Source organism: Ambystoma mexicanum, chromosome 13 (genome assembly GCF_040938575.1).
Source record: "Ambystoma mexicanum isolate Mex_15411 chromosome 13, UKY_AmexF1_1, whole genome shotgun sequence".
NCBI classification, from domain to species: domain Eukaryota; kingdom Metazoa; phylum Chordata; class Amphibia; order Caudata; family Ambystomatidae; genus Ambystoma; species Ambystoma mexicanum.
In genome coordinates this window covers 89,407,442-89,551,620 of record NC_090938.1, presented here as the reverse complement: position 1 = coordinate 89,551,620, position 144,179 = coordinate 89,407,442, and the positions used below count along the sequence as shown (strand labels likewise).

Sequence of the window (144,179 nt, the reverse complement as noted above, 5' to 3'; positions counted from 1 at the left end):
TGATGAGACCTATGTGGCTTCGCAGGTAGGTGTTTTTGGGAGGGATTCTGTTCTGTCCGACCCACCTGCACCAGGGGTACAGCCCACTATGGGGATGTCAGTGTTGGTAGGTCCGCCTTTGGTGGTTACGGATGCAGGGCCACACTCCGCAACATCTGATCCTGTTCCTGGGCCAGCAGATCAGAGGGGGAATGCAGTCCTGCAGCTTCAGGCAGTGCCGACACAGCAAGGCACAGTTCGCCTTGCCCCAGACAGGTGTGGTGCCTGCCAACGCGGTGGCCGTACGCCACCAGGCAATACCGCATGGGAGAAATCCATATACGGTATGGCAAACCAACAGGCAGCAGCATCTGAGATGATGGCTCAAGCTATGGAGAGGGTGGCCACTTCCATTGTCCCCCCAGAAAGGCAGATGGAGCATCTACAGCAGGCAACAGACTCCATTTGCAATCACTCAGGGAGGACATGTTGGCGTCCAACAGGGACAGACGGGTGGCCCTGGACACTCTGCGGGAAGCCATTTCTTTAGAGTCCCAGGGCCAGAGGGAAGCCCTGAGGGTAGAAGTCCGTCACCTCAGGCAGACTCTTGTGGAGCTTGAGGCTTCCACTGTCACGAGGACAGAACAGCTGCTGGAGCGGGTCACACGTACGATCTCAGCAGAGATGCAGGCAACTCGGGAGGAGGTCCGGGCATCATGTCAGGTGGTGCATGGGGATCTCCGCACCATACGGAACGAGACCTTCCACACCCGCATGCTTGCTGCCATGGAGGACCAGACTAGGGCTTTGCGTGGGCTGCCCTTAGCACCACCACCTCCTGTGGCGGCAGCAGCACAGGGTGATGAGAGCGACCACAGCGATTCTGAATCTCTCACGATAGCGTAGCCGTGCAGGCCATGAGCCCATGGAGGTTTTTTTCACAACATCCACACAGGTGGCTGTTGGTGTGCACCTTGTCTTCAGACCTCCTGGGTGGCCTCCTCCACCCCCCTGCCCCCCACATGGCCATTTTTGATTTTTGATTTTTGATTTTTGATTTTTGATTTTTGAGTTTTTGTTACAGTGTGTTGCCTTGTGTGGCTCCCGTGGGCATCCACTGTATTCCGGCTGGGCACATGCAGGCTTATCCTGAGTTTGGATTAGATGCTTGGGTTCGTGAGACACACACACCTCCTGCTACCCGTTACCATGGGCTTGCAAAGGGTGTGCCCAAGTGACAGTAACTTACACAGTGACGTTGGACTCCCATGACATGTGTGGGCAGTCTGTAGTCAATACTGTGTATACATTCCTAGTACATATTGTTGTAGTATTGTACACAGCATGGTGTATTGATGTGTGCTTGTGCATCCATGTCTCCCTCCTAATTTGCAGGTTCATTCCTCATGTCTTCACAAGGCCGTCTACTTTGGAGATGGAGTTCATGTTGTAAGCAGTGCACTTCCAGATTTGCGTGGCACCAACACTGTACAGTTGGAAGTGGTCGATGTGCTGGCATCACCAGGTTGTAAGTCTACGTATCCTTTAACTTAGTACTGTCATGTGAATGCTATGTTTGGGGTGGCTAGCTGCATTGTATTGTGGTAAGTCTTTGGTCATGTGTGTTGTCAGTTCTACATTAATGGGAGCATATTGTGTGTGGCCATTTTCCATTCGGGACACTGTACTTTGTGACACTTGTGTCATGTTTTGGGGATTCCTTTGTTTGCTCTCACATAGCATGACATGCCATGGTGTGTTGGGTGGCGGTGCTGGGGAGGTGTTGGGTGACATGGCACTGTTGTCATGTTGTATCTTGCAAGGGGGTAATGATTTTAGCAGCATAGAAGTGTGTCTTTTGATGACACAGCATTGGTGGTGTTTGTGTAGGTAGGGATGCACACAATGGAACACCACCAGGTGAACAATCTCAGGCTGATATGGTTGTGACAGTTGACTGTCACTTGACTCATCATCATTGATAGTCAGCTGGTATGTGCCAGGGCTGTGTGCACTCCACAGCGGTGTGATTTTAGGTGAAGTAATTAGCCACCAGCTGCGTGCGGGCTGCCTCACCCCGTGCCCTTTCCCCTCCCATGCGTAGCGGGCGTGCATGTGGTTGGGGATGTGGGGGAACCACCATGTCCACGGGCAGGCCCCGGCGTGTTGCAACGTTGTGCAAGTCACATGCTGCCACTATGATCCTGCACACTACTGGGGGAGCGTATAACAGCTGCCCGCCAGAACAGTCAAGGGAGCGAAAGCATGACTTGAGCACTCCGAATGTGCGCTCCACTATGCCCCGGGTTGCAATATGGGATGTGTTGTTTCTTACCTCGGGTGGCGTGGTGGAGTTCCGAATTGGCGTCATCATGTGGGTGCTCAGAGGGTAGGCAGTGTCCCCTGGGGAGGTGGTGATGGGTATCATTAGTGGGGTTGTGACATTTCTCAGCATCTGACATGCATGCATGTGCTGTGGCATTTATACTCACCAATCAGCCATGCATCCCCATGCCAATCAGCTTCTAGGTCCCGGTTTAGGGTTGACATTCTGTAAAAGAAACTGTCGTGGGTGGACCCTGGATAGTTGGCATATACCGAGGTGATGATTCCCTTGGCATCACATACTACCTGGACGTTGATGGAATGCCAGTGCTTGAGGTTTCTATGGATGTGCTCAGATGCCCTGGGGGGACGTAGAGCCACATGGGTACAGTCAATGGCACCTATCACTTTGGGGAAGTGTGCAACCCCGTAAAAATCCTGGACGACAGCCTGCCTTTCTGCAGGTGTTCTGGGCAGGTATATGTGCCTGCGTACTGATGGGCGTGCAGTCATGATGGCCAAGACCTGGTGTAGGCAGCGTGACTGCGTGGCCTGTGACACCCCCCCCCACTATGGCACTTGTCCGCTGAAATGATCCAGTGGCCAAGAAGTGCAGTACATTAAGGACCTTCACCAGGGGGCTGAGTGCTTGGGAGCAGAGGGTGGGTTATGTGAGGTCATCCTCCCACTCACTGACCAGGTCGAGTATTATGCGAGGTGGAAACCTGTACCTCCCATACACGTGGTCATCAGGAATCCCAAAAAGGCTGGTTCAGGGTGTAAAAATTCTGGCCCTGACTATCCTCCTCCTCCTCCCGCAGTATCCCATGGCCACTGCTGCTAGGAAAGCTATATTCATCCTGGTGTCTGAGCTTGTTTGTTGTTTGCGCGCACTTTTATGCTGCGCGGGTCGACGTACGCCTGCTTCCTACTTGCGTACGTGTTTCCGGATTAGCGCGTCTTTTTTGACGTGTGCGTGTGGGCGTTCCGCGCATTTGCCTCCTGTACTTCCACGCCCACCACACATACACGTGCCCCGCTCGCCCAGGCCCAATCGCGTGTGAAACTTCCTGCGAGCCCCGGATGTACACGTACCCCGCTCGCCCATGCCCAATCGAGTGTAAAACTTCCCGCGAACCTCTGAAGTACACGTACCCTGCTCACCCAGGCACAATCGCGTGTAAAACTTCCCGCGAGCCCCTGAATTACACGTACCCCGCTCGCCCAGACACAATCGCTTGTGAAACTTCCCGCGCACCCCCGAAATACACGCTATTTTTGAGACAGCGGGTGTCCGTGTTTGTTGCGTACCCCTTTGCACGTCATTTGTCCTAGAGGGCCACAGTATGGGACATTCATCTTAGCTGTATATACGGCTTTTTGTTAGCGCACATTATTGTAATCCGCAGGGACGCTACCGCCTGCCTTCGTGTGGCGGACATGTGTTGATGTACATAGTTGACTTTTGGTTTGTGTTGTGGGATCGCCATTTCACTGCTGGGGGGTGGGTGTGCAAGGGGACATGAGTGGAGGCCTGCTGGCAGGTGCCCTGCACTGCTGGGGGGTGGGGGTGCAAGGGGACATGAGTGGGACATGAGTGGGGGCCTGCTGGCAGGTGCCCTGCACTGCTGGGGGGTGGGGGTGCAGGGGACATGAGTGGGGGCCTGCTGGCAGGTGCCCCGCACTGCTGGGGGGTGGGTGTGCAAGGGGACATGAGTGGGGACCTGCTTGCAGGTGCCCCGCACTGAAGGGGGGTGGGGGTGCAAGGGGGCATGAGTGGGGGCCTGCTGGCAGGTGCCCCGCACTGCTGGGGGGTGGGTGTGCAAGGGTGTCACAACTCGCAGGGATCACAACAGGTTTCCGAGTCCCCCCTCTACGGTGCCTAACCCCTCCCAATCTCATGCCCAGCTCCGGGATTTACCAGCACCCTCCTTGTTTAGGTTGCCACCACATGGTCCCCAGCGTTTTGCAACCCACCCGTTACGGCGCCCGCTTCACTGGCGTCTCCCATGGAGATTGAGGGATCGACTCTGTGCAGCCGCACTTCTGCATTCCAGGAATGCTTTACGTTCCCAAGACATGGCTGTTGGTCATGTGACCCGGAAGGTACGCATGTGTGCGGCAGCAGATCACGTGACCGGAGGCTGCGGGTCACGTGTCCAGATGGGGAGCGAAGCGCCAGTATTTAAACGGCCGCGTTGGTGCAACCGGCGCTTCACAGCTGTTTAAATCCTTGGACACTGTTTGGTGCTACGTACCTGATCTCTTGAATACCCGGATACCGACCTTGGACTGCTTCACGGAATTGCTTTTGGATCTCCTTGGCTTTGTCTTTTTGGGACTACTGGTCACGAACCACGGACTGCTTTTGGACTTCGTCTTCTTTATCCCTGGAACTACGATCACTGGTCCTTGTTCTGAACTTTGACAACGGGTGGGCCCGTTCCATCTCAAGTATGTTGGACCTTCTGGCAATACTTCCCTGATAGGGAGGGTTCTGGAGAATCCCGGAAAAACCCCATAGGTATAACGGAGTACCTCACCACTCCACTGGGTAAGACTGTTCCAACTTGTTATTGTATTGACTAGTGGTGGTTGTTGGGCGCATAACTTAACCGGTGCTTTCTTTGCAGTGGTCTGGGGTTTCTGAGGGTCTGCGGTTCCGGAGGAAGAAGATCTCCCACCTGTGGCCTCAACGGTTGCGCAGGGAGTCTTTTTGCTCCTCCCTGTGCGGCACTTGTGGACAGAGGTCTCTCCTGACTACACGACAGTCAAGTCACAACAGACTGTGAAGCCAACCTGTCATGTAGTCATGCAGGGGGCCGCAGATGAATCCCTGGCTGCTATGGTACAAGCCATAACCGTGTTATGTACTGATATGGCCGCAGCCACCACTGCCATACACCAGCGCCTGGACAATATCCAAAGCACCAGATGCCTCCCGATACTGAATTTGGGGACATTCCATCAACTTCACAGCCCACGCCTCGTCCTGTCCCGCCATCCCAGGGTCCCATACCAGTGTTACTACCGTCCCCCTTCCCCTTGGTGGCTCCCGAAAGGTTTCATGCGGACCCCAGTAAGTTCAGGACCTTCTTGAACCAGTGTAAGCTACACTTCCTGTGCAGACCCCGGGCTTTACCAGACTCCACCACTAAGGCTGCCTTTACACTCTCCCACTTAGCTGGTACTGCTGCCGCTTGGGCCAATCTCCTCCTGGAGGAGAACAACCCTGCCCTTTATGACTTCGACCTATTGATTACGGAAATGTCAAGGGTGTTCGACACACGTTATAAAGTACAGTCCCGTGATTTAGAACTCCTGGACCTGGGGCAAGGGAAGGGCTCCTTGATCGAGTATATTACTAGATTCAATCAGTTGGTAGCAGAGACCTCTTGGCCCGAAAACAAGAGGTCTGTTGTGTTCTACAGGGGCTTGAGCAACGCCATGAAGGATGCTCTTGCTGTTGTTCTTTCGCTACCCACCGCATTCCAAGACATAGTGGACTTAGCCTTACAGGTATACGCCCGGCGTTCAGAACAAAGAGCCGAGGCAGGTTTTCCTCCACTGCCCCTCTCAGCTAACCCCAATACCACTCCTGAACCCATGCAGAAAGGGGGCATACGGAGCCCGATCACACCAGCAGAACGAGAGCGTAGAAGAACAGACAACGCCTGTTTTTATTGCGGGCTCACAGGGCACTATTTCAAGGAATGTCCCCGCAGACCCAAACTCAAGTTCTCGGGTTTTCGGCCCGCTCGACCCTAGACACGGGGGCTGGGTCGAGCACCTCTGGTCTTACCCCGAACGCCACACCGGCTTTTGGTCGCATCAGGCCAATCCATGTACAAGCAGTTATCCAGCCCACGCCCGGAATCTCACACCCTGTTACCATCATCATAGACTCTGGGGCCACGGGTAACTACATCGACATCACCCTTGCGCATTCCCTGAACCTACCACTCCTGGCCAAACCCTTACCCGAACCGGTACAGGCGGTTTTGAGTCTTTTTGCTCCTCCCTGTGTGGCACTTGTGGACAGAGGTCTCTCCTGACTACACGACAGTCAAGTCACAACAAAGGGGACATGAGTGGGGGCCTGCTGGCAGGTGCCCTGCACTGCCAGGGGGGTGGGGGTGCAAGGGGACATGAGTGGGACATGAGTTTGGGCCTGCTGGCAGGTGCCCTGCACTGCTGGGGGTGGGTGTGCAAGGGGACATGAGTGGGGGCCTGCTGGCAGGTGCCCTGCACTGCTGGGGGGTGGGGGTGCAAGGGTACATGAGTGGGACATGAGTGTGGGCCTGCTGGCAGGTGCCCCGCACTGCTGGGGGGTGGGTGTGCAAGGGGACATGAGTGGGGGCCTGCTGGCAGGTGCCCCGCACTGCTGGGGGGTGGGTGTGCAAGGGGACATGAGTGGGGGCCTGCTGGCAGGTGCCCCGCACTGCTGGGGGGTGGGTGTGCAAGGGGACATGAGTGGGGGCTTGCTGGCAGGTGCCCCGCACTGCTGGGGGTTGGCGGTGCAAGGGGACATGAGTGGGGGCCTACTGGCAGGTGCCCCGCACTGCTGGGGGGTGGGTGTGAAAGGGGACATGAGTGGGGGCCTGCTGGCAGGTGCCCCGCACTGCTGGGGGTTGGCGGTGCAAGGGGACATGAGTGGGGGCCTACTGGCAGGTGCCCCGCACTGCTGGGGGGTGGGGGTGCAAGGGGACATGAGTGGGACATGAGTGGGGGCCTGCTGGCAGGTGCCCTGCACTGCTGGGGGGTGCAGGGGGTCATGCGTTGGTGATCAGTAGTGCAAGCTGACATGTGGCTTGCCTGGGGGGCATGCCCATGGTGGATGGGCTGCCTGCGGAACATGAAGTCCCCTGTGGTGTGGGCTGCCTGCAGGGGCCGTGGAGGGTGTAGAGGGAACACCTGGGAGGACCCACACTGCCAATTCACGTGTAGGACTCCCCTGCACCCCAGATATACATGTACCCCACTTGCACAGGGCCTGCCGCGTGTGATTATTCCCGCGCACCCCCGAAATACACGTACCCCGCTCGACCAAGGCCAATCGCGTGTGAAACTTCCCGCGCACCCCAGATTTACACGTACCCAGCCCAATCGCATTTGAAACTTCCCACGAAACCCTGGAATACACGTATCCCGTCCCCCCGGGCACGATTGCGTGTAGAACTTCATGCGCACCCCTGAAATACACGTACCCCACTCCCCCAGGCCCGATCGCGTGTAAAACTTCATGCGCACACATGAAATACACGCACAAGCTAATTTTTCACACAGCGGGTGTCGCTGTTTGACGCGTACCCCTTTGCACGTCATTTGTCCTAGGGGGCCACAGTATGGGACATTCATCAGAGCTGCATATTCGTGCTTTTTGTTAGCGCACATTTTGGTGCACATTATTTTCCAGCGCAGGGACGCTACCGCCTAGCTTCGTGTGGCGGACGGGTTTGGGTTAGTGCGCGTCTTTGACCATGCGCTGGTTTGCCCTATTCGATTCCATGAATACATGTTGTAGGCGAGCATGTGGGCGTTCCGCGCACTTGCCTCCTGTACTTCCCCCGTGACGCCCACATTTTCACAAGTTGTTCCCCATTCCGAGTGTTACGCCCCGTGTTCCGCCTACTTTTGTTATGTGCGCCGCGCTATGTGCGCTTTCGCTGTGGCCTTAGCGCACGCCGTTAGATGCCCTGTGCACCGGCGAGCGCCCTGCACTTTTTCAGCGCACATCCCTGTTTTTACTGACGCACGGACTTCCATGAATAGATGTGCGCTGGTTTCCCTGCGATATTCGCACTTGCACTGCGATGTTCGCGCTTTCACTGCGAATCGCATGTTTTTGCACGCTTGCGCCGAAATTTTCAGCGCACATTAATTCCATGAATCGGCCTGTAAGTGTTTGGGGAATCACTTGCTCCAATCTTGGAAGGTGAGATGTAAACACGTCAACTAATTCTGGTGTTTTTACATTTTTGCTTTTAAACCTGCGGCCTCTAGTTTTTGGTATAGCAGTGCCACAGAGTTTTACCTATATTTTAATAATTTATTGCAATGTTTTGTGTGATTTGTCAAGCTGTAAAAATTATGTTTGACTTTTACGATCTATTTATTGGATCGAAATACAGTATTTTATTTGATTTGATTTCACTCGCATCCTATAAAGCATGCCTTTGTCAAACGATTCAAATGGTAACATTATCTTTTGTTATGATTAAGTCTTGAAAGAAAAGCCTACAAACCATATTTGATAATTTGTGGCATTGCATTCTGGTATTTGTAGTCTTCAAGGTGGGGTGAAAATAATGCAACATTTGTATGCTTTTTGTTTAACATATTTATATAAGGATTCCTGTATTGCTGGAGTACTTTAATTATGATGGGTGTACTTTTCAAGTCCGATTTATAAAACAGAGTATTGTTGAAAGCAAGCCAAACGTTTTGTGGTGAGGAGGTGAAAGGATCAGAGGGCACATTTGTTGTGATGATTTACCAGGTCCATGTATGTGGGAAGAGAGGTTGCTGGACCGAAGATGTTCTACCTGGCCCTATGCTGATTTTCAGGGTACAAATTGACATTACATGTGGGTGGACAGAATCCACCCACATTTTTCTCAGCAGTGACTTCATCCTCCATGGGTGTTTTTGAGGCAGGGATGCACAAAAGCTTATTTGCTCATGTTTTCGGCAACCAGGATTTAAACCCACTAACCCACAAAACCACATTAAAGTGTCTTCAAAGCACACGTCTCGTATTGGTATTTTGTTTTCATTAGAATATTTCAATATAGATGTTTGGGTCTAAAGGAGCACACCTTTTAAACTTTCCCAGCACTGTTCTGGGAAAATCTCCTCTAGCTGTTTTTTCCAGGTATTGATGATTAATTTTGTGAAAAACAATGCTCATTTCTATTCTGAATGTTCTTCCATTGGAAAAGGCCAGTTGAATTAAGTTAGCATTGTTCACTTTTGGATACGTTCAGTCCTTGTGTGTATGTTAATAATCACCCACACTTTTTTGGGGACTTGAGCCCTATTGATGACATTTGTGTGCAGTCACAGTATGTTTGGCTTACTTACTGGTGATCTTCATTGCTATTTGACCTGCTCTTCCTCATTGCAGTACTTTCTTTTGCAGTACCCATCTCTACAAATGATTCAGCTCACTTGGTCGGCTAATCCAAAATAATCCTCACTCTTGATATTGAAACAACCGTAATATAAAAAGTTAAAATTCAGATATTGAATGGCAGTTTATTTGATCCCCACGGATAATAATGACTAGCTTTGTGACTTCATTTTCTGCGATGCAAATAAAGGGACCCCAGACATCTTTTGTTGCCCAGGGCCCTCCAAATCCTAGTGCCGGCCCTGCTCATGGGGTTAAAAAACTGAGTACCACCAGTGAGCAATAAGTGTGACTCTAATTATTACAGCGCTTTGAAGCGGAAGAAATCTGTCATGAAGTGCTTCATAAATAACAACATTATAAGGTATTGTTTAAAAGAGATGTATATGAGGAAAACTTTGTATTTGCCCAATGGGCAAAACACTGACCAACCTATTGCTATTCCCCAACACACATATGCAATCTCGAATAATAGAATCCTAAATTCCCATTGTGAATTTGCAAACAATCAGATGCCTGCAGCAGGTTTCCTGTTCTTTTGCTTTATAGGGGTGGGATTAGGGATGAGAGGGAAGTGAAAGTGGGCGGAGTACAGGGAGTTACTTCCTGTATAAAAACAAAACACTGGAATGGCAATGACCACTATCCATCAGCCATGACAGCCCATGAAGAAATCCAATCCATGACTACTCACTCAACCCGAGAGGATGGAATAATGAGGCTCAAGCGTCGGCATCCAATAATCGCTGCTGATGGATAAAATCTGACAAGAAGAAGAAGAAAGCTTGGTCGACAGCTGCAATTTTAATGACAAAAACCCCAGTGCCAGCAAAGTATCATAGACATTCCTAAATCACCCCATGACAAGTTTGGTTAACGCCAACCTCATTGGAATCCTCGTCTGTTTATTCCACTGGTATTTTTGGGGTTCCGTATATTCTGTAACTGCGGCAACCAGTCCCCTGTAGGAATTCATGTGTACATGCACTGCAGTGAATCACTTTCATGTGGGGCCCTCATTGCTGTAAATCGGTACAAATATATCAACGAATAAATAAATAAACAGTAAACCTTTATTTAAAAAAGGTCAGGTTTCTTTATACATAGAAGTCACTTCATTTTCTTAACTGTCTATAACTTATCTATATGTTCTCGTCCTGGCAAAAAAACTATTTTGAGGAAAAAAGTCTGAGTGGCTTTAATTCTTTTACTGCCACTTTTCCCAAACCGGCAAAATATGATTTTTGGCAGATTTACCAATCGGCATTGCCACGCAGTACGCCTGCCAATTTTCAGAGGAACAGTGGAGGAATCACCTTCAGCTTGTTGCCGGAGATAAATTCTCCACTTTACCTCCAAAATTGGCAGATTTACTGTGTGGTAATTCCACCAGCGATAAATCGCTGAAAAGCCCCAAAAACTGGGAATTTCCACCACTTGTAATCCGATGGTAACTTCACTGGACCAAGAAGTAACAGTAATTGAGGTTGGTCGTAATTTGGCTCCATAGTGATGTACCTTTATGATGTATAAAAACTTAAAACAAATGTTTTTTTTTTTAAAGAAAAGCATCTTTAGCAAATATGAAAGTAAAATGCATTTTGGGTTGTTTTGAAATTCGCGACCATTGATTAGTGCAATGAAAAACATCTGGCACTATGCGAGTCCAGTTTCAGAATCACACCAAATGCAGGTTTTGGAACCTTTGATTGGACTAAGTGGAAATATTCAGAGGTTAAAGGGTGCATCTGCTTTCAAAGTCCTATAGATATCTGAAGATGCAGAATGAAATCACTGAAGAAGAAACACCCACTGGTAAGCCAGTTCTCAAAGCGACATTGACATTGCATTCTTGCTTTAGAGTTCATTGGAGGAAACAATAGTATTATGGAATGCAGTTCTGGAACGGCTGCCTCATCAGAAGGACAATAAACCAGCTGCAATCCAAGCATTGCATAACAGTTTCCTCTGAAGACATGCTTAGCTGAAAGCTGGATTTTACTGTATTTCAAAAAATTCTCACATGCTGTTTGTTCAGAACAATTTGTTCTGAAAGTTTCGCAATGTCTGTCATAATGTAGGCCCCAGTAATGTCCTCAAATTATGATGTTCTTGAACAAACATATTGAAGTGAAAATGCAAAAGCACACAACTGGAAAGTGGGGCATGATTTGCATTTTCCTCACATAGGGTCTAATTCTTACTATGCCGGTATCTGGCGGTAGAGCCGCCAAGATACTGGCAAATGTATCCGTTTCCTGCACCCCGTCTGGCGATACTGACGCAGGATTACAGGTGCCGGAGAGATGGTGTTAATCCCCTTTCATGGAGTACCATAGGACTCTATTAGGGGATTTTCCGTCATTACTGGCACCGGCAATGAATCAGCATCCATGAATACCGGCACTTTTTTACCAGACCGGCCTACTCAGAATGTGTAAACTTGTGTTTTGCAGTTTCTATGTTGTGTCAGTAGTGTGTATAGTGCAGCTGCTAAGGTTTCCAGACTGGTATGCAATGTGACAATGCAAAATATTTTCTCCAGGTTAAACTAGGCCAGTCTCCAGTGTTACTTCACTGTAACTCAAGCTTCATAATGGTTTCATGGTTTGCATACGTTGTGGCAAATAAAATTATGTTTCCATTTTCAAATGGTGCAACATCTGCTCTTATTTTAGCGGGCCTTATGATCCGTAATGGACACCTACCATTTTATCGTAGACATCAAAGATCTCCATTGTTGATGCTCGGGGCTCACTTCATAGAAAACGTGCAAAAATCCCTAGTGCCCAAAATTACTTTGTGCATCCCTGCGCACAAAGGTTTCTCTGCGCACTCCACCTATTCATGGAATTTGAGGATCAAAGTAGCTGATGCACAAACAAAATCGAGTTGCGGCCGGAACGCCCACAACACGGAATGCCCATAACACGACCCCCACACAAACCGAAACTAGCAACAAATAACCACCTTCATGCCCACCTTTGCCCCACCAAACAGCACCCTGGCAAAACTGCACGCAATGCCCCCATAAATCAAGGCCGCACCCCAGTGAAAGTGGTCGCGGTCACCCTTAAGTCAAGGCTGCACCCCGGCGAAACCGCGCACAATCCCCCGTAAGTCAAGGCTGCACTCCAGCGATATTGCACGTAGTGCCCCTATAAGTAAAGTCTGCACACCAGCGAAACTGCACGCGATCCCCCAGAAGTCAAAGCTTCAGCTCAGCAATACTGCGTGAGGTCCCTCATAAGTGAAGGCTGCACCTCGGGAAACTAAAATGGTGCGCAATCCCCCGTAAGACAAGGCTGCACACCGGCGATACTACGCATGGGCCCTTGTAAATCAAGGCTGCACCCTGCCGAAACTGGGAACCGTTACCCCTACCCTTAACATACCCAAACTGCTGGCCTACAACCCTAAGTCTTAGCAGCGCCCCTCAAGTCCCAACACGACCCACCAGCCCCCCTCACTTCCGACAGTACACCCAGGCAGCTCCCTCAAGTGCAGAAAGAACCCACCAGCCCACCTCACTTTCGACATTACCCCCAGGCTACCCCCTGACAGTACACCACCCTCCCCACACACCCTGACATCTGCCACTACCCCTAGACAGCCCCTCAAGTGCATAAGACACCACCCACTAGCCCCCTACCTCCGCCTCTATCCCCAGACAGCCCCCTAACATCCAGACACCACCCACCAGTCCCACTCACCTCTGACACTACCCCAAGGCAGCCCCCTGAAGTGAAGACCCCATCCACCTGCCCCCTCACCTTGGACACTATCCCCAGGCATCCCCCTGACAGTACACCCCCCCGACACCTCCCTGACCCCAGACACTTCCCAAAGTATACCCTGTGAGTACACCCCCCTCTTGCCACACCCTGATCTCTGCCATTACCCCCGGGCCGACCCCTCAAGTCCACCACTACCCCCAGGCAGCTTCCTCATGTCCAGACACCACCCATCAGTCCCCTCACCTCCGACAATAGCCCCAGGTATCCCCCTGACAGTACACCCCCTCCCCATCCCCACCCCCAGGCATCCACCCCCTGACAGTAGACTGCCCTCCCCACAGACCCTGACCTCCCAGGCAGCCCCCTCATGTGCCGACACCACCCACTAGCCCATATTACCTCAGACACTACCCCCAGGGGCCACTACCCCAGACAGCACCCTGACAACCCAGCACCCTACCAGTACAATGTGAAGCTGCAACTTACCTCAGCCTCTCTGTTCTGCCTCCACCCTGAAGTATAGCTGCAGCATATCCTCCACCAACATGATCAACAGTGATCGCTGCTGTCGAACCCAGGCCTGGAAAATCTCCTACCACCCCCAGGTAAACCAGAATCTGCAGCAACTAAACTGGACAGGACACTGGCGCACCACCTACACTGTGACCACACCATGTACATGTAACAGGAAAATGCATTGCAAAGAGGCATGTGCATAGTGATCATGTTTGCAATGGCCTCAAAGCACTGCAAGTGAATCCCTGTGGAGGACAGAAGTACACAGAATCATAGATTGGACATATACTTTTTAAAAAATGTGTAAATTGATTTAGCTGACACACATCAACCTTTCAATATTTTTATAGAAACATATTTCAATTACAGATGAATACATTATCATTTCATTTAAAAAAACATAATGACAGAACCATTTAGCAATTAGCCATCAACAATCATGAGCAGTCATGATTCTTACCAGTCATATATTCAAGGTAGAAGATTATATTAGAACTTGCATGGCTCATCATCAACATTTCATCATCAATAATGTGGTATAACAATTATGAATGAAAGATTTGTTGTTAACACAGATACAATGTTGTTCCTGTCTTTGTCCCACAAGTACACAAATAATAGTTACGATCCACACACATTCTTTCATTGAACATTTTCGTAAGTGATGAGCCTGTGACCTAGTTCGTCAAGGGCCAGTTGATACCATATACACATCGGATGACTGTGTGCATTTCAGCCTGTGCAAAATGAATCAGGGTGGTAGGGGTGGCAAAGTCCCTGTCAGGCACAACATCATCACAGTCCTGTGTATCGGTGATGGGAAGCCAGTTAGAGAGTGTGTGACTCAGGAGATAGGGAATGTGTGCTGCACACTGAAACATCAATCATGGGACTCAGCTGCATTCCAGTGGCAGAGGTGATGCATGACATGAGAACAGGTAGTGCATGACTGCAGACGTGTGTGGCTGGGTGACCATGTCATGGGAGTGACACAGCTATCTACCATAAAACGCACACGTGATGTGTCCATGCCTCTCATCCACAGTGAGGCCATTTCTCACTGCAACACCCACAATGCAAAACACGCACAACAGTGAATGAAGTGTGGACACATCTGCATATCCAAGAAAGTGCCAAAGGAACACCGAAACAAGAGTGGAGCAAGAATGAAATCAACAAACAATAAACAGCTCCAGTAGCAAGTGTGCAGAGGCAAAAGAGATGACACCAGATACAACACACAATCAAAACATGTGGGACATGTGCCAATACACACAATCAAGTGGCAATCCATCCCCAGTAAGAGACTGCAAAAGCCATCATGAGACATCCACACATCACCACAACCATATGTTACGATGTGATTTGATATGGCATTTATAGCATGCCTGTACACGGTGTTTCTACCCGTATGTACATCATCTCACACTCAACTGAAGCCTTCACTCCAACAACATCAAAACATGGATGCCAAACATGCAGTGCACCTGCACATGGAACGGAATCTGAAAATCATCCAGTGAACCCCCAAGCTGTCTGATGGCCACACTCCTACGTATCAGGGACAGGCACACCCCTCCCCCAGCAAATATCACAGCATCAACATGGCATACACGGTGAGGCCACACTACACTTGACTGGCAATTATCAGATGCTCTGTTAGAATATGAAATAAGTAAATGTGTACACAGACAAATAGGCAGCACAAAGCGTGGAATGAACTAATGCAAAACATGTAATAAAATAGATCTGAGCCATGTGCCTCTGGAATGTGGCAGGTGCCTCACAAGACCCTAAAGGTAATACCTTGAAATGAAATAGTGCCACAGGGGTGTAAAGGGCCATTTTCTCTGTGTCCTCTGGATTCACTGGTCCCTGCCAATAGTCCTTTGTCAGATCAATCGTGACCTGGTAAACAGCGGACCCCAATCGATCAATCAAGTCATCAATCCCTGGCATGGGATAATTGTCAAAGTGGGACACAGCGTTTACTTTTTGAAAATCTCCACGATTAATCAGGCTTGGCGATAAGGGCTATTGGAGAGGACAAGGGACTTTGAGAAGGTTCTATAATATCTATGGCTAACATTTTCTCCACCTCCTTTACGATTATCTCCTTTCTGGTCTCGGGAATTCTAAAGCATTTTAGGTTGACCACTTTCCCTGGGGATGGGCGAGAATAATGAAAAACCCCTTTCGCTTCGCCAGGCTCATGACTGAACAAGTTTATTTATTTATTTGGAATTTATATTCCATCACGCCACAAGCTCGTAGGCCTCAGGGCGCGCAAAAAACAATGGCAAAAGTAGACAGACAATCATAACAAAAAGTACAGAACAATGCGCTAAGAAGGCCAGGGAAGGAACTCAGTAGTCAGAGGAAACAGACCAAAGGGAAAGGAAGTACTAAACAAGTGAATGTTAAAAAGGAAGATTTTCAGCACCTTCTTAAACCTACAAGGTGTATCAATAAATCTAATACTAGGTGGAAGTGCATTCCAGGCACAGGGATCTTGGGAGTTCAAACTGCACCCACCTGCCTTCACCAGCTTAAATCTTGGTTGGATCAGTCTATGATGCTGTTGTGATCTGAGAGAGCGACTCGGGACATATATGGCTGAATGCACACTTTGAGATATTCTGGGGCAGCATTCACCACACATGTATGTGTTAGTGTTAAAATGTTGTGGGCTATGCAATGTTTCACCGGTAGCCAGTGTAAACCCCTTCTGGCGACAGTGACATGAGAGCGTCTAGCCAAGCCTGCAACAGCCCATACTGCACCATTCTGGGTGACCTGAATTGCGGCTATGGCAGAAACGGCACATCCACCGAGCAGGCTGTTGCAGTAATCTAGACGGGTGTTTATTAGTACTGAGGCTTAAGTCCCCAGATTCTCTTGTGTAAGAAAAGGTTGTATATTGTGTAGTCATTTGTTTATCAGACCACAGGAGGATCTTACAGCGGCCACATCTTGACACATGGAAAGTTCGGCATACAGGGTCATGCCAAGAGTTTTTACTTTTTTTTTCACTACAATGGGCGTGTCCATAATTAAAAACTTTGCATACTCTCCTGAGAGAGATCTCAACTTTTGGCTGGGAGCAGCAATAAGAAGCTCAGTTTTGATTGTGTTTAAGACCAGAGAATTGATGGCCATCCACACATGGATGGTCCTGTAGATGGTATTCAAAATCTCTGAGGCCGCAAGGTATAAGCCTGAGAGTTTGAAAATAACTTGGGTGTCATTGGCATAATTTGCCACTAACAGACGCAATCCAAGTAACAGGAGCAGAAAGGGGATCATGTAGATGTTAAACAGCATCGGAGCGATGCAAGACCCCTGAGGAATGCTGCAGGTAATAAAGGAAGGAGCAGAGAAGACATCACCTGCACTTACTTGTGCAATCCTTGGTCCCAGAAATGAAGAGATCCAGAGAACGGCTTTAGGCGAACAGCCCGCAACTGAACGAAGTCTCTCGCCAAGTAGATTGTGATCTACAAGATCAAATGCCGAAGATAAATCTAAAAGCATCAAAGCTGATTGTTAGGACAGTTTTTCTGAAGTGCTACCCACTTCTTCAAAACCATTCAACTGAGGCAGCACAAGACTCCACTCTTAGTATAAGACTGTACCACCTGAGTACATAGCAGCGTAGGCAGAGAAGCCAGGCTTATCTTAGGAGGGAGAGAGGGCAGTAGAAGCAGTACAAGTGAAATTGTAATACACATGATCCAAAGAAACACTGAAACACTATGTATTGTAAAAATAAAGGATTTATTGAAATACAGGTAGGCCCAGATAAATCTAGGGGTTAAGTAAGTACTAACACATTATATGAAATCACAATATAAAACACAACACCATACTTGAAAGTACACAGACCCAAGTATAAACCTTATTTGGAACACCTAACAGTAGTTCTAGGGACGTCAAAACCTTGTTATACACATTTAGTATGGGTCAAGCCTGTTCTTTGGGAGTAAAAGACCAATGGTTACTTTCAGATTACATTCAGTAATACAAGGTCAGTAGGCCTTTCCAGTTAAACAGTGACTCTTCGAACAAATCACATAAACAGTCAACTGGAGAATATACTTTTTGTGAATAGTGAAACACTTATCCTAGGTGCAGTAAAAACCTACAACTACTTTTGTCATAACACACAGTTGTACCAGGTGAGTAAAACCTAAGGATGTAATATACAATTACAGATGTTTTTGAAATCAGGGAACCCCAGATTGAGGTAAGCAATAACTCTGGTAACTTGTTTTGGATGGCACACCGCTAACACAAGGTAAGAAAAACCCACTTACTTTAACTTCACAATGAAGGGGAAAGTAAAACCCAATGTCACACTGTACTGAATAGTTATTCTAGGTAGGCAGCAACCTAATGTAGACTTATTAAGGACAGGCTAGCAGCAAGTAAGGGGAAGCAAGACCCAGTTGGGGGACACTCATACAGTTATCCTAACAGGACTAACCAGGTGATACCAACAGTTGGAGGACACTCATACAATTACCCTTCAGGAATAATCTGGTGAAACCAACACATTACTTTTGTAAAGAGGCACAACCTAATCACAGGAGAGTAAAATACCTTCACATCTACTTTCTTTTAGACTGGTAAAACAGTGGCTAAGGAAGAAAAGATGTTAACCATACTTTTAAGAATAGTGCTTCATACATTCAAGATCAGTAAGAACTTTTGTAACTGTTCACTCTTAGAATTGCAGTTACCCACCAACTCTTTACAAGTAAGTAAAACACATGATTTCTTTTCTAGGCAGAAGTCTGAATCCCTTCCAAGTCTTTCCCTTATTCTTAGAGCATGAGTGCTCTTAGTGGCAGAAGATGGGTCACTTTATTTTATTTATTTTTTATTTATTTATTTTATTTTGTTTATTTATAAAGCGCATCCAGGCCCAGGAGCATACGGGCGCGTAAGTTTAGATCTGGTTACAGTTACAATTGAATGCAGTAGGCAATGGTTACAATGGTTACGGTTACAGATAAATACAGACATTGGTGTTATAGGTACATGCATACATGTTGCAACGTTCAAGTGGTAGGCAATGGAGGATGCAGATAATATAGTATATATTATGTTATTTACAATACGTACAGTGGGCAGGTAGTAGGACTAGGATTTAGGAAGCTAGGTTGTCATTGTGTCTAGGTCGTGAAGCCAGCGCTTCGTGTTACGTTTGAATACGTTGAAGGAAGGTTCTGACCTGAGAGGAGCGGGGAGTGTGTTCCATAATTTAGAGGCTTGTACTGGGAAGCTGGCCCCTCCGGAGTTATGTAGTTTGAATCTCGGTATGGACATGGTGTTTGCTTGAGCTGCTCTAAGTGGTCTAGATGAAGTGTGTGGGGTAAGTTGGTTGGTGAGGTAAGAAGGTGCCAGGTTAGCCCTGGCTTTGTGTGTAAGGGCAAGAGTTTTGAGGGATATTCTGTGCTCAATTGGGAGCCAATGCAGATTACGTCTAGTCTCTAAAATATGCGACTTCTTAAGGATATTGAGGGCTGCCCTGATGGCATTATTTTGAATGACTTGTAGTTTGTTAATAATTTTGTGGCTAGTGCCTATGTAGAGGGCATTACAGTAGTCTACTTTGGACAAAACTAACGTTCTAGCAAGTGTGATGCAGTTAGGTGTGGAGATGAACGGCCTACATGCGGTGATGAGTTTACAAGTGTAAGCGGCTGATGATGCTACTGCATTGGTTTGTCTAGAAAAGGATAAGGTGGCATCGAGGTAGATACCAAGGGTTTTAGTATTGTTTGAGATGGGGATATGATTACCATCTATAGTGAAGGATTTGAAGGCCGTATTTTGTTTTTTTAGTTTAACGTGGGTGCCAAGGATGAGCAACTCAGTTTTTTCGTCGTTGAGACAAAGTCCATGATGTGCCATCCACGCTTGTATTACTGTGTATATTTCATTAAGGGTTTTGCTGTCTGTTGCATAGTCACCAGAGATAGGAATGAGTATCTGGGTGTCGTCCGCATAATTAGTATACGTGACACCCAGATAGTCAAGGATATCAAAGAGGGGCTTTGTAAATATATTATAGAGCGTTGGAGACACACAAGAGCCTTGCGGGACCCCACAAGGTACCGGTGAAGATTCAGCCGAATCAGTGGGAGAGAAGACCCTTGTGGTTCTGTTTGCCAAGAAGGAGCTGATCCAGGCAATGGCTGCGTCGGAGATGTTTGCTGCAGATTTCAAGTGGTGGCAGAGCCTTTGGTGGTTGACCAAATCAAAAGCTGCTGACAGATCAAGCAGTAGGAGGAGTGCAAGTTTACCGTTATCTTTTAAGATTTGGATCTGTGTAGTGAGATCTATTAGGGCAGTTTCCGTGCCATGTCTGGGTCGGAAGCCAGATTGCCTTAGTCCCAAAAGATTTTTTCGATTCTAGATAGGCCTGTATTTGCAGGTAGGCTGCTCTATCTAGTATTTTTAGTAAGAAAGGTACAGTTGTTATCGGCCTGTAGTTAGATGGGTTGGCTGGGTCAAGGGTTGGTTTTTTGAGTAGTGGTATGACCCAAGCGTCTTTTAAGTTATCAGGCACAACTCCGGTTTTGAAGGAGGCATTGACAAGGTTAGTAATAAATAGGACTAGTGACCAACAGGCAGAGTTAGAATAAGTCCTTTAGTAGCAAAAGTCAGAGTTGAGTTCCTTAGGAAAACTGGGCAAACAGGTGAGTACTTTACTTCTAGGGTTAGAAGAGGGTCCAGGGGCTTCACAGAAGACACCCCAGCAGGATTCTAGCAGTGGGACTGGGTGCACTGGATGAGGGACCTCCCAATCACAGAAAACTCCCCAGGACTACACAGAAATCCCAACAGGCTGAAGGTAAGTATATACCCAAGCCAACACAGTACCTCAGCAATGAGGTTGCTGAGCAATGATTGCAGCAGGAGAACTTCAGGGACTGCAGCCAAATACCCGGTCAGTGGATTCCTTGTCCTGGAGATTGAACACAAGACCTCAGAAGGGACTTTGCAGCAGGGATCGATGAAGAAGGTTCTAGGCAAGATTTCCCTCACAGCTGAATGCGGTTCTGTGGATTTGGCGCCTTTTCAAGGAGCACAGAAGAAGACTGAAAATCGCGGTTGAATTCTCGTCGTTTAAAAGGTCCAGCACTCTTCTGAGGGGACTTTTTGGACTTTATTTGTGTCTCTGGAAAACCATAAGAATGTCCACAAAGTTTCAGTGAGATTCGGAATTCGGAAGACCATGCACCGCACAGTGGCTTGAGGTCCCAGGGTATCAGGGTATTGCAAGAACGCAAGGTCGCAGCAACCCGAGGGATGACTCAAAATGCAGGTCTTCTTGAGTCTAGTGGTTCCCACTAGGCTCTGGGTTTGGGTTGTCGTTTTCGGAGACCCCAATTTGATTGTAATGAAAGGCTGCAGCCGGCTCCGGTTACACAACAGGCTCTCCGGTCACTGGAAATCATTCCTGCTGCTTTTCCTTCGTCATCCTCTTTGGGTTTCTGTACCAGTGGTCGACATGACTTCAGCTTCCAGGTTTCCAGTATTTATCAGGAAGTACAGCACAACCTCTGCATTCTCTCACTGCATTTTACAAGAAAGGGGCGTCTGGTTGTCCAATCAGGACAGCCATCCCCCCACTGGGATTTGTCCCAGTTGAAGGAAGGCGTAAAACAAAGGATGAGGGAGTTTTGGACTCCTCCCCCACTTCCTGTGCTTACAGACTGACTGAAGCCTGGGTGGGGTGTCCAGGGGACTCCCGCCAAAGACAAAACTCAAACAAAGGAATTTCCCACCCTGGATGTCAGGGGAACGAAAAAGAAACAACAAGAAACACTAAAATGGCAGAAAAAGAAGACAGGGGCAATTTTGGTAAAATGAGCACCAATAGATGCCTTTACTGCAGCTGTGATTACAGCCCGCGGTAAAGGTGCACCAAATTAGTAAAAGGTATCACTGCCACCAGCCATTAAAGGTAAGCTTGTCACTGTAACAGAATTGTTACAGTTTTAATGTGAAAGGGGATACATTGTATCTCTCCAGCACTCCGCATAAGGTGGGGTGTGCTGGTTTCACGAAATAAAATGTAAAAGGGATCCAAAAATCCTTTCTACCCTTGGGAACTGTAGTTCACTCAAGGTTAGCACAAGAAAGTTAAATGAGGAGCCCCTAGGGCAACCCAGCAACAACAGGCACTTATTGCCAATAAGTTGTTAGACATGATAACTTTAAAAAGACACTATGGGGAGTCTGAAAAATGACACCTATAAAAAGAGTTAAAGATTAGGTGAGTGTGGGAAAAGGTTCCCACTCACTGAGGTATTAATGAAAAATATCCCACTAGAAAAGCAAAAGGTTCTGTAGTTGAACCAGGAAAGGAAGATTTACCAGCTCTGTGGAAATCGTACCTAACCCTGATGCAAGCCCTTGGTCTATAATCTGGAAATTGTTCCTGTTGGTCTTGAAGATCTTGTTTCTGGTTCTGGGGAAGATGTGGGGGTGTTAAGTTGTTCTCTTCTGGTCCTTCTGCTAGAAAACTAGCCATTACCACCATTGTGAATATTATTCGATCCTCCCTCCATTCTTTTAATAAGTTAATGCTGTATTTTAGGTTGTTAACCCATATATCTGGCTGAGAGCCCTGCTAGTTTGAAGGACCTGTTTGTTTAAGTACCTCATAGGGTCGATGCCATCAGGACAGCATCTTATTTTCAGAAGTTGGTGACAAGACAAGAACCTTCTGTCCCACAGAGAAAGTTCTTCTATGGGTGGCATTTTATTTGTGAAGGGATTTTTGTTGCTATTGGGCTTAGGTCAAATGGGAGTAGACTACAAATCTTACAGTGGCCATGTGCTCTTTCAGACTTTGGGGGGTCTGAGACAGGGGTAATAAGGTTTCTTCTCTTTCCTTCCACGTCTCCCTCAACATGTCCAGTATATCCCATGGTTCCCTTCTGTATAAAAGTTCAAAAGCCAAGAAGTCTAGGGAGTATGGGGGGGGGGGGTCTTCAGGATGGCAAAAAGAGCACAGGGTATCATACAATTTCAATTTCACCTGTCCGTTTCCACCAACTTTCTTAGAATACTCTTCACAGTTTTGTTAAAATGCTCAACTAATCCATCAGTCTGTGGATGATATACTGAGGTTTGAAGCGTTTTAATTTGCAGGACTTGTTTCACCTCTGCCATTAACTAAAGGTGGTCACTTCATCCACAAGGATCTCTTTAGGGAAGCCAACTCTAGAGAGTTCTGAAATATTTAAGTATTTGCTTGGAGGTGTTGTTACTTTAAGGGAAGGCCTCGGGTTTTGGGTGGCATAATCTAAAATTACCAAGATGTACCGATTCCCTAGTTTAGATGACTCAAGCGTTTTCCCACTATAACCATCCTGATATGGGAGAAGGGTGTGTCAATAATGCGTAAAGGTTGGAGTGGGGCCTGGGAGGGAATATGTATAATAGTCTTCTGGCACAAGACACAGGTAAGAACAACATTTTTGACATAGGCGTAAACAATGGGCCAATAAAATTGGTTTATTACCTGGCCACAAGTTTTGGCCATTCCCAAATGGCCACCTGAGACTGGGTGGTCTCTAAAAGGATTCTTCTGTGACTTTGGGACCACAATCTGAAACCTAGGCATGTCCTCTGAATGTTGTCTCTTTTATTGAGCAAACCTTGCCCAATAAAGATGAAAGGACCCTCCTTCTTTCTCTTCTCTTCTAAATTGCTATGCAGGATGGTTTCGGCTAACATAGGATTGTAGCATTGGGCAAACGCTAAATCTGGGAGGATTTCTGTTTCCTCTTCCCTAGGTTTTAACTGTAAGACCTTTAGTGGAACTGGCAGGTCTGTATCTGTTTCCCCAAGCCTTTCTCTCCCCTTTTGGTCTTGGTAACTTCTACCAGTTTGTGTAACATAGCCTTCTCTAAAAATTCCCTGTGCCACTTTCTCTCCAATCTTAATGTGGTAGGGATTATTACCATTGTTCTTTATCAGGATTTTTATGTCGCCCCTGAAGTCACCATCTATTACCCCAGCCATAACATCCAGGCTGAACCAAAAGGCCAGTCCAGATTTAGAAACCAACCATAGATATGTTCCTGGTGGGGGGCCCTAGGACTAGATCAGTAGAAATGAATGACCGGTCTTCAGGTTGCAAGACCTCCTCAGGGCTACTGGACAAATCAAAGCCAATGGATTCTTTAGTAGCTACATATGGGCAGTTTGCTCACAAGTTTCTCAAATATTAGGTTCCCTCCCCGGTTCCCACTCTTAACACCATGTGTAATGAATCAGGACTAATAGCAAGTCACAGGGGGATTATGATGATTGCTATAGACTTTTATTAATAAAAATAAAAAAGGAAGGGTTGGACTGAGACCTATATCTCCTCATTGCTACGAGGGGTTTCCTTGCCTCAAAGAAACTAAAGGATGTCAGTGTCAGAATGTCCAAAAATAAAGTGTTCTACGACCCGTGTCCGAAATCCTAACCTGACCCTTACATGCTAAAAGGAAAATAAGGTACAAAGGGATATAGGGCCTCATTACACGGTAGGCGGTAACCATGGCGCTATTAGCGCCATGGTTGTCGCCGGTATTTTACTGTGTTCGCCTTGGTGGATGGCGGAATTACCGCCCTACTCCAAGGTGAGCGGGGGCGGTAATTCCCCATTTACCAAGGCCCTTCCCCATTCCCATTTTTGCCCCCATAGGGCATAATGGGAATGGGGAAGGCGCTAATTACGGTACCGCACCAAGGTCCCTTTGCGGGTTCGTACCAACCCGCAAAGGGACCTCGTAATAAGGCGGTAAGGGTTAACGGTCACCGGTACCCTTACCGGTGACCGTTAACCCTTACCGCCTACCGTGTAATGAGACCCATAGACTTTCAATTGGCTATCCGTGGCTTTTTCGAATGTTAAAATGCAAAGTTCTGAAAGATGTGAAAATAAACAAATAATCATAGTTCAAAAAGGTTCCACAATTCTCAGGAGAGGGTGTCCCCTTCCCCTGAGTTCCTCAGCTTCTTTACAGTTCACAAGCACAATTCTCTTTCTCACAACATAACATTTTCCAGTGCAGAGGGCACTGTTCACAGTTCCCTTTCTCAGAATATGCAATTTTCTGAGGCATGGGATATGGTTCCTTTCCCTGTGTTTCACACTCTCAATGGGTTCTCTATCTCGCCTTGATTCTTGAAAACACATCAACTTTACAGTTCAGGGTGTATGGCTCCCTTTCCCTGGACTTTATCCATTCAAGAGGTTATCTTTCTTACTTCTCATACTTTATTCGAAATTGGTTGAGGGTCGCAGACAAGGAATCACATTGCCTGGTATACTCTCCTGACAGGACGTTCCCAATTTTCACTTTGTTATTTAGGGTGCAGGTTCCAGGCTTGCAAAAAGGTTGCCTAGTATACTCTCCTGCCAGGGCTTTCACAATGTTCACTTTATAATTGGGTGCAGGTCCCATTCTCACAGCAGGTTGCCTGGTATAATTTTCTTCCAGGGCTTCTTCCACATGTAATAGTTTGACTCATTCAGCCAATGGGTCTTTGGCCCCCTTTCATCCGTTTCACTACGTAAAGCTCCATTGCTTGTGTTCATCCTTTGACTGTCTCTGTCTTTCCTCAGTATGCGGTATACGCTGCAAAGTGCCCGGGTGCCCCACTTCTCCTCTCTGTGCTCACTGATGTCTTGTGGCTGCTTTGACATTCTCTGCAGTCTTCAGTTTCACAATCGGGGCACCTCCTCCTTCTGCTGGCGTAGCATCTTATCCTTGGTACTCCCTCTGCCTGTGCATCCTCACATTGTCACCTGCTGCAGGGCTGTGTGTGGCCTACCTTTGACCTCGGAGCCGCTTGTAAAAGCGCCGGTAGGTGTTCTGCTCTCCTCTTCTGCAGCTGACTTCTTCCTCACTTCCTGACCTGTGGCGGGTGAAGTAGATCTCCCTCTTCCTGGTGGTGCCAGGATTTTAAATGTCTCAGCACCTATCCGATCCATCCATCCACTAGAGCATGTCTCTAGCTCTGCAGTTTTAGTGCTCTGCACTACTCCTGTGCTCTTCCTCGTCTGAGTTGTTTTGCAAAACATATGTTAAATGTTAACTGTTAAAGGTATTTGTAGCGCGCACTGTGACCAACGGAGTTGGTCCCCAGGCGCTCTGGCGGATCTGCAAATGAGAAGGTGGGATGGGTTAGTAGCTGAAGCGGGAGTAGGATAGTGAGAGGAATGGTGTTCTGTTGGCAGCTTCAACTCAGTATACACCAGGTGATGAGCTTCGGTGCGAGTATCGGATCGATGTCAGTCCTCGTGTGCTGTTGGTGTTTCTTATGTGTTGTTGCGGTGTTGTGAAGTGCATGCAGGTTATTGTGCGAGAGATGGTTGTGTGCGATTTTTGAGTGATATAAGTCTGCAGAAATGCTGAGTTTTTTGTTAGTCGGTTGTATGAAGTTTAACAGAAGTTCAGAAATCTGTCTGAGTGTAGTGCTCGCCAATCCTCCCAATCTCATCAGGGTGGGCAAAGGGGCTACGCCTGGCAGGGTTTGGTTTGTGTGAGACGCTCCCTGTGCTGTTCTAACGCGCTCTTTAAGTGTTCTGATTGCTCCTCGCCGTTCTATTCTAGCGAGCTCTGTAGGTGTTCTAATGCTGATGTATTGATTAATGTGGGTTGGGTGTCTATTCTCCTACTTTGTTGCTGGGGCTGGTGTAGTGGACTCCTCTCAAAAACTTTCTATCTAAATGTGTGTGCCTGTTTGGATATGGTACGTCTGGGGGGGGGGGAGTGGATGCATCATTTAAGGGCTTTCGTCGGGGTCTGAGTATGTGATCAGTCTCTGGAGACCTCCTTTTGTGGCTATTTCCCATGATATCTTATGGTCTGTCGTGTGGTCAGTTCTTTGGGTTCAGTATTTGTCGATTATGAGAGTGGCCGAGGTTGGTGTTATTTTCGTTGTTGTTTTAATGGGGTGGGCATTCTAGTGTGTCGCTGTTGTGGTTACGCTGTGAAGAGCCATGGTTTGAGGCATTTCCTGAATGCTAGGTGGTTTCTTGTGTTCCATATATTCTTAGGTAGGTCATTCCATGTTTTCGGTGCCTAGTCAGAGAAAGAGGATCCTCCGAGTTTTCTTCTGTTATAGGGTTTTGGTTCCAGGCGGATGTCGGTGCTTGATCTCAGTGTTCTTGTCGGCATAGTTTATTGCTTAGGAATTCTGCGCCTTGTTTGTGTATTGCTCTGTGTGTGATGCACATGTACTTGAACTTCATTCGCTATTTTAATGGTAGCCAGTGCAGTATTTTTAGCGCGGTTGTGATGTGTTCTCTTCTGGATAGCTTAAGGAGGAGTCTGGCTGCTGCATTTTGTATGCATTGTAGTCTTTGTAGAAGTCGTTCGGGCATGCCCAGGTATAGGCTATTGGCGTAGTCTACTCTGGACATGATCAGAGCGATGATGGTAAGTGTTTTGTTGGCGAACGACAGGAACCTCTTGCTGCTCGCAGGAGGAAGAAAAATTTCTTGAGTAGAGAGTTTACTTGTGGCTCTAGAGTGAGGTTGTTATCCATCAGGACACCTAGGTTTTTTTACAGTTGATGATGGTTCTGGTGTGGTGCCAAGCTCTCTTGGCCAGGGGATGTAGCTGATGTCTCCTCCCTTTTCTGAAACAATCATTATCTCTGTTTTGCCTGGGTTGATTTTGAGGTGGTTGAGGTTCATCCAGTTGAATATCTCATGAAGGCAATTCTCTAGTGTAGTGTTTTCTTCTCGGGTGTCTTGTATGTTGAAGATTATTTGAGTATCATAGGGGTAGTTGTAGCATGTGAGGCCGTGTTTTTTGAAGAGTTTGATTAATAGGTATATGTAGATGTTGAATAGAAGCGGGAGAAGGATGATCCTGTGGTACTCCGCACGTGGAGTCTCGAGGTTCGGATTTAAAAGGTTTCGTACATACGGTTTCGGTTCTGTTTGTTAGGAAGGATTGGATACATAGTAGGGCGGTGTCTGTTAAACCTAGTCCTTCTAATCTCTTTATGAGGATGTTGTGGTTGACAGTGTTGAAAGCTGCGGACAGATCAAGGAGAATCAGGGCGGTACTGTTGTCCGAGTCTGCGTTATTTTCTAGGTCGTCACATATTGAGAGGAGAGCTGATTCTGTTCCTCTCTTTGGTCTGAAATCAACTTTGCCTGGTCTAGTAGGCAGTGCTCTTCTATGAATTATTGGGTTATTTTGTAGATGTACATTTCTAGCTGTTTGGCTATGTAGGGTATGTTGGAGAAGGGTCTGTAGTTGGATAAGTCCTCTACTTTTCCTGTTGTGTCTTTGAGTAGCGGCTTGATGTAAGCTGATTTGAAGGCCTGTGGTACTTTACCTGTTGAGATTGAGAGGTTGAGGAGATTCCTGTGGTATTTCATGGGGGTTCCTTGTTTGAGAATTGTTTTGTATATGTCCGGGGTGCAAGGGTCTTCAGGAGAGCCTGATTTGTTGTATGGTTTACCAGTTTGATGAACGCCTCAACTGATATTTCTGGGAAGCTTCGTAGCTTGTTTGGGTGTTCCTCATCGGTGTCGGTGGGGTTTGAGCTGTGATCGCTTGGTCTGTTTTGTATGGTGTGTTGGATAGAGGTTATTTTGTTATTGAAGTGGTCTCCTAGGTCATCACAAAGTTTGGAATTGAAATTGGTGTGTTGCTGCAGCCTGGTGGGTTTTTTATTTCGTTTATGATTTTGAAGCGTTCTTTTTAGGCGTTTGGTGCTCTGAAGATTCTGTTGTCGTAATGTTTCCTCTTCGCTTTTTGTATTTCCTTTTTATATGAGCCGATCTGTACCAGGAATTTCAATTTGTTTACAGTGGTGTTTTTGGTCCTCCATTCAGATTCTAGTTTTCGTTTTTTTCTTTTCATGGCGTTGAGTAGTGGGGTGAACCATTTTGCTGATTTCTTACATGATGGGGTGAAGGGCTTTTCTTTGGCGATGTCTAGAGTTGTTGCGATCCAGATGTGGAGTAGGGCAGCTTTTTTGTCTAGGTCTGCTTCTTCCATGGTTGATGCTTGTGGTTTGCTGAGTTCTAGGAGATTGGTTAGGTTGGAGTTTTTTTATGGTTCTCCAATTTCTTTTCATCATGATCAGTGGTTTTTCTTGTTGCTTTTTTGTTGGAACAGACATTGTGATTATGAATGGAATGATGAGGTGGTTGCTCCAGAGTATTTGAATTGGGGATGCTCTGGTGATGAGATCCTTGTTGGCGAAGATTGCATCAAGTGTGTGCCTGTCACACCGCCCCCCGCACAAAAGACACGCCCCTCTATGTCCTCCTCTCAAGCAGCACTCAAATCCACACATCCCAACAGAGGTACCTTACTGCCTCAACCGGTTCCACACGGTAGGGCACGACATGGCACGCTTGACGAAACTGGAGTTTATCGCCCTTCACGTTTGTGGCAAGTTAATTGGAGGCTCCTTCATCACAAACAATCACACTGTTCACGGAGGACTGTCCGACACAACACGGCGCGGATCACGTGACTAGTTGCCTAGCAATACTGCAACGCTTTGGTAACTTGCGTCACGTGACCGTTGTCACGTGTTTCCCTACGTCGGATAAAAGGAGTCCAGTTACTGACAGCCTTGCTTCACAGCTGTTCTTTTGGGATCACGTGTCGCTCGCGCTTCGTTCAGGACTTTTTTCACTTTGGACAACGGCTTTTGTACTACGGATTATTCTTCGTCTAAACCCTGTCAACTTTGGAACTTTGGATATATTTGGCTGCCGAACTGTTTTCCCATAACGGACTGCCTCGTGTCTTGCCCTAACTTGCCTTGGAACTTTGATCATCTGTTGCCGACCTCCACGCTGCTCTACGGACTGCCTTGTGTCTAGCCCTTATTTGTTTTGGACCTCGGTCCTGCCTTAGGTGGTTGCCTGCCAGGACTTTATCAAGCCTCACCCGGCCCTGTTGTCCTTAGAACCTCCCTGGGTCCACGCTCCAACACTCACAGGTATTTCAGTGGTTCGGGTGTTTATACTCAGATACTGCATTCTGTAACATTACATAACCATATACCTTCCCTTACAGCGCTCCAGGGGTTCTTCCGGTTGTTCCTGCGTCCTGACTCCACGGACTACCATCTTTGGCCCTAACATTCATTCTGACAGGTATTACTGTGGATGTCAGTTTGATATTTGGGGACAGAGGGATAGCCCATACTCTGCACGACCATCAACTGTGTAACAGACTGTGAAGCCCATTTTTGGTCGTCCAGAGCATGAATCCCTCCACCGGGGACCCAGTGACCGCTTTGATACAGGCAGTGGCGTCCCTCAGGACTGACATGGCCGCCGCCACGACTGCCATACATAACCGGCTTGATGCCCTACAAAGCACACGTTACCCGTTGCCCCCAGATGCCGAATTTGGGGATACTGTCCCCCCGAATCAGCCAGCCCCTGTTCCAGCCCCCACACCCACTCCTGTGTTACTCCCAAACCCTGTTCCTCTTGCCGCTCCAGAACGTTTCCAGGGGGATCCTCGGAAATACCGTACTTTCATTAACCAATGTAAGCTTCATTTTTTGTGCAGACCCTTGGCTTTTCCCGATTCAGTCACAAAGGCCGCATTTCTTCTCTCACATTTATCTGGGGTGGCGGCTACATGGGCAAATCCAATGTTGGAAAACAATCATCCCGCCTTGTATGATTTTGATCTTCTCACAGCGGAAATGGCCAAAGTCTTCGATACACGCCATAAGGCTCAATCAAGGGATCTGGAACTCCTAGACCTAACACAGGGTAAACTATCACTGATAGAATACATCGCTCGGTATAACCAACTTCCCGCTGAGACTTCTTGGCATGTGGAGAAAAAGGCAATTGTGTGCTACCGTGGCTTGTGCGACACCATGAAGGATGCGCTTTCAGTGGTTCCTGCTCTTCTCTCAGTGTTTTCGGATCTAGTGGATCTTGCTTTACAGATCGACGCAAGGAGATCCGAGAGAAGGACAGAAACAACGTTCACTAGCCAGTCCGGTCCAGCCTCCTCTACCACTTCCGAACCCATGCAGATAGGTGGTATCCGAAGCCCGATAACATCAACCGAACGAGAACGCCGAAGAACGGATAATGCCTGTTTCTATTGAACGGACACTATGTAAGGGAATGCCCCCGACGTCCTAAGAACAAAACCCCGGGTTTTCAGAGGGCTCGCCCATGATTCAGGGGGCACCGGCGAGCCTATCCACAAATCCCTCTGAACCCGCCTTTGGCCCCGTCAGACCGGTAGTAGTCCATGCCCTTATGAAACCCACTAGGGAGGTCACACATGTGGTTCATATTGTGATTGATTCTGGGGCTACCGGATGTTATATCGATATAGACTTGGCCCATCGTCTCAACCTACCCCTGGTCAGAAAAGAACATCCAGAACCCGTACATGCGGTGGATGGCACATCTTTGTCTTCCGGTCCCATCCAGTTCCAGACCGCTCCCTTGGAAGTATTGATCCAGAGTACCCATAGGGAAGTCATGTCATTTGACCTTATCACTACACCCCAATTCGGCATTATAGTGGGTATACCTTGGTTACGGCAACACAACCCATTGATTAATTGGGGAACGGGACAAGTCATGTTCGAATCTGAAGTGTGTCAGCAATTCTGTCTTGTGGAAAATGAGTCGCTCTCCTCTCCTGCCACAATCCTTGGTGCCCTGGCAACTACTCACATTGATGACATTACACCAGACACTAGGCATTCGCATACCGTGGGGGCCATCCTGGCGAACATTCCCGCCGAATATCATGTTTTCCACATGGTTTTTGATAAAGCCACTGCGGAAGGTCTACCCCCACACAGACCATACGATTGTCCGATTGATCTGGTTCCAGACGCTCCTATACCCAGGGGTAAGATCTACTCGTTGTCACACCCAGAGGAACAGGCCCTCAAAGTATACATCCGTCAGGCTTTACAATTAGGGCACATCCGTCCATCATGTTCCCCGGCTGCCAGCCCGATAAAAAAGGAAGGCGACTTGCGGCCATGTGTAGACTATAGGAGGTTGAATGCCATTACTATTAAAAACAGGTACCCTCTACCGCTCATCTCCACCCTACTGGACAGGCTGACAAGGGCTACGGTTTTTACCAAACTGGACCTAAGAGGGGCATACAACCTGATCCGTATGAGGCCTGGGGACGAGTGGAAGACGGCCTTCTGCTCCAAGCAGGGACTTCATGAGTATACCGTAATGCCCTTTGGGCTTTGTAACGCTCCCGCTACTTTCCAACGATTTATCAACGACGTATTCTCTGACATTCTGGATACGTTCGTGGTGGTATATCTGGACGATATCTTGGTTTTTTCATCCTCGTCTGTCATGTCAGAGAGGTCCTTTCTCGCCTCAAGGCGAACGCTCTTTTCGCCAAGCCTGAGAAATGTACTTTCCATTCAAAAGAAGTGGAGTTCCTAGGTTTTTTCATCTCCCCCGGGGGTTTGTCCATGAATCAGTCTAAGGTTCGTGCTGTTATGGAATGGCCGACACTGGTTAACATCAAACAACTCCAGTCTTTTCTTGGTTTCGCAAATTTTTACCGACGGTTCATCGCAGGCTTTTCTTCCATTGTTTCTCCTCTGACCGCTTTGACCAGTCCTCAGGTTCCTTACATATGGAACCCTACACATCAAAAGGCATTCGAGGCTCTTAAGTCCAGGTTTGCTTCTGCCCCTGTCCTGCAACACCCCGACTCCGACCTACCCTACGTTCTGGAGGCAGATGCCTCATCATTTGCTCTAGGCGCTGTATTGTCCCAACCGTGTCCAACCACGGGTAGTTTGCATCCAGTGGCCTATCATTCTCGAAAATTCTCGGCAGCCAAAACTCATTACACGGTAACCGAGAAAGAGCTGCTGGCCATCAAGGACGCCCTCCAGACCTGGCGACACCATCTTTTGGGGGCCAAGCATCAAACAGTGGTCTATACTGACCACAAGAATCTACAAGATCTGGCTTCCCTGAAATGCAGCAACAGCCGGCAAGTACGTTGGCACTTGTTCTTTGCTGCCTTCGACTTTGTTGTGAAACACCGACCAGGCTCCATCCACGGCAAGGCTGACGCTTTGTCCCGATCTCCCGGTGGGGATTCATTAGTTTCATTTCCAGACACGTTATTAGGGAAAAGCCACGTTGTTTGTATGTGTACACCCTCGCCAACCATGCTCACTACTATCAGACAATGGGTTGCTCAACATCCTCATGCACTCACTGAATGGGACATTATACTCCGGGACGGGCTGCCGTTTGTCCAGGACAAGCTGTTTCTTCCTACCTGCGAGGTACGCAATCAGGCGCTTGCCTGGTCGCATGATGCTGCCATAAACGGCCATCCCGGGCAACAACGCACCCTTGAATTATTACATCGCTGGTGCTGGTGGGCATCCATGAGAAGAGATGTAGAAAACTACGTAAACACATGTTCTATATGTGCACAATGCAAAACACGCAGAGGACGACCATTAGGGTTACTTCTGCCGTTACCCATACCTCCCAGGCCATGGCACACCATCTCTATGGATCTTATCACTGATTTACCCCGTAGGCAAGGTTACAATACCATATGGGTTATTGTCGATTCATATACAAAAATGGCCCGTTTCATTCCCTGCACGGGCATACCATCGGCCCCAGCACTGGCTCGCCTGTTTTTTAAGACGGTTTTTTGTCTGTTTGGTTTACCACAAGTCATTGTATCGGACCGGGGATCCCAGTTTACGTCCTGCTTTTGGCGTGCTCTTACCAAACTCTTGGGTATTGATGCTCGCTTCTCTTCAGCGTACCATCCCGAAAGTGACGGGCAAACCGAGAGGGTTAACCAAGCCCTAGAGCAATACCTGCGTTGTCTGTCCCTTCAGTTCCAGGACTCCTGGCCCAAACTGCTCTACCTTGCTGAGTTTGCATACAACAACTCTCGTCATTCAGCCACTGGGTTTTCCCCCTTTTATTCTATGTATGGGCAACATCCACGCGTCCTTCCTCTCCCTGATTTCTCATCTGCCACTCCTGCCGCCAACGCCTGCGTACGTGATCTAGCTGGTGTTCATGCACAAACCCTGGTCCATCTCTGTGAAGCGCAGTCCGTGATGAAGGTTAAGGCGGACCGTAGGCGGGCTGAGGCACCGGTGTATCAGGTGGGCGATCGGGTGTGGTTATCGACCAGGCACCTGCGAATCCCTGGTTGTCGCAAATTGTTGCCTCGCTTTGTGGGTCCCTATCGGATCATTAAAATCCTGAATCCCGTGGCCCTGCGATTGTCTGTTCCAAATGCTTGGCGGATCCATCCGGTCTTCCATGTATCCCTCCTCAAGCCTTACCTTGCTTCCACTCGTGTCCTTGTTCCTCCCGCCCCTGTCTCTGTGTCATCCTAGGACGTGTTTGAGGTCAGTGCCATCCTTGGATCACGTTTCCATAGGGGTCGCCTCCAGTACCTAGTGGACTGGCTGGGTTATGGCCCCGAGGACCGCTCTTGGGTTCATTCCTGTGATGTCCAGGCACCGCTTTTGGTGTCGCAGTTTCATAGGGATAACCCGGCAAGCCCACGTGGTCGTGGGCCTTTGAGGGGGGATTCTGTCACACCGCCCCCCGCACAAAAGACACGCCCCTCTATGTCCTCCTCTCAAGCAGCACTCAAATCCACACATCCCAACAGAGGTACCTTACTGCCTCAACCGGTTCCACACGGTAGGGCACGACATGGCACGCTTGACAAAACTGGAGTTTATCGCCCTTCACGTTTGTGGCAAGTTAATTGGAGGCTCCTTCATCACAAACAATCACACTGTTCACGGAGGACTGTCCGACACAACACGGCGCGGATCACGTGACTAGTTGCCTAGCAATACTGCAACGCTTTGGTAACTTGCGTCACGTGACCGTTGTCACGTGCTTCCCTACGTCGGATAAAAGGAGTCCAGTTACTGCCAGCCTTGCTTCACAGCTGTTCTTTTGGGATCACGTGTCGCTCGCGCTTCGTTCAGGACTTTTTTCACTTTGGACCACGGCTTTTGTACTACTGATTATTCTTCGTCTAAACCCTGTCAACTTTGGAACTTTGGATATATTTGGCTGCCGAACTGTTTTCCCATAACGGACTGCCTCGTGTCTTGCCCTAACTTGCCTTGGAACTTTGATCATCTGTTGCCGACCTCCACGCTGCTCTACGGACTGCCTTGTGTCTAGCCCTTATTTGTTTTGGACCTCGGTCCTGCCTTAGGTGGTTGCCTGCCAGGACTTTATCAAGCCTCACCCGGACCTGTTGTCCTTAGAACCTCCCTGGGTCCACGCTCCAACACTCACAGGTATTTCAGTGGTTCGGGTGTTTATACTCAGATACTGCATTCTGTAACATTACATAACCATATACCTTCCCTTACAGCGCTCCAGGGGTTCTTCCGGTTGTTCCTGCGTCCTGACTCCACGGACTACCATCTTTGGCCCTAACATTCATTCTGACAGGTATTACTGTGGATGTCAGTTTGATATTTGGGGACAGAGGGATAGCCCATACTCTGCACGACCATCAACTGTGTAACAGTGCCCTGTTAAGTGTGTTGCTCCTTTGACTAGTTGTTGTAGGTTCATGGCTGCTAGTTGGGTAGTTAAGGATTTTTGTGTGGTTGTGGTTTTGTTACTCACCACTCCGAAATAGGCCGAAGATGCAGAGAAGTGACTTTGGAGATGTTGGTGGTATAAGAATCGATATTCAGCCTTCCATCCCAGCTCCCCTGAGTACAAGACTCAGGCTTCCTCAAAGAGGGGCTCTTTCCCACAATGTACCTCTCTGCTGTTTCAGTTGGGACAGACAGAGGTGTCAATTGAATAAAAGAGCGGAGAGAACACACACCGCCAATACCAATGCTGCAAAGGAATACAAATATATTAGACAGTGTTGAGATTTATGCAAGTGATTAGAACAGTTGAAGTAATTGAGCAACTACCTAGATAGATATTGGAGTGGAGCTTCCCCGGATTGATCTACAAGGAATAACACAAATGAGTGGTAATGGTCTAAATCAATATCGGTTCCAACTATAGATATAGAATTGATAACAACTGACCTGAGTAAGGATATATGGAGGAAAAAGAGTCCAGGATTCTGAAGGCAACGACAGGAGAAAATAACAAACAGGGATGTTAGTATAGGGAAGTAGCCCCGAACGGCACGAGGGACGCACTAGTGCCGGGTTGGTGCAATCCAGGAAAGCATTTATATGCACTTAGGAGCAATCTCACAGGAAAGTCACTCAAGAATCCAACAGAAGACAATATCCAAACAAGTCGTGGAGGTAACCAATAGCAGAGATGGGAATAGTCAATCAAGTATGTACCTGAGTACACAAGTATAGCTGAGTAGCTGTAGAAATGATCCGGATAGTAGACAGCAATTTGGTTCTGAGTGCAGAGCGGCAACCAGGAATAAGTACCGCAAGAGACAGAAGAGAGCCGGATCCAGTAGCGTTCCGAGTCCAACAACCAGACGAGCACGACAGGAACAAAAGGAGGAGACGAGGCAAACCAAAAGTCAGGCAAAGGTCAAAACCAGGAGTTCAGATGAGGAATCGTGTAGGGAGACACGAAGATGAAACGGACGAAACCGCGTGTAGTTTATAACGCTAATTAGCAGCAACAAGCCCCTTGGAAGACGGTGGTTTTATAGTCGTAAGAGGGGCGTGGCTTGCTGTACGTCTTCCACGTACAAGACATGTCAGGTGACCCGGAGTGCGTCGACGTTTGTACAGACGCCATGGTAGCCTGTACCTGGTCCATAGAGGAGCTTGCAAAGAAGTCGTATTCTGCAAGAAGGCCCGCGGGGAAGCCTGAAGTGTAACAGGTTTCTTCGTTGAACCAGATGTTGAAGTCTCCGAGGATGATCAGATGATTGTACTTGATGGCTAGGATGGTGATTGCTTCCGTGAATGTGTCTATGAAAGTCGCATCGTAGGTTAGTGGTCTGTATATCAGTATGAATTTCAGGTTAGTTGTGGGGTTTACTGATAGCCGTAGTATTAAGGATTCGCATTTATCGATATTTAGTGGATGTTCCATTTTGATGGCCAGTTGTTCCTTGTGGATGATCGCTAGTCTCCCCCGCCTCTTTTGGATTTCCTGTTTGCTTGAATGCATTTGAAGTCTTCATGCAGCCAGTTGTTGAGGCTAATCTTGCAGTTGTCGTCTAGCCATGTTTCGGTTACAGATAGGATGTCTATGCCTCCTTCTGGGTGTCCAGTCATAATATCGAAAAAATAAAGTCGAATGACAAAAAAGTCGAATCAATAATGTCGAAAAAAAAAAAGTCGAATTTGTTTTTTTATTATTTATATATTTTTTTTTGGGTTTGGTAAGTAAAAAAAAGGGGTAAAATAAAAAAAAATAGAAAAAAAGGGGGGTTGGGGGGAACCCCCCCATTTCGAATAAAAAACGTATTAAAAAAAAATTTGACTTTTTTTTTTTCGAGATTATTTTTTCGACATTTTGACTTTCGATTTTATTGATTTCGATTTTATGTCTAGGAACCCTCCTTCTGATAGGAAGTTGTATATTTCAGTTGAGTATTTCATTGACCTTGCGCTTATTAAGTTACAGTGGATTCTCTGGGAGTGATTTTGTTTTGTGGTTATTCGTTGTTCAAGTTTGTAGTTGTCTGGTCGTGGTGTTTCCACATTGGTGTTGGTAGGATGAACGGCGATGGCTGCTTCTTCATTGAAGCGGTCCAATAAGTTGATAACAGGGCTGATCAATCGTGGTGTTTCTGCTGGGATGTTGCTCGGATGAAGATCAGCAATGGCTTCTTCATTGAGTACGATTGTTGGGTCGGAGGTAGCATTGTTGGTTGTCGGGGCTTCGCCGTATTGTGTGGGATGTTGTGGAAATCGATGATGCCCCTCTGTTCTTGTGATGTAAGGGGTAATGGGATTGGAGCCCTCCCACTCTCTTGTTGAGTGCTCCCATCTTTTTTTCGGGTGTTTCCCGAAATAAGAAAGAACTCTACCTGAATGCAAAGTGGATGAACTGGGCCTATGTCACAATATGTCATACAAGTTTGAGCAGTCAAAGGGTTGGTGTCATACCCTGAGTGGAATGGGGGATACCATATTTCTGCCAGTGAGTCTCCTTCCCTCTCACTGGGTTTGTCTCCCGCCATATGGTCCTCCCTCAGGCAGCCACCCCCAGGGTCGGTACCAGATAGCGGCTGTCCTTCCCTGGCCATATTCAAAGAGAGTTTCCCCGGAGAGGGAGTGATGACATTGCGAGATTCATCACATTATCCAGGCTAATGAAACAAAAGATGCAGCCTTCAATACGTAGTCAATGCACACATATTATCATATAGATGGAAATGAAAATGTTGTTTAGGGACTGTTTTGTTAAATAATTTGAAAGGATTATCTGATGAAACAGTTGCCACAAATGTAGTGGATGAAATAAATACCTTGTTTTCCCAGATCACAAGACAATGGGCCTCATTCCGAGTATGGCGCTAACCAATGGCGCTATTAACGCCTTGGTTGACGCCGTACCCGGACCGGCAGCGCCTTGGTGGATGGCGGAATTACCGCCCCATTCCAAGGTTGGCGGGGCGGTAATTCCCCATTCACCAAGGCTCTTCCCCATTCCCAAATGAGCCCCCATAGGGCTCAATGGGAATGGGGAAGATGCAAATAACGGTGACCGTTCATTACGGTCACCGTTATTGGCTTGGAGGCCCCTTTGCGCCCTCGACTTTAACACCTGCTCAAAGCAGGCGTTAAGGGCGAGGGCGCAGAGGGAACTCGGAGTATGGCGGTAAGGGAATACCGCCACCGGTCTCGTTACCGGTGGCCGCTATCCCTTACCGCCATACTCGGAATGAGGCCCAATGAAAAACAAATGATGCCAGTTGCGATGGTGCTAAGGTATAGCATGGATGGTTTGGCTGAGTCCCAGAAAGGTCAGAAGTAGATTTAAAGGGACATTATATACATTGGAATGTCCACCAACTAAGCCTGGCAATGCAGCAATTTGAGTCTCAAATAAGTGAAGTGCAAATCTTCCTTTGCAACCTCTGTGGGTTTTCACCATTTATATTCAACATTTGTTCCCATTCTCCCAAAAGGATGTGATCTCTCCAGGAAAGAGTTGCTAAACAGATTATGTATGGGGCTCCAACAACCTGGAACAGGGGTCTGAAATCTTTGGATATCCAAATGTGTTTTACTACAATTCCCATTCGTCTTCCCGTCATGGGAAGTGAAGTCCAGAACATATGGAGAGACACAAATTATAGACTCTGACCCTGGAACATCAGTATTCAAACAGTTAGTGTCACTCATGAATGCAGAGACCATTGACACGGGTGCCTTTTTTCATTGTTTTAATTCATGCCATATTGCCCCAACTGAACGTATTACGCAGCCAACCAAAGAAAGAGACATTGATTCAGTTCACCTACTAAACACTACTGCTGTCAGCAGCAACAATAAGCTGAGAGATACTGCTGACAATTTGAACGCACAGTTGCATACTGAATTGTAGATGTCATATTGCTGATTTAAAATACAGAATACATCTCAGTGTGTGAAGGAAGCATGAGGTATTGTCTCTGTGAATGCCTAAAACGCGCTGAATTCACAGGACATTTGCTGAGTACTCTGTATTACTATTTTTAAACAATATGGTACATCTTTTGCTGCTGAGGCTCTGTTAAGAATTGGGCACGTGCACCACATGCTAAAGAAAGGACACAATGATCATTGAGCTGATACTGGTCTATGGAAGTCTTAATTCCAGTCTGGTGTTTGCGACCACTCCTCTGTTTAGCTTTTTTATGTGAAAGAAGTGTTTACAACACTGAAATTATTGCTGGTTCTCAAATTTTGAGTTATGTTCCTCTACTCTGAATAGGGCACACCATCAATTCCCAGTGCGTCCGCTAATGAAATGGACAAAAAAGAAGGTAAGTGAGGTTAGGAGGGTGGGGAGGGAATTCGTTGGATTGGAGGGTTCAGGGGGAGGGAACAACACTTACCTTGATCCCTGGCGGGGAAGGTGGCAGCCTCCAGCCCTGTGGTGGCTCGGAAAGGGGATTACCTTGTTCCGAGCCTCCTCATTGGCTGAATGTCTGCCACTCCCCGCCCCGCCTGGGACAGAAAGGAAGGAATGTTTTGGGAAGAGGGATTCCAGGTCGGGAAACGCCCCGGCGAGGGCCAATGAGATTGTATGTTACAATCTTGTTGTCCCTCCCTGGGTACTAATTAAGCAATAATAACCTTGCCCATAAGACCTCTGGTGTTTTGGGAACAGAAAAAAAGTAAAAAAATGGCCACTGGGGAAGGGAAAACGAAGTCCATTTTCCCTTTCCATTGTGCCCTTTGAAAATGAATGTCAAAAAGTAAACAAACAAAATGGCCACCATAGAAAGTTAGAAGGGACTACATGTAGTCCCTTCTCCCTTTCCTTTGTGGCCATTAAAAAAATAGGGAAAAGGGTAAACAAAAAAATGCCCACCATGGAAAGGCGAGAAGGGACTATGTGTAGTCCCTTCTTCCTTTACATGACAGCCTGATGCGGATCGGCAGCGGACGCGCTGGTGACAGAAGTGTTCCCAGCGCGTCCGCTCTTGAAATGGACAGAAAAGAAGTTAAGTGGGGTTGGGAGCGTGGGGAGGGAATTCTTTGGATTGGGGGGGTTGGGAAACACTTTCCTCAATTCCCGGTGGGGGAAGATGACAGTTTCCAGCGGTGTGGTGGCTCGAAGCAGGGATTACCAGTTCCGAGCCTCTTCATTGGCTGAGTGGCTGCCACCCCTGCCCGCCATGAAGGAATGGTGTAGGCAGAGGGATTCCCAGCAGGGTAACGCGGCACCCCAGCAAGGGCCAATGGGCTTGCTTGTAACAAGCTCATTGTTCCTCGCTGGGTTCTTATGTTGCTGACATGTTTCTAGCTATTAACACTAAACTGCCTGGCAGATACTTTGCTCCAGTTATCTACACACCCTGAATACACTTTTGTTATGCATGACATGGCATTATTGTTTGGTGATTATGTATTTCTGTATCTAAAAAAACATAATTTAAAAGAAAAAGGAAAATAGCTAATTATTATCAGTTTTATTATTAATATTATTATTCCTAATTAATGTCATTTTTTTATTTCTATCACACAGGCATATCGCTGCCCAGACACCGTACCAAACTTAGGATCTGACTCATTAAACATTTGGGTAATACCCTCCTATTCATCATGCTGAAAAAAGTTCAATTAAAGGGTTCAATTAAAGTTGGACTTTTTTAGATCGGACGACGTGTGGCTGGCGGCAGTCTGCATGGTTGTGTGAGATCTTGTGTACAATTGTTGGTGTTCAGTATATTCATGAAGGGGTTATGAGGAGTGACCCCACTGGGATATCAGAGGGATATCAGAGGGATTACAAACAGGTGAATCTCCACAGCTGTCTTGAGGAACAGAACATTGAATTGTTTCCTTGAGTGCGCATTAGTGCATTCCAGAGTCCTGAGCCCAGGACCCTGTATCTATGGCGCCTCTGAATTGATTAGACCACAGTACTCCTACTATGATTGGAGCAGGTCACTGTAGATGAGTATCCTGCCCTTCTCTGAGGTATAGGAGGACTTTCCTCAGCATGATGATTAGTGAAATCATGGACTTTGTGATGAATGTGATCTGTGGCAAGTGGAAAAGGTCTTGTTAAACCAGATGACGCTAGCGGTTGGATTCCTTCACAGGGGATTGAAGTTTGGGTCTTCATTGTGCAATTGATCTCTGTTTGCTGTTGAGTTGCTTCATGTGAAGATCTTGTGTAGTGGCTCAGAAATAATGAGGACCTTGAGGAAAAGCCTCCTGTGTTTGCAGGTGGGGCTACGCTTCTTTACTAATCAGAGTGGCTACACACAGCAGAGCTCCCTTGTGTGATTTCAGCTGCTGGATGGCAGAGCTGACAAATGGCAGCTGGTTGCCTTCCTTTAATGGAGCGTTGACAGATGTGTGCAGGATTCTTCATCAGAAGCCTGCAGTCGGTATTCCCTAACTGTGTCCACTTGAGGTATGGTTCTAATTCCTCTTTCTGCTATTCTTTTCAGCCGATGGCTGGCGGGAATATAATTTCAATCTCATTCTTTTCTACTGCCAAAAACACGAGTCCATATTAATAATATGTTAATATGAAATCTATGTGAGTCACATACTAAAACTTGCACCGAAAACTATGTAAGTGTCTGTGAAAATTGCATAAAATCAGTTTGGTTTAGGATATCAATAAACTAAACATTATACCTATACCTTCTTCATATATTTCATTTTGGAGTGGAACAATGGAGTGAACCTTCCAAGACTCAAACTTGTGTCACAGTAACACATGGTTGAGTGTTACTCTTCCCTGCATTCAGCAAGCACTAACAATAAAATCACAAACTTAGATAAGTGCGGCTATAAGGTTTGTCAATCCCCCTTCTCTCAAAAAAATACTTTCAGTAGTTGATGTGTGGGTACATGGTAGAGTTGCACCTTGGGATGGTTGCTTTTCCGGCGGGATGGGGGTTGTCTAAGTCAGAGATTCTTAAGTGGTATAAGGACCTGGTCTGTCTGGGAAGAGTTGGAACCTGGATGAGTGATTTCTAAGCTGGTTGTATATGTTTTAGACAGGCTCATTATTAGCTTTGTTTATATCTGAGCTGGGAAGCCCATTAGTACAGTAGCTTCTCCTTTTCGATGGATCAGCATTACAAGTTTGGACAGATATGAATCCCCGCTGAGCATACATTCAAGTTAACATTTACACCATAATAATCGAATGTGTACACAGGAGACGAGCAATTTTCAGAGCCAACTGGCACTGCTCTCTAAAAAAGTGATCTGCGAAAACGCCTGTTTTTCTGGCCCAATATAAAATAGCAAAAAATTGTGAAACAACGCAGAACTCATCATCAGACAGAACACTGCAATCCACAAGGAGGCGTGCCATGTAAATAAAACAGAGGGTTGTTCCTTCCGGGCCACTGGTTCATTCACCCTTGCACAGGCAGTGGCAGCAATGTTTCTAGCTGGAGAATTGACCATCTATCTCTATGCTGTTACCTCAGTGTTGCTTTTCTGGTATTTCTGGAGAACTTACGATGAAAGGAGCCGGCTGCCTCCGGGGCCGTCTCCCCTTCCCCTCATAGGGAACCTGCACCAGATAAGCACCGGGGATATGGTGAACTCCCTCAAAGCGGTAAGTTTAATATTTCTCTTATTTTAATTCTAGACTTCAAAGTATCTAACATTTCAAAGCATGGATGGAAAACCTCATCCCTGACCATTAGTACAGGGGGGAAGCAGTTGTGCATAAAGATAGCAAGTGTACCCACACATTTGAGCATATACCAAAAGTGTCCCTTTCCATTCAGAAGTATGTATCGCTCAATTCTATGTGTTGGTTTCTGTATTTCATACCTTCAGAGTTGTATATCTGAAATTGTATACCTTGAACAAATCTATTAGGATCACCAAAGTGAGCTACCAAATTAAACACATTTCGTCTCATTAAATGCAATTAAAACGTGTAGATTGATGTCCACTTTCCTCAATAGAGAAAGCCATCCAAGCCAATAGGCATATGCAGCCATTTCCTGCCGCAATGATGATTTTGTTAGCACCATTAACATTACACTCAGAGAAGGCAGAGTTCTACTCGTGATTGTTAGCCTTCCATTGCCAGGACGTGTATACTAGCAAATTATGGGATTTTAGAGTCAGATATTACTTTAGCAGGAGAACCCAAGGAGGCAGGGCATCATCAGACCGGTAATGACCCCCAGCAAGGATGCTATTGTTATTAGTACCACAGCACGTTGTACCAGGGTACTTATAGTATGTTTCTCATCTTGAGAAACGGCGTGTAAACTGTTCCTCAACTAAACAAAAAAAAGCAAAGAAAATGCATGTCATGGGTCGGAGAGAAGGCACTCCACGTAGTCCCTTCTCCCTTTCCATGGTGGCCATTCGCGAGGCGGACATATGCCAGGTTCACTACTGTTCCCAGAGCTAGCGAGGGACAATGCAGCACAAGGTAAGTAGAGAGGGTGTGGGAGGGCTTAAATATGAGGAAAGGTGGAGTGGGGTTGGTGGGAAGGGAGTGCAGGGGGCGCGTGGAAACACACTTACCTGATAATTGGTGAGGGAAGACGGTGGCCTCCTGCTCTTAGGAGGCTCAGAGCTGGGTCTTTCTGTGTGTGGAAAATACCCCTTTCCAAGCCTTCTCCTTGGCTGTGAGGCTGACGCCCCCCCCCCCGCCGGGTACCACTAAAGAATATATACTACTACATTTGGTCAATAAAACGACAACCTTTTTATGAAAATGTTAAGCCACTTTAAAAAACATGAAACAATCAATTGCTGCCATTCATTCTTAGTAATATGTTGTGTTTTGAGCAGAAAATGAATGACATTAGGTTTTCATGTAGCGCTTCATGCCTAGTTGCTGTCATTTCTAAGTGCTATAATAATTTCTGTTCTTATTTTCTGATGTAACAATACTCATTTTATAAAGCTCACAGGTTTAAAGGTCAGATAGAGTTGGCCCTCCTGGGATTTTTACCTGTGATTGTAGGTAGGTCACTAACATCCAAGGAGATTATTGTACTCACTGAGCTATCTAAATAAAGACCAAAGGGGAATGTGACATCTTTCTAAGCACCCCACCGAGGGAAAAGAGACTCACACACATGTTGACTCCCCCTGTTCTCTTGCTGACTGGCTAATTAATCAGAATTCCACTGAGACAACCTGGGAGAACCGCAAAACAGAAGAAAAAAACATTGCAAATTAAAAGAAGTATAGCTAATCATGTTTACAATTATTTTGTTTTCTAGATGACAAAACAGTGAAAAATGCAATAACTTTGCTGGAAAAGTCAAATTAAATAATCTTTTTACGAAACTTGGGAGTATAATAGATTAGTCCAGAAGTAGGTGAAAAGGGGGAATTCAAAGCTGCAGGTCCTGCGACAAAAGGAAAAGAGGCAACAAAATATACCCTCTCCTCAAAAAACCTTCTGTTGACCCTTCCATTCCAGCAGACTATCACCCGATTTCTATCACTCCTTTCCTGGGCAAACTCCCGGAGAAGTTGTCTATTTCCCAGTTTACCCTCTGCACTAAATCTGTTGACTGCTTCCATGACCACCAGTCTGGCTTTAGAACATCCGGAGGCACGTAAACTGCTCTTCTGAACACCTGTGAAGATCTGCTCTCAAATCTTGATTCTAATTCTCCCTCTGCCCTCATTCTACTCAACCTTCCTCTGCCTTCGATACAGTGAACCATAACACCCTGATGACAAGTCTCTGTGACACCCTGGGCATCACTGATCAGGCCCTGGCGTGCCTAACCTCCTTTCCCTCCGACCGCCCATCTCAGGTAGAACTAGGGTCTTTCCTCTCCCCTATCACTCTCTCTACCTGCGGTGTCCCCAAGGGATCTAACCTATCCCCCAGGTTTTTCAATGGCTACGAGGCCCCGCTGGCCCGTAAGATAGCCACCTTCACCTCCAACTTTCAGCGTGACATGAAGCTCTCCTTCAGGCTACCATTGGCCTCTTCCTCACTCATACCTGAATGTCTGCAATTCAGTTGTGGTGTGCTGTTAACAACCGCTGCCTCAATGCCAGTAAAACAGAGATTGTCCTCATCGGGACCCCTGCTCCCGCCTCCCCTCTTTCTCTCTGGGTGGCCTCTCTTGGCCCTGCCCCTCTACCTACTAACGAGGCAAAAAACCTGGGGGTCATCTTCGACTCCACTCTCTCCTTCTCGTCTCACATCATGGACATCTCTAAAAAGTCTCACCACCAACTGCACCTTCTCAGTGGTATTCTACCTTTTCTCACCTGTCCCCAGAGGATCACCATCTCAAGAGCCCTGGTCCTCTCTAGGCTGGACTACTGCAACAGCCTCTTTCTAAACCTGCCCTCTTCTACCCTCTGCCCTCTTCAACCCATCCAGAAAAGAACCGCAAGACTTATCCTTGGCCTCAAGCCCAAGGACCACATCTCTCTGGTGCTGAAATCCCTTCCCTGGCTCCCCGTGGCTGCAAGGATTAAGTTCAAGACACTTTGCACTCTCCACAAGCTATATTTGGGCCTGAAACTACTCTATCTGCAATGCGCCCTTCCTAAATACTCACCTTCCAGAGCCCTCCATTCATCTTCATCCAACTCTCTGCAGGTGAGCCGCTTCTCCAAACAGAGACTTGGGGGGAGATGTTTATCCTCTGCAGGTGCCTCCCTCTGGAACAGCCTCAACAACTCTGTCCATCTTGAGCTAGATCTCCTTAAATTCCGGAAACTCCTCAAGACTTTCCTCTTCTCCTCCTCCTTCTCTCTCTCCCTCCCCTGCTAACCACCTCTTTCTGCTCTCTCTCCTTTACTTCTGCTCAGTTTCACTGACTGGCTGTCTGGTATACCTTCAGAGCCTCACAGGTCCCAAGCTTTACTCGCCAGTCTCCTGCACTTGCCCCCATGCCTTGCCGCCACACTACTGCACTTCGGTTATGACCCATTAAAGTGGTATCTCTCTGCACTTAACCCATGTGCTGATGGGACTGGGCACACTTGTTCCTATGCACCCCCCCCCTGCACTTCCTTCTCTGTTCACCTGCATAATCTGAATGTACAATGCCTAGTAAGATCATTTGTCTTGTCTTCCCTATGTCTTCCGTTGCCAAGCATGGTTGCGCTTTGAAACACTTGTGTATAAGCGCATAATAAATAAGCAATCAATCAATCAATAAAAATGATAAGCACAAACAGCTTTCTCTGAAAAACTAACAGTGGTTAAATAAAGTATTGATGGTGAAATCCTGAAAGGGGTTAATAGGGACATGGTCCATAGGTTAAGAAAAAGAGGATCAGAAATGATCCTCACTTTCCCCTGCCACACTGCATCAAAAACAATAAATAATTATCAATTGTTTTCTTTTGATTACGGGAACTGTTCTCCCTACTTTATCAGAATTTCTTTTTTTTTAACATTTTCCTGGGATTTGCAGCTGAGCCTGAAGTACGGTCCAGTGTTCACCCTGCATTTGGGCATGCGCCAGGTCGTGGTGCTCTGGGGATATGATGCAGTGAAGGAAGCCCTGGTCGATCAGGGAGAAGAGTTCAGCGGAAGGGGGGATATGCCCACCTACCAGTCTGTAATTAAAGATTATGGTGAGTAAATAAAGTTATTGGTTGAGCTTTAAATAGATATCTGCTTAAATGCCCCTTTATACAGGTTACATTTGTTCCATTGAAGATTGGGGGCGGGAGGGGGTGGGGCGGTGTGATAGTGTCTTTTAAGATTTTAGTGAAAGGATGCTTTAGCCGCCTCCTATCACAGTCTTGCACTTTGGACAATTTTGGAGGGGTATATTCGGCTACTCCAACTTGCCTCCATCAGCTCTTCGGCTCAACCAAACTGCATTAAACCAAGCACCTCTCAATTCCAAAGTGGACAGAGGCAGCTGGTGGCTGACAGTACCAATGCTATCGTCCCACCATCTCAGGCATGGATGGACTGGCTCCTATCCAACCCATCATGGAATTATAGACCACTCAGAGAATTCCCCTCAGGGCAGTCTATTTGCCATCCAGCGTCGGGGAATCCCTGAGAGATCACATGATGCAGGAATAGGACAGACATGGGCCCTCATTACGAGTCAGGCGTTGGACCATGGTGCTATTAGCACCATGGTCCATGCTGGATTCCGCCATGGTGGATGGCGGAATTACCGCCCCATTCCAAGGTGAGTGGGGCGGTAATTCCCCATTCACCATTTGCCCTTCCCCATTCCCATTTTTGCCCCACAGGGCATAATGGGGATGGTGAAGGCACTAATTACGGCACCGTAAATTACGGTGCCGTAATTAGCACCAAGGTCGCTTAGCGCCTTGGACTTTAACGCCTGGAAAAAGCAGGCGTTAAAGTGTGAATCAGGCGTTAAGGGTTAACGGCGCCGGCGGCGCCTTTAAACCCTTAACGCCTGACTTGTAATGAGGGCCATGGTGTGGGCCCTACCAAACCTGAATGCACAGCTAGCTGCCGTTTGCACCATATGGCAGGTCACGAGCATGACTTAGAGGTGCATAAAGGCCTTATGGGGAAATTACTTCTGTGAGGCATCTCCCCATCTCTTGCCTTATTTTGGTGGTTATTTTCTATTTATTTGTCTAAGGCGGCTGAGCTAGTGCTCAACTATTGCTGCATATCGCTTCTACTGGATCCAGTTTTGTCACCATGGTTTTTGGACATTGAAATAGGTATGTCCTGAGGAAAAAAACACAAAATATTCCAGTGATGCTGAAAACAAAATGCTTGGAACAAATCACACCATTTGATACAAATAACCAAATCCATAATATGGCTGGAAATTACTGCCTTTTCTCGATAGTTGTTAAAGTCATTTTTACAAAACCTCATTTGCTGCAAACTGGATCCAGAATAAAACATGTTTGGCTGGTTAAGCAGAAGGTCCACGAAAGAAACATCCAGTGAAGCGTATCTCAACGAACTGACTTTTCAAAATAGTTTTTGACCCACATCCTTCCTAAACATTCTCTTCATGAAATGATATGATATACACAAGTGTTTCAAGGCACGACGATGCAAGGAAGGGGTAAGAGAGGGAGGACGGAGACCACGATCTTACTAGGCAAAGTGACATTGAGATTGCGCAAGTGCAGGGGAGGGGGAGGGGAAAGTGCCAGGGGAAAGGGGAGGGGGCAGTGCTGTATATGGGATCAAAACAATTACAAGAGGTGCGCCCAGCAGGTGGCAGGTGCAGTGCATACAGCAGATATCCAAAAGTGCAGGTAGGGGGACTGTAGGGTTACAGATACAGACCCAAGTGCACAGGTTGACGGGGGGCAGTGCGGAGGAGCAACTGGGCGGGTAAAGACCTGGGCCCGAAATCAGAGGGTAGCCATGTGACCAGTGCAGTATCAGACAGGAAATCAGCAGGGGAGAGGAAGAGAGAAGGCCGAAGCAAAGAGGAAAGTCCTGAGGTGCTTCCGGAACCGGAGATGGTTCTCCAGTTTCAGAGAGGCAGGGAGGCTGTTCTAGAGGGAGGCCCCAGCCAAAGAAAGAGATCTACTACCAACTCGTTGCTTGGAGAAGCGACTGACCCTGAGGGAGCTGGAGGTGGAGGAGCGAACAGCTTGAGTGGGAAGGTATTTACGAAGAGAGATAGCTGGCCCCTTATCCAAGCAAGCACAGATACAGTCTGGAGTGGCAAAGCCTGGGAGCAACATGATTAAGACCTCATCACAAACTCGAGCAAACAAAAGCAACCTCAGAATTTGGAAACTTTAAGGCATTCTTAATGGCACCCACAGACATGACCAGAACCTTGCAGTCCTCTAGCGAGATAGTCTTCCATAAGTGGCTTGCTAAATGCATTGAGTGATATTGGGGTGGACTGCAGGGAAAGGATTAGAGATAGTTTGGAAGAAAGATAGGGTAAGAAACATAGAATGGGAGACAAGAAGAGAAATAGGATGAAAGAGACAAAGAATTAAAGAGAGAGATATGGGGAGGGAAAGACATGGAGAGGATAGAGATGACGAATAAAGAGCATGAGGGGAAGGAAGGAAGGGAGGAGGAAAGAAAGAAAGAAAGAAAGAAAGAAAGAAAGAAAGAAAGAAAGAAAGAAAGAAAGAAAGAAAGAAAGAAAGAAAGAAAGAAAGAAAGAAAGAAAGAAAGAAAAAGAGAGTAAGGGGTACTGTACAATAGCCAACTACAGAGGGAAGTGCCAATGTGGGCCTGTTAGATAACTTAGAAAAACCTGCAGCTGGTAATTGTGTCCAATCTTATTGACCCAATGTGCAGAAGAACTCTCAGTTTGCCGTAAATATTCCCAAACTTGTACAATCAGGGACTACTCAGTTTGTCACAAAAAGTCAGAAATTGCTATTCCTGGATTTGACCCAACTTTTGTAGGTGTCCAAGCTGGTATTTATCCCAGTCTGACTCTGATCCCGAATTTTTGAGGCTGGGTGGTGTGCATTGGTGGTGTGGCAGACTGATGTCCTCGTTGAGGGAGACTTGCAGGGAAACAAACTCAAAACAGGGTGTTAGGTGGCGTATCTTTGGCTGCATTACGATGTCCGTAGTAAGGAGACACCTTACTAATCTTCTGCCAGAAGAAGGCTTCAGTGCTGGCCGGGCTTATTAATTGAAGATAGGGCACTGTATGAGAGAAATAATCGTTTAATTTAGTGGCGGGGAAGACAAACAAAAACATCCAAAAAGCATTTAGAGTAGAATAAGCATTCATTTCGGACCATGTAGTTTGCTTTTTGCAAGATGCAGTTTTAGCATGTTTTTTAACTGCTGTTGTCTCTGTTCAAGACATTCCATCTTGATGTCCTCGGGCCCTTAACAAAATCCTTGTGCCTAGAAGCTTGTGTGCAGTGTAGAAATGTTTGAAAAAAGCACATAACGTGGCTCTTGATTTCATTGTGCCACAATTAATGGTTTGTTGCAATGTGTCTATCTTTCCCATCTCCCTGGCATGCTGTTGAGGATGTTTGTTTGCATGTATGAGGTAACGAGTGCCCAGAGAACGGGATGCTGTGTGAGATCGCTGCTTTCCCTGCTCTACTCTAAATTCTTTAATACACAGTTCTGAACCCTCCCAATGTGTGTATTTTGCCAAACTCTGAAGCCTGAAAAGTAGATCCACACAGGGTTGACATGTGGCTAACCTTGTACCAGTCCTGCAGATGAACTGTTCTGATGTTGAATCTCAGTTACCAGTTTAATGGTATCCATGTAATTTGCTTTCTGACTTTGAGAACATTCAAACATGTAATTGCTCTTGTTACTTTAGCCAGCAAGATAGAGATAGCCGGTAAGGTCGCTCAGTGGGTTCAGCGCTTGCTGCTGCAATGTGTGTGATCTGCAGGTTGCAGGTTCGATTCCCGGCAAGCCAACTCAGCCTTTCACCTTCTGAGGTTGATAAATGAGTACCAGGACAGGTTGGGTGATATTGTATGTATATTTGTTATAGAGAAAGCGCTTAAGCCTAAGTGCTATATAATAACTCATCATTATGATTTGGGCTTCGACATCTGCTTGCATTCACAGTAGTTTGGTAATATGGGCCTATACACACTGATATTAATGTTAAATATGATGATCCATTCTTATATGAAATGTATATCACATTACAGTGATATTGTAACCATATTGTTCATAGTGTACTTAGGAACAATGCTGGGATGCCACTTCCTGTTTTGTCAAGGGGTGAAAGGTTGTGTTCCATCGCTTCCTGAGATGTCACTTCAGGGTGGAGACATATGACACCACTTCAAGTGATGTCGTCAGAGGTCAAGGGTTGTGTGATGTCACTTCCGCTACCCCTGGCATTTTGGTGAAATGACGTCCCTTGCAAATACTGACCCTTCATCTCCCTGCTCATTTGTGCTTTCATGGTTGTGGGGCATAGATTAATGTCCAGGGCAAGCAATCAAATCAAGTGCAGCCTCTCAGAATGCTCATCTCTCTGACGTTGCTACGGCACGGTTACAGCGAAATGTAGCCCCAATGCTTCCACTCCCTCAGGTCCCACTGGCAATGCCTCCTTTCTTGGGGGTGGGCAAGGGGTGGCCTGGGGTGGCTCCCCTGACTTACCTTCTGGAGCTGGGCCTGCCGTAAACCGTCACTCGCATCGAATTACGGGAAGTGGCACAGTGGTGCTATGTCACATATTTGGAGCCTGTGGGACTCCATAGTGAATTTCTCAAACTTAGCCCCGACAGTAATTCCATTGCAATGACTGATGATTGTCTGTGCAAAAGTGAAGGAAGTACCTCCAGCTTTTTGCTGGAGGTACATTCTCCTCTTTACTGCAAAAGCTTGTAATGCGACAGTGGATACTGAGATAGTTAACTGGTGGTATTGGAATTGCCACTTCTTTACCACCATTTTACCACAGCACTGTAATCATAATGAGCCTAGTGTCTTGTAACTGCGCATGCAGCATTTGTTGTCAGGCTGGAAAGATTTCCAAGGATAAGGCTTGGTCTAATTCCTGCAGGTTCAAGCACTGGATTTAGGAGTTTATCAGATCTTGACTGAGGAATTGGATGAGACAATGAGCTTCCCTTGGTGTTCTGGCAGGAAGATCTGGACCAGATTATAATGATCATCTGTGATGCTGGTACTGTGTGAAGATTTTGGTGCTGGATTGGGCACAAAGCGAGTTTAAACAACCATAGAGGTAGATGCAACTTCCTGTTTCCTGTGTGGGTTGAGTTTAGCTAAAGGAAAGAGAGTTGTGGTAGGTCAACACTAATAGAAAAGGGAGAGAGAGAGAGAGAGAGAGAGAGAGAGAGAGAGAGAGAGAGAGAGAGAGAGAGAGAGAGAGAGAGAGAGAGAGAGAGAGAGAGAGAGAGAGAGAGAGAGAGAGAGAGAGAGAGAGAGAGAGAGAGAGAGAGAGAGAGAGAGAGAGAGAGAGAGAGAGAGAGAGAGAGAGAGAGAGAGAGAGTGTGTGGGTGTCTGTGTGGGTGTCTGTGTGGGTGTCGTGTTTGTGTGTTTGCTGGGTGAATCCTTTACTATTTTGTCAGGGAATCCGGTTTTCTTTCTAGTTTGTGAAGTCATTTTGTTCTGCTTTGCCAGTTTAGTTTGGGATACCAGTTTCTTTTAGGACAACTTTTTCATTAATCGCTTTCACTTTTCTGGTGAAATCTTTTGTTTGGGGAACCTCTTGTGTTTTTGTTTCATTTGAAGAAAATGGCTGGGTGGGAGGATGAAGATTATGTGCTGTCTTTTAGTAATTTCAGTGATCATGATGCAGGGGTGGATGCTGAGAAAAAGTCCCAGTTACATACCATAACTGGTGCGTTGAGGCCCACACGCAATCTGCCTCCTACTCCTGAAGTTGGTGCTGGTAATGAGAGCTTACAGGACTGGTTTTGGCATTGGTGTTGATGATGGAGATTGAAGTGATTGTAGAGGGAATATTGGTGCTGATTATGCAGAGGGTCAGGTGGAGGAGGAAGGAAGGGAGGATGAAGAGTATGCAGGAGTGATGGAGGAGGAAAGCGGTGACTGGATCACGAAAGAAGAGGGGGAAGAGAGAAACAGGAGGAGGCAGCACATGCAGCAGTAGTTGAAGAGAAAAGGGAGCAGGAGCATGGAAAAGATGTGGAGTAGGACTGGGAGGAGTGGTTGAGGAGGAAAGGGGACAGGAGCATGCAGAAGATGGGGAGTAGGAATGGGAGGAGTGGCTGAGGAGGAAAGGGGACAGGAGCATGCAGAAGAGGTGGAGTAGGAATGGGAGGATTGGTTGAGGAGGAAAGGGGACAGGACCATGCAGAAGAGGTGGAGTAGGAATGGGAGGAGTGGCTGAGGAGGAAAGGGGACAGGAGCATGCACAAAATGTGGAGTAGGAATGGGAGGCGTGGTTGAGGAGGAAAGGGGACAGGAGCATGCAGAAGAGGTGGAGTAGGAATGGGAGGAGTGGCTGAGGAGGAAAGGGGACAGGAGCATGCACAAAAGGTGGAGTAGGAATGGGAGGCGTGGTTGAGGAGGAAAGGGGACAGGAGCAAGGAGAGGAGGTGGGGTAGAAATGGAATTAGTGGTTGAGGACGAAAGGGGAACTAAGCATGCAGAAGAGGTGGAGTAGGAATGGGAGGAGTGGTTGAGGAGGAAAGGGCGTGCAGGAGCATGCAGTTGCGACGGTGGAAGAGTCAGGGCATCACAGCCAGCATCAAAGGTGTCCTGGGAGGAGGCACTGAGGGCCAATGTCAGACCCAGGAGTGTTTCTGAAAGCCCCTTTGCCATCACAGTCTAGGGTATGCAGTGTAAATATTGCCAGCAAACATGTAGTCAGTGAAAACGTTGTGGTGAAAGTAACTCTGCATCGAAAAAGGTGCCAAGCAAAATTAGTACAGAAATACAGCTGAAAAGTATCCACAAATGTAGCGCTGCTAGGGCAATTGCTGGGGTTAAGGAGGGTTTTGTGGACTTGTGATCACCTGGTTTCGGGTTAGGATAGGGATTAGGGTCAATATTAGGGTGGTTGCTGCAGAGCTGGCGATGTTGTAGTCGTTAGGGTAGATTACGTGTCAGGGTAAGTGTTAGATTAGGGGTTATAGTACGGCGGCTCAGGCTAATAGAGTAATGGTTTGGGTAAGTGTGATAGAAATGGAAAGGGAAGTTGGGGAGGGCTGGGAATGCTTGCACTGGATAGGGGTTAGGAAAAAGGTAGTGGTTAGAGCAAGGTAAGCATCAGGTTTCAGTTAGGGTAAGGCTAAGGCTAGGATTATAAACAGAGAAGAGAGTGGGCAACACCATGTATTCAAAAATGTTCAGAATATTCAAGTAAAAATCAAATATTTCAAAAAAGAATATACATCCAATGGAAAAGGAGCTGGCTGTGACAAGTCTGGAGACACCCGGACTTATAATTGCAACACACGCTGGAGACCAAGTAATAGACTGCAGTGTGAGTCACAGCCCTGCAGTGTGAGTCACAGCCCTGCAGCTGCACAGTGGAGGATCGTTTCTCTCTGTGTATTACAAGATTGGTTTCCTTGTAAGCACGAGTGGATTTTCTCCATGCCTTTGTGCATAATGTCATTTACAACCCACTGCTGAGTGGGCATGAACGCAGGACGTTCTGTTTTTCACCACTGACCACACCAATGAGACTCGCCCTGATGAAGGAAATAATTTCCGAAATGCATTGGCTTTTTTAGTCTAATACATGTGGATTGTGGCAACTGCTTCCTCACTAAGGATTATTAGTGATAGCTTTTTGTTTGAACTATTATGGATAAATCATTTTTGATATGAATCAGAAAGACTCATCTTCCTTTCTCTAAGAAGTATGGCATATTATGGATACTTGAACATATTGTCGTGAATCAGATATAAATACGTGCCCATCTTGGGCCCCATATGAGAGCGGTTGTGTGACCCAGTATTATTACTTGGTCTCCAGCGTGTGTTTAAGGCTAGGATTATCACAAAGGTTTGGGTTAGAGCAGGACTATGTCATTTGTGGTGAGCCGGTGATGGGGTTGTAGTTAGATTCACTGCTGAGTTTCCATTGGTTCTGTATTGATTAATATGTAAATAAAATGATTTAGCATGCTGAAGGGTTAGTGTTCTGTAAGAGTTCAGGGTAGTAATTAGAGTTAGGGGAATGTTGAGGAATGGAGTTCCGGTGATTGTGTAGGTTTTGTTAGAGGTTTCGGTGATTGTTAAGGTTACAGCCTTGTACCTTTTGTGTATTTAAAAATAGTTTTTCTGGCGACCCTATTACTAGCAACATTTTCACACTTTGCAGTGAATGTACTACATTTTTTAAAACAGCTTTTTGCTGACTACATTTTCACATGACTACATTTTCACATGACTACATTTTCCTGGGGACATCTTCACATGGAACCTAATCTAGAACCTTATATTATTTCAGAGGGCTTAAGGGGTTATACAGGAGTGGCTGAAAATGTTGTTCACCCTATACCAGGTGTCAATAAGGAGAGATCAGATCTCAGACAATCTTTCACTTGGTACAACAGCCCTTCTGAACAACCTGCCATGGCAGCACAGGCAAGTGTATGACACTGTCCAAGCCCCTCAAGCACAAACAAGTAAAGGGGGAGCTGATCATTCACTGGACACTGGGAAATGGCCGCACCATCCCAAGTCCCTCCAGTGGGTGAGTACTTTTTCCACAGTGATGATAGGGTAGCCACATACAACAGGGCCAGATTCATTCCCAGCCACACACAACGGGCCCAAGTCCATTCCTAGCCACACACAACAAGCCCATGTCCATTCCTAGCCACACACAACAGGCCCAGATTCATTCCCAGCCACACAGGCAGCATTTCCCAGCAGTCCAGGTTGCTGATTGTATTAGCAGATTATTAACCAGGGAGAACAGGTGAAGGAGTCAAAATTGGCTAATGTGCTTCTGCATTTTATGAAGAACTTACTGGAGCACATTTGAAAATAAGTGTTAATGGTGTTGTTTTGGTTCCACTGATATTAAGGAGAACTGCCAATATATTTAATTTTGCTTGGAGATCGGGACTGTTTATCCTGTTTTCGTGTTCTCCTTCCCTTCTTTCTTAAAAATAATTGAAGACTTTTCCACTTCCCTTAAAAAGTGCTAACATATTTGAGAATAAATCCCTGATTATGAGTGTAATGTAGAAGCTACTTGTGGACGTGCTTTTTCCCTCTGCTGCAATCTATTTATGAGTGACAGTAGCGGTATATGCTTCAAGGGTGCGGTCACTGCGGATTAGCAATTCCTATGTTGTGTACAGGTCAGAAGAAGGAGAAAGACTAGAATTTGCCATTCTCAATATACCTTTATTAAAAAAAATACAAAAATACCTAATTTTCCCTAAGCTATGGGCTTCTCTACCTAACACAACTACCTAGGGTGCTTGTCAATTGTGAAGTCCAAATCAAGTTTGTCCTCCATCCAAAACTAAACTGTACTGACCCAACCACTAATGTTAAATGACTAAAGTCCCGGGGAATTACTCCCTTCTCCTGGGGTGCCTTATCAGCAAGTCTCTATCAATATACAGATAGTTCTTGGCTATCTCCACTTAGCAGTTTCTTCAACTCGCTCATGGGACTCTTCCATACCCCTGGGCTCTCTTTCCCTTGACTTTTTAAGTCCTTCTGTATGGATGCTCTGATATCTTGAGGTCATTTCACTACGTCCTGCTTATGTGAAGTCAAAAGTCTCTCTCTCTCTCTCTCTCCGACTTCAAACTTATATATTGAGGCTTACAATCTTCTCCTCAGTGCCAGTCTTGGTCCTCTTTTCACTTGACTTTTCAATGGGACCTGTATGATATGCCAAGTAAAGATATCTCGCTCTTCTCAGGACTCAGTATTTCACTGGGACGAGTATGATGACCCCAGTAATTATTCACACTTTTTTTGTTACTTCGTATTATACTGGGGCGAGTATGATGATCCAAGTAATTATTATTATCACTCTACTTATCACTTCGTATTCTACTGGGACGAGTATGATTACTCCAAACATCATATTAATTCTTGGGACTGTGACAATTATGACTATGCCATTCGTTATCACTGCCTCTCTCTCAGGGTCTCCCGCTTTCCCTGTTACCTTCCTTGTAATGGGGCAGCATCACCTGGTCGCGTTGTTCTTCTTTGCTTCTGTCCTCATGGTCGGGACGGTTTGTGTGCTCGGCTCCTTGGGCACACATTGGTGTGATTTTTGGTAGGTGGTATCTGCTATGAGAGGGGTTTCCGCTTTCTCCCTATCTCGGTCACCACTTCTCAGTACTTCTCTTGCTCTCTGCCTCTTTGCTTTCTCTGGCATGCTTCAAGGTGCGTCTTGGAAAATGGTATTGGCTTGGAGAAGGGTTTCTTCTCTCTTCCCGTATCAGCCAACACTTCTGATTTGCATGTCCTTCTTGGGACTGATTTCCGCTTGACAGACTCTCACAGGTCTGTCCTTTGAAAAGTGTGGCTCAGGCACCTGTTCCTCCCAGCTTCTCCCCTGCTTGGGAAGTAGTGTTCCCCTTGAGTTTACCAGCGTCCCTCTCACAGCTGGTCTGAAACTCCTGGGTTTCTCTCTCTCTCTGGCTCTCTCTCCATCCACTCTTATGATGCTGCTCTGGTGCTCCCCCTGCATCTCATGGAAGTACTTCATTGGTTTCTAAGTCATATTCCTTATGACTCACTTGGGTTTCTTCATCACAGTACCAGAGAGGTACTTTTCTTTTGATAGAACATGACAGTAGCAAATGTACAAATATTCTTCTTGTTCTCTCCCAGGAGGCATGAGGTTGTTGGAGTGCTGAGTGAGGTGGAATGGAGTTCATGGTGGGAGTCCTTCTACTCATGGGCAGAGTCTTTCCTGGTGAGGACTCTATTGCATCCACTCCTAGGAAGGGCATTGCGTAGCGGGATCACCTCTCTAGCCTCACAAAGAAAGACCTCTCCCGGGAGAAGTGAATGAATCCTTCAGTTCATCACAAGTGACAGAAATCGCTCAGTCATATTGCCACCAAGGTGTTGTTTAAAATAAAATAAAAAATGTAAAATAATTTACGTCTAGTGATTGAGACACTGTTTATTAGATTTCGAAGGGATGGGTTTATGGTGCGCTAATTGGGGTCCTCCCCGCACCTTAACCACAATGATGCTGCCACCTCACTCCTCTAAGAGATCCGGACTGCCTTGCCTTTGCCTCCTCCAGAACTATGGGTTAGTTCCCTCCTTATGGACTCACTCCTACCACCTTTGACTATCACTGTTCTTTCTGCTTGTTACTCTCATGTTGTCATCCTGATGTGCAGTGCTTCCTGAAACCCTTTGCTAACATCTGATTCCAAGATTGAAAAGTCAAATCTTGATATTTTAGCTTTGTTCTAAAAAGTCAAATATTGCTGTTTTTGCTTTGTGCTAAAAAGTCAAATCTTGCTGCCCATTGCGAAATTCTCTGTATTTTGCTTGTACACTGTTTCTTCTCTGTCTGTAACTTTCCAGCCCAGTAACCTCACCACTCTCTTTTGTCCCACACCTACCTGCCTTAGCCCCCCCCCCCCCCCGGTATCTCCATCCTCTCCTCGCTTCCACCCCAATGGCGCTTTCTGTTTCTCCAATCTTTTCCAACTGCTTATTCATTGACGATCCTTCCCTTCTAACTAAGTCTGGTAGGAAGAAGTTCAAAAATGATATCTTGGCCTCTAACCCTGGTCTTCCTATCGCCGACACCTACTCCAATGTTTCCGAAAGACAGACCCTCACTGACATCCTCTTTGTCGTTCCTTCGTCAGATCTATGGACTCCTCATATGGTCTCTGTGCTCTGCCCTATCTCCTCCTCTCCCATTAATGGTGGCACTCACTGGGAAATTCTCATGTCTTCCTTCAACTCCTCTAAAGTCATCATTAATGTCTACCTAAATGGCACTGTCATGGTCCAAGGCCCTCAGGCCAATCTCCTCCTCTTTGATAGGCACGTCCCTCGACTCATCAATTTCCTCTCATCTCCTGCTGTCCTCTCGTCTCCCCTCTTGGCTACCTTGCCTTCTCTCTCTCCTCCTCCTCCTCTGCCCCTCCTATGGCTCTTTCTCCTCTGAAGGGCATACCTCTGATCTGTACCCCTCCCCGGAAGGTCTTTAAGGCTGGCAACTTTCTTCATATTGCCACTCTCAAATATCGCTCTGCTGTCAAACACTCCTCTGACATCTGCCACCTCCTTGAAGAATTAGACCTTGATGTCCTTGGTTTTACTGAGACATGGTTCACGGCCAACTCTTTCACGAGCTTTGACACTCTCCTCCCTGATGGCTACAAGATCCTCTCAGCACCCAGATCCTCCCGGCCCGTTGGGGGGGTAGCCCTGATTTTTCCTGAGTGGATTCCTGCCTCTATCATTCCCACTCAGACCTACTCCTCTTTTGAATGCCTTGTCTGTAGGCTTTCTTTCTCGCCTACCCATTCTCTTACTGTGGTTACCATCTACCGGCCTCCTGGTCAAATCACCTCATTTCTCTCTGAGTGGGCAGACCTCTCCTCCTCCCTCCTGGCCTCTACCACTCAACTCCTCCTCCTCAGTGACCTCAATATACATTTAGACTCTCCTTGCTTCTCCTCTGTACTCTTCCGTGACCTCTGCGACTCCCTCTCCCTGTCCAAACTCCCCTCTGGCCCGACTCACTCTGCAGGGCACACACTCTATGTCTTGATCTCCTCTGACCTCCCCCTCTCCATCCATAGTGCCACTCCTCTCTCCTGCAATGATCACTCCCTTCTCTCCTGTTATCTCTCCCTCTCTTCCCCCCAAGCCATGCCTGCCCCAACACTGCCACCTACCTTCTCGGACATCCGGGCCATGAAGTGTGTGTCAGTTGAGGCTTTTGCCGCCACTTTCTCTCCCCCCTCCACCTTTGGCTGTCTCACATTCTGACACAGCCCTGTCTCTGCTCTACTCTTCAATTTCTGATACGCTTGATGCTCTTGCCCCTGTCATGAGGATCCGTTTGAAGTCCAAAGCCAAGTGCAATTCCTGGTATGACTCTGGCCTAGCTACACTTAAACGTAAGCGTAGGGCGGCTGAGAGGAAATGGAGGACTTCCTGTTCATACTCTGACAAACTGGCCTGTCGCCTGCTACACAAGCCAATACCGACTCTCTGTCCTCACCAAGAAGAGAGTCCACATTCAAGCTTGAGTCTCTGCGGCATCTAACAACTCGGCCAAACTCTTTAAAATCTGCAATGACCTGGCCAACCCTGCTGCAGTCTCTACCCCTCATGTTGCCTCCCAGGCTCTTTGCAATGCCCTTGCCTCTCACTTCATTTCTAAAACCCAGGACATCCTGTCCACCCACTCTACCCACACCTCTCCCCTCCCCTCTCCATCTGTGCTTGTTGACCCTCCTTAAGCCACAGCCCCACCATCCTTCTCGTCCTTTCCTCTTTTCTCCCCTGACGAGGTCGCTAGACAAGTCTGATCTATGAAAGCCTCATCAAAACAGGTTAATCCCTCTTCCTCTAAAACCATGAAGGACCACATTTACGCCCTCGCTCCGGCCTTTGCTGATTTTCGCAACCACTCCTTTGCCTTAGGATCCTTCCCCTCCCCTCTGAAGCACTCCTTTGTGCATCCTCTTCTCAAGAAGCCCACAGCTGATCCTTCTTGTGCAGCTAACTGTCGCCCAATTTCCATTACTCTCTTACTTGGTCTCCATGACCACCAGTCTGGCTTCAGAGCTGCCAAAAGCATGGAAACTGCTTTCCTGAACATCCGTGAATATCTGCTCTCCAACCTTGACTCTAACATTCCCTCTGTCCTCATCCTCCTCGATCTCTCTTCTGCCCTCGACACGGTCAACCATACCATCCTGCTCAACCGTCTCCGTGAATACCTGGGTATCACTGATCAGGCTCCTGCCTGACTGACCTCTTTCCTCTCAGATCAACCCTCCCAGGTCCAACTTGGGTCCTTCCTTTCATCTATCTTCCTCTCTACCTGTGGTGTTCCCCAGAGGTCTAACCTCTCGCCCTGGCTTTTCAACCAATACCTGGCAACTCCCGCCCACTGCATTGCCACATTCTGCTCAAATTTCCAGTGCTACGCTGGCGACACTCAACTCATTTTCAGGCTGCCCTCTGCCACCTCCTCTCCCTCTCTCATCTCTGATTGCCTGACTGCCATTCAAGATTGGTGTGCCGCCAATGATCTTTGTCTGAATGCCACCAAGACGGAGATCCTCCTCATCGGCACACCTTCACCATCCTTTCCCCTTACTCTCTGGCTGGCCTCCCCTGGCCCTCCTCCTACCCCCACCTACGAGGCTAAGAACCTTGGGGTCATCTTTGACTACACCCTTTCCTTCTCCGACCACATCTCTGAGGTCTCTAAAAAGGCAAATTTCCGACTGCACCTCCTCAGAGGTACTCTGCCTTTCCTCTCCTTCCCCCAGAAGCTCATGGTATCCCAAGCTCGCTCTGGTTCTCTCTAGCTTGGACTATTGTAACAGCCTCTTTCTAAATCTACCAGCCTCTACTCTACGCCCGCTGCAACTAATCCAGAACAGGACTGCAAAACTTGTCCTTGGCCTCAAGCCCTGGGATCGTATCTCTCCAGCTCTGAAATCTCTCCATTGGCTCCCAGTGGATGCCAGGATTAAATTCAAAACCCTCCGCATGGGCCCAAAATACCTTCAGCTATCCCTCTGAAAATACCTCCCCTCTCGGGCTCTTCGCTCCTCTACCTCCAACTCCCTCAGGTTCAATCGTTTTTCAAAGAAACGAGTTGGGGGTAGATCTCTGTCTTCGGCTGGGGCCTTCCTCTGGACAGCCTCCCTGCCACTCCAAAACTTGAGGAGAACCATCTCCGGTTCTGGAAGCACCTCAAGACCTTCCTCTTTTCTTCTGCCTTCGCTCCCCCTCTCCCCTGCTGATCTGTTCTCTCTTGGCACCGTGCACCTGGCCACCCTCTGTCCTCCGGGCCCAGGTACCTGCTCACCCTGCCACCCTTCCGCACTGCCTCCGGGCCACCCCTTGCACTGGGGTCTGTATCTGCACCCATACACCTCCCCCTTTTTTCCCTGCACTTATCAGACCTACCCTGTCTGCTGCCTCAAACCTAACTCTTGCAAATTGCTGGCTGCACTACCACTGTTTGTTGCCTTTATTATTTATTTATTGTTATTTATCTGTTTCTCCTCTGCTTCGGACTTTCCAATTCTCCCCCCTTCCATGCACTTTTCCTCTCCCCCTCCCCCATTCACTTGTGTGTTCTCAATGTCACTGGGCCTAGTAAGATCGCTGTTTTGTTCTCCCCTGTTCCCCTTCCTTGTCTTGTCGCGCTCTGAAAGACTTGTGTACAAGCGCGATAGAAATAAAATATCAATATCAATGGTGACGCGCAGCCAGCAAGTAAATTAACCTGCAGTAATATGTGCCAATGCAATATCGAGACGTGAACACTGTATGGGCCCTGGGGAAATATATTTTGAGGTGCATTAGGGGCCCCTTCTTCCATGACAGCACCACACCACCCGCATGGTGGCACAATGCTGCCTTAAATAAACGCCCTAGAAACACAGCACCCACCATACTCAAAATCAAGTGCAAAACTCTATTTTGTATACATTACCTCAAAGTTCTGGTTGCCATAAACAACCAACATGGTGGTTACCTTATTGCTGGGAGTAGTGCGAAAGGCAGGTTCAACAGCATGAATGGCGCTCTGTGGTAAGGAACGCTATTCATGGTATAACATAAAATATGGCAGACGCCACATATTGCTGCACTGCCAGATTTGGCACGAGTACCAACAATTGCTCACCATGTGAAATCGGGTCCTCAGTCGGGCACACACTAGCAGGCTGCCTCTGTGGCATAGGTCTTCTGCACACATGTTAGCATAATATTATACATTATCCTAAACCTGGTGTTCAGTGAATAACAACATTAATCCTGGTGGTCCTCCAAACAGTCTCATGCTAATTATTGTGCAAACTGCCTGTAACAATTCCAAAGGGCCAACACCATTGGCCCAATCAAGGGAATTAGCTATCCTGGATTTTATATGTTGGGGGATAGCCCCAGTGCAGTTAATTCCTTTGGTTTCAGCTAATTCCAAGTGTTTCCGGTGTGGATTATCTACTAATAATTATACTGCATTAGCTACTGGGTGGCTGACCGCTAAAAGATGATCATCCCTGTGTTTTATTCTAAAATCTTTAGATTGGCTGTTGCGCTGCTTGTACATGCTACATGCTTTTGGACTGGTCTTCTGCATTTCACGTTTATGCTGGGGTACATGCAGAGGAATTGCAAAGGAAAACCCTTGTTTGCACCTGTGGACATTCGCTCTCCATGTATCTCAGACCTGAGGCACAGCTTTAGGATATCATTTCCTCCCAGGAGGATAGCTCAACGGCAGCGTGCTCGACTTGGAAACAAGATGACCCTGGGTCCGCGCTTAGGAAACTCTGGGTATTAAGCGCGTTATAAATAACCTATCATATCATATCAGACAGGATGAGCGAGCTTGCAGAGGACTAGGTCTTTCTCTACCACTCAAGATAGATCTGTGTTTTCATTCAGTACGGTGGCCTGCTGGAATTAAACGTGCCAAATGTTCATCTCCCATTTCTTTTCCCTAGGGCAGAGTTTTAGCAACGGAGAACGTTGGAAGGAGATGCGACGTTTAACACTCATGACCCTACGGAATTTCGGAATGGGCAAGAGAGGCATTGAAGAGCGCGTCCAGGAGGAAGCGTACCATCTCATTGATGCACTTAAAAAAACTAAAGGCTGAGATTTCTAGAGCAAAGTTGAACAAATCATTGCTAGTCAACAAATTAAACTTTTGTTGCATCACTGAAATCAAATGCACACATTTGAACTAGATGACATCTTGTATTTGGTATCTCAGGCTGCATAGTTATTTAAGAAATGTTTGATAGGCTCTTTGTACCTTTTTTCACATTAACCGTAAATTGCTTTGAATTATGAGACTTGATTGCATGTTATCTGTTATGAATTATGCTAGCTATACAATTACTATAACATTTGAATTAGGTCGGTTCACGGAACTGTTACCTGCTGGAAGGTCGGTATCAAGTGGAGTAATGGGGAGCCTTCCTGACTCCACCCCTGGCCCTGACATGGAGAGACAGGGAAAAGGGTAAGGCCGGTTAAGCCCTCCTGGGGAAGAAAGCCAGTGAGGAATGAGTCCAGTGATGGAATGTTTGAAGAAATTCAGTAGAAGTTGTAATGATATGATAAGTTATTTATAACGCACTTAATACTCGGAGGTTTCTAAGCACGGACCCAGGGATCGAACCTGTGTTGCTCTGCGTCATCTTGCTTACAAGGCGAGAACGTTGCCGTTGAGCTATCCTCCCGAGACTAATGGTAGGCTTTACTGCCTTTCAGCGTGGTGCAGGAAGATTGAGGTCTTCTACTACAGATCAGTTCCCAGCACAGCACCTACGTAGGGATAGAGAGAGAAGGAAAAAGGAGTTTAGTGTGTGCTGTATGTTCAAAACGGAGGCAATTGGAATCAGCACTGTAGGAATAGATAATGGGCCTCATTCCGAGTATGGCGGTAGGGGGTTAACGGCACTAGTAAGGATGCCTCCAAACTTGGAATGACCCCCAATGATTAGTAAGAGGAGAGTAATATCTTTATAGCTTGCTTACCGTAGGAAAACTCTCTGCACGTTTAACTAGAAGAATGGAGCACATGTTGCGCTGTCTGGAAGAAGATGCACGTGTTGCGCTGTCTGGGAGAAGATGCATGTGTTGCGTATTTGATGCAGTTGTTGCGTAGTTGAAAAGGTGATGCATGAGTTGCGTATCATAGGTCCTCATTACGACACAGGCAGCCACGGAATGAAGGGGGCCGGTAGGGGTCCGTTCCTGTTCATTCCGGGACGCCCTATTCTGAGGTCTGCAGCGGGACCCACTAAGGATGTCTGGTGAAACCAGGCGTCCTTAGAGGGACCCCCTAGCAGACGGGGGTGCTAACAATGGGCCCGTCATTAAGGGGCCCGTTGTTAGCATCCTCCCCATTCCCATTGAGCATATGGGGGCTCAAATGGGAATGGGGATGTAACAGGTCCGAGTCCCGTGAAAGGGATTTACCGGGCCCTCCAAGGTTGGAATGGCCCGGTAAGTCCCCTTTCGCGGGACCCGGACCAGGAAGCCGGTATGGAGGCAGCCATGCCCTTATTAAGGGCATGGCTGCCTCCATACTCATAATGAGGCCCATAGTCATAAACTCGTCGACTGAAGGAGGCTGAAAGTGCCGTGCAGCACTAATATGCTAACTTGCAAATAGTACAGTGCACGGGTCTCCCTGAGGTTTGCTAACTGTGATTGTAAGAAAGTCACAGAGGCAATGTAAAGGATAATTATTCCCGTTCATGTCTACAGGGAATATCACGTTCAGACGGAACGAGCAATTGAGCGGAGATACAATTGCCATGGCATATGGGTCGCAAGGCAACAATGCCGTATAAAGCTCAATGTGAAACAAGGCAGGGAGAGAAAGGCACAAGGAAGGTGGGAAGGGAGAGGAAAGAAGATAGAAAAAGACACTTACTTGGTAGTAATTACGGCAGCGTAGCGTGTAGTCAGCATTGAAGTAACGCGAGGATCAAAATACCCAGAGAGCTTTTACAGAGAGGGACGGGTGGCCAGGTTTAAAACAACTAGACCGTGGAGGTGGATTCGAATGAATAGGCCTTTTAGAAGCCAAGTTGGAGGACAGATAAGAATTATGTATGCAATTTCCATTTCTTCCACAGAGAATAACGATGCATGACATTATCAGCAAGCTATGGCTCTTACAGAAAATGTGCAAGTATAAAACAGCTCCAGTAAGATTAGCAGAAAGAGGATTCCCATTGATGAGGACTGTAGGTGGTGCAGGTGTGCATTATGGCAGCTTAATGCCAGCCCACAACATTAAGGGTCAAGGACACTGGCGTGCAGAAGTTGGAAGCATTTCTGAGGTAAATAATCTGAGATACCACCAAACGGATTTACAGTTACCATACAAGTGGTGGTAGGTGGTGTTAATCCCCCCACTGGTGGAATTAAAAGTGTAGGATTCACCTCAAGCATCATGCTCTAGGTACTTTTCCCCACGTTTCCTCCCAAAATCGGCCGAAATACCACTCGTAATTGCACATGTGGCAATTCCAACCCAAAACGTGTAATTTGGCAGTGTGGGAAAAATGGAGGTAATGGAATTACCTCCACTTTTTTCCTGCACCTCCAAACCCATAATGAGGCCCAAAGTCCTGTAACTGGTGCCTGTATGCCAGAGAGCAGGGAAAACGTGGCATTGTGGTGGGCGAAATGAAGAGCTTGCAATAGTAAGGGAGTGTGCTGTAATATTCAATAGAGGGTAGTTAGATGATACAGAGGCTTAGGGTGCGGTTGGGAAGAGGGAGTGTGGAGGCAAGGGGAGAACAGTGGTTACAGGCCCCCTGTAAACAAATAGAACAGCAATGAGGGGAGAGATGCCACCTTTTTTCTGTGTGGCATTGTTATGCTCGTATTTTAACATCCTAAGAGGTCTCGCACTGTCTGAAAAGTTTTCTCAACAATAATGGTTGACTTAGGGATTTGATCAGAAAGGAAGTTGAAGGAAGTTGATCAGTGTGACCCTGACTCCGGCAGCTTTTGGTTTGACTTTCAGTTTTGATGAAACATTGAAGTATAGTAAGAAAAACCCCAAAGAAATCTTTAATACTAGTTTTCACTTGTGTTGCAAGTGTTTTCATTAGATTTCATTTGTTCTGGGTGGGAGAGATTTGGGGTTTATAGTGCAAATTATCCAGATGCGAACCAATCAGGAGGCCAGAACACAGGCGTAAATCCACGTTACCACTCACATGCTCTCCTGGCTTTCGGTGGCTCTCTTCCAGGTCTGCCATTTTTTAAACTGGGCATTCCCCAAGGCCTGTTCACTCCCTCCTCCTTAATCTCACAACCCACGCCCCTGTGTTCTGCAACACTCACATACCCCAAATGACCTTGGTTGCCTCCAATGCCCACGCTGTCTTCATGTGTTCCTTTGCCCTCTTGACCATGGTCACCATTGAAATAGAAAAGGGACTTGCTCGCTTTACTAATTACCATAGCGACATCTTTGCATTTTTTTTGTTTTTTGTTGGGAAAATGGGCGCACTCATTATGCATGGATCCCATTTCCCTAGCAGGACATATGCTAAAATACGATTAGCTTCCCAGTGGAAGCACCAGGGTACTAATAGTGAAAACTCCCACTGCTCTCACTGAAGCCTTTGCTTCCTTCAAGCCTGCTTTAAGCTCAGGCAAGGGGCCTGTTACTGCCCTTTGCAACCCCCAAACAATTCTTCACCAATCAATAGTGCCGCTGCACGAGTGACAGGAATATGGGCTAATCAAAGGCAGTGAAAAATTGTAGGACCTTAGTGCTGGCCTCACTGGAAACAATGCATTAACACTGGGTCAATCTGCTAAAGTTTTACGAGTGTGTGAATGCGTGTTTGTCACTCACACATAGGATGTGTAAATTTAAGTGATTTGGTAGAGACACTACAGTTAAAATTAAATGTAATTTTACGAGAACCAGGGGAAAAAAATTCTGTTATATTTCTCCTCACTCATGGAACGTTATGCTAAATTTGGCACCGTTTTATGGATGTTAGATATATGGAAAATACATGAAGAGTAACCGATTTTTACATTCGGTTTTCCAGGATACAGAAATGTTTTTAGCATAACTATTTCAAAACTGTCCACTTCGAGTATCGACATTACTGCTTGAAGTTATGTTTCTAGTGTATGTAAAATTGTACGCCATTTAGAAATAATACAATATTCTGAAAGGCAGTCTTGTAGCGTTCTTTGAAAATACTTTTCTGCATTCAACTTCAAAGACATGACATCCTGGCCTGCCATACATGTATAGCTACAAGAATATGTTTCTCATATGTGTTGAAATAAACAAAATGAATTCTTCACTCTTTCAGTTATTCTTAAGTAATGTCACTATATTTTGAGGGTTTTATCGAACCTTGAACTAAACTGTCTCCTAAGTGAAGATTTTCCTCTGAGGGTGTATAGATGGTAGGTATTTATGCAGCTAGGTACTTTTGCCTAACTACAAACTTGAAATGTGTTAATACTAAATTGAATTATGTATTAGAAATCTAATACAACAATTATTGAAAAAGCTAGCAATCATGCTCGTGATATTAGACCTTAAGCCAAGCTTACTTAATAACTATGATCACTCAAATCTCATCAAAATTATGTGATCTGAAAAATCATAGAGAGAACTTCAAAGATTTAGAGAGATATCATGGAGGATGATATGATAGACTGCTGGGGGCTAACGATTTGCCACTAATGTTGCTTGCTGGCATGTAGGGCAAAATGTCTGCATTATGATCAGACAAAAAATGTATAATTTTTAACAATAATATTTTGGACTACTGAATTGTTTTACCAACAGCCACGGAGCGGGCAGGAGCCCCCAGCACTCCCACCTCATGCACCAGCACAATCACAGATGCCATTGTGAGCCTGCGGAGTGGGCTGCCGGATTCTATGTCAAGACTCGGAGGCTCAGATTATGCTCTCACTTCTCTTTACTAACTCGAGCAGCAACAAATAAACAAATAAACATGGAAAACCAAAAAACTACAAAGTTCAACGAAACCCAGTAATTTTGTAGTTCGTTTTCCATAGGATGAGTAAAACCATGTGATCTATTCTTCCAATCAGTGTCACTTCTCCCTTATAAGATCCCACAACTCTGAAGTCCTTCCTCTTTCTTTGCTGCTCGAGCAGCCGAGCTAAGTACTTTTTTATTCTTCTTATGATTGCGTGTGACTATGTGCTTAAGGATGTTTACTATAATGTAGACCGCGCGGTTAACGGCGAGCGCGCAGGCGTTGGCGGAGCATATCCGCAGAAGAGACGCGACGGGACTTCGTTCCAGCGTCGTTCTTTTTCCTCGTTAGGAGGCACTACAGGCACGGAAGTTCGCACGGCGCGACGGGACCTCGGAGTTCCGGCGCCGTTGCGAACTTGCGTGACAGGACACAGTAAAGCGCCTCTGCATCAGCTGGCCCTCAGATCTAACGATCCCTCTATATTCTGGCCTTCATAAGCTCTGTCGAGTGGAGCGTACGGCCGTGTAACGAAAACACCGACTCGTGGGCTCTGTGGGGAACGCCACCTAGTGGCTAAAACCTGGTATCGCGGTCAGGGAACCTGCTCAGAGAAGGTACGCTGCAAAGCCAGCACAGGCATATTAATCCCCATATTGCCACTGGGGAGGAGGTGCAAGAGGCTTCAGCCTCTGCTTGACGGGCTCAGTCCCAGGTAAGACTGATATTAAACGAGGACTCGCCTAGTTACCAATGCATACATTGACGGGGGCAGCCCAAGCAAACTGCACAAGGCACCTTGGTAATTACAGAGTCGGTAAAGATATGAGCGATTACACCGACGATTCTGACGGCCCGCATGTCAGCGGCCGCCGTATGAGCGAAGCAGTGCAGATGCTGCAGAGTGCCGAAAGGCCCCGGGAAGAGAGGGGCATTTTGCGAAGCTTGGCGGCCTTGTCCCAGGGCAAAGCTCGCAAACAGAGAGGGGGAAGTAAACACAAAACCCGCAGGGCCCGTAGCGCCCAGACCCCCCCGGGTTCACCCCACAGATCGGGGAAGAGGAAGGCGAGATCCCGCGACAGACGGAGCACTAGCTCGAGTGAGTCGGACGACGACTACTGCAAGAGCAGCTCTAGATCTGAGTTTTACACCTCCTCGGAAGACCAGTCCTCCCCGGGAGAGGAGGAAGGCCAACCCAAGAAGAAAGGCAGGAGGGAACAGGAAGACCTTCTCAGAGAGGAGTTCGACCCCGACGAGCTTATTCACCCTAGGTCCAATGAATGGGACCCCCCGGAGAAGATCGCTGAATACTTTAGACGGCGCCTGCGGACACCTTTAAGTAGACAGGCCAGATCTAAATTGAAGGCCGAGTGTCCAAGGCCGAGAGTCCCGGACGGGGTAGCAGAGACCCCGGAAATTGACGAAAGAATTCTGACCTTCCTGGGCCGGTACGGCAGGGACGTAAAGAGGGGCATCGACAGATCCTGGCGGTCCTGCCAAGACAAGGTGCTGGACATGCTAGGGCCGGTCACCAAGATCTGGCAGCTGGCCGAGGAGGCGAAGGCCAAGAAGGAGCCGATGGATCCAGACATTATAGCTGGCTGGGCTCAGAGAATTATCTGCCTGCTCGGCAACGCAAATACAGCGTTGGCGACCGAAAGGAGAAGGTCGATCCTAATGAAACTGGACTCCAGACTAGGGGAAATGGCGACTTCCGAGCAGGCCACAGCGGCGAAGGGCAAGCTCTTCGGAGACTTGTTTATCAAGGACATGGTGAAATTCGCCAGTACCTACGTTTCAATGGACAGGGCCCAATCTTCCCTGAAGAAAATTTTCGGTCGAAGAGTTTTCGACAAGGCTGGAGGAGGTAGGGGTCGCTCGTCCAGCCGTGGCCAGTACAGAGGCTCCTACAAGGACAGAAATTGGAGACAAGACGACCGAAGGTCCAACCCCTTCTTCCCTTCTAGGGGAAGAGGCAGAGGCAGGGGTTGGAGGAACAACGGAAGGCAACACCACCAGAGTCCCCCAGGTGAGAGACGTGAAAGTGCTAGCAAGCTCAAATGCAAATATTCCTCCAGTAGGGGGGAGAGTGAAACAATATGTAGAAATATGGGAAGATTTGTCTTCAGACGCCTGGATAAGACAGACCGTAAGAGGTTTTCAGTTAGAATTCTGGCGGGAGCCATATCAAATAGTACGGCCAAGACAGATAAATTTCAGCAGAGAAGACGAGGTCCTGCTAGACAGGGAGGTGGATCTACTAAGGGCAAAGAATGCAATCGGTCCAGCCTCAGAAGAACCAGGGGGGTTCATAAGCAATCTGTTTTTAGTCAAGAAAAGACACAAGGGCCCTCATTACGACCCTTGCGGAAATTGACTGACCGGACCGCAACAGCGTAAATAGCGTTTCCGCCATTGCACGAAGGAGCAAAGTGCGGCTAATTACGACCCATCGGGCACGAGCATTACGCCATGGCGGAATCCGAAAGGCTGCGATGGCGGAAATGACCCCAAAACGGCCCTTACCGCCGCCGTACGCTGCACCAGGTGCAATACCGCCACCCATCTTAGCGGTCACCGTAATGAGCGGGCACCGTAATGAGCGGGCACCGCAAATTACGGGCACCGTAAATATACGGAAACGGAAGTAAAAGCATGTGGCCGGAACGGGAAACAGCACGCCGCACAACTATAAAATCCGAATCCCAACACAACCATTAAAAATCCGACCCTGACACACATCCCAACCCGTTAGCAACCCCAGTTCAAAAAATAAATATGGGAAAGGTAGCCAAGAAAGCGTGTGATCGCAAGCGGCAGGTCCACTTCTCCCGAGAGGAACTGACCGTGCTGACCGAGACCCTGCAGGAAAATGCCGCCGTCGTCTTCTCCAGTCAAATGACCAGGACGGCCCTTGCCAACAAGAAGGCCATATGGGCCCTTGTGGCACAGCGCGTAAGTGCGGTGGGGACAACACCCCGCACGCCACAGCAATGTCGCAAGCGGTGGGACGACCTGCGGATCCGCGTACGCAGCATACTTTCTGCGAACAGGAACATCGCCACAGCTACCGGGGGGGGATCAGAGTCGCCCATCAAGTTGACCCCCTGGGAGGAGATCTGCGCCTCCACCATAGGAATGGAGAGCATAGAGGGAGTCGGAGGGATGGAGAAAGGAGTGCCGACATCCGGAGAATCAGGTAGGTTTGCCAAGAGAAACAATGCGAAATCCACAAACCACGAACATGTGCAGTACCATGTGACCCCATAGTGCAATACATACTTTGCCCTGACAGCGCCCTCTAAAAGTCAGAATGAATAAACAAATTAATCAAGATGCCATAAACAACCCCTACATGTGCAGCATGCACCCCCTAACTGCAGGCAGCCAAATGAATGCATCCTCAATCCACACGAAAATGAGACCACCTCCAAGGCCCAGTCCCATATCAGCCTCATGTACCACCCCAATGCATTTGACACGTTGCCATTCCAAATCCGACAGACCCATAACTAACGCTCGCCCCTCTTTACTCCACCACAGGGTCCGATACCAACGACGAGCTGCAGGACACCCCTACCAGCACGCCTGCAAAGAGGGCCAGGACCAACGTCCCAAGAGCCTCCACCTCAGGTGCAAGGATCAAGACACGGCAGCAGCAGGAATCAAGTGCCAGCACACTGGAGGGGACTGCAACAGGCACCCCAGCAGCCAGCAAGTCCACAACCCCAGCACCACAGGTCCCCCCAAAGAACGTATCTGATGGCACTGCCTCTGGTGGTAGCAGCACCATAGGTGACACAGCTGTCATGCCAGCATGCTCCGACACGGAAAACAGTGCTGGCGACGTAGGTACCATCCATGACCTTTCCCAATCCCCCTGCATGTTCCATCCCCTACACCATGACGAAACCACGCAGGGGCACCCTGAAGACGACGACTGGCCAACCCCCACAAGTCCTGTGCCAAGGCAACATGTGTTGAGCAGCCCCCCTGTCACACCACCGCAAATGTCCATGGCCCAGCAGAGGCAACAGTCCCTCGACCTGCTGATCGAGCAACAGCAGGAAGCGTCCACGCTACTCAAGGACCATGCAAATGAATGCGGGGGTTCCAGGGCAGCCATGGAAACATCCACCGAGACACTCAGGGCACAAATAGAGAAAAGTAGTGAGAGCCTCAGGGGAGAAATGGAGAGAAGCACCGAGAGCCTGAGAGCACAAATGGAGAGAAGCACCGAGAGCCTGAGGGGGGAACTGCATGCGACGTCCAAAGACGTTTGTGCTGAACTTGCTGCTGTGCGCCGTGTGCTCTCGGAGCTCTCACAAACCCTCAGAGACATGCATGGACGCGAGCAGGCAGAGACGTCATCCGTGGCAAGTTCCGTCCAGGGCAGCCCCCAACGCAGATCTGGCAGGAACCTGCGCTCCACGGGCAGGGGTGCCCCTGATACCCGTAGAGGGGGCTTGCAATAGCGTCTACCCACGGGCAGCATGCATATCTGGACACTGGTGTTGGGGGGGGAGGAAGTAGGGTGGAGGGGGTGTGTTGGGCTTCACTGGGTGGCGGGTCCATAGGGTGTATGAATCAAATCACATTAACAATACAGCACTTCATTATCATCCAATGACATGTGTGGACATTGATATTTGCGTACGAGGCCTTCATAGGCGTACAGTCCACTATGTGCCTGTACTACACACACACAGTGCCACAGGTCCCCTTTCCGTGTAATAGGCACCATGCGTGGTTGCTAGAAGCATGCATCTATGATGCTCTGTCGGATTGCACGTGCATCCTGTGCCTCATGGACTCCCTGGCGTCCCTCCACATCCCCACCCTCATCATCATCATCTTCAGGTGCATGCAGTACAGCGTCAGGGGGCATGGGCACATTCCTACGTATGCACATGTTGTGCAGCATGACACATGCCATGACCATCTTAGAAACCCTCTCATGGCTGTACATGAGTGCCCCGCCAGACCTGCTGAGGCTGCGGAAACGAGCCTTCAGTAGGCCGAATGCCTGTTCAATGACCACACGGCTACGTGAGTGGGCATGGTTGTAGTCCTCCTCATGCTGGTTCTGTGGGTTCCGGATTGGTGTAAGGAGCCATCTCTTCAGTGGATACCCGGCATCACCTGTATGGGACGAATAAAGGGTGTCAGTGGAATGATAGTGCTAAGTAGCCCCCCCCCCCTCCTGCAAGGTCATTGACGCATCAAATGGGCCACGATGTCATGCATGGAATGAGACTCACCGAGTAGCCAGGATCTGTGCCCTGCGTGTCGCTCCATGTAGCGTGGTATTCTTGTGTTCCTCAGGACCATAGAATCATGGGTAGATCCTGGAAATCTGGCACAACAATGCGTAAAGATCTTGTTGGAGTCACACACCATTTGCACATTGATTGAATGAAATTGTTTCCGGTTGCGGTACTGGACCTCCATGGCATGTGGGACAACCAATTCAACATGGGTGCAGTCGATGGCACCAATGCAACCCGGGATGCCGCCAAGTGCATGGAATCCCACCTTTGCGTTGGTAATCTCCTGGTACGTGCGTGGTAGTGTGATGTGGTCGTCGGCGTGCTTCAGGAGGGCATCGTGCACTTGGGAGAGTGTCCGTGAGAACAGTGGCTGTGAAATGCCATGCAACTGTCCCACTGTGTGCTGGTAGGTGCCTGTGGCCAGGAAGTGGAGTACAGACACCACCTTCAGTAGGGGTGGGATGGCGGTTGGGCTATCTATCATGCTCACGAGGTCAGCATGTGTCATGTCCACAATGGCGATTATGGTGTCCCGGTCCAAACGGTAGAGGGTGTGGATCTGCTCAGCAGTGAGGTTGAACGGATCAGCTCGGAGGCGTGGGATTGCGGGCCGCCTGCGTGGTGGTAGTGGCAGTGCTTGTGGGCCTTGCTGACCCTGCCTTGCCCTCCTCCTCCTCCTTCTCCTCCGTCTCCCCTGTGCGCCCGGTTGTTGTACCTGTTGTTGTTCGTCGTCTTCTTGTAGTTGTAGCACTTGCAGTGCTATCTGGTGCCCCAGGCCCAACATCGCTAGTCCTGCCGGTAGCATTTTGGAGTGGGAGTGGTTGTGGGAGGGGTTTGGGTCTGCTATATATGTGCTGTCGGCCTGTATGGCCTCCACCTGTGCTGATTGAATGAATCTGTGGCAGATGCAATCCCTTCTGGCCGAGCACGTCCCGCACGTAAGGCTGCATTTGGCCGCATGGCATCTTGGGATTGGAATCATGTATCAAATCCCGATGGCAGTGTGATGTACTTTGACTGATTTTCATGCTATGCTCCCATTGTTACACATGCTATGATTGCAGCCGCTTACATACCTGTGAAGAGTCAGTGGTATGTAGGGCTCGATCGATGGCCGACCCTCATGCAGCACAGTATCGTACTTCACCGACGGGCGTGGCGTCCCATTTGTGATTGCAGCCAGTTAGCATTATGACACACAGCCGCACTACATTGATGTAATTGTGAATGCAAGCGTTCACAGAAGCCTTTTCGACGTAATGTTGCAAGTGAGGAATTCGAAGGCCAGGATTTTTGGTTGCGAAGTAGCGGTGAGGAGACGCCCACAGGTCTGCCTGGAAATGTAACGTTCTATTGTTGAATGTCCTTGGGACAGGGCCCATAACGAGCAAGCAATGAATGACATGAATTGAATGGGATGCGCAATAGCGTAGTGGACGATAAGGCAGGACGTTCCCAAGTCCATCTAGCTTCACGACACTACAGATCCGGCCAGGAGCACAGTGGTTTTTGCAGACTGCATTACGCACAGACGCGATGGAAGTTTCACATATTATGTGAGTGAATGTTCATGCGTTTTCATTGCGGGATGAGGGAATGATGAATGGATGCATGGACAGATGATTCCATTTAGGGTCTGCCATGTACATGTGTTTTTTGATTCAATCCCCTTCCCCTGCGCTATGTGATGCAAGGCTGCCATAGTGGGACTTACGTCTATCTGCCCTTGTCGGATCCTCCCTGTCTCGACGCGCCTTCATACACTTGTGTCTAGGCACGTTACTAATCCCATGTCATGGGTTCTATCTTGACGGACGCATGCACAGTAACCGACGTTGCCAATGGTGTATTAACCTCGATTGGTTTCGTTATGTATCGATACTGATTTAGGGGTGTGTATATTCCTTTGGAGTGGGCTAGCATGCATATGGGTGTGGATTTGGTGTGTTGAATGAAGATAGTGATGCATCATGTGTCATGTAGTGCAATCGGTTAATTTGTGTTTCATTTTGGTGACAGGTATCTCCTGCCCTATTGCAGATGCCATCTGTACGCCACTCCTCCAGATGGTTTTTACTCTCGACACCTGCAGCTTCGGGTGAATCAGTGGAGCAGCATTACGATCTTATGGGACGATCGCCAATGGGCCACATGCCCTTACGCTGTTCTGGTGGCTAGGTGCAACATTTCGGCCTTTCAGCTGGACTAGTGCCTGCCTCATGGGACGGACCTGCGGTTCTTGCCGCTTCCATGTTGCCTTTTGGAACGTTGATGTTGGCCCTGTGTGCCATGATGGTACAGGGCGTCACACAAGTGGAAGCTGGTCAATTATTGCAGATGCAGCCCTCGGTGATGATGGATGTTTTGGTGTTATTTTACAAATTGCTGTGAGGCCTTTGTCATTTGGATGTGCATTTAAATTGTATTCCGATATTTGGCGTGTTGCGTTATTCTTTGCAGGTGATGTGGCGATTTTCGATTTGTGGCGGTATGTATTGCGAGATGATCTGCATTGTGTTCCGCCTTCTGAGTTGAGTTGTGTGGTACAGTACTGGCCGCTTTTGCCTACGTAGCACAGTGTGGTCACGGATAGGGGCTGCCATTGTGACTGTTTACATGATGTGCTGTTCAGGGGCGGGGGATTGGCTTTTGGCCGACTGGTGCCTGTCAGCCAGGTCGATTGATGGTATGATGGGATGTTCAGAATGTGGCTGGTCACAGGTGCCTGTGTTTGCGTGCGTTTGTTGGAGGGGGACTGGGGTCATGTCCATTGGAATAGCTTCTGTATTCATGCCATCTGTGCCCTGCAGCTCCCATCGGCCCCTCTTGGGATGTGCCTGGCTGCTCAGTCACTCTGCCAACTTGTGTGGTACATGCTTCTGCTGATGGTTGGTTTGTTTACTGGCAAGAGTACAGGTCTGGTGCAATCCCCCTCAGGATGCTGTTTTGGATGTTGCCTTGCGCTGGTGGCAAGCGATGGGGGACTACTGTTGTTTTGTGTCATGTGTTCTTGATTTCCATTTTGATGTCTTGTACCTTCACATGCCTGTGCTGCATCAGTACGGCTATGGTGAAATGCCGTACATGGATGCCCACTCACGGGGCGCTTCGAACACCTGCATGCATTTCTACGTTGGCATGCATGGGTGAATTGTAGATTTCACTGGTTGCATGGTGTGAGTACATTGCGCCTGCCAGGAGTTGTGCAATGTGGCCAGGGAGTGGAGTACAGGCACTCAGTGGGCCATTTACGGTTGGTTCACGATGCCGTATTTCTCGCCATGGCGGAATGGTCCATTCCGCCATGCCTGATGGCGTTAGGTACATGTCCGCTAGGGTCGGAATTGCCGTACCGTTGCACCATGGTGGTGTTTGCGGTTTGGCATGGTGCGCGCGCGCGTGCTTAGTGCAGTTAGCGTTGGCGTTCACTACGGTGTCGCTAATGGCTTCGTACTTTGCGGTGACGGGTCATAGTCGCACCGAGCGCTTTTCGATGGCGGTATTGCATTTCCGCCATCGTTTTCCCCTTTCCGCCAGGGTCGTAATGAGGGCCAAGGTCAGACCAGTGATAAACCTGAGGGGTTTGAATTTTTTTCTAGTGTACAGGCATTTCAAAATGGAAGGCATCCACCTTCTAAGGGATGTTCTCCAACAGGGAGACTGGCTAGCGAGAATAGACCTCAGGGATGCGTACCTAACGATTCCTATCCGGCCAGAGCAGACAAAACTTCTTCAGTTCCTTTGGAAGGGACAGAAGTGGGAATTCAAATGTCTCCCCTTCGGGCTAGCGTCGGCGCCATGGTGTTTCACCAAACTCTTGAAACCTATAGTGACACACCTGAGAGAGCAGGGGATCAGGTTAATTATTTACCTGGACGACATATGTCTAATGTGCCAGGACAGAGGAGTTTTAGTTCGACAGGTCCTGTTAACCACGGGGTTATTACAACAGCTGGGGTTCCTGATAAATTGGGAGAAGTCACAGCTAGAGCCGACTCAGGATCTGGAATTCCTGGGGTTCAACTTAGAGACATCCCAGGGCACTCTCAAATTACCCCTAACCAAAGTGAATTCAGTCAAAAGGGAAATCAAGGCTATGTTGGCGAAACAGGAAGTTTCTTTAAGGGAAATAGCGAGACTTATAGGACGTCTGTCATCTTCGTAACAGGCGATATTTCCAGGCCCTCTGCATTACAGGGCCTTACAGAGGTTGAAGATCAACCATCTCAGGAAAGGGTTTTCTTACGAACAGAAAGTGAAACTATCACAAGAAGCGAGACTGGAACTAGAATGGTGGTTCTGCCACATGGAAGCCTGGAATGGCAGGGCGATATTTGGCTCATCCCCGGACCTAGTGATAGAGTCCGACGCCAGCCGCTGGGGATGGGGAGCCAGATGCGGAGACCAGTCGACAGGGGGGAGATGGTCGAGAGAGGAGCTGGGTCTCCACATCAATTGCCTGGAACTTCTAGCGGGTTCCTTCGCGATTCGGTGCTGGACACAGAAAGCGACGAAATCGTCCATTCTTTTGAAAATGGACAACGTTTCGGCAGTCAGATACATCAATCGACTGGGCGGAACAAGGTCACAGAAGCTGACAGAGATGGCCAAGGAGTTTTGGCAGACCTGTCTCCAAAAGGGGATAAGCGTGAGAGCAGAACATCTACCGGGGGAACTCAATCTGATAGCAGATTGGAACTCAAGATACCTGAAGGACTCCAGCGACTGGCAGCTGGACGACTCAGTCTTCCAGGAATTAATGCGCCACAGAGGTCCTTGTCAGACGGATCTCTTTGCTTCCAGGTTGAACAGGAAGCTTCCCAGATTTTACAGTTGGAGACCAGACCCGGAAGCGACAGCAACGGACGCTTTTCTCCAGGTCTGGGGACCAGCAAGGGTATACGGGTTTCCCCCTTTCTCCTTGATAGCACGCACAGTGGCACAGGTCAGACGTCAATTAGCAACAGTGATTCTGATAACGCCAGACTGGAGAGGCCAAGCTTGGTTCCCGGACCTTCTAGAACTGTCGTTCGAAGCCCCTATTCGGCTGCCGGACAGGGAGGATATCCTGCTGAATCCGGCAGGGGAGATCCATCCGTTAGTCAGGTCAGGGAATCTAAGTCTTCTGGCTTGGGCGATTTCAGGGAGAACTGGTCTAAGCCAGGACTTTCAGGCACAGCTCAGGAATTCATCAGAGAATCTTGGGCTCCATCGACAGGCAAGGCATATAGAGTGGCATGGCATAGATGGAGTAATTGGTGTCTGGAGAGACAAGTTGATCCCGTATATACAGATGTGATACACATAGTGAATTTTTTAGCAGCACAGGCAGCGCAGGCAAAGGCCTACAGGACCATTAATAATTATAGGTCTGCGATTTCAGCAGGCCATACGCATATAGACAACAAGCCGGTAGGGGAGCATCCATTGGTATGTAGGCTTCTGAAAGGCATTAGGTGTATGAAACCTCCAGCTCCCAAGTACACTCGTTTGTGGGATGTGAGTATAGTTTTAAGAATGTTTCAGAGTTGGCCGGACAATGAATTCTTGTCCCGGAAGGCACTATGGGCTAAGTTGACTACCCTTCTGTGTCTTATTTCCTGTAAGAGAGTCTCAGACGTGAGAGCGTTAGAAACAAACAGAAAGTCTTTTTCCCCCTCAGGGGTAATATTTTTTATAACAAGGAGAACTAAGACGAATATTAAGTCTGTAGAATACATGGCCTTCCCAGACAAGCCTAAGCTGTGCCCAGTTAGGTGTTTGAAAGTGTACGAGCGGAAAGCAAATGAAGTAAGGCCCGCGGGTGTGAACCAGCTACTAATAGCAATTAGGAAACCTTTTAGAGCAGTAGCATCAGCCACCTTGGCCAGATGGGTCAAGTGGTGCATGGCCGAGGCAGGAATAGACGTACAACAGTTCGGGGCACACTCTACACGGGGTGCAATGGCATCGTCCGCCTTTTTGGCAGGAGCTCGTTTGGAAGATGTTCTAAAGGCGGCAGACTGGTCTAATGAGGAGACCTTTAAGAGTTTCTATTTTAGACCAGTGGACCGAGTAGCATCGTTGGTGGTAGGTAAGCTTTAAACGAGCATAATCTGAGCCTCCGAGTCTTGACATAGAATACAGATTTTCCACACATTCGTTACAGAAAGTCATGATTCTATTAAAGACTCGGAGGCGAAAGATTATTCCACCCAATTTCAATCGCTACGTTATATGTAATGTTATCATGCTGTAATAATGCAATTTGTTGCAAATATGCAAATTTGTCTTGGTCTTTGATGATATTGCTATGCGATTGCCCACCCGTCTATGAAGGAATTTCTAACAATTATGTTTGTTTCAGGAACGGAACAGAAAACGACAACTTGAAAAGTTTGGCTGAAGCAAGTCGCCTACCGGTTGGGGCGCGAGTTTGTCGGTGCAGCGAAAGAAAGAGGAAGGACTTCAGAGTTGTGGGATCTTATAAGGGAGAAGTGACACTGATTGGAAGAATGGATCACATGGTTTTACTCATCCTATGGAAAACGAACTACAAAATTACTGGGTTTCGTTGGACTTTGTAGTTTTTTGGTTTTCCATGTTTATTTGTTTATTTGTTGCTGCTCGAGTTAGTAAAGAGAAGTGAGAGCATAATCTTTCGCCTCCGAGTCTTTAATAGAATCATGACTTTCTGTAACGAATGTGTGGAAAATCTGTATTCCCCCACGCTTCCTCACCATAGCGACGTCTGCTGTCACACCTGCAGCCAACTCATCCTGATTGTTGGTCACTGGGTGAGAATCTAGCTTCCTCAGCGAAGCGGCACACAGCCCCATCAGCTGTTTCTCGTTGTATTGCTGTGCGCGCCTTATCCTGCATGCCTGTACCTAAGATGGCCGCGCCCCGGAGCAGTGTCTCGTTGTGAGGAGACACTTTTATACATAATCATTGAGCATCCGCCGGCAAGGCGGAAGCCGGCCCTCGTGAGAGAAGGCCCGTGTGAGAAAAGGCCCTGTTCTGCACTCTCTCCATTCATCTGACCACCAGCCACGGAGCGGGCGGGAGCCCCCAGCACTCCCACCTCGTTCACCAGGACAATCACGGATGCCATCGTAAGCTGTGGAGTGGGCTGTCAGATTCCCCCACCCTCCCTCACCATAGCGACGTCTGCTGTCACACCTGCAGCCAACTCATCCTGATTGTTGGTCACTGGGTGAGAATCTAGCTTCTTCAGCGAAGCGGCACACAGACATCAGCTGTTTCTCATTGTATTGCTGTGCACGTATTATCCTGCATGCCTGCACCTAAGATGGCTGCCCCCGGAGCGGTTTCTCATTGCTAGGAGACACTTTTATACATAATTATTGAGCATCCGTCGGAGAGGCGGAAGCCGGCCCTCATCAGAGAAGGCCCGTGTGAGAAAAGGCCCTTTTCTACGCCTGTTCGCGCACTGGTTGCGATGGTGCGATAAACTTCTTTAACATTAGTAACCGCCATCCTGGTTTCACCTGTGGTCCCATAGCCTGCGGCCTACTGCAACAATATCGATTCCATCCGATCACTTATGATCATCGCTGAAGCATACAGAACTATTGTAAAGGATGCCTGCAACTCGTTATATTAATGAGCTTGTCGTTAGACACTAACAATTTACTGTTGATCCTGTGTACTCTCGCAATTTCTTGTCGTGTGCATATTTACGGCTTGCAAGAGTGGGTCAGCTCATCCTACAATCTTTAATCTTGATGCCTCTAATATGCTATCTGGCGCGTCTATTGCACTTTGCCGTTCGCATCACTATCTGCACATTTGCTGCTTCTGTGGAATGCCTGCCTAAATGTTGCATTGACGTTACCAGCCTTTTCTAAACCTTGTGTACATCTACCACCATTTTGAGTGATTTAGGCTGCATTTACCTGTACTACAGAATATTTTTGCCCACATCTACCCGTGCTTCTCTAACTTAGGGTTGCATTTACTTGCATTTTGAAATCTATTTTGCGTACATTTAGCCGGTCAATTACAAATTACTGTGTTGCATTTCTATACCAATATCGAACTTGCGCTTTCGCACTCAAACTGACAGTCGCTTACATGCCGCTAGGACCTGGGTTATCCGCCACTTTTGTAATTGGCCATTTACATGTATAGGTAGTGTATGCCACTCTATGCTCTTACCGTAACACTGGCCCATGCACGATTCTTGTCGCAGAGAACTTGCATTGCTGTGACAAAGCTATCCTCCGTACCAATGATCATAAGCACCACGGTTTCCTAGTCTACTACTCCTGTAATAGCGACTGTCCGAGGCACTAGAACCACTGCTTTCCCACCTTATCTCGCGTTTACGCGTGACTGTGTCAGCGTTTTCCAGAATGTTTGCCTCCATGTATCTCATCATTGTGTATAACTACTGATAGTGGCAGTGACTGTGATTCACTGCTGCGCTCTTATCAGCCTGCTTAAAACTAGCAGGCCCACAGTGCATCCGTGTCTCGCTATGTTGCTGCACCTCCTCGTCTGCCTCCTCCTTGTACACTTGGTCATGGCCGCCCCTCCGGCCTGTACACTCAGTTCATCGCGCAACATTACATCTCAGACCCACTATCCTATTACCTTGTACCCGACCATGAACCCCGTCATCAAACCTTTGGTTCACCATATTACTACGTCCATCCTGACCACCTACAGTAACACCCAAAACTCCAACCTTTTCCATACAACCAATCCCTATCTCAACTCGCCTGCCCTTTGATTACAACACTTTGCAACCAAACCAACCCCCCAATCAACCTTGCCCGCTCCACCTGAGAAACCACAGATTGCGATCCAGATTCCTTCAGATTATAACCATCTACAATCTGATAGACAAATGGATAGAAGATGATTGGATGTGCTTGAACAGTAAAAAAACTGAGTTTATGATTTTCGGCTCTGGTCAAGCAAGGGCTAAGCTTGGCAAAGAATATGAAGAGTTTACCATTAAAGACTCTTGCATTAAGGTGGTCCCCCATGTCAAAACACTTGGGATGATGCTGGAGGCGTCCTTGGGATCATATCCCAGGCAAACTATCTTAATAAAAACAACGCATACTATATTAGGCTATTGAGAGCTATACGCCCTTTTCTGACAGAAAATAATGCGTCCACAATAGCCAGGGCCATTATACTGGCACGTTTGGACTATGGTAATTCATTGCTGTTGGGAGCCTCCAAAAAATGCATCAGTAAATGCCAGATAATAGAGAACAATGCAGTCCGAGTCGTAAAAGGGATCAATGGAAGAAGCAATGTGACGGAGGCTAGAAGATCCCTCCACTGGCTTAGAGTTGAGATGAGAATCCTCTTTAAGTCCATGACTCTAGTGCACAGATGTCTGTACGGAGTGGCTCCATCCTACCTTAGAACCAAATTCACACGATATATCCCTAATAGGGCTCTAAGCTTCCACATAGCGTTCTGCCTAACTCTGATTTGTCTCTCCGTGCCCTGATGCCTGCAGGCTACCGATGCATTACAAATAAATAAATAAATAAATAAAAAATATACCACTTAATGGGCCTCATCACGAGTTGGACGGTAACCCGGCGCTATTAGCGCCGGCGCTAATAGCTCTACCGACAAACCCTCCGGCGCTTTTAGCGCTGGATCACGGGTTTGGCGGAAGGGTTATTGCCCATTCCCCATTGGGCCCATTCGGGAATTCCTCATCCCCCATTTGGCCCAATGGGGAAAATTCGTGCTATTACCGCTGGCGGATTTCTCACCGGCGGTAATCGTGCCGAAAATCTGCAATTTTGCAGCGGATTTCCCCCCAGCTCATAGCTGGGGGAAAGCCGCCAAAGCCATGATCTGGCGGACCCTTAAATATGGCGGTAATAGTGCTACCGCCGCATTTAAGGGTTACCGCCAGACTCGTGATGAGGCCCAATGTACAATCTCATCATAATACTCACCAACGCCTAACCATCACCCTGCCTCCGACTGTCCAGGCACAGCCCGACCACCTCGAGACCCCTTTAAAAAAAGAGGTAAAGGGAGCTCTCATTAATACAAGATCCCTTCCGGCCCATGCTCTTGACATCGCAGATCTCATCACATCACAAAACCTTGACTTCATCGCCATCACCGAAACATTGCTACATGCAGCTTCAGGTCCTCTATTGGCATTAGCTATCCCAGACGGATACTCTATCATCAGAAGTGACCGCAACTCCAACCTCTCTAAAGGAGGCAGCGTTGCATTTATTCACAAAGACGACATCAACATGAGATTAATTCCTAACACACAATTTAGCTCTGATGAGTCCCTATCAGTCAAATTCTCTCTATCCCACAATAACACAGCCACACTGCACCTCATCTACAGACCTACAGGCCCTCTCTCCTCATTCTCTGATGACATCATGTCCACCCTCACTGACAATACTAAACCTAACTCCCAAATCTTATTACTTGATGACCTCAATCTCGGACTACTGCACCCTAAGGACCTCCATGCTGGCGAGATTGCCAGTAATATTTCCAACCTAGGATTCTCTCATCGCATTCACGAACCTACCCATTCCAAGGGAAGAACGCTTGACTGGATTGCTGACCTAAACTGTAACACGCTTATTAGCTCCAACTCCCTATGCGCCTGGTCTGACCACCACATCATCATCTTTAACATACCCGCCACTGACCCGCGTATCAAACATAATATTGCACCTTCCATTCCCACAAGAAACAAAAAGGACATCACCAGGGACAAACTGCTCCCTCTCATCTTGCCTATACTCAATAATTGTGCCTCGGTACATGATGACCCGACAGTCCTAGTGGACACCTTTAACCAAACCCTACTCCACGCTATCAAAACCATAGCACAACTCAAATTAAAGAAACCTTAATAGCGCGCCCACCTAAACTCGTGGTTCACTCCACATCTTAGAATATTACGCAAAGAAAAACGTAATGCAGAAGCACTTTGGAAAAGTCTCCCATGTGAGACTAATAAACACAACCTCTTTATAGTATCTCTTAATTAGAAGGAAGCAATTGTACAAGCAAAAAAAGATACGTACAACCAACATATTTCACAAGCAGAATCTAATACGAAGGAGTTATTCAAAATTCTTAAAGAACTAGAATCCCCCTCTTACATCCCTGATACATGCAGCAAAGACAGCACGTGGTGCAACAATATTCAAAAAGCCCTCCTTACCAAAATAACTACCCTACAGTCTAAAATTAATGCCAAGCAAAGTTGTCTACAAACCAATTCCCAAACGAAATTCTCGACTAGTAACACTACTACCTCCACATTCACTCAGACACTGTTTAGATTTGCTCCTCTCACCATCCCAGAGGTAGAAAGCATCATTAGTAAATTGAAACCCTCCAATTGTCAGGGTGATTCCTGCCCCTATCATCAAGGAATCCGCGCATGAACTTGCCCCTTTCAGCACCACCTTTATCAATTCTTCATTTCAGTCGGGCATGGTCCCTGACAACCTCAAGGATGCTTGGGTCATCCCTTTGCTGAAAAAACCTACCCTTGACCCTAGTATACCTACCAACTACAGACCCATCACTACAGTCCCATTCCTACTGAAAATCTTGGATAGAGCAGCATATGTACAGATTCAGAAGTACTTAGAAACCAACAATCTACTCGGGACAAGAAAATCTGGTTTTTGACCTAAGCACGGGATGGAAACGGCCCTATTAGATCTCAAAACTCAAATTGAGGACTTAAAAATCAATGAGAAAATGGCCTTATTATTACTCCTTGACTTATCGGCAGCCTTTGACTTGGTCAACCAGCAAATCCTCTGTTGTCACTTGATATCAGCTGCCCACTTCTCTGAGAAAGCCACCAAATGGATTAGTTCCTTCCTGGACAATAGACACATGAGGGTATTCTCACCCACTGCATCTGCGGATCCGACACCAGTGCCGTGTGGGGTGACTCAAGGCTCCTGCATTTCACCAACACTTTATAATGTATTCACCAAACCTTTGTACGATGTACTCAATTATCTGGGTGTCACTTATACCAACTACGCCGACGACACCCAGATACTCATTCCCGTCACTGGTGATTAAGAGGTGGACTCTAAAGCACTGAACGATATCTATCAAGTCATTCAAGCTTGGATGGCCCAACATGAGCTCTGTCTCAAAGATGATAAGACAGAGCTTCTCATCCTGGGCTCCCAACATCGACTGAATAGACTTGACCCATCATTCAAAAGCTTCAACATTGACGGCAACTCCATTAAAGTGTCTACTGACACCAGAACATTAGGAATCTTTCTTGATTCCACATTATCACTCAACAGACAAACTAATGCTGTTGTTTCTCCCTTCACGTACACATGAAAGCTTATCACAGCATGCCGCCCCTTCCGTTCCACACAGAACTGCATTACTCTGGCCAGGACATTGGTTACGTCCAAACTCGGTTATTGCAATGCCTTATATCAAGGGACCAACCAATGTAACCTAAATGAACTCCAGGTTATCCAAAACAATGCGATTAGAGCGGCCCTCAACATCCCCAGATCCTCACACATCTCCGAAACAAGGAGACGTCTAAACTGGCTTTCAGTAACACAAAGAATATCACTAAAATCTCTTGCCCTCACACACAAATGTTTGAACAATCAGGCCCCCATCTACCTAGCTTCTCGCTTCACTCAGTACTTGCCTACCCGGCCACTCAGATCAGCACAAGCACACTGCTTGACCATCCCCAGATACAAACTGCAGAAAGCAGGTGGTGCAAGCTTCCCAGTCCTTGCTTCCAAACTATGGAACTCGCTTCCACCAACCATCAGATCTGAATCCTCTCCGACCTTATTCAAACAAAAAAACCAAACTCTGGTTATCCACCGCACAAGACTAAACTCCTACCTGCGTTTGTAATAAAATTACATATCCTAGCTGTAGATAATGTTGTATATTATATATTGCCTATGATGCTACAGTCTATATAGTGCTCTCCCTCAATAATATCAAGTTCTTACCTTGTAAATTATGCTTACTATGTATTGTATATATTTTGCCTTTTCTGCTCTCACGCATCTTTTTCCTCACTATAACCTATGTATACTTTTATGAACAATTTTATGAAACCTTCACTCTGTAACTGTTTATCCTGTTCTAATGCTGTACCAAGATATGCGCCGGGATGCCCTTGGGCCTGGTGCGCTATACAAATGAAATAAATACAAATACAAATCATGGCTTGTGTTAATTTAAAAGTGTTATATTTTATTTTTAATTTTTTCAGCATGTATAAGCATGTCCATATCATTGTAGTCCAATAGAGAGATACTCAATTTGATGAAATGTAACCAAACTATTAATCAATATTCATTGTTTTTCTTTTATTGAGCAGGGATGCCTTTTGACCCAGCCATTCAGATAAGAAATTCTGTTTCCAATGTCATCTGTTCGGTCATTTTTGGAAAACGATTTGAGTATCACGATAAGGAGTTTGTGGAATTACTTAAAAGGCTCCATACTACGTCGGTGATTTCAAGTTCTTTAGGTGGCCAGGTAAATTAATGTATCTATTTAATAGGTTCCAAACATTTATTTCATTTTAATTTTCTGAAGAGCATGCAGAAATCACTACAATGATCTAAAGGCGCTGTGTAAATGAAGGCAGAAGTCAGAGAGCCAATCAAAATTGTTATGGGCAAGCAGTAGTAAGGCTCAGGCGTGTGTGCTGGAATCTCTTTTGAGATGTACCAGTGTCGGTCTGTCAAATATGTGTGTTTAGAAAGTGTAGAAAGTGAATCTGGAGGAACAGATAAGAACAGCAATCTGTCAGATGGAGGCGTGAAAATTGATGGTTAAAAGAGCAGCCCCCTGTTCTCTGGGCCCTTTGGCAGGACAAGGTTTCTGCAGTTAGGGAAAAATGGCAGCACGTGACCTTGAAATTGACAATTGACTAGATGGACATTGCTCTACTTCAAAAACATCCATAGAATGGGCAGCAGCTGTATAAAACACCCCTAATGTTATTTTTCAATGCACTGGATTGTGACAAAGCAACTGGCACTCATTATAATTGTATCACTGGACTACCATTGATCTGAAGGCAGGGTGTTTGTGCAAGAGCTGCTCATATCCATTAGTTGGAACTTCTTGAAAGAACTAAGTTTTGTCAAGGCTGGAGCCTGCACTGTGACTTCCACACAATGCATTGATCCGAAGATCTGAAGATGACAGTAGTTAATCTAAAACACTGATAGAGAAGGATGCTATTGTTAGTAGAAGTGCCAGCTCCTGTAGGACTAAGTGATTTGGGATAAAGTAGGACCAATCTCATGGTGGCCTGACCTCACTGTAAATAAAGCCATTTAAGTGATAGCTCCATTTCAGGATTTTTCAGGTTGGTCATGTTAGTAGCTTGTTAGTAGTTTTGAATGCCAGTAAGTATTGTTGTATATTAAAGTAAAGGGAAAGAGCCAGGCTATCAAAATCTCTTGAAGGGGGAGATAAAAGTTCTAGGTTGTCATGTTTCAGGGATGGCTAGTAAGCTAGGTTATTAAGACTGACACAGATTTTTGGTAATTATGTTTTAGGAGACCCTGGGCCTCATACGTTTCTCGGTCCGGAAACCTTGCTTCCGGACCAGCAAGCTACGAGTCTGTCTGCCATGGCCGCCGTGCCCGACAGGTCTGAACCTGCAGGGCGCCCTGGCCACAGTAGGCAGACTCTTCACTGAAGCATGGCACTGTTGCTAAAAGTGCCAGTGCTCCTGTGGGTATTACCCAAATTGACCTTTTACAATTGACCTATTGCACAATTGACCTAATTATAGTGGTCCTAATTGACCTTCTGCACAATTGACCTTTATATTATTTTAGCTATTTTATATATGTATTGGGTTGGTTTTGGATTATAAATAATATAAGGGGATTGGGTGGGAGATTGCGGGCGGTTTTGGATTGGGTGGGGGGCTGCTGGGGGTTCCACCCCCGCATATATGTCCTAATTGACCTTCTAAATTAGGTCAATTCTCCTGAGGTCAATTCTCCTGAGGACAATTGTGAAAAGGTAAATTAGTATACAACCCTCCTGTGTCCCCGCTCCTAAAGAGTTCCATATGGGAATGGGGATTAAATATACCGGAGCCTGACTTCCCAGACACTGGACTCGTAATAAACTGGAAGCAACGGGAGGTCAGGCGCTGGTCAATTATAACGGTCCGGTAGCAACCTGCTGGTAGCACCTTCAGGGTTACCGCCGGACCCGTAATGAGGCCCCTTGTCCCTAACACCAGTCTATAATCAGCATACACAACTTTAGTCTGCACGATGTTCAGTAACCTAGAGGAAAAGCCAGACACTTCTTGATAATTTGGATAGCTATCAATCTTCTACTCAAGACCTCGATGATTGCATCTGGTTCTCTCTTCAGCTTCCTTCGATGATTTGAATTGCCTCAATATTTCTAATACTAAGGTGCACAGGGATTCCTCCTAACCAGACCAGTTGGTTAAATTTCTTTACAAACTGAAGATTGACGATAGTCATCACCACCCACTCCAACAGTCCTGGCATGACAACGGGATTGTCTCTGTAATTTAACCATTATGTTTGTACCTACCCATACTTATGTACCACTGTCTAATCTTGTATTAAGATCTTCCTCAGCTAATGCGACTCATGTAACTGGATTGTAGCGCTCTGATGCCTGAGAGATTGTGTGCGCTGTATAAATGCAAAAAATTAAATAAATAAATAAATAAGATCATGGGTCATCAAATACAGTCACACTGATGGGATTTAAATAGTAGAAAAAGGAACAGGAATCCAATGAGCTCCTCATTCACCATGAAGATTTGGAAAGGAAGATGCCACTAGTTTGAGGTATTCTCCACCCTGACAAGGTTTCAAAGAAAATGGAAGCTATGGCCCTCCAGTATGACTGTAGGATGTTAAATCGGTGCTCATGGATAATTCCCTCCCTTAACAAACATTTTGGAGGAGTCGAGGTAGTAGCTTGATTGACCATATTTTCATGTCAGCTGGCTGCTGGCATTTAGTTTCAGATATGGAAATGGTAAATCACCTGGAGAGCATCCACAAGCCCTTGGTAGCATCCTTTAGAATTCCTGATAGGTAAGAACAGGGATGGTAATGAGACGTGAACAATCCAAGGAGGACAAAAGAGAGTGACTTCTTCCACAAGTCGTGTCACCTGGAGAACAAAGTATGCCCTTCTATTACAGCGTATACATATGCCTGTGTTAACTTGCTATCGCAGATTAACGAGACACGGTAAAACGAACAAGCCTCTATGGTCCTTACAAACCCCAGACTTATACCTTTTCTCCAGGCAGGTTCCTAATTTGACTACCTGATAAGCCCAATAGAACCACATGCATTTCAAGGATATCACGACTTCCACACTAAGAGTTTCACAGTAGACACAGATGAATTACTGAAATAATTTACAGGTTCGGTCTAGGATCTTACATTTCACTAAGAGAAATGAGACCGGGGAAGTACATCTTTTCTACTGCCTCATCGGAAAGTCACTTGAGGAGATTCCACGTTAGAAACTGCTAGTCTCCATTCAAGTTTTTATGAACATTCTTGTTTAGCTACCACAAGTTAGACCCATTTGGGCCAGCAATATTGGTTGTCTAGCCCTGAAGAAGTTCCCACAAATTTTCAGTCTAGAGGAATGAAACATGTTGGGTTGCATGGCAACACCAGACCAGGTGTTGTGATAGACACTAAGATTACACCATATGTAATATAGATATTTTTACCCTTACATAGACACCTGCGTTACATATCAATCAGGCACTCTTTACTGTGGATAACAATTGTGGTCCTTGTTTTATAAAAATCTGTGCTCTTTGGTAATTGTCATTTTTTGTATATTGGCACTTCGATCATTTAAATGTTCTGCATTGTACTTGCACTTTATAATCACCTGACAGGTGATAGGCACAGGACACTTTATTAGGCACTCACCACTTTTTGTGATTATTTTTATCTAAATGCCTTTTAGCATGTCTGGATGTTTTAAAGATATAATAATGTTGTTTGAACTTATGATGTTGGGGTTTACAGTGTCTGGTTGAATACTCCATGTACATTGTGTTCCCATAGAGCTGGTGGAATCAAATGAGTGGTATAATGTTGATACCCTAGTAATTAGAATGAACTAAACCTTTACAGATACTGAGCCCTTTTTTCGTTACTACTTTTTTACCTGGTATCCCCCCGGTTTACATATATGACCAAAGTATACCTACTGAACTTACATTATAATCTTCCTTTACTGCAGATCGTTTTCCAGCCGGGGACTCTGGTTGACAATCATGGCACTTGGTGGAGAATTAGAGAAGAGATTCAAGAGAGTATGGATGAGAATAAATCCACAATGACTGGGGGCCCTACCAAACTCTGGGAGTTATGAGTTAACTCTAGGTTATATGTGTCACCTTCAAAGTTCAGAAGTGGACCACTTCCAGGTTTGATTTGGTTTGATGGAGATTGCCTGCTGGCAACACACCATTTGGCATGGGATGCCTGGCTGGTCTGGAGCTTTAGGGATATGGAACCATTTGAGCCCCACTGCTTGTGTTATAAGCAGCTGATCAAGCACATTGAAAAGGATCCTTAAGAGCATGTTTTGGAAGCCCTGAACAGGGCTAGATACCTAACATGCTATTTGGGCATTGGTTAACTGGGGGTTTCGGGGGGTTTGTTCACGAGTTACGCAGTAACATTATGAGTGTATGGGGGATGAGTACTTTAGTATGCTATTCAGGGCCACGGATAACACATACAGTCCAAATGTATGCAAACCCTGGGATTGATTTACGTACCACAGAAATTGACATAGGAGGGGTCAATTTGGGGCTTGCACGAAGGTTGACTGTTTCAGCTATTTGGGTCCCATTTTTGTGCTGTAATTTCAATTTGATTTTTATTTCAGGAGTAATCCTTTGTGGCACTCCATGAAGTGGACCAGGATAGGGTGAGATGGGAGGCGTGTGAAAGTAGCAGGTACATTCCAAAATGGGATATTTGTGTGGCAGGGCTTTGTACTGGCCCCTACCCATTCGATGTATTTATCAATGATGTTATGATGGAGTTGGTGGCATCCATGCTGACGCCCTTAATAAGGGTTCCCTGAAAGTTCAAGTCCTTCCCTATGTTTACAACTCTGACCTGATTGCTAGGATAGCCAATGGCATAATGAACCGCCTGGCAGCACTTCAATCATATTATGAGGCCATGATCCTATCAATTACTGGAAGCAAGAACAATTGGATAGCTGGAGTTCAGGATGGCTGTTGGTTGATCATGTCTTCCTCTGGAGACAGAGGGTTGTAGAGGTTACTGAATTTGACTATTTTTGGACAAGATTTTCTGAGTCAGGGTATTGGTGCCCCCAAATTTCAGAAAATACCTCCCAACTGATGCAAGAGGCAGCTAGAATGAGAATATGCTACAATAAAACTGATGGCAAATCCTTGTTCTACCTCTCCTTAGGTGTGCACCAGGCAGTGGTGTTATGATGTGCCATGTATGGAACTGAGCTTTGGGGTTGCTTCAACATAGGCCAGATAAAGGTGTCAGCAAATATTTATTATAAATCTCTTTTATCCCTTTCTAAGTGTACCCCCAATATGCTACCACTATGCCAAATTTGGTGCTGAGTGGAGGATTTACCTCCAGTAAAACCCTGAAGGTAAATCTTCCCACTCAACACCAAAAAATCGGCAGAATTACCACTTGTAATTCCACTGGTGGTAATTCCACCAAAAATCCCCAATGGAGTCCAGAAAAAGGGGGATTTACACCATCTATCACCACGTGTAATCCTGTGGTAAATCCGTTTGGTGGTATTTCAATGGATTTACCTCTGAAAAATATCTCCAAACTTGTAATGAGGCCTCAGTGTTCATTAAAACATCCCAAATATCTGAATATTTCCCTACATTATTGTTGATCAAAAAAGACACGGGGCCCCGTAAAACAGGCAGGCTGCCGCCAAGGTTCCAAAAATTTCCAGCGCCCGCAAATGGGCAATTACCGGGTCATTAAGGCCCTGTCGGACCCGGTAATTGCCCATTTGCGGTATGGGGCCGAATGGGAATGGGGAGGTCAGATGCACCGGCGCTGTTTATAACGGTGGCGGTGCATCCGACATGCTGTGCTCGCGGGTGCCTTTCTGCCCACCAGGTCCGACCTGGCGGGCAGAAAGGCACCCGCGAGCGCAACTCGTAGTTTGCTGGCCTGGGAACTACGGTACCGGCAAGCTTACCGGTACCGTAGTTCCCAGACCGGCAAACTTGTTATGAGGCCCATGCTCTTCTCTGAGGGAATTGACAAATTATGTAACCAGTAGGCTTGATATCACTCTTCCAAAATGTTTCACATTTGTTTTTTGGCCACTAAAAGAACATTATAAGCCCATAAAGCAAGCCAACAGGCAGCTTAATGGCATCAAGTAACAGGCCCAACACACAGATCATGGGAGTACGAGGGAGATAAAGGACCAAGACAAGATCAATACGAATTAGGACTTCACTCCTGACACAGCCAGAACATATGTAGAATGGTGCCCACCTCCCTCTTGCAGTTCCAACAAGTGTAATCTTGGCTAAGCTTGCATTGCTTCATCTTCCAGGGGGACCAGTAAATACAATGAGAGACCCTCTGCTGGGTATCTCTCAAGTCCATATCAATCTTAAACCGGAATGGGCCAGCACATATACGACCCCACTCACTATCAGAAATCATGCATCCTAAATCTGAGCTCCAAGTATTTCTACCACCCTGAGATGCACTTCCAAGTCTTGCCAGCATGAGAAGTTTATAAAGTAAGGAAGCACAAATTGGTATGTCCTTAGCTAAATGCAGAATTGCAGGCATGCCATGTAAAGTAGCATTCAGGGCCAAAAACAGTATCTCAAAAAGATTAATTAAAGCCTGATAATAGAGAGCCTCTGAAAACCGCAGCCTATATTTGAATCGCATAAACTCAAAGTCTAAAATGGAGAGGCTATGATAAACCCACGAGAGATTGTGATTGTCGATCTGCAGTACCAAATTTTTTCATAAAGCAGAATCTAAACTAAGCAGGTATTTCAGCCCAGAGATGTCATAACTCATAACGGGGTCAAACTAACTGGACGGATTTTCTCCATATAGAGTAAACCATCTAGCGGGCTAGTATGCACAGATCCCTTCTGAATGACAACCCAGTCCAGTTTGGACAGTATTCACAATCCGACATGAGACAGTAATGCAAGGTGCACAGCGAGAAAGTGGTGTGATACAGACTAATATTGGGAATGCCAAAACCACCCAGGCGTACCGGTTTCATAAGGATGTCTTTCGGATCTTTCATTCCCACCCTCTCCCCAAAGGAATGTATGAAAAACGTTCTTGTCATCCCAAAGCAGTTTACCTGAGAGTGAAAGAGGAAGCATACTAAAAACATAAAACAACTTGGGTTGCAAGGACATCTTGATCACATTACTTTTACCACAAAGTGTCAAATAACATTTTTCCCACTTAAGACCCAACACTGTAATCTCAGCAATTTTAAGCCAAACATTTAAATCAAGTAACAAGTTAACCTGTCTAGTGATTTGAATACCCAAATATCTCAACTCGCTTTCCGCCCAAGCATCCCACCCAACACCAAGAAGCCGCCTATGGCATGAAGTTAGGATCGAAAAGATCATTGTCTTGGAAACATTAACCTTGTAATCAGAAACATAGCCAAACAACTGCAAAGCAAAGAAAAATTCTGTAAAGGTATATTCAGGGTCCGAAAGCAAAATCAGTACGTCATCCACATACAAAAGCACTTTGGAAATACACTCACCAAATGACGTGAACCGTCTGAATAGGAAAGTGTTCAGACATGCAGCTATTAACCGTCAAAGCAGCCTCAGCCCCATTATACAGAGCACTAGAAAGCTGCAAGAAAATCATGCCACAATTCACTTTCATCAAAACCTGGTGGATGAACATCCGGTTCACCCTGTCAAAAGCAAGCCTCAGCCAAATTCCTTTTAAGATGAATAACTTTCAGCAATTCCCTCAAATTATTGTAGCTATTTCTTCCATAAACAAACCCTGTTTGATTGTTGTGAATCATTTTCGGCAACAAACCATTGAGTCCCAAGGCATTTATTTTAGCCAAGACCTTAACATCTACATTCAACAATAATATAGGACGGAAATTCCCACACACGGAATGGTCCCTGCATGGTTTAGGAATCACAGTTATCACTGCAGTCCGCATAGATTCAGTGACCGCCTCATTGCTAACAATCTCTGCTTACAGCCTTGCTAAAGAGGGGGCAAAAGAGTGACTAAAAGTTGTATATAATTCAATCGGGAATCCATCTGGACTAGGACATTTTCAAGCAGACATTATTTCCATTGAGTCAACAACTTCCTGAGGGATAACATACCTTTCGAGACAAAGCCCAACTGTCATGATGCCTACCCCCGGGCATCCGGATCAAGCCCATCAGCCCCGGGAGCAGGCATCCAGACATTTACAAAAACCCCAGCAGCCCCAGCTAGGGGCTGTCTGGGTTCAGTCCTGGCGCCGTAGGCACCAGGCTCATAATAAAAATCAGTCCTGGCGCCATAGGCGCCAGGCTCATAGACATGACTTACCTCATGCAGACCATGCTGCAAATAAATCCAAGCCAACGTGAGGCCTGGATGGGACTATTTTACTACAGGGACTATTTTTTACTCGGGTGTGGTCCTGGGGAACTTCTTTCCTGGGACTACTTTGGAGGCTATTTAAACCACGCCCGAACAGCAGCACATGCTTCGTGTTATTCTGCATCCAGGAGCGTGACTCTCACCTTGCCTGCGGCCAGCATCCAGTCTTCTGCCACGCCCGCGTGCCTGCAGCCAGCATCCAGTCTTCTGCCACGCCCGCCTCGAATCCGGAACTCCTAGAATAAAGAGGAAGAAAAGGACAAGGTTAGAAAACAAACTTATTTCAAATTCCTCACCTGATCCGGATCCATTTCATCTCCCGACCTGGAAAGTACATCAGTCCTGCACGCGTCTCTACGCCAGCTCCAGCACGGCGCCATACTCACGTGGTCTCACAGCATCTTTCGATCCGGCACTGTCTCCATCATTTCTTCGCCGTACTCCGGCACCTAGGGGCACAAGAATAACAAGGTGAGCCAAGGGAATCAACAAATACCTCTTACCACCAAAGACTCACCTGATTTACCACCGGCGGTATTATTCTCCATATCTTCATATGCCACATCTGTAAAGAGGGAGCAAAACAACACGTTAACGCATGCAATAGTTACCGGACAGCGTTGGGTAACACAGACTCTTACCTGAACGCCAGCAGCAGCTACGAGACCTTCTTCTCACGAACTCAGTTGCAAGTTAAGGAAGGAAGGGGACAAGAGTGAACATCGGGCACATTGAACTCTTTGAACTTGATACTTACCAATCCCGCCTGGGACTTAAGAGTCAATGCTTACCGGAACTCTCCCAACGCCTTCAAACCAGTGAAGTAACTGGTATCTACGCGCCCCTGCAAGACATGCAGGATGGAGAGCTCATCTTTTACAAACATAAGGTGAGGTTACTAAAGGGATATCGGAGGTGATTAGTGGGGGAGAGCGAGAACAGTTGGGAGGCCATCACTAAAACCCACAGGTGGCTAATCCATGTCTCCACTTGCAGGAAAATACTTCTTCGGGTCCAGCAGACAAGACTAGGCGGGCCAGTCCAGACAGTCATCTCTGCACTACGCATCACGTTGACGGAGACCGCAGCTGTCCGGGTCCGATTGACACCCCTGTGGGGTCCAGGTGAGCGTAACAGAACACGAAGCCTTTCTAAAAATACCCACCCGGGTGTTATGGAATCCTCGGAAACCAACCAACTGGCCCAATTATTGGGGGATCTTAGGGCGGAAGTACATGCCACTCACCAAGAGACTAATGCCCTCAGGAGAGAACTGATTGTCTCAAAGGAGCGCACTGATGATCTGGCTAGGCAACTACTGCAAAACAAAGCTGGGCAAATGCCCCTACCTGGATATGAGGGAAAACCAACCCCCGTTTCATCAAGCAATACTGTGCAAGTGGTTTTACCAGGAAATATTCCGTTAGCTCCACCCAAACGCTTTGCTGGGGACCCCAAAAGGTTTGCCGTGTTTATGAACCAATGCCGCTTGCACTTTTTATGCAGACCGGGAGCCTTTCCAAATGACCAAGCCAAAGTAGCCTTTGTATTGCCATATCTTAGTGGCAGCGTAGCGGATTGGTCCATTCCGTTAGTCAACCAGGATGATCCTCTTCTCTGGGATTTTCAGGGTTTTCAAAGGAGCATGGAAAAACTATTCGCCAGACACTCACAGGGTCAAGCCCTGGAAAACAAACTTTTATCCTTACGACAGGGTAACCAGGATCTGCTAACCTATATTGCAACCTTCAATAGGTTGGTGGTGGAAACCGGGTGGGCGGAGGAAAAACGAATTACATTGTTTCATCGTGGACTTCGGGGAGAACTCAAAGACGTCTTGGCTCAAGTTGTGAACCCACCTCAGGATTGCACAGAATTTATAGACTTAGTGGTCCAGCTAGACCACCGAATTCAGAACCGAAAGACTGATCGAGCTAAGTTCGAGAATCGGGTATTGGTTAAACCCTACGTTGCCCCCAAAGGAACAGATGCATCTGAACCTATGCAGATCGGGGGGGGTTAAAGGACCCTTAACTCAAAAGGAAAGAGAAAGAAGACGACAGATGCAGTTGTGTCTGTACTGTGGAACCTCAGGACATTTTCTACGAGATTGCCCTACAAAACCACCCAAGAAGGTGGTAGGAGTTGCTGATAAAAGCCACATAGAGCCTTATTCGGGAAACAACCACGCCCGACAAGCGTAGAGGTCCGCTTGCCGAGCTTAAAGAAGGACACTCAGACCTTGCATCTGATCATCCCAATGGCCCTACTTGATCCCAGGCAGCCATCACTTATGCACACAGTAAGGGCATACATGGATAGCGGGGCCATAGGAAACTATATGGACCACGAATTGGTGTCAAGGATGAATCTACCTCTTTGCAAAAAGACCACTTCGGATGTCATCACCACAGTTGATGGAACTGAGATTGCCTCGGGGCCTGTAACCCATTCCACTACAGAGATGACACGGTTGAGTCAAGATGGGCATCGAGAGACTATTGTGTTTGATCTAATCAAAGCCCCACAGTTCCAGATAATACTGGGGATTCCATGGTTGGAAACACATAATTCTTGTATAGAATGGCGAGAGAAGAGAATAACCTTCCCGGATTGTGCACACACCTGTTACCCGGAGAAAACTTTGAACAAAGGCCTGGCTACAGTCGTTAACCCAATCGTGCAGTTACCTCAGGAATACCAAGAATTTCAGGATGTTTTTCAAAAAGAACAGGCCAATACATTACCTCCTCACAGATCATACGATTGTCAAATCGACCTCCTACCCGGTGCACAACCCCCAGGCAGTAGAATCTACGCCCTTACGGAACCTGAAAATCTTCACCTACGGCAATACTTGGACCGTTACCTTGCTAATGGCTTTATTCGTCCTTCCAAGTCTCCTGCATCCTCAGCTTTATTGTTCGTGGCAAAAAAGGAAGGTGATCTTAGAACGTGCATAGATTACTGCGCATTAAATCAGATTACGGTAAAAAACCAATACCCATTGCCTCTGATCCCCAAATTACTAGACCAAGTAAAGGATGCTTGTATCTAAACTAAGTTAGATCTCCGAGGGTCATATCATCTGGTACATGTCAAGAAAGGCGACGAATGGAAGACTGCCTTTCGCACCAAGTACGGATTATTCGAATATCAGGTGATGCCTTTCGGGTTGTGCAATGCACCAGCAGCCTTCCAGTATTTTATGAACGATGTCCTTTGTGAACTCATTGACGTCTGTGTCGTCGTATACATAGATGATATTCTAGTGTACTCCTCCTCAGAATCAGACCATGTTAAGCACGTGCGTGCAGTCCTTGAGAAACTACGCCATCACAAGTTATATGCAAAATTGGAAAAAGGTGTTTTTCATGCTACGGAAATTGAATTTCTTGAATTTATCCTGACTCCAAAGGGAGTCCGAATGGACTCTCGAAAGGTGGACGCAATTCTCAAGTGGTCATCACCCAGTTCAGTCAAAGGGGTACAAAGCATGCTCGGATTTGCTAATTTCTACCGCAGATTCATTCCGGACTTCTCCCATGTTGTACACCCCATCACAGCACTTTTGCGAAAAAACAAACGCTTCTTGTGGACCGAAGAGGCTGAAAAGGCTTTCCAAGAGCTGAAAGCGAAATTCACATCAGCACCTGTCTTAAAGCATCCACGCCCTGAGCTTCCATACATAGTAGAAACTGATCCATCCAGTTTAGCCATGGGAGATGTCCTGTCCCAGAAGGATCCTGAAACTGGTCAACTTCACCCAGTAGCGTTTTGGTCCAGAAAGTTGTCAGCACCTGAGTTAAACTATGCGATTACCGATAAAGAACTATTAGCTATCAAATCCGCCTTTAAGGCTTGGCGGCACTACCTTCTTGGTGAAAGACATACCATTACCGTAATCACTGATCCCCGGAACCTGCAGTATTTAAAAACAGCCAAAGCCCAATCATCGTGACAACTTCGATGGGCATTGTTCTTTGCCGAATTCGATTTCGTGATCACTTATCGACCAGGCCGCAAAAATGGCAAAGCAGATGCCTTATCCCAAATAGGGATGGGAGAAGCATATGCAAACCCGGAACCGGTGCCAATAATTCCTGAGCAAAGAATTCTTGGCATAACTACTCAACAGACACTAGAAGATATTCATTCAAAAATCCAACAACTCTTCGATCCAGCAACCCTGCAGGACTGGGTAAAGAAAGGCCCGGACTACTCAGTCGTCAATGACCTACCTTACTATCAAGGACGACTATTTCTACCACACAAGGAAATACAAGAACTAGTCATCTCCAATTACCATGACACCCTGATGGAAAGGCACCCAGGTATCGCAAAAACTGAAGCGAAAATTAAGAGACAGTTCTGGTGGCCCACTTGGCGAAAAGACGTAAAGTAATTTGTGATGTCTTGCGCCCAAAACAAAAGCCAGAAGAAAAAACCTGCTGGCCTTTTACAACCTTTGGATATTCCACCTACACCGTGGCACACCTTGTCTTTATACTTTATACTTTATTACAGATCTACCTCCATGTAATGGATTTAACACCATCCTAGTTATTGTGGATCTTTTTTCCAAGACGGCCCACTTTATTCCTTTAAAAGGATTACCTTCCGCTTCAATTTTGGCCAAGGATTTCCTCGAAAACATTGTTCGAATACACGAATTTCCTTCCGTATTGGTCTCTGACCGAGGCAGTCAATTCATTTCACAATTTTGGAAGAAATGTTGTCAATTGGCGCAAATCGACGTGAGCTTATCAACCAGTCACCATCCCCTGACTAATGGTCAAACGGAGAGGACCAACCAGACCCTTGAACAGTACCTACGTTGCATGCTGCACCAGACCGAAAGTAATTGGAAGGATATTTTATGGATTTCCGAATATGCATACAATAACTCAGTACATTCTGGAACCGGACAAAGACCCTTCTATACCATGTACGGACATCACCCTCGAACCTCAGAACTCGATTCACCTCAGCACTTAGAAATGACTGCAGTGACTCATCTGCACTCTACTATTACACAAGCCTTTAAGGAGGCAACAGAACATTTGAAACAAGCGAAAGAGAAATATAAGGAAAAATGCTGATCAACATAGAAGCGATGATCCACGATATCAGATTGGGGATCAAGTTTGGCTGGCTACAAAACACATACCTCTAAAAGGAACTCAGACTTTTAATCCTAGGTATTTGGGACCTTACACTATTAAGGCCATCATCAACCCGGTGGCCGTCAAGTTGAAATTACCCTCTAATATGCGGATCCATCCTGTCTTTCATGCTTGACTTCTGAAACCAGTTCAACCCGGGACAAGACTTGCCAAACCACCTGACCCCATCCTAATAGATGGAGAACCTGAATTCGAGGTAAAGAATATCCTGGACTCTAAGTTGGTTAAATCAAGACTTTTTTATTTAATCGACTGGAAAGGTTATGGACCACAGGAAAGGTCATGGGAGCCTAGTGACCACGTTCATGCACCTCGGTTGGTGAAGAAATTCCATCAGAACTTCCCAGACAAACCAGGGCCAAGGGGAAGAACAACTTTAGGAGGGGCCTTGGGGGGAGTGCTGTCATGATGCCTATCCCAGGGCATCTGGATCAAGCCCATCAGCCCCGGGAGCAGGCATCCAGACATTTACAAAAACCCCAGCAGCCCCAGCTAGGGGCTGTCTGGGTTCAGTCCTGGCGCCGTAGGCACCAAGCTCATAATAAAAATCAGTCCTGGCGCCATAGGCACCAGGCTCATAGACATTACTTACCTCATGCAGAGCATGCTGCAAATAAATCCAAACCAACGTGAGGCCTGGATGGGACTATTTTACTACAGGGACTATTTTTTACTTGGGTGTGGTCCTTGGGAACTTCTTTCCTGGGACCACTTTGGAGGCTATTTAAACCACGCCCGAACAGCAGCACATGCTTCGTGTTATTCTGCATCCAGCAGCGTGACTCTCACCGTGCCTGCAGCCAGCATCCAGTCTTCTGCCACGCCCGCGTGCCTGCAGCCAGCATCCAGTCTTCTGCCACGCCCGCCTCGAATCCGGCGCTCCTAGAATAAAGAGGAAGAAAAGGACAAGGTTAGAAAACAAACTTATTTCAAATTCCTCACCTGATCCGGATCCATTTCATCTCCCGACCTGGAAAGTACATCAGTCCTGCATGCGTCGCTTTGCCAGCTCCAGCACAGCGCCATACTCACCAGTTCTCACAGCATCTTTCGATCCGGCACTGTCTCCATCATTTCTTCGCCGTACTCCGGCACCTAGGGGCACAAGAATAACAAGGTGAGCCAAGGGAATCAACAAATAACCTCTTACCACCATAGACCTACCTGATTTACCACTGGCAGTATTATTCTCCATATCTTCATATGCCGCATCTGTAAAGAGGGAGAAAAACAACACATTAATGCATGCAATAGTTACCGGACAGCGTTGGGTAACACAGACTCTTACCTGAACGCCAGCAGCAGCTACGAGACCTTCTTCTCACGAACTCAGTTGCAACTTAAGGAAGGAAGGGGACAAGAGTGAACATCGAGCACATTGGACTCTTTGAACTTGATACTTACCAATCCCGCCTGGGACTTAAGAGTCAATGCTTACCGGAACTCTCCCAACGCCTTCAAACCAGTGAAGTAACTGGTATCTACGCGCCCCTGCAAGACATGCAGGATGGAGAGCTCATCTTTTACAAACATAAGGTGAGGTTACTAAGGGCATATCGGAGGTGATTAGTGGGGGAGAGCGAGAACAGTTGGGAGGCCATCACTAAAACCCACAGGTGGCTAATCCCTGTCTCCACTTGCAGGAAAATACTTCTTCGGGTCCAGCAGACAAGACTAGGCGGGCCAGTCCAGACAGTCATCTCTGCACTACACATCACGATGACGGAGACCGCAGCTGTCCGGGTCCGATTGACACCCCTGTGGGGTCCAGGTGAGCGTAACACCAACAAGATCCCCCAAACTAGGAATATCAAACTGATCCAAATATCCGGACACCTCTGTCTCGGTAGCGCGCCCATCATCACTACACAAGGATGCGTAAAACCGCTGAAAAGCGTGACAGATATCCTAATTTCTTTGTAAACGCGAACCATCATCACTTGCGATAAAAAGCACCTGCCTCCCCTTCTCTTGCACTTTCGACCTAGTAGCCAACAGTGCACAAGATTTATCACCTCACTCCCAGAAAGTTTGCTGAGTGCAAAACAAGTCCCTCTCTGCCCTAATTTGCAGCACACCATCAAGAGAGCGCTTAGCACCCAGCATAGCATGTTAGGCATGGAAAGAGAACGATTATAGTGTTCCTCTACTAGCTTGGAAGGGCATTCCAAATGCACAATCTCCACCTCAAACATTTTCCTTTTGTAAGACGTAAAACTAATAATTGTACCACTCAAAAAAGCTTTGAAAGCATCACAGACAATGGATTATCTGTCAATGGAGCCCAAGATCAACTGGAAATACAGTGAGATCTCACAACCAATAAGCTACACAAATTGAGGGTCCAACAACAAATATGTATTCAACCTCCACTGCCTACTGTTCCTCCGCCATAATGGCTTAGGTTTTGAGCCAAGGACAAACAGTCAATACATAAGGATAACCTTATTCAGATAGGGGGTGTGTCTGGATCCAAGTCAATGTGCAGGCTGTCTTATGTCAGGGATTTATTTGTCAAGTTAGATGGGTCTGAGCAATCTTTGGATTGTCTAGAAAATAGACAGCAGAGAATTGTAGGTATATTGAAGGGGTGTTTAAAGGGTTAATTCCAAATGAGATACAGGTGTTTTCATCTTGTAACTCCAGAGTGATATTTTGTTATTCTTTGTAATCTACTGTGATGATCGATACCTATCAAGACTGGATGGTCAGCCCTGAGAACAGGAACCTCTACCTTTGATCCTGCCCCTTTTGTCCCACACTGGTCATTTCAGAGATGGGGAAGTCCTCAATCTGGCTTCTAGTTGGGATGGTGCCTCTATGGAAACAATGATCCACTCCTATACAATAATCACAAGCACTTGAGGAACAGATGGATTGAGTCCCTCTTCATTGAAAGGGATTAGAAATGTGATTAATTTTGTCATTGCAAATTATGTGTGAAAGGGCTGGAAGGCAAAGAGATCATGAGCCTTGCCCAGCCCTTACTTACTTGTTCTTTAAACAAATGTAGCTATTTCCTGACTGCTTTAAGGGTACTGGTTTGATCAAAATAGACAAAATGCAGCTGCTAAGTTTTTATTTATTTGGGATGTTTTATGGTGTATGATGTTCTCTTTTTCTATTTTTGTATAATTAAGCGTGTGACTGTTGAGAAGTGCTTTGCTACACAACTCATTTTGTAGTTGTGGTAAATGAATACATTAAAACTGATAACACTTCCAAATAGTTCATATCTATACATCACTGTTTTGAACACATTCCTTTGAATGCTGTGTATTCATTGGGGGTGTTTTATGATCTATAATGCACTTGTATTGTAGTTTTACCTAATTGTATCTGTGTTGTTGTTGTAAAGGCTTTTGCTATACACTAAATGTTTCTGCTGTTCTAAATGTAATGTAAAGTTATCTTATATAGCGTTCTTCTGTCAATAATGTTGGCCTGGCTGAGCATGGCTCTGTAAGAAAGGATTCCATGGTGTGTTAGTAGGATAGCGGGAAGGCAGATGCAGACACCTTTGGTGTTGATGGATGCAGGTCAGGCATACCTATTACCCATGTGTTTTTTTTTAATCTCTAAGTTGTTTTTGGTTGGTAAGGACTGGGCAGGTTAGCCATATGGGAATCCCCTGGATTGTGGAGTGCTCAAATGAAGGGCATGTTTGTTGATAGAAGATGGATAGGGTCTGAATCTTTAAAGTACACTTGACCTAAGAGGTCATCTGTAGAAGTAGTGAGGAGTTAGCTGAGGAATGATGGGGGTGAGGGTGGTGTCATTTCCTTGCTCTTTTTCTGAGATTAAAGGTGCAGACCAGTGTCAAGCAGAAGAGGTTCCAGGAGTCAGCTTGGTGTCCCACAGATGATAGTGCCAAGAGTTTTCGAAAAACACCTGTTGTAAATTAGCACAAAGATTTCTGGTAGACAGATGTTTAGTTGGTTGCTATTATTTTTCATCTCTTTCAAAGTGATTGGTTAAATTATGAATTATGTAGATGATTGTATAGGTATGAAATTAATCTTGTTAACCATGCATTATTTAATCACTGTTGGGTGTGTCATAATCATAGAACCGACATTTTAGAACCTTTTCAAAATGTAGCTGGTTTTCCATCAATTCCTGTTACAATTAACCAAAATCACAGTATTTTTTTCTCCCAATTATTGACAGCTTTACACCATGTACACAGGCATCATGGACTATTTGCCGGCATCACATAGGACAATGTACCAAGTGATGACTGATCTGGAAAAGTTTGTCGAAAAAAGAGTGAAAATCAATCAAGAGACATTTGATCCCAATTCTCCTCGGGACTTTATTGATTGCTTCCTTATTAAGATGGAGAAGGTAAGCATGATGTTGACTCTGGAATGGTGGGGTGTTATGTGGGCACATACGACTGAAGAGGGAACATGTCACCCAATGTTTAAAACAGTCTAGTTTCACAGAATGTTAGAAGAGCAAGTAATGTATATTAGTACATATCAGTCATTATGGCCTCTCAGCCAATCAAAATGTTGAGAATGTAGTCACTAACTACTGGTATTGACTACAGTCCAGGCATTCTGACTCCAGAGGCCGGCAGGGAAAAAATAACAACAAATTCTCTGCATACAAGAAACAACAGTGCAATTTTCCTGCAAGATTATTTTCAGCAAGAGACTCCAACCTTATTTAACAAACCAAAGTGAAACCTAAACATGAACCAGAGTTTTCGCTTTGGTGACAAAAACTGTTCACTTAAACATTTAATCTAATTCAAGTTCAACCATGTTTAGAATTAAAAGCTTGCCTTATGAATACAACCAAATTAAATACAACAAAATAAAACTATATTTAATGTACTAATACGGTTTGTGTACTTTGCTCAGCATTAAACTAAAATGTTTTTTTTTACCACCAGACCAAACACTTCATTACTATTGGTGCAGTGTGATAATATCCTTACAGACCTGTGCTGGGGTTATTATTGTTTGTTATAATTACCCTTCCCAAATTTATGGACCTCGGTTTTGCATTGGGCATATCTTGGGGAAGTTCACTGTCCCATCATAATGGCCCTTCCAGAACTCTATTGGGCGATATAACGGCACACCTTTTGGTTATAGGGATGTTGGCTCACAAAAGATCAACATTAGCCCATGCTAGAGGAAACACATTTTGTTCCCCTATTTATAGGGGGAAAGAAATCTGAGTTTCATTCTGTATTAAGATTCCTGGTTAATACTCCATTTGATCTTTTCGGATACAATCATATAATTCTCAGGGCCTCCAACCTTTTAATACTATTTGCAAACAACACATAAACGTGCACAAATACACACATTTGTGAAAGTGAATAGGTCTTGCACATGAATTTATAAATATGTGTCAGGAAGAAGAATGATTGGGCCTGAGGAGGATAGTAAAGACGTGTTAAATAACAGTGGTGACAGAAAAGAACTATGGTCCAGTGGATGGACCATGAGAGGGAAGAGTGTTGCTTACTTTCTAGAAGGCATTGCAAGGCACATTAAAAGCAATATTGTGTATGGGGGGTACACCATAGATTAGGGACACTACCAGAAAGAATGAAAAACAAAAATTTAAATAGTTGTACATATACATTTCCAATGGACTAATATCTCAAACAGATCATGCCACAATTGATCAAGAAATGTATTTACCCTGCAATGTTTCGCTTTCCGCCTTCCTCAGGAAGAGTAAGATGTCTTCCTCAGTGGCTGCTCCGTTCACTCAAGTAAGTGTGCAGCATTTTACAAAAAGCATGATCAACCATGTTTGTTTTGGAATGTGGAATGAACACAGTGTTCAGAACAGTCCTTGTTTGTTAGCTCACTGGTGGTGCCGCTGAGCTTCAGTCCACCAGGATGCAAGGATTTTAAATGGTAAATACATACATTCTCTCTGGAGTTCCAAAGCTCTGTCCTACAGACCTGCTCCTCAGGGAAAATCTGCATGTCTAACAAGGAGGTCAGAAAGGTTCAAATGGTTGACTACTGCCTCGTTTTATGATAAATGATTTCTGATTTCTGAAGAGTGTGAGAAGGTCATTGGTGAATTGATCTACATATTGTTTTTTGCAGTTCTCACGATGGCCCTGCATCCCGTAAATCACAAAGGATGAACTGCATGTGAGGCATTATTTGATATTATTGGTTCTATCAGTGGTAGAGCTTGTGACAGATGAGGTTTGTAAAAGATATTCACATACAATACACTTTTTGGAATCACAGCACAACACTTCTGGGTTTGTTACAGTTAATTTTAATCCTGTCCTAACATGGGTTTACGTTAATTTGTAACTCTGTGATAAGCAATAACAGGTCGTTTGTGAAAAGCCTTTTGTAATAATTCTGAGTTGGCCAAAATGGGAAACGTTTCCTGGCTGATCTTTTGGAAGCTGAGTTCTTCTGGATGATAATCCACCACCAGTGGGATCCTGTCACATTTATCTCTTATATTGGTGTTCTAAGCAAGTGTTTGTCTCTGTAATTTAAACGATTTTTTAATCTGCTCTTGTATAATATGCAAAGGACAGACAAGCAGGCTGAATAGATTTGCGAGAATCCATATGTTTTTTGAGTCTTCATCTTATTTTCAGGGCCTGACTGTTGATGATGCCCACTTTCATATGATGTGCGTGACAGGATCTTCATTTTAAATACAGATGGGAATCTGTTGATTTAGTGTGCAGAATTGTTACTGTCCAATGCAAAGTAGCACATCCAGGAAGGGAAAGTGGGGACTTTCAAAGGTGTTCCTACTGGTGACTTTGATGGTGGGCTGGAAACTATTAATGAAAGTTGTAAATTATTCAAGTACTTTTCTCCCTGCATTCCAAACTATAATGACATCATCAATATATGTGAGCCAAACAACAAGTTTATTTGAGGATTTGGGAAGTATATGACGTTTTCATTTTGCCCATGAAGATGTTGACATAGTAAGTGCGGTTTCAATACTCCTGGCTTTGCCCTAAACCTGTAGATTGTGGGCACCATTGAATGCAATGTTGTTGCATGTCAGGAATAAGTCATGCCAAGTCGGTAAGACCTTTGGTGGTTGGAGTTTTTATGGATCTTTTGTTAAGAGCTTCAGTAAGCATCATGATACCATTATGATGGGGTTTTATTTGTGTATAGTGAAGTTACATCAAACATAACAAAGACAATGGGCCTCATTAGGAGTTTGGAGGTAGCCATGCCGTTTTTAGCGGCATGGCTAACCCCCAAATCGGGTATCTGGTCCCAAAAATAGGGAATTACTGGGTCATGCCGACTTTAGCGGGCCCGGTAATTCCCATTCTCGGGACACAGAACCGGTACATCCCCATTCCCATTTGAGCCCCCATAGTGCTCAATGGGAATGGGGAGGATGCTAACAACGGGCCCGTTGATGACAGGTCTGGCCAGGCGTCCAGAGCGGGACCCGCTGCAGACCTCATAATGTGCTGGCCCGGAATGAACGGTGCCGGTCCCTTACCGGCACGTTCATTCGTGGCCGCCCTCGTTGTAATGAAGCACAATGTTTTCATCAAAAAGGCACCTTTGGTTTAATTTCACAATCATTTGTGGGAGGTGATTGGTATTCTTAATAAATGATAGTAGCTCTAGGGCAATAGGCTGAAGGTGCAAATAGACAAATAAGTAACATCCCATAACCCATTCCCATACATAATGTCACCATATAAAATGTCGCCAATGGCTTTTACTTGCGACATTATGTATGGGGACATTATGTATGGGGACATTTTACCTGATAGCGGTCCTATCACTATAGCAAACCCCCACAAATGAAGGCCAGAACAGTAGCCTTTTCACTCAGGCTTATCTGGCCCATGTTCCATGGGTATCTCCTGTGGCAATAGTTTCTAACATAAAAAGTTCAGAAAAGTAAATGGTCTCTGCTCTTTATGTAAAGTTGCAAGTAAAACAATTTTTTTAAGTTCTGTTCATATAGGTATGCTTTCCATATTCCTGCTCTGCCACCTTAGGCACTTTCTCTTCATGTGCTGGATTTCTTGCACCATGTGATTGAAGCCTCCCGGTTCCTTTCTCGTTATGGTTTCCCAAATCTCCCCTATGCCTCTAGGGATCTTTAGGTAAATCAAATGTCTTAAGTTCTATATGAATACTTCCCCTATTCTTGGTCCACTTTAGCCACTTCCTCTTCCTTGGCTTTATTTAGTGCACAACTGGATTGAACGTCTGCCCCCCCACCCCGGTTCCTTCCTCTTTATGGTTATTCAAATGTCACTTCATTCTCTGGGGGTCCTTAGGGCCGTCTGATTGGCTTCTTGTTCCTTCTTGGACTATGTACTGGTTCCTATGTTTCCTGTCATCATTCAATATGTGGGTTTATAGGGCATCCGTACCCCTCTTCTTTTGTTTCTTTCTCTTTCCTTGTTTCCAATCGCCTCCCTCCACTCTAAGCAAACCTGGTACATTCTCTGCCTTCAGGCATGCTCCAGTGATTAAGTGTCCCAGCTGGGATGTTGCCGCTCGCCCTTTTCTCAATGTCGTCGGCACGTAAGCATCAACCATTCTTCATTGGTTGAACTTTGCAGACTCTGCAGTCTTCGCGTTCCAAATGGATGATTCGTCCCTCCATTTAGTTCTGGTTTCGCCGTTAGTTTGAGGGCCTAGACCCATTAAAGCTGCAGCATGCTCCTGCCACCAGGTAAGATGGTCCTTCAGTCTCTGTCTCTGTCTCTGTCTCTCTCTCTCTCTCTCTCGGCTACAATGCCTTTCTAGATGCCAACTTTCCAGCATCTCTGCTTCCTTGCTGTTTCTCCCCACACTACTGCTGGCTCTGTGGTGTGGTGAGGTTCCATCCCTCCAGGACGTCTGTACGTTTGAGCCTCAGCATAGGATTTTCTCCTCCTCTCTCATAGTTCCTGGTCTCCTTATGTTCATGGTCGGCTTTCAAAAGGGCATGCTGCTTCTCTCGTGCTGTTGAACTCAAGTAGAATCCAGCATTACCTGAAGCCAAAGAGATAGAATCAATGTCACTTCTCCCTTATATGTATCAGCCCCCTCTGAGTAGATCCCATGGCGGAATTGCTCTTCCTCTTTCGGTGGGAAGATAGAGAGGGTGTGGACACTAGACTCAGAGTTGTTTGCTCGACAGTGGAGGAGGTTTCACAGGGCATCCATTGATGTCACTATTCATCGCATGTAGAATGGAAGTAATATCCGTCTCTCCAATGCCCAGGTGGGCAGACAGTCTATTCTTCATAGGGAGTTCGTCATAGGAATTGGAGTTTTTATCCCCTCAAGGAGAGTCACTACCAGTGAGGTCCCAGTTTCCCAGACCTCTAGGGAGAGTCTTGCTGAGCAGGCTCACCTCTCTACGTCACCCGAGGTGGATCTAGGTCAGAGCGTACATCGCTTTGCTTTCTCCCAGAGTCAATTAGAGCTTTTGCCCAGATGTCATTGACTCAGAAAGTCTCTGGGGTTTTGAAGGGGTGACGGTGGCAATAGCAAATCTTTGCCTCTTCCAGATCTTCTTCCCTTTCTTCTCCCTTATATGTATCAGCCCCCTCTGAGTAGATCCCATGGCGGAATTGCTCTTCCTCTTTCGGTGGGAAGATAGAGAGGGTGTGGACACTAGACTCAGAGTTGTTTGCTCGACAGTGGAGGAGGTTTCACAGGGCATCCATTGATCAGAGGACTTTAGGCTCAGCAAGGAAGTTGTGGGATGTTTCAACCCACTAGTCCAGGCCCTGCAACATTACTGTGCATTGCTTGCATCAGGAACATCAGAATGGCCTCCCGAAAGCATGCTGCTCACTAAAAATCACCCAGAAGTGCGCAGGAAAAATCAGAAAAATAGGCCGCCATCCACTTTTGCCTATGTCATTGGTAACACAGGTAACCACTGCCAAAACCCATCATTTGGCTGCCCACAGAGCAAAATGATTGCAAAAGAAACACAGAGCTGTGTGGACATCCATTTTTCTTGGTTGTCAAATTTGCAAAAATCATGGCTCACAAACCACCCAAAAGATCCAACCTCCTTGTTGGGTGTTGAACATCATTCTACTTCAAGAATCCACTTAAATATAATGTCAGCAGGAGTATATTTTATCAGAACAAAATCCACCTTTAAGATGCTTGCTGGAAAGGAATATGTCAAAAATGGGTGCAATACAGTTACTCGCCTCTGTCAGATGTTGGCGATCTCTAAATCTGTCAGGTGAAACTTGTGTCTCAAAAGCTAAATATGCCAAAGAAGGGACTGCCATCAAATGCAATATAGGGTGCCACACATTGATTTTCATGTCGAAAAAGACTGGAATTGAAGATATGTTTGCTTATTTTAAATGTGTAACTGTCATTTTTCACATGGAACCAGGTTACAATTGACTGTAAGGTAACCTGATTCAGCTAAAACGTCAAAGACATTCCACACCCTTTTATCCATCAAAGGAATCTTTCCCCCTGCTCTCTTCTAAGAAACTGGCAGGCTGGTGTGAAAGGAACTGGGAGGGGGACTGGCTCTGCTCTTCTGAGTGGAGACAAAGGACTCCCTTGAACTGAATGAAAATGCTAATTCGGGTGTGACCGAAACCAGCCCTGGTAGGAAGACAAGCTCATGTGACTCTCTAGCCCAGCCCAGACCTTGGAGGCGGAGACAAACAGTTGTGTGGATTCAGAAAGCACAGGAAATATCTTTTTGAAAAAAAAATTGTACTGAACTGATAAAAATATGGAATTTATAGGTTATTAAAATGAAAAGTTCACTCACAGTTTCAAACTAATCTGGAATTTGTGCGATGTTCTCAGACTGAACCACAAACATGTTAATATTGTAGCTATTGTGATTATGCTATGAAGATGAACATTTAGAGAAGTATGCCCAGATGGTATGTGCATGTATGTGTAAAAAATTGTACAGATCCGAAAACGAGTAACCGCCCAAAAGCGCGAAAAATTGACATTTGTGAACCAAAACTCGTAGGAAGATAAGATTTTGACAGAAACATGCCTTAGTCAATATATCATGTAAATATGTACTATGAACAAGTTGTGCATATTGGAAATGTGTTTTTTGGGAAACATAGATTTTCTGGGTAAAAGCAAACGGAGAGATGTTTTCTGCACCCTAAACACTGTGTCACTCTGACACATGATGACACATCATGACACACTGTTCCTTTCTCAAATCAGGAGAGTGGGCATTCTCTGACCTATCAGATCCTTAGAGAGTTGGGCATTGTGTAATCAGCCTCCCCACCCCTTTGGAAGATGGATAATTAGGGACTGTTGAGGACCCAGAGAACCACTTTCCCTCGTCACTAATCTACCGGCGAAGCACTCTGCAGGAAGATCCAGACTCCAGAACCTAGATCCAGACTCCAGAACCTAGATCCAGACTCCAGAACTCTGAAGCAGAAAGGCCTAACCCAAAAAGCTGAACCCCTTTCAGCAGGCCTTTAAAATCTAGCAACCTGATTTTAACCCCTAAACTTCCACGGGGCCTAGCCTAACTGATCCAACAGCCTGGCTGAGCTGTTTTGCTGCTTCTGGCCAAGAAGCCTTGCTAGAATCCAAGATCCAGATCAGTCCAGCAGAGCTGTAACCCAGAACCCGTCAGATCTAGTCCAAGAGGCCGTGCAGACCAGAGTGCCTTGCTGAGAGCAGTCCAGGTGTCCTGAATCCTGTCCGGTGGCGAGCGAAGTCCAGTCCAAACCTTTGACCAGATCTTTGACGGGCCCATTCCATTCCAAAGCCATAGTAGTGAGTATAGAACTGTCCATAGTCATCTCTTAGTTTAAAGTAATCCTATTCAATCCATTTCAACCTATCCAGAACTGCATTATAGAATCTTGTGTCCATCCTGAATCCTTTTCATTATATAGTCTTGTGATAACTGTAGCGATAAATCATCCTTGCGCTAAATATATTTTCGGAAGAAAGTCAAGTGTCCTGGCGGACAGAAGTCGGAGCGGAGGCGCCACTGCTCTGGTGGCTGGCTGTTGGGTATCTTGCATCTTCATAGCTCCTTAGTATAAGCCCATTCTTGTTTGTAAATCTTGAAAAGCACAATCCCGTTTGTAAAATCCTGACCCTTTTTGAGAAAAATCTACCTTTACTAAAACCTCTGTAACTTCTGAACGCTACGTGCTAGCAACAACATTTGAATTGTCATTTTGAACATCCTCAGCTTTCAAATGAACCCAAAATGACTCCTTATAGTTTGTCTGTAATTGCATTTCTCGCGCGCAGAAAAGTTGCCGCGAATTTGCACTTGTGTAACGCTCACCTGATTCCCGTAGAGGCGCCGGTCTTGACTGGGCATATACCGTATCTTCAAAGGTGATGTGTAACACACGGCTGGCTCTTTGGGCTGGACCTCTGTGCACTGTATGTTTGACTCGAAGGGTAAGATGTCTTAGGTAAGTGAACGCCGTGCTCTCCATCTGCCTCGGGGCAGGGTGCTGTAACCAGTTTCTTCACTGGATAAGGGGAGCAGGCCTCTTGACTTCAGAGGACTGCTGTCCGTCGTTTACTGCACGAACGGTAAGTTTCGAGTAATTCTAATGTCTTTAAAGTCTTTAGTAATGATGTCTCTTGTTTTGCAGGGTTCCGGCGATGGTGGATGACGGGCTGAAGTGAGTTGAAGATGGAGCCCGTGTGATGAATAGAAGCGCCTGGAAGCACGTAAGTAAGCGCTTGTTGCCTGCTTCACGATGCGCTCTAACTGTCTTTTTATTTTGCAGGTACAAGTTCGGAGCGGCTGCAGGGTGCCGGAATACCCACTGGGTTAGATGTGGAAAGGAGTAATGGCACGTGAGTATTAAAGTTCCCCAATGTCTTTAAACGCACCTTGTTTTGTCTTTCAGATGCGGGATGCAGCGCCGAAGGCCTCCGGAGCGTGCGAAGAGTTGGTAAGCTTTTGTCTTTCAGATGCCGGAATGCAGTGTGAAGACCTCCGGAGCGCACGAAGAGTAGGTAAGCCTTTGTCTTTCTGAATGCAGCGCGAGGCGTTGGTGACAGCCGATGGCCCAGGTAAGTGTAGAGCTGTCACTGAAGACCGTAATGCTAACCTGTTCTTTCTTGTCTTTATAGGTGTTGCTGAAGACTGGATTCAGGATGGTAAGCCTTTTTCCTTAGGCCCAGGATCAGATGCAGAAGACACGATGAGCGTTCTGCTGCAGAGGATGCAGAATAACACAAAGCAAGATTCATCCATCGGGTGTGGTTTAAATAGCCTCCTGTAGTGCTTAGGTGTCTCCTTCCACAGCCACGCCTAGGTAAGAGTTCCAGTGTTCTGAACCTAGGGAGTGGCTCCTGCCCCACCCAACAGGAAAAGTAGTTCCAAACAGAAGAGGATCAGAGGCTCAACTGGCAGGCAAGTAAGCAGCATGGTCTGCTGCAGGTAAGTCCACCCAAGCATTATGAGCCCGGCGCTTCCAGCGCTGGGACTGGGCATATTTATGAGCCTGGTGCCACTGGCGCCAGGACTGGGTCCAAAAGGTCCCAATCGGGACTGGTTGGCACTCGGAACCTGGGTTATGAATCTGCTTCCAAGGGAGTTGGGAAAAACCTGACCTTTTGGAAGCAGAGATCATGACAACTTGGCTCAATTTCACTCCATATAAAAATAGCTATTTCTTGCTTTCAACTTCTGAATTTCATTTTCCATCTGCTAATCATTCTACAATCATTTTTAGTGTCTACCTGAACCAATCCAAAGCCACTCTCACTAGTTCTGAATTCAATTTAGCGAATTAAAGTCATTTTAGCATTTTCCCATTTATTTCAAACCACATTTAAAAGCATTTGACCTCTTTAAAATCATCCTGTTCTCTCTAAGATTGCTTGGGGGAATCGGGATTGAAACTGCAATTGTTGATTGTTATTCCTGAAACCTGTGTGCCCTCATTCCATATCTTCATATTGCATATTGGGGGGAGTGAGTAATAACAGGGGGAAAGAGTGATTACATTGTCTTTGGTTGAATTCATATCCAGTTTATTTCTGTGTTGCATTCTTTCCTATCATTGCATTTCCTTGAACCCATACAAAGTTATTCCCTGCTACATTAATCTTCCTATTCCTACTCCTAATTGATTAAAGAGATTATTGATATTGTCATATTACCCATTGCTGATCATTGCATAAATATTCATAAGTGTGATATTCAGATATTATCCATATTTATAAAAGTGTGATATATATATTGTTCAATTCTTCAAATAAATCTTTTAATTTGCAAAACAAACCTATTTCTTGGTTCAGTGAGACCGGGGGGATTCGAAGAGAGCGGCGTTATATAAGGGTACATCATCCAGAATTAAAAGAACTTTTGACATAAAAATATATAAATAAGGGTTTCCATTGGGCATCCCATACTAGGTATTGACTTAGTTGGAGTGCTGGATTGAAATCACTTACAGATTGGGGGCTCGTCCGGGATTTCTGGATTAGGGCTACCACTTGTGCAACTTAATACAGTGTGCTAACTGACAGGATACATAAATCCTGTTGGCCTACCACGCTGTGTTACACTGTAAAAACACCCCGCCTCAAAAGGGAACGCTCTAAGGAAACGGTCTGTTTTGCAAAAATAAAATAATAAACTTCTGTAAATCAGGAAGGAAATTAATATTTCCAAAATGCCGACATTGGTAGACATCAATATGGCTAGAGAACACCTTTTACATAAGTTATTTGTGAAACTGATGGACTGAGCAGGACCAGAAGGTGTGGTTGCAGGCAATCACACAACAGATCACTGCAACAGGGTTAGATAACTGGAAAGACCAGGGTCCCTTACATATGTCCCTGAGTGAACTATATATGGCCCCTAAGGCCAAGGATGAGCAAAATAAGATTGCCAAGATAGCGGCATATCTATATTTATCTATGGGTGCCATACAGGATAAATATGCTGAAGGCCAAGATCTGGCAAGTAGGCAACTGATGCATTAGATAAGGCCCAATCTGATCTGGACTCTTCTGAGCAGAGGCTGCAGAGGAGCCAGGAGTCAGAAAATGAAAGCATGCAGTATATAGTTCAAATCAAAGAGCATATGGGTATCCTGCAACAGGAAAAGGCAGAACAAGATACCAGAATTCTGACCTAGTACCGTTTGGACTCCCTACTGCAGAGCCAGAAAAATCTGGATCAACAACTGGATTTCAACAGGGCATGGGCAGAGCAGATAGACACCCTGCAAAGCCACCTAGATAGAGAGAAGGCAGAGAGCAACAAATTAATTCTGAAAGACCTGGATACTCAGGCAGAATTTGAGGAAGAGCGCCAGAAAGCTGGTGCCCTTCAAAGACAGCGGGACGACCTGGCGGCACAGAGGCAGGCTCTTGCTCAGGACAGGGACACATTAGGCCAGGAAGTCTGTCACTTAAAAGGGAAACTGGAAGAAAATCACCTGGCCCTCCAGGGACTGGGTGACCTCCAAAAAGAGCATGATAGATTGTTAGAGCACACCAGGAGGGTGGAAGATGCTCTGGCAAGAAAGGAGCAGGCCAGTATGGATAGGACTCAGGAGGTAACCCTCCTGCAGCAAAGACTGGCCCAGTACTCAAAGATAAAACAGGAAGCACAGAGAGAAAATGAGGCTCTCTGTCAGAACAATGATAGGCTCCACAGGCAGGTAGCCATGCAAGAGAGACTGATAGAGACTAGTAAGGCCTTGATTGAGGAACAGAAAGCTCAGCTTCTTGCATGACAACAGGGAGCAGGGGCTGATAGAGATGAGATTCGCTGGGAAAGGGAAACACCAGAGAATAACCTCAGGAACCCTAGTACCAGAGGCCTTCATCTCTCCCAGTCCCTGGACTCTCACCCCCATGTCCACTGGCGCACATGAGCCCAGGGCCATGGGGATGGCAGATTTCTATACAGTAAGAAGTATGGGGCTCATAGACCAGTACCTCCCAGGAATGGATGGGCCGGGCATCTGGGTATGGGTACCCAAGCACTGTGAAATTTAGTGGGGAACTTCAGGAGAGTAGGCCCACTACAGGCATCCTAAAAAACTCTACCAAGCTAGGACAGTAGGGGGGGTACCCATCAAATCCTGGGAGCAAGGAGGAATCAGAAGACTCCTCTGAGCGCCCCAGGACACAGGAGACTAGGTCCCCACATTCTGCCAGCCATTCCCAGGCTCGCAGAATCCGGGTGAACCTAGAAGACCAGACGGGCATCTCTGGGAGCAGTGCCTCTGAGTCAGAGGATGATTGGACCAGAGCTACCCGAACCAAGAAGGCCAATAAGGCAAAAATGGCCTTGCTTAAGGACCCCTTAAAACAGATCAAGGCAATAAGGAGCGTCATCACGCCTTATCATAAGAACGCTAAGTATTCTGTTTGGGAACACTTAGAGCTCTTTGAGCAGATGATGGAAACTTTCCATCTGAAAGACAGCAGTAGCTGCATTCAGTATGTGAAATGGACCTTCTCCCCAGAATACTCCAGTTTCTTTGCGGGGCTGGAGGACCAAAATCATTCAAGATGGTCCACATATAGGGCGGCCATCTTGAAGCATTTTTCTGTTCACAGAAATCCCCAAGAGGCTCGCAAGGCAGCCTACAACTTGCAATGTGGGGAGGATCAGGCCCCACAAGAATTTGTGCAGGAATTAAAGCGTGCCTTTGCGCAGACCACAAAAAGGATGCGCACGGACAGCAAAGAATTTGTTAATACTTTTTTCCAAGCTCTACCAAAATACATCATGACCGAGCTAGTGAGAGATTTTCATGAGAAATGATCACTAGACTGGGTCACTGAACAGGCCACCCGGATCTATGAGGTGCAGAAGCCCATAGAAAACAAAAATAATGCTAAAAGCCCCAAACCAACCAACACCCCTGCTGCTGCCAAGGTGGCAGAGGTAAAGGTTACCCCCATTTTGGACTTGGAGATGGGGGGGCCTAAAAACCCGCCTGCACAGCAGAATAATTCCAAGCCCAGAAGGCCCTCGGGCCAGTCACAGACAGGGAGCCAAGGAGGTAGTCCCACAAATGGGGTCCCTCTCTCCCCTGACTATGTAAGTCCCCGCTACAAGGGGAACAGACCCATCCTGGGTTATGTGTGGACTCCTCCAGCCCAAGGGGGGGGATCCAACCAAGCACCTAACCCAGGGAACTTCCCTCCTCACTTTCCCCAGGAGGGCAGAAATTCCCCAAATCCTGGGCAGAACTTTTTCCCCAGGTACCCACAAAACTTCCAACCCCAGAACAATCCATCCTTCTTCCTCCACTTTCCTGAGCCCAGACAACCTAATCCAGGAGAGGGGAGGCTAAGGGTGGAGGGGTACTTAAATCTTCCCAACCCGGGGTATTACCAGAGAAGGGATAGCTACCCTTCCCGGGATCAGCCCAGGGGAGAAATGAGAACCCCTTATCAGCCTGAGCAGATTTCACAGCTAGAGCGCCAGGTCCAAAACATGGCACAGGATCTGGGTCGCATGCTGAGGGATCAGCAGAACCCTCAGATGAGCATGCTGGCACAGAATACCTCAAACTCTGGACCTGGTGCTCCAAAACACTGACGGGGAAGCACCCCGACAACCCACCGGTTCCCAGGGAGGAGGCACAAGGGGAAGGGGGTGTAAAGCCTTGGAGGAAGCTTCCTTCCCCACTTGTAAAAAGCCCCTGGAAACCCAGGAACTGGAACCAAAATCAAATCTCCTGCCCCTGAAAGCCTGCCACACAAGGAGCAGAGAGGGGGTAGGAGAAACAAAGGACCCAAACAGACCCATTTTGAGGAGGATGTACAGAACTTCCAATTTGAAGGAGAGGGATCCTCAGAGGATCCTAGGAAAAGGATTTTCTCCTTCAGAGATGGGGGAACTCCTCCCAAGGAAAAATGGTTCCCAAAGGATTCAAATCCAGACTGGGTAGATGTGGGGACTGAGCTAGCGCCGCCCATCATCCCATCCCAGAACCAACAACATCAAAATCCCCTGGTTCAAACCCATCCTGGTGACTGCCTCCAAAAAGGGGGGGGCAGCCCAGAACCAGAACCAGGGGAACCCACAACTTCTCCCATCTCTAGTTGCCACCTTTATTTTGCAGATTCCCTAGACTCCCCACAGAATTCTTCCCAAATCTCTTCTCTCTCCATGTCCAAAACTAAAAAACTAACCCACCAGTTGCCCAAAAATGTACATTATCTGTGCCCCTTGCGGAGAACGAGGTAAGATACTATGCCCCGGTTCAAGTACAGGGGCAGGGTACAATTTTGGCACTGGTGGACACTGGATCCCAAGCTACCCTTCTGTCCAAAAAGGCCTTTGATGAACTGATTTCCTCTCACCTCTCTTCCTGGACAACTTCAGAACTTTGACGGGAAGGAAATTCCCATTGCGGGGACTACGGATTTGGACATTAAAATTGGGCGACACAAGGTGAAGCACCCGGTCATAGTTGTGACTCCAGAGGGCACCCCTTTGTTTACTAGGGAATGACCTCCTGCGAAGGTTGTCACCCTAATAGATTGCGTAAACTAGGTCCTCTGTACCCAGACTAGCCGACCAATAAAATTAAAATAGAGTTCAACCATGTTAGTTCAAACGGCATATGCCACATGGTTGAACAAATATCTGACCAAGTAGAATTTCACTTCCAGAGCAACCAAATTCCAGACGTGACAGTAATAGCAGTAGGACAACAGACTGGTGATGGGGGGGGGTCATCTCTATTTCTGAAAATCAACCTTCCTTCCAGTTTAAGGTGGCATTCCACACTGGAAGGAAACACTCTGAAATTCTTTACCAATCCACAATCAGACATTCCCACTCCTATAGTACAGAAAGATGAGAAATCAGCTCAAAACCTGGCTGATATTCAGCAAATTGGAGAGCAGTTGTTCATCCCTGTTCAGTTAAATGAAGGGAAGGACTCTGTTCTCGCCCGAGTGTGTGTGAACAACGGTAAGAGCTTCATCAGCGAAGCCATGTTCCGCCAACTCCCTAAAGATCCAGCCATTCCCACATTCAAATTGGTAGACAAATGGGAAATGGATCCGGACCACCCAATTCCAAACATCTCCTGCCAAGCAGGTGTATGCTCAAAATCTCCATAGGCAACAAGAGCATAGTCCATAATTGTTGGGTCGTGCGAGACGTCACTGCCGCCTTTTATTTAGGCAGTGACATTCTCAATCGCGTTGCCATTAGTTTGGACCTAATACACTTCAAAGCTTGGTCTCGATTAGCGGATAATCCCATGGGCTTTGATGACCCAGAGAAAGCATTTAGGTCAGCTCAATTGCTGCCTTATGCAGTTGAAATTCAGATTGGAGAGGAAGTCACCATCCCAGAAAGGACCCAACAATTCTCCCTGGAAGTGAAAGTTAAAAGAGGACAGAAATTGAAAAACCCTGATGACAATCTTCATCTAAATGCTTCTCTCCAACAGCAAGGGTTGGGGGTAAATCCAACACCATGAGTCAATATAGAACATGACACCATTCCAATAGAGGTGGATAACAGCGACTTAAAGGCATGGTCTAGTAAAAAATGTTATTTAAAAAATAGAAGGGCAACATAAAAAAAAATATACTAGCATTCTCTTTTTTAAAACTTCCTATGTAAAATTTTGAGCTATTCAAGCTTAGAATTCGCAAAAGCAAGCACATGGGCGCATCCATTTTGTGAAATGGATGCCCTCCTGTGCTGGCTTTTGCTTTTGCGGCACTAATGAAGGAAAAGCCAGCCAGCTGTAGTAAACAAAAGCTACCGCTGGGTGGCTTTCCCTTCATTAGTGCTGTACGCGAAGGACGGGGACCGGAGACCAGAGCAGGAAAGCTGCAGCTGAATCTCGGTAAGTGCTATTTATTTTAAAAAAAAAAATAAGCACTAGCTGCGTTTTTTTTTCTAAGTTTTCCGGGCTGGAGGAGCCCGGAAAACTTAGAAATAAAACCGCAGCTTTAAAAACGTTGTATTTATGTTTGCGGTCGCTTTTGAAGCGACCGCAAACATAAATACAACGTTATTGTGTTGGAAAACGCTGCGGTTTTTCTTTCCAAGTTTCTTGGAAAGAAAAACCGCAGCGTTTTCCAACACAACCGCGTTGTGTTTCTTCCTGAATCTGCTTTCCCATTTGGGGCTCTCGGGCTCCCCATGGGGAGCCTGAGAGCCCCAAATGGGAAAGCAGATTCCAGTAGAAACAACGCAGCATTGCGGAAAACAACCGCGTTGTTTCTGCCTGAATCTGCTTTCCCATTTGGGGCTCTCGGGCTCCCCACGGGGAGCCCGAGAGCCTCAAATGGGAAAGCAGATTTAGGCAGTAACAACGCAGCATTTAGCATTTCCCATTTGGGGCTCTCCGAGAGCCGGAGACCCAAAGTGATAGCCACAGCAGGCAGAAACACAACGCGGTTGTGTTGGAAAACGCTGCGGTTTTTCTTTCCGAGTTTCTCAGGCTCCTCCGAGCCGGAGGAGCCTCAGAAACTTGGAAAGAAAAACCGCAGCGTTTTCCAGCAAAATAACGTTGTATTTATGTTTGCGGTTGCTTCAAAATCGACCGCAAACATAAATACAATGTTTTTAAAGCTGCGGTTTTATTTCTAAGTTTTCCGGGCTCCTCCAAAAATAAATAGCACTTACCGAGATTCAGCTGCAGCTTTCCTGCTCTGGTCTCCGGTCCCCGTCCTCCGCGTACATCACTAATGAAGGGAAAGCCACCCAGCGGTAGCTTTTGTTTACTACAGCTGGCTGGCTTTTCCTTCATTAGTGCCGCAAAAGCAAAAGCCAGCACAGGAGGGCTTCCATTTCACAAAATGGATGCGCCCATGTGCTTGCTTTTGCGAATTTTGAGCTTGAATAGCTCAAAATTGTACATAGGAAGTTTTAAAAAAGAGAATGCTAGTATTTTTTTTTATGTTTTTAAATAAAAATGTTTACTAGACCATGCCTTTAAAGAGTATCACTCTAGCCGCAGGCACCATTATTGGAATGGCGGTTGATGACCAACATTTTTCCATAGATTTAGGAAATTAACTGTTAGGACCGATCCCCAAGGATTGTTTTGACAGTGACAGTGATGACAACACAACACAAGATAGGATCTTTACCCGGCATGGGGGGAACTTCCTGGTGTACACTTCCTGCCCTTATGGTAAGGAAGATGTGACTTGTGACTTCAGGAGGGATGAGGTGATTTTCCAGGTCTGTGAGGACTGCCTTCCCCACCTGAAGCCACCAGTCCAAATCAGAACTCTGACCAGGGACTTCTCCACCCAGCTGGAGGAAGACGCTGAGATAGCAAAAGCAGAAGTCTTTCCAGGCTTCAGGCAGATGGTTGAAGAGAGAGTCAACCTAGCTGATGCCTGTGAGACTCTGGAGCAGAAGCAAACGTTGAAACACGTTTTCTTGGATTTTCAAGATCTCTTTGCGGTGGACTCATAGGACTGTGGTTGCACCGACATCCACACAACAACATTTCCCACGGACCCTGGCATGACTCCAGTGTTTGTGAAGCAATATCGCTTGTCTCTCGCATCAATGGAGTCCCTTGCTGAAATAATTAAGAACCTTGAGTCCCGTGGGATAATCCATCCAGTCCACAGCACCTTCAATAATCCGGTGCTGGGGATATTGAAGCCAAACGGCCAGTGGAGACTCTGTGCCGACCTTAGGGAGCTAAACAAACGCGTCCATACTTCCCGATGGCCTCTTCCCTACATTGGCCAAGGGCTGGCCCAGATCCTGGGGTCACAGGTATTCACTGCAATACACCTGACCAATGGATACTGGACTGTACCTGTCAGTAGGGAGGACCAATACAAGCTGGCCTTTACCTTTAGGGGCAGCAGTACACATGGACCCGGACTCCCTTCGGATACATCAACTCCGGCAATGAGTTCAACGTTTTTCTACATAAGGCCATGCCCGACCTGGGTGAAAGGGGTAACCTGGCTTATGTAGATGATGTCCTCATCAAAAGCTCTCCTGTGGAGGAACACTGAGATCTGTTATGTTCTGACACAGTTGAGGGCTGCCGGAGTAAAACTTTCCTTTCAAAAATCACAGTGGTGTAGAACACATGTATAGTTCTTGGGGAATGAGATTACTCCTCAGGGTCTCTGTAACCAGGAAAAGAAAGTAGAAGCCCTCCAGAAATTAAAAGACCCCACAACTCTGCGGGAACTAAGGAGCCTCCTTGGACTGACTAATCACAATAGAAAGTTCATTGAGGGCTACGCAGAGATCACAAGACCTCTGATTCATCTCTTGAAGGGGGGGGGTCAAGTGGGAGTGGGGTCCAGAACAAGCCGAGGCAGTAAGACAACTCAAAAGAAGCCCCTCACAAGCGCCTTGCTTAGCTTACCCTGTCAGAAACAAGGAGTTCTTCTTGGAGACAGGGTTCTCTAATACATGCTTTGCTTCAGTATTATACCAAAAGCATGACAAGGTCAATAAAGTAATCTCCTATGCGAGTGAATCTTTATCCTCTGTGGAGGGAAAATTCAACGATTGTGAGAAGGCACTCCTGGCAACGGTGTGGGCATTGAAGAATTACCGCCCGATTATCCAGGGGGAACACATCATAGTGGAGACTTCACACCAGCCTCTGCAATATCTCCAAAGTGACAGAATCCGGGCCAGAAATGTGAGTAATTCCCGAATTAATTCCTGGATTCTGTCAATGCAAGGCTTTCCTGTGGAGGTCAGATATGGCCAAAACAAGAAGAGTCCCCTCGTGCAAGGTCTGGCTGACTTGCATGATTGTGCCAGAGAAAACTGTCTCGAGGACTAGAGTCTAAAAATCAAGGACAACATGGAGGCATACCTCAATTCCCCACACAAAGTCTTTGAAGAAGACACGTGTGAGGGAATGCCCATTGTGTATGTGGATGGATGCTCTTACCATGTTGACAACAATGGGGAAAAAGAACTTGTGGCCGGTGTAGGGAATGCATGGGTGAATGAGACCCCAGAACCCTCTGCTGGGTACAAGATTGGTCCCCGAAGTAGTCAAGTGGCAGAGTTGATGGCTGTGCATCAAGCCATCCTCACTGCTGTCCAACATCAACTCCACAAACTGGTCATAATCACAGATTCGGATTATGTACGGAACGGGTTCGTGGAGCACCTGGTTAACTGGAAAAGGCAAGTTATGTGCTAATAAACCCTTGAAACATGGGAAGTTAATTCAAAATATTAATGATCTGGTCACCTCGAACGGGATGACCATCTACTGGAAAAAGATCAAGGGCCATTCCAAAGTAGAGACAAAACTGGAAATGACTTAGCTGATCAGCTAGCCAAAACCGGGGCCATCCAAGGGGATCTAATTGAGATCGAGTCCCTGTTGGGGGAGATCCAGGTCACTGCTATGACTAGGCCCCAGACAAATGCTCACAATGAACTCTCAACTGCACAATGGAGTAAGGAGACCCCAGATGCTGATTTGATTACAGCTCAAAAAGGGGATCCAATAATTGGTAAGTTTTATCAACACATTGAGGACCCTGAGAACTTTCCCCTGACGGAGACCGATTAGCTAGGGAAAGAGGACTTCAGAGTTTTGATGAAATGTCCAAAAATGTTCCGAATCCAAGATGGTTTGTTGGTGAGGAAATCCCTAGCTGACCATGATGAGTGGGTGGTTCCTACCTCATTCCGAAGCCTGATGTTAAGTCACGCCCATGATGCGGCCACAGCCGGTCATAGGGGGTTTCATACAACACTTGAAATCTTAAGAGAGGTTGCATACTGGCCACACATGGGGCAGGACCTCGACCAATACTTGAAGGGGTGTCTTGTGTGTGCACAATTTCAGCCAACATCCCTCACACACTGTGCGCCTCTCCAAAAGAGGGGGATGACACTGCCATGGTCAGATTTACAAATCGATTTTATCGGGCCCGTGATTCGCTCCTCTAGGGGAAACAAGTACATGTTGACTGTGACATGCTTGTTTACTAAATGGGTGGAATGTCTCCCGGCCCCAAACTGCAGGGCAGAAACAGCAGCTGCCCTGATGATCAACCACATCTTTTTGCGTTTTGGACTACCCCAAAGGATTGAGTCAGACAGAGGTAGCCATTTCACCAGCGAAGTAATAACAAAGATGTGGGAGATACTTGGGGTCAAAAGGAAGCTACACGTTGCTTACCGGACATCCTCTAGTGGTGCAGTAGAGAGATACAACAAAACAATTGTGAGCATATTATAAAAAGTTTGTGGCAGATTCTGGGCCAAGTTGGGATATTCGATTACCTCTTGTCCTAATGGCCGTCAGATCTACCCCTTCATCTGCAACTAAAATGTCACCGTTTGAGCTGATGACTGGACGCAGGATGGTGCTTCCCCAGCATCTGCTCTACAGAATCCAAGAGCAGACATTGATCAATGCCTCCACAACTCATGAGTATGTTGAAAATCTAAGAAAACACCTTCAACATGCTTTTGCCTATGCTCAGCGAAATCTAGGGAGATCTGCAGACAGCATGAAGACCCACTATTACTTACAGACTACCAGATAAGAATACAATGTAGGAGACCGGGTCTACTTATACAATTTCCAAAGGAACCAGGCCAAACAGCACACATTTTTGCCTACCTGGAGGGGTCCTTTTGAAATTGTAGACAAAATCTTACCAGTCGTCTACAAAATCCGCATCCCCAAAGGCAGTTTGGCGGAAGGGGAAGAAAAGTGGGTCCATATTAATCAACTAAAGTGTTGCCATCCTAGGCACACTCTGCAGCAACTGGAGGAGTCTTCTGGAACCCCAGAGGGGGTTGCTCCAGCTCCATAAAATTCCAACTCTAAAATACCCCATATACAGTCAATGATTACCATCTAAAAATGTGTCCTGATTTACGAAAATGTATGTGTCCGCCCCACTACATAAATAGTCGTGGAGAAATGACTACAAATATGTTTTTGTTTTGTCATCCTAGAATTGGAAAACCATGGAGACTAACCAAGGAGGACTACCCGGGGACCGGGAGGAAAGATCTGAGGGGCCCGGAGTATCGCTCAATACTCACACCAGGACTGGCGAGGAGAACCGATCGATCCACCTTTGACGGAGGAAAAGATGATGAACTTTGCCATTTCTGGAATCAGAAGAGATGAAACTGACATCCCAGTCTTGCGAATTCCATTGATAGTCGATCAATGCCAAATCGCAAGAGGGGGGGCTTGTGGGATGTTTCAACCCACTAGTCCAGACCCTGCAACATTACTGTGCATTGCTTGCATCTGGAACATCAGAATGGACGCCGGAAAGCATGATGCTCACTAAAAATCACCCAGAAGTGCGCAGGAAAAATCTGAAAAGTAGGCCGCCGTCCACTTTTGCCTATGTCAGTGGTAAAATAGGAGACCACTGCCAAAACCCATCATTTGGCTGCCCACAGAGCAAAATGATTGCAAAAGAAACACAGAGCTGTGTGGAAATCCGTTTTTCTTGGTTGTCAAATTTGCAAAAATCATGGCTCACAAACCACCCTAAAGATCCAACCTCCTTGTTGGGTGTTGAACATCATGCTACTTCAAGAATCCACATAAATATAATGTCAGCAGAAGTATATTTTGGTAAAGGTAAAACTTGTGTCTCAAAAGCTATATATACCAAAGAAGGGACTTCCATCAAATGCAATATAGGGTGCCACACATTGATTTTCATGTTGAAAAAGACTGGAATTGAAGATATGTTTGCTTATTTTAAATTTGTTACTGTAATTTTTCGCAAGGAACCATGTCACAATTGACTATAAGGTAACTTGATTCAGCTAAAACTTCAAAGACATTCCACACCCTTTTACCCAACAAAGGAATCTTTCCGCCTGCTCTCTGCTAAGAACCTGGCAGGCTGGTGTGAAAGCAACTGGGAGGGGGACTGGCTCTGCTCTTGTGAATGGACAAAGGACTCCCTTGAACTGAATGAAAATGCTAATTCGGTTGTGACTGAAACCAGCCCTGGCAGGAAGACAAGCTCATGTGGCTCTCTAGCCCAGCCCAGACCTAGGAGGTGGAGACAAACCGTTGTGTGGATTCAGAAAGCACAGGAAATATCTTTTTGAAAAAGACATAAAAAATTGTAACGAACTGATAAAAATATGGAATTTATAGGTTATTAAAATGAAAAGTTCACTCGCAGTTTAAAACTAATCTGGAATCTGTGCGATGTTCTCAGACTGATTATACTATGAAGATGAACATTTAGAGAAGTATGCCCAGATGGTACGTGCATGTATTTGTAAAAAATTGTACAGATCCGAAAATGAGTAACCGCCCAAAAGCGCGAAAAATTGTCATTTGTGAACCAAAACTCGTAGGAAGATAAGATTTTGACAGAAACGTACCTTAGTCAATCTATCATGTAATTATGTATTATGAACAAGTTGTGCATATTGGAAATGTGTTTTTTGGGAAAAATAGATTTTCTGGGTAAAAGCAAAGGGAGGGATTTTTTCTGGACCCTAAACACCGTGTCACTCTGACACATGATAACACATCATGACACACTGTTCCTTTCTCAAATCAGGAGAGGGGGAATTCTCTGACCTATCAGATCCTTAGAGGGTTGGGCATTGTGTAATCAACCTCCCCACCATTTTGGAAGATTGATAAATAGGGACTGTTGAGGACCCAGAGACACACTTTCACTCATCACTAATCTACCGGCGAAGCGCTCTGCAGGAGAATCCAGACTCCAGAACGTAGATCCAGACTCCAGAACCTAGATCCAGACTCCAGAACTCTGAAGCAGAAAGGCCTAACCCAAAAAGCTGAACCCCTTTCAGCGGGCCTTTAAAATCTAGCAACCTGATTTCAACCCCTAAAACTTCCACAGGGTCTAAAGTAACTGATCCAACAGCCTGGCTGAGCTGTTTTGCTGCTTCTGTCCAAGTTCCCTTGCTAGAACCCAAGATCCAGATCAGTCCAGCAGAGCTGTAATCCAGAACCTTTCAGATCCAGTCCAAGAGGCCGTGCAGACCAGAGTGCCTTGCTGAGAGCAGTCCAGGTGTCCTGAATCCTGTCCGGTGGCGAGCAAAGTCCAGTCCAAACATTTGACCAGATCTTTGACGGGCCTTTCCATTCCAAAGCCATAGTAGTGAGTATTTAGTATAGAACTGTCCATAGTCATCTCTTAGTTTAAAGTAATCTTATTCAATCCATTTCAACCTATCCAGAACTGCATTATAGATTCTTGTGTCCATCCTGAATCCTTTTCATTATATAGTCTCGTGATAACTGTAGCGATAAATCATCCTTGCGCTAAATTTATTTTCTGAAGAAAGTCAAGTGTCGTGGCGGACAGAAGTCGGAGCGGAGGCGCCGCTGCTCTGGTGGCTGGCTGTTGGGTATCTTGCATCTTCATAGCCCCTTAGTATAAGTCCATTCTTGTTTGTAAATCTTCAAAAGCGCAATCCCATTTGTAAAATCTTGACCCTTTTTGAGAAAATTCTACCTTTACTAAATCCTCTGTAACTTCTGAAGCTAACTTCCTCAGCTTTCAAAGGAACCTAAAACGACATTCCAATTCCTTATAGTATTTCCATAATTGTGTTTCTCGCAAGCAGAAAAGTTTCCACGAATTTGCACTTGGCTCAATTTCACTCCATATAAAAATAGCTATTTCTTGCTTTCAACTTATGAATTTCGTTTTCCATCTGCTAATCATTCTACAATCATTGTTAGTGTCTACCTGACCCAATCCAAAGCCACACTCACTAGTTCTGAATTCAATTTAGAAAATTAAAGTCATTTTTAGCATTTTTACCCATTTATTTCAAACCACATTTAAAAGCATTTGACCTGTTTAAAATCATCCTGTTCTCTATAAGCTTGCTGGGGGGGGGGGGGGTCAGGATTGAAACTGCAATTGTTGATTGTTATTCCTGAAACCTGTGTGCTCTCATTCCATATCTTCATATTGCATATTGGGGGGAGTGAGTATTAACAGGGGGATAGAGTGATTACATTGTCTTTGGTTGAATTCATATCCAGTTTATTTCTGTGTTGCATTCTTTCCTATCATTGCATTTCCTTGAACCCATACAAAGTTATTCCCTGCTACATTCATCTTCCTATTCCTACTCCTAATTGATTAAAGAGATTGTTGATATTGTCATATTACCCATTGCTGATCATTGCATAAATATTCATAAGTGTGATATTCAGATATTATCCATATTTATAAAAGTGTGATATATATATATTGTTCAATTCTTCAAATAAATCTTTTAATTTGCAAAACAAACCTATTTCTTGGTTCAGTGAGACCGGGGGGATTCAAAGAGAGAGGCGTTATATAAGGGTACATCATCCAGAATTAAAAGAACTTTTGACATAAAAATATATAAATAAGGGTTTCCATTGGGCATCCCATACTAGGCATTGACTTAGTTGGAGTGCTGGATTGAAATCACGTACAAAGTGGTGAACACAGTCTTTTTAAAATTAAAGTTAGAGTCTAGCTCGCCCTCCAACTCAGTGGGAGTTAGACATTTTTTAGGGGATTTTGCCCTAAGGTCTTGTCTCACAAAACCTTGTATACTCCTCTCTCCGGTCTCCTGATTTGAGGGATCCTGCAGAAGGACCTCATATAGAAAAGTCACCCCCAAAGTCAATAGGTTTGGGAGAGTAGTGCAGAAGGATGTGTTGGAACTCTGGTTCAGAGAATGCTCTTTGGAGCATTTTTCTTAGGTTTTCTAGCAACTTCTCCCATGCTAGTGCATGGCCAACCTGAATATGAGGTCCGGAAGATCTGTGATTCCTGTGGGCACAGGGGCACAGAAGCACCCGGTCATAGTTGTGACTCCAGAGGGCACCCCTTTGTTTACTAGGGAATGACCTCCTGCGAAGGTTGTCACCCTAATAGATTGCGTAAACTAGGTCCTCTGGACCCAGACTAGCCGACCAATAAAATTAAAATAGAGTTCAACCATGTTAGTTCAAACGGCATATGCCACATGGTTGAACAAAAATCTGACCAAGTAGAATTTCACTTCCCGAACAACCAAATTCCAGACGTGACAGTAATAGCAGTAGGACAACAGACTGGTGATGGGGGGGGGTCATCTCTATTTCTGAAAATCAACCTTCCTTCCAGTTTAAGGTGGCATTCCACACTGGAAGGAAACACTCTGAAATTCTTTACCAATCCACAATCAGACATTCCCACTCCTATAGTACAGAAAGATGAGAAATCAGCTCAAAACCTGGCTGATATTCAGCAAATTGGAGAGCAGTTGTTCATCCCTGTTCAGTTAAATGAAGGGAAGGACTCTGTTCTCGCCCGAGTGTGTGTGAACAACGGTAAGAGCTTCATCAGCGAAGCCATGTTCCGCCAACTCCCTAAAAATCCAGCCATTCCCACATTCAAACTGGTAGACAAATGGGAAATGGATCCGGACCACCCAATTCCAAACATCTCCTGCCAAGCAGGTGTATGCTCAAAATCTCCATAGGCAACAAGAGCATAGTCCATAATTGTTGGGTCGTGCGAGACGTCACTGCCGCCTTTTATTTAGGCAGTGACATTCTGAATCGCGTTGCCATTAGTTCGGACCTAATACACTTCAAAGCTTGATCTCGATTAGCGGATAATCCCATGGGCTTTGATGACCCAGAGAAAGCATTTAGGTCAGCTCAATTGCTGCCTTATGCAGTTGAAATTCAGATTGGAGAGGAAGTCACCATCCCAGAAAGGACCCAACAATTCTCCCTGGAAGTGAAAGTTAAAAGAGGACAGAAATTGAAAAACCCTGATGACAATCTTCATCTAAATGCTTCTCTCCAACAGCAAGGGTTGGGGGTAAATCCAACACCATGAGTCAATATAGAACATGACACCATTCCAATAGAGGTGGATAACAGCGACTTAAAGGCATGATCTAGTAAAAAATGTTATTTAAAAAATAGATAGGCAACATAAAAAAAAATATACTAGCATTCTCTTTTTTAAAACTTCCTATGTAAAATTTTGAGCTATTCAAGCTTAGAATTCGCAAAAGCAAGCACATGGGCGCATCCATTTTGTGAAATGGATGCCCTCCTGTGCTGGCTTTTGCTTTTGCGGCACTAATGAAGGAAAAGCCAGCCAGCTGTAGTAAACAAAAGCTACCGCTGGGTGGCTTTCCCTTCATTAGTGCTGTACGCGAAGGACGGGGACCGGAGACCAGAGCAGGAAAGCTGCAGCTGAATCTCGGTAAGTGCTATTTATTTAAAAAAAAAAAATAAGCACTAGCTGCGTTTTTTTTTCTAAGTTTTCCGGGCTGGAGGAGCCCGGAAAACTTAGAAAAAAACCGCAGCTTTAAAAACGTTGTATTTATGTTTGCGGTCGCTTTTGAAGCGACCGCAAACATAAATACAACGTTATTGTGTTGGAAAACGCTGCGGTTTTTCTTTCCAAGTTTCTTAGGCTCCTCCGGCTCGGAGGAGCCTGAGAAACTCGGAAAGAAAAACCGCAGCGTTTTCCAACACAACCGCGTTGTGTTTCTTCCTGAGTCTGCTTTCCCATTTGGGGCTCTCGGGCTCCCCACGGGGAGCCCGAGAGCGCCAAATGGGAAAGCAGATTCAGGCAGAAACAATGCAGCATTGCGGAAAACAACCGCTTTGTTTCTGCCTGAATCTGCTTTCCCATTTGGTGCTTTCGGGCTCCCCACGGGGAGCCCGAGAGCCCCAAATGGGAAAGCAGATTCCAGAAGAAACAACGCAGCATTGCGGAAAACAACCGCGTTGTTTCTGCCTGAATCTGCTTTCCCATTTGGGGCTCTCGGGCTCCCCACGGGGAGCCCGAGAGCCTCAAATGGGAAAGCAGATTTAGGCAGTAACAACGCAGCATTTAGCATTTCCCATTTGGGGCTCTCCGAGAGCCGGAGACCCAAAGTGATAGCCACAGCAGGCAGAAACACAACGCGGTTGTGTTGGAAAACGCTGCGGTTTTTCTTTCCGAGTTTCTCAGGCTCCTCCGAGTCGGAGAAGCCTGAGAAACATGGAAAGAAAAACCGCAGCGTTTTCCAGCACAATAACGTTGTATTTATGTTTGCGGTTGCTTCAAAAGCGACCGCAAACATAAATACAATGTTTTTAAAGCTGCGGTTTTATTTCTAAGTTTTCCGGGCTCCTCCAGCCCGGAAAACTTAGAAAAAAACCGCAGCTAGTGCTTATTTTTTAAAAAAAATAAATAGCACTTACCGAGATTCAGCTGCAGCTTTCCTGCTCTGGTCTCCGGTCCCCGTCCTCCGCGTACATCACTAATGAAGGGAAAGCCACCCAGCGGTAGCTTTTGTTTACTACAGCTGGCTGGCTTTTCCTTCATTAGTGCCGCAAAAGCAAAAGCCAGCACAGGAGGGCATCCATTTCACAAAATAGATGCGCCCATGTGCTTGCTTTTGCGAATTTTGAGCTTGAATAGCTGAAAATTGTACATAGGAAGTTTTAAAAAAGAGAATGCTAGTATTTTTTTTTAATGTTTTTAAATAAAAATGTTTACTAGACCATGCCTTTAAAGAGTATCACTCTAGCCGCAGGCACCATTATTGGAATGGCGGTTGATGACCAACATTTCTCCATAGATTTAGGAAATGAACTGTTAGGACCGATCCCCAAGGACTGTTTTGACAGTGACAGTGATGACAACACAACACAAGATAGGATCTTTACCCGGCATGGGGGGAACTTCCTGGTGTACACTTCCTGCCCTTATGGTAAGGAAGATGTGACTTGTGACTTCAGGAGGGATGAGGTGATTTTCCAGGTCTGTGAGGACTGCCTTCCCCACCTGAAGCCACCAGTCCAAATCAGAACTCTGACCAGGGACTTCTCCACCCAGCTGGAGGAAGACGCTGAGATAGCAAAAGCAGAAGTCTTTCCAGGCTTCAGGCAGATGGTTGAAGAGAGAGTCAACCTAGCTGATGCCTGTGAGACTCTGGAGCAGAAGCAAACGTTGAAACACGTTTTCTTGGATTTTCAAGATCTCTTTGCGGTGGACTCATAGGACTGTGGTTGCACCGACATCCACACAACAACATTTCCCACGGACCCTGGCATGACTCCAGTGTTTGTGAAGCAATATCGCTTGCCTCTCGCATCAATGGAGTCCCTTGCTGAAATAATTAAGAACCTTGAGTCCCGTGGGATAATCCATCCAGTCCACAGCACCTTCAATAATCCGGTGCTGGGGATATTGAAGCCAAACGGCCAGTGGAGACTCTGTGCCGACCTTAGGGAGCTCAACAAACGCGTCCATACTTCCCGATGGCCTCTTCCCTACATTGGCCAAGGGCTGGCCCAGATCCTGGGGTCACAGGTATTCACTGCAATACACCTGACCAATGGATACTGGACTGTACCTGTCAGTAGGGAGGACCAATACAAGCTGGCCTTTACCTTTAGGGGCAGCAGTACACATGGACCCGGACTCCCTTCGGATACATCAACTCCGGCAATGAGTTCAACGTTTTTCTACATAAGGCCATGCCCGACCTGGGTGAAAGGGGTAACCTGGCTTATGTAGATGATGTCCTCATCAAAAGCTCTCCTGTGGAGGAACACTGAGATCTGTTATGTTCTGACACAGTTGAGGGCTGCCGGAGCAAAACTTTCCTTTCAAAAATCACAGTGGTGTAGAACACATGTATAGTTCTTGGGGAATGAGATTACTCCTCAGGGTCTCTGTAACCAGGAAAAGAAAGTAGAAGCCCTCCAGAAATTAAAAGACCCCACAACTCTGCGGGAACTAAGGAGCCTCCTTGGACTGACTAATCACAATAGAAAGTTCATTGAGGGCTACGCAGAGATCACAAGACCTCTGATTCATCTCTTGAAGGGGGGGGTCAAGTGGGAGTGGGGTCCAGAACAAGCCGAGGCAGTAAGACAACTCAAAAGAAGCCTCTCACAAGCGCCTTGCTTAGCTTACCCTGTCAGAAACAAGGAGTTCTTCTTGGAGACAGGGTTCTCTAATACATGCTTGACTTCAGTATTATACCAAAAGCATGACAAGGTCAATAAAGTAATCTCCTATGCGAGTGAAACTTTATCCTCTGTGGAGGGAAAATTCAACGATTGTGAGAAGGCACTCCTGGCAACGGTGTGGGCATTGAAGAATTACCGCCCGATTATCCAGGGGGAACACATCATAGTGGAGACTTCACACCAGCCTCTGCAATATCTCCAAAGTGACAGAATCCGGGCCAGAAATGTGAGTAATTCCCGAATTAATTCCTGGATTCTGTCAATGCAAGGCTATGGCCAAAACAAGAAGAGTCCCCTCGTGCAAGGTCTGGCTGACTTGCATGATTGTGCCAGAGAAAACTGTCTCGAGGACTAGAGTCTAAAAATCAAGGACAACATGGAGGTATACCTCAATTCCCCACACAAAGTCTTTGAAGAAGACACGTGTGAGGGAATGCCCATTGTGTATGTGGATGGATGCTCTTACCATGTTGACAACAATGGGGAAAAAGAACTTGTGGCCGGTGTAGGGAATGCATGGGTGAATGAGACCCCAGAACCCTCTGCTGGGTACAAGATTGGTCCCCGAAGTAGTCAAGTGGCAGAGTTGATGGCTGTGCATCAAGCCATCCTCACTGCTGTCCAACATCAACTCCACAAACTGGTCATAATCACAGATTCGGATTATGTACGGAACGGGTTCGTGGAGCACCTGGTTAACTGGAAAAGGCAAGTTATGTGCTAATAAACCCTTGAAACATGGGAAGTTAATTCAAAATATTAATGATCTGGTCACCTCGAACGGGATGACCATCTACTGGAAAAAGATCAAGGGCCATTCCAAAGTAGAGACAAAACTGGAAATGACTTAGCTGATCAGCTAGCCAAAACCGGGGCCATCCAAGGGGATCTAATTGAGATCGAGTCCCTGTTGGGGGAGATCCAGGTCACTGCTATCAATAGGCCCCACACAAATGCTCACAATGAACTCTCAACTGCACAATGGAGTAAGGAGACCCCAGATGCTGATTTGATTACAGCTCAAAAAGGGGATCCAATAATTGGTAAGTTTTATCAACACATTGAGGACCCTGAGAACTTTCCCCTGACGGAGACCGATTAGCTAGGGAAAGAGGACTTCAGAGTTTTGATGAAATGTCCAAAAATGTTCCGAATCCAAGATGGTTTGTTGGTGAGGAAATCCCTAGCTGACCATGATGAGTGGGTGGTTCCTACCTCATTCCGAAGCCTGATGTTAAGTCACACCCATGATGCGGCCACAGCCAGTCATAGGGGGTTTCATACAACACTTGAAATCTTAAGAGAGGTTGCATACTGGCCACACATGGGGCAGGACCTCGACCAATACTTGAAGGGGTGTCTTGTGTGTGCACAATTTCAGCCAACATCCCTCACACACTGTGCGCCTCTCCAAAAGAGGGGGATGACACTGCCATGGTCAGATTTACAAATCGATTTTATCGGGCCCGTGATTCGCTCCTCTAGGGGAAACAAGTACATGTTGACTGTGACATGCTTGTTTACTAAATGGGTGGAATGTCTCCTGGCCCCAAACTGCAGGGCAGAAACAGCAGCTGCCCTGATGATCAACCACATCTTTTTGCGTTTTGGACTACCCCAAAGGATTGAGTCAGACAGAGGTAGCCATTTCACCAGCGAAGTAATAACAAAGATGTGGGAGATACTTGGGGTCAAAAGGAAGCTACACGTTGCTTACCGGACATCCTCTAGTGGTGCAGTAGAGAGATACAACAAAACAATTGTGAGCATATTATAAAAAGTTTGTGGCAGATTCTGGGCCAAGTTGGGATATTCGATTACCTCTTGTCCTAATGGCCGTCAGATCTACCCCTTCATCTGCAACTAAAATGTCACTGTTTGAGCTGATGACTGGCGCAGGATGGTGCTTCCCCAGCATCTGCTCTACAGAATCCAAGAGCAGACATTGATCAATGCCTCCACAACTCATGAGTATGTTGAAAATCTAAGAAAACACCTTCAACATGCTTTTGCCTACGCTCAGCGAAATCTAGGGAGATCTGCAGACAGCATGAAGACCCACTATTACTTACAGAATACCAGATAAGAATACAATGTAGGAGACCGGGTCTACTTATACAATTTCCAAAGGAACCAGGCCAAACAGCACACATTTTTGCCTACCTGGAGGGGTCCTTTTGAAATTGTAGACAAAATCTTACCAGTCGTCTACAAAATCCGCATCCCCAAAGGCAGTTTGGCGGAAGGGGAAGAAAAGTGGGTCCATATTAATCAACTAAAGTGTTGCCATCCTAGGCACACTCTGCAGCAACTGGAGGAGTCTTCTGGAACCCCAGAGGGGGTTGCTCCAGCTCCATAAAATTCCAACTCTAAAATACCCCATATACAGTCAATGATTACCATCTAAAAATGTGTCCTGATTTACGAAAATGTATGTGTCCGCCCCACTACATAAATAGTCGTGGAGAAATGACTACAAATATGTTTTTGTTTTGTCATCCTAGAATTGGAAAACCATGGAGACTAACCAAGGAGGACTACCCGGGGACCGGGAGGAAAGATCTGAGGGGCCCGGAGTATCGCTCAATACTCACACCAGGACTGGCGAGGAGAACCGATCGATCCACCTTTGACGGAGGAAAAGATGATGAACTTTGCCATTTCTGGAATCAGAAGAGATGAAACTGACATCCCAGTCTTGCGAATTCCATTGATAGTCGATCAATGCCAAATCGCAAGAGGGGGGGCTTGTGGGATGTTTCAACCCACTAGTCCAGGCCCTGCAACATTACTGTGCATTGCTTGCATCTGGAACATCAGAATGGACGCCGGAAAGCATGATGCTCACTAAAAATCACCCAGAAGTGCGCAGGAAAAATCTGAAAAGTAGGCCGCCGTCCACTTTTGCCTATGTCAGTGGTAAAACTGGAGACCACTGCCAAAACCCATCATTTGGCTGCCCACAGAGCAAAATGATTGCAAAAGAAACACAGAGCTGTGTGGAAATCCGTTTTTCTTGGTTTTCAAATTTGCAAAAATCATGGCTCACAAACCACCCTAAAGATCCAACCTCCTTGTTGGGTGTTGAACATCATGCTACTTCAAGAATCCACATAAATATAATGTCAGCAGAAGTATATTTTGGTAAAGGTAAAACTTGTGTCTCAAAAGCTATATATGCCAAAGAAGCGACTTCCATCAAATGCAATATAGGGTGCCACACATTGATTTTCATGTTGAATAAGACTGGAATTGAAGATATGTTTGCTTATTTTAAATTTGTTACTGTAATTTTTCGCAAGGAACCATGTCACAATTGACTATAAGGTAACTTGATTCAGCTAAAACTTCAAAGACATTCCACACCCTTTTACCCAACAAAGGAATCTTTCCGCCTGCTCTCTGCTAAGAACCTGGCAGGCTGGTGTGAAAGGAACTGGGAGGGGGACTGGCTCTGCTCTTGTGAATGGACAAACGACTCCCTTGAACTGAATGAAAATGCTAATTCGGTTGTGACCGAACCAGCCCTGGCAGGAAGACAAGCTCATGTGACTCTCTAGCCCAGCCCAGACCTAGGAGGTGGAGACAAACCGATGTGTGGATTCAGAAAGCACTGGAAATATCTTTTTGAAAAAGACATAAAAATTTGTAACAAACTGATAAAAATATGGAATTTATAGGTTATTAAAATGAAAAGTTCACTCGCAGTTTAAAACTAATCTGGAATCTGTGCGATGTTCTCAGACTGATTATACTATGAAGATGAACATTTAGAGAAGTATGCCCAGATGGTATGTGCATGTATTTGTAAAAAATTGTACAGATCCGAAAATGAGTAACCGCCCAAAAGCGCGAAAAATTGTCATTTGTGAACCAAACCTCGTAGGAAGATAAGGTTTTGACAGAAACGTACCTTAGTCAATCTATCATGTAATTATGTATTATGAACAAGTTGTGCATATTGGAAATGTGTTTTTTGGGAAAAATAGATTTTCTGGGTAAAAGCAAAGGGAGGGATTTTTTCTGGACCCTAAACACCGTGTCACTCTGACACATGATAACACATCATGACACACTGTTCCTTTCTCAAATCAGGAGAGGGGGAATTCTCTGACCTATCAGATCCTTAGATGGTTGGGCATTGTGTAATCAACCTCCCCACCATTTTGGAAGATTGATAAATAGGGACTGTTGAGGACCCAGAGACACACTTTCACTCATCACTAATCTACCGGCGAAGCGCTCTGCAGGAGAATCCAGACTCCAGAACGTAGATCCAGACTCCAGAACCTAGATCCAGACTCCAGAACTCTGAAGCAGAAAGGCCTAACCCAAAAAGCTGAACCCCTTTCAGCGGGCCTTTAAAATCTAGCAACCTGATTTTAACCCCTAAAACTTCCACAGGGTCTAAAGTAACTGATCCAACAGCCTGGCTGAGCTGTTTTGCTGCTTCTGTCCAAGAACCCTTGCTAGAACCCAAGATCCAGATCAGTCCAGCAGAGCTGTAATCCAGAACCTTTCAGATCCAGTCCAAGAGGCCGTGCAGACCAGAGTGCCTTGCTGAGAGCAGTCCAGCTGTCCTGAATCCTGTCCGGTGGCGAGCAAAGTCCAGTCCAAACATTTGACCAGATCTTTGACGGGCCTTTCCATTCCAAAGCCATAGTAGTGAGTATTTAGTATAGAACTGTCCATAGTCATCTCTTAGTTTAAAGTAATCTTATTCAATCCATTTCAACCTATCCAGAACTGCATTATAGATTCTTGTGTCCATCCTGAATCCTTTTCATTATATAGTCTTGTGATAACTGTAGCGATAAATCATCCTTGCGCTAAATTTATTTTCTGAAGAAAGTCAAGTGTCGTGGCGGACAGAAGTCGGAGCGGAGGCGCCGCTGCTCTGGTGGCTGGCTGTTGGGTATCTTGCATCTTCATAGCCCCTTAGTATAAGCCCATTCTTGTTTGTAAATCTTCAAAAGCGCAATCCCATTTGTAAAATCTTGACCCTTTTTGAGAAAATTCTACCTTTACTAAATCCTCTGTAACTTCTGAAGCTAACTTCCTCAGCTTTCAAAGGAACCTAAAACGACATTCCAATTCCTTATAGTATTTCCATAATTGTGTTTCTCGCATATAAAAATAGATATTTCTTGCTTTCAACTTATGAATTTCGTTTTCCATCTGCTAATCATTCTACAATCATTGTTAGTGTCTACCTGACCCAATCCAAAGCCACTCTCACTAGTTCTGAATTCAATTTAGCAAATTAAAGTCATTTTTAGCATTTTTACCCATTTATTTCAAACCACATTTAAAAGCATTTGACCTGTTTAAAATCATCCTGTTCTCTATAAGCTTGCTGGGGGGGGGGGGGGTCAGGATTGAAACTGCAATTGTTGATTGTTATTCCTGAAACCTGTGTGCTCTCATTCCATATCTTCATATTGCATATTGGGGGGAGTGAGTATTAACAGGGGGATAGAGTGATTACATTGTCTTTGGTTGAATTCATATCCAGTTTATTTCTGTGTTGCATTCTTTCCTATCATTGCATTTCCTTGAACCCATACAAAGTTATTCCCTGCTACATTCATCTTCCTATTCCTACTCCTAATTGATTAAAGAGATTGTTGATATTGTCATATTACCCATTGCTGATCATTGCATAAATATTCATAAGTGTGATATTCAGATATTATCCATATTTATAAAAGTGTGATATATATATATTGTTCAATTCTTCAAATAAATCTTTTAATTTGCAAAACAAACCTATTTCTTGGTTCAGTGAGACCGGGGGGATTCAAAGAGAGAGGCGTTATATAAGGGTACATCATCCAGAATTAAAAGAACTTTTGACATAAAAATATATAAATAAGGGTTTCCATCGGGCATCCCATACTAGGCATTGACTTAGTTGGAGTGCTGGATTGAAATCACGTACAAAGTGGTGAACACAGTCTTTTTAAAATTAAAGTTAGAGTCTAGCTCGCCCTCCAACTCAGTGGGAGTTAGACATTTTTTAGGGGATTTTGCCCTAAGGTCTTGTCTCACAAAACCTTGTATACTCCTCTCTCCGGTCTCCTGATTTGAGGGATCCTGCAGAAGGACCTCATATAGAAAAGTCACCCCCAAAGTCAATAGGTTTGGGAGAGTAGTGCAGAAGGATGTGTTGGAACTCTGGTTCAGAGAATGCTCTTTGGAGCATTTTTCTTAGGTTTTCTACCAACTTCTCCCATGCTAGTGCATGGCCAACCTGAATATGAGGTCCGGAAGATCTGTGATTATTGTGGGCACAGGGGCCATCTGTTCTTTCTTGGGGACTGGGTTGATTATGCCCCTTGTCACTGTTCCTGGGAACTGGCCTCCCATGTCCATGCCCCAGGTTGTCTCTGGATTTCTTTTCTCTGTATCCTTGGAAACCTTGTTCCCCGGGAAGGGGCGAGGGCTGTGTTAGGCACACTGCGATCTGTTCGCACTGGTGTGTGGCGCTGCCTCACTCACATGGGAGATTCTGTTGCCTTTACCAGTACTGGCGACTTCTCTCAGGGCAGCCGTAGCAGGAAGACATGGGAAAATGGGTTTATGGTCTTTGCATCGAATGCCATTGCATCTAATGCCATTCCATTGAAATGTTTCCATCTAAAAAATTTCCATCTAATGCATTTTCTTTTTTTTGGTGGGGAGGGGGTCCCCCAAACCACTGTTTTTTTACCCTTTAAAATGCACCTGAACGAAAATTACCCCTTTTACCCCCAAAAATATGCATTAGATTGGCATTTTTTAGATTGAAAAACTTAGATGGAATGGCATTAGATGCAATGGCATTCGATGCAATGACCAGATACCAGGAAAATGCGGCGGCCATGCTATCCATGGAGGACCAGCTCGGCCGTAGGTGTGTGTGCCGCCATGAGAGGACGGTGCGACACAGTGGAGGCAACGCACCTCAGTTAAAAGGAGCATGGCCTGGCATTACCATTGCCATGGCAACGGATGCTGGGAGAGCGTCTGTGATCTATAAAATTCTTTGGCAACCAGAGGCCATTGCGTCTCAATTCTCCTTGTCGGCCTGGTTACCTACTGTGTGTCTGCTAGCATTTTTCCCTGCTGCCTTGTCCTGTTCCTTGTCTTTCCTGCCCCTGGCCTCGTACCCTGCTTACCTTAGGTTCCCACTAACCATATACCTTCCTGTGTCCTCTTTTCTCCCTTCCCTAGCCTTCTCCTGACCTGCTACTTGCTTTTCACCAGGCGTGTTGCCTTAGCCTTGGGTCTTCTAGCATGCCTGTCTACTTGCTGCTCCTGTTGTGCTCACTTCTGTGTCTTGCCTCGATTTACTAGCTCCTGTTCTTCATCTGGCTTTTGGAGTATCACCAACTGGACCGCAGCGACGACTGGATCATCATCACTACCATCTTGTTGGCTCCCCTGCCAGTGTGCACTGTCTCTGTGCCATGAAAATACAGGGGGCACCACCACATGGCATAGACAAATCTTCCAGAGACCCTAAGCAGTATACAATTCCATGAGGTTTCCTTGGGGGTCATACTTGTGTTGCACCTGCCTTCATATTTGCCATGGCAACACCACCAGTTCCCAGAGAAAGCAAGAGGACTTCAGGTACCCAGCATTAGCGAGCCCTAGTCCTTGACAAAATCAATGGACTGTCTAGTTGCCAGCCTGGGTACTTTTGCCTTCTCTGTCAAATTTGTGAATTGAATGGGTCCCAAACTTATATCAGATAGTCTGTACCCCACCTCTGACACCATATGTGGTGAAGCAGAAGGAGTTGAATGCGAGGATGCCATCTCAAATGTGTTTTATTAAATGAAATGGGAAAATACATATCTATCCCTACTTCTACAGGGAATTTCCCTACCTAAGAAACTGAACTAAGAGTGCTCATCAGTCGTCGAAATATATAGGAGAAAGTCCTACATCCAAAGCAAATTCCCTGTCTGGCCCTGCCAGTATATAATAAAGAACACAAAAATATGCCAGATCCAATAGCCTTTTGACTCAGGCTTAGCTGGCCAATGTTCACCGGGTATCTCATGAGGCGATAGTTTCTAACACAAAATAAATGTTCTCTGCTCTTCGAAATAGCTCTTTATGCAAAAACTATTGGAAACGCCTGTGTACATGGGTTAATGTGCGTAAAGGAAGACATTTTCAGCGTGTACATATATTTTAACGTAATTGATGTTAATTGAAAAAAACATGTTTTGTAAAGGATCTTGCTCCTTTTACATGGAGGAGTAGAAGCCTCAAACAAAATCTCACAGATTTAGTTGAAAGTTCAACATAATACATACAGCCAATCGTATCTGCTCCTCATTGTGCCTAATTACAAGTTTGGCGGTAGCCTTGCCAGTAAAACCGGCAGGATGCTGCCAAACTTGTGAATTTTTCCGGCCCGTTGGGAATGGGGAGATACAAGGCCATTACAACCCTGGCGGACCCTGTATTTCTAGTCAACTAAAAAAAGGACCTGGGATTATTTTTAACAGAGGACAAGACTAAGCCCCTTGAATAAACAAACTATGTTTCCAAAAAGTCTTGACACCACTTTTTGCTATTGCCTATAAGGTCTTGGGTCCCTATTTTAGGGACCAACCCACTACAAGGACTGTCAATACCACGCAACCAGAGAGACACTCTACCACTACGTATGGCAATTACCACACTCAGAGTCAATTTTATAAATATAGAATCTCTAAAATATATATTTTTTTTAAATTCATTCATAAAACCGACAAAAATACAAAATAATTAATTTTATCATTATTAAACACATAATAAGAAAAAAAGTGTGGAACACCTACACAAAACCTCCTGTGTATTTAGAAAGATAAATAAACACCACTATGAGCTTTACAATCACAAACATCAAATTAAATGTGTTGGAGCCCCCACCATAAACCTACAGAAAATAAATAACACAAATAAGAATCATAACAAGAACATTCAATTTATGAAAAACCCATAAAACAATTGCCATCAAAGGGATGACCATCTAAAAAATGACACATAACACTTCAAACTAGCACTTAGTCATGTTCAATCAGTACTTGTGTCTAGTGTACTCGATTTTGGTAGACTCAATTGAGAATTTCTTGGCATCAAGTACAAAGTTATCAGTATTTGAATACTGCTGTCATAATTAATATCACAGTGACAACAATCCCAACATGTTTCATTCCCATATGCTAATCACAACTATTCTGTGCGGGAAATTCTTCAGGGGAATTTTACAGTGTTTCATAGAAATGAGCTTGGTAGACATCCGTCTTCCTCTGTATGCGTGCCGCTGACAGTCCTCTATCGGGGCTGACCTGTCTGTTTCAACAGTGACCTACGGAGATAGCACAACCCTATATATGAGTTGAATTACATAAATATAAATTTTGTAACTTCTAGTCAAAATGAATTAATAATCTTGACCAGGCTTACCGCATTTGTTCGGGTAATGCAGCTAAAATGCGCCAAGTGGAATTCCTTATTATTAGGAACCGGTTCTATGGGAGCAAGGAGAAAAAGTATCTATTTAGCATACTTATGCCCAGTCAGAGGCTATGATTGAATCAATAGTGTTTTAAGGATTTTATGCTACTGGAAGGGAATTTTAATGCCTCCCCCAAAACAAACTGCAATTTAAAAACTGCAGTTGCAACAAGATTTTCCTTATTGTGCAACAAAACATCATATTTCGTATAGTCATCCCTCTAAAGATAAAATTGTAATTCACACTCAAAATGGTCCACAAAGTTCTATAACTGGACCATCTAATATCCTTACAAAAGATACACGAGTGTTGTAATAAGCTGTATTAAATACAGCAATTCAAACATGCTTCGATGTATTTTAAAACCAATAGGACTGCGCCCCTTCATGCACGACGCTACTTTTTCCTTTCATCCAGGTGCAGCATATTGATCTTGGCTCGTACCTGAAAAAAGTGCCCAAGGTTGCACTTTCTGGTGAAAACGTATTTCCCGAATGTATGAGAGTTCCTCCCTTTCCTTGAGACGGTTTGCGAGCCGCGTATATGACAAGGGCATGCAGCTCTTTCGATCTTACATTTGCATAAATCTAGAGAGACAGATTAACAATGGTGTTGGTAACTTACAGTGCAGCACCTCCTAGCGTTCAGGATTAGTGAATAGCCATCGTAAGTGTCCTAATATAACTTGCACTCTTGTAAATATCCACAAACGGGCTAAGCTTAACTCACACACCTTAGTTTTGTTTGTATCACCATTCTGCATGTCTTTGAACGTTCTACCACAGCTATTGTCCTCGCCGATGTAGGAATTAGTCCTACTGTTATTTTCATTGTATCAACCGGATGCAATGGTTCTGTTCTACTCCTCTACCTGTTTGAACACTAGCATGCTGAAGACCATTTCAAATGGTCTGCTGGTGTCGGCCATTTCTCCTAATGCATAAACGTAATCCGTGGCAAACCCAACCGTAAATTCTTAACTCATAAAGTTAATGCTGCAGAGTACATTACAATGGTGAGTTGAATACTTGCACGCTCGTGCCACAGCTAACACTAGGGGGAAGCCTTTTGTCTCTTGTGAAACACTTGGACAATATCAAACGCTAACCAGTTTGCATATTTAATAGTTAATGTGCAAAGAAATGTAGCATAATCTTTCTTTAGTTGACATACTATGCACTTAGTGATTGTTAGCCCAGT

The 144,179-nt window shown here is 46.1% G+C and overlaps 1 protein-coding gene and 1 long non-coding RNA gene across 2 annotated transcripts; one reads left to right on the top strand and one right to left on the bottom strand.

Moving 5' to 3' along the window:
* The first annotated feature begins 42,347 nt into the window (after window positions 1-42,347).
* Window positions 42,348-67,746, top strand: LOC138520919 (cytochrome P450 2A13-like). The gene is made up of 3 exons (XM_069633347.1): window positions 42,348-42,946; window positions 46,758-46,920; window positions 63,388-67,746. Exons 1-3 carry the CDS (start codon window positions 42,767-42,769, stop codon window positions 63,540-63,542), a joined length of 498 nt encoding a protein of 165 aa, XP_069489448.1. The 5' UTR covers window positions 42,348-42,766; the 3' UTR covers window positions 63,543-67,746.
* Window positions 44,039-143,795, bottom strand: LOC138520920 (uncharacterized). The gene is made up of 4 exons (XR_011282891.1): window positions 143,713-143,795; window positions 143,424-143,566; window positions 142,928-142,992; window positions 44,039-49,936 (listed from the first exon to the last, which is right to left on the bottom strand). It is a non-coding gene; the product is annotated as an uncharacterized lncRNA (long non-coding RNA).
* Window positions 143,796-144,179: the final 384 nt, after the last annotated feature.

What these genes read in the sequence shown, in the direction of transcription:
- LOC138520919 (XM_069633347.1), top strand. Translation starts at nt 42,767, where the DNA reads ATGTTTCTAGCTGGAGAATTGACCATCTATCTCTATGCTGTTACCTCA. An exon ending in TGGTGAACTCCCTCAAAGCG is followed by an intron (nt 42,947 to 46,757) that starts GTAAGTTTAATA and finishes TGGGATTTGCAG; the next exon opens with CTGAGCCTGAAGTACGGTCC. An exon ending in GTCTGTAATTAAAGATTATG is followed by an intron (nt 46,921 to 63,387) that starts GTGAGTAAATAA and finishes TCTTTTCCCTAG; the next exon opens with GGCAGAGTTTTAGCAACGGA.